We start from the raw sequence: 144,179 nt of genomic DNA on the forward strand, positions 1-144,179 counted from the left end.
AATGATAAAGCATGGCGCATCCTGCACAGAGGTAATGCATATCACACACAAAGCATAGGCACTCATGCACTAAGGAAATGATAAAGCATGGCGCATCCTGCACAGAGGTAATGCATATCACACACAAAGCAGAGGCACGCATGCACCAGGAAAACGATAAAGCATGGCGCATCCTGCACAGAGGTAATGCATATCACACACAAAGCAGAGGCATGCATGCACCAAGAGAACGATAAAGCATGGCGCATCCTGCACAGAGGTAATGCATATCACACACAAAGCATAGGCACTCATGCACTAAGGAAATGATAAAGCATGGCGCATCCTGCACAGAGGTAATGCATATCACACACAAAGCAGAGGCACGCATGCACCAGGAAAACGATAAAGCATGGCGCATCCTGCACAGAGGTAATGCATATCACACACAAAGCATAGGCACTCATGCACTAAGGAAATGATAAAGCATGGCGCATCCTGCACAGAGGTAATGCATATCACACACAAAGCAGAGGCACTCATGCACTAAGGAAACGATAAAGCATGGCGCATCCTGCACAGAGGTAATGCATATCACACACAAAGCATAGGCACTCATGCACTAAGGAAATGATAAAGCATGGCGCATCCTGCACAGAGGTAATGCATATCACACACAAAGCAGAGGCACGCATGCACCAGGAAAACGATAAAGCATGGCGCATCCTGCACAGAGGTAATGCATATCACACACAAAGCATAGGCACTCATGCACTAAGGAAATGATAAAGCATGGCGCATCCTGCACAGAGGTAATGCATATCACACACAAAGCATAGGCACTCATGCACTAAGGAAATGATAAAGCATGGCGCATCCTGCACAGAGGTAATGCATACCACACACAAAGCACAGGCCCGCATGCACTAAGGAAACGATAAAGCATGGTGCGTCCCCCACAGAGGTAATGCATATCACACACAAAGCATAGGCACTCATGCACTAAGGAAATGATAAAGCATGGCGCATCCTGCACAGAGGTAATGCATATCACACACAAAGCAGAGGCACGCATGCACCAAGAGAACGATAAAGCACGGCGCGTCCTGTCACGTAGAGCTCAATCCAGGAGCAGCCTACTTACACACCAGGTGTGCATAGCACATTGCTCTTCATGTATGTTCTTCTATGTGACTATATCTATTGATGTTTTATTTTCTGCATCCTTGGGATTTGTGTTCTTAAATAGCGCTTCATGTCGGATTCCTCCAGCTTCTAAGCACTGTAATAACAGATCTTATTATTTTCCATGTTAAATGGAACTCGATTTATCAAGTTTAGGAGTCGGCCCTGCCCTGGCATTCCGCTGCAGGGTGCCCTTGTGTTGGAGCCCAGGACTTTGCTTGTCAGCTTTCCAAGCAAACAACATTTCTTAGCCTTGCCTCAAGTGCTGTGGGGATTTTCCTTCAGAAATAAACCTCCCATGTTCATCTACCTTCACCCGCTCTCCTTTGAAGTCCAATGTAGCTTCAGGGCGCCCTGGCACACTTGACACATGCTCCCCTAAACACGTCACAGTATCGAGCAGGTAATCTCTCACTCTTGGAAGGCCGCCATCTTACAACAGCTCCTCATAACCCCCGTTCAGTCCAAAGTAAACAAGTGGCAGCCATCTTGCTTGGCCTACTCCAAAGCTCATATGAGGAAGCCCCCGGCAGTCTGAGGCGCTTGGAAGATAGAGGCTTAACGGGCTCCACCTCAGATGGCATGCTATCCCCTCCGCCCCCCACAGCACACGTGGACAAAAGTATCCCGCTGCTCCTTGAGGTACTCATGTAATGTATTTTGGTAGATTTGTCATGAATTACATTTAGTTTAGTTTTCCTGCCTGAACCTTTTGTCCAATCAGATCCTTGTTCAGGTTTATAAATGTCTTTCAGAAGAGACTGCTCTGTCACAGTCAGTGCCACACGCCTTATCATCTTCCTCTGCCATCTTGGCTACATTTGACTTTTGCTGTCTTGCCCCTGTCATTTGATTGGAGAAGGCAGTTCTGGTTTTGTCATATTTACTCTGGGCTGCCTCCTCTTTCTCCCGCTTTATGTCTTTTGGTTCTTTTCTGAATCCTTCTCCCGGGGCGACTGCCCAGGCGATCTCTACGTAGACACCTGAATGTGGCAGATACTATGTCTCCAAACTAGAGCTTCCTCGCTCGTTCATCAGGAAGTAAATCCTGTCTCCTGGCAACAGCCAATCTTGCACTTCTACTTCAAGGAGTGGCATTATTGCCCCCAGCTATGGCTAATCCTAAAATCATTGCTGTGTTTATTATTTCCCGTAAGATATTGGTCAATGCGGTAATTGGCGGAGTGTCGATGAGCTCCAAATACAACCAACTAAAAACTGAAACCCAGCTTTTGCCGAGTTCCAGTGGTGGACTGCGGCCAGCTGGCGTGGTCGTCGCTAGTGATCTATGTCGTTGGTGTGGAGCGACCTGCGGAAATGCTGCCTCAAGTAGACTCAGTTTGGTAGAGAACCACCTGGGTATCTCAATTTGGGTTTTTGTGCATGCATTCCGCAGACCTTTGAGGGTACGGCATGAACGCCCCACCTCCTCTTCACTATCTGGAGCATGACCTTGTGCTGGAGCATCTCCCAGAACTGCACATGCTCGGACTGCGTCTAATTGTAACCTCAAGATGATGCACTTTTGTCTAGTATATGGATCGCTTTGTTAATCGCAGGGTCCACAGCTAGAAGCATTTTCAGGATCTTAAACTGCCCCCAAATTGATGGTCTTGTTTTGAGTACCTCTATGGTCCATGTTGTATTTGGTGTATAGCCCACCTTATGCGAAGGGTTCCACTGAAAACACCAGTGTTTTTATGAATGTGGAAAGTGTCTCCCTAGACAGACCTCCTGGCTCTGCCAAGGCCACAGTAACAATAGTGTTAGGACTGAAAACACCCCCACCTTATTGAGTGCTTTGCAGCTCTCGGCAGGTTATGGAGCTTAGCCATTCCAGTGTCTCATTTTACTAGAGGTATTTCTCTTTTATCGGCAAACTTGAAAATCCTATCACCCTTCTTCAGTAGCAAAATAGGGAGAGTTTTTACAAAAAGGAAAACCCAAAGATGTTTTTCTGAGAATGACAGAAAGACATATGATCTTTTAATCAGGGGTTCCAGATTTTAACTCTAGAGATATTTTTCTAGATGCTGGGGGCCTTTTATAGCTGCCCAAATCTCACTAACCATTAAAAAGGGCAATTGTCTTGGTGGCCTAGACCTTAAACGTAATGGGTGCCTGGTGTCCACCTGCCTAGAGTTGCTATTTAAGGTAATGGGTGTCAATTGTGAATCCATCCCAAGGCCTAAAACTGCTTTCAAATGTATGGGTGCCGACGGCACAGCTTCACAAGACCCAGAATAGGTCATGAACATCTGAGTGCCAACTGATAACGCTTTCTAAGACCTGTCTACGTAGGGTGCCACCTGTCATGATTTAGATCATACCCTGCATGCTAGGGCCTAACCTCTATCCCAAAGGCGGTCTCAATGCCCACCTGGGGTTGTGGCAGGTTTTGTGGCAGAGACTAGTGCTGTACCTGAAGCAAGGCTCTGGGGAAAGTTGGCATCTGAGCTTTTCTACAAGAGAAACTACTCCCCCTGAACACCTGACCAGGCTTACTGCTGGACAGCAATATTGGCATAGGTCCACTCTCTGTGTGAATCCATGTATCAATGCCTATTACCCTTGGGTGTTTGATAAGCATTAGATGCAATCGTTATCTTCCCTCCACAGTTTTATCCCTAACCCAGCTTGTTTGCACTTGCAGAATAGCGTGTTTTATACTCATACCTACAAACACATGACATCTCACAAAACCACCACTAGCTGGACACCTTTCAAGACACTCGCCATGGAACACTTTACTGCAACCTGACCTTCCTCCAAGATCACATTGTACACAGACGACATCCCCTATGCCTCCTCTGTACTCAAGAAACATCAGACTGAAGTACTCCACCCTTACCTGCCAATCATGACAGCTCCCTAACTCAAGGCACCTTCCCCTCAACCCTCAAGACAGGAATGAATACTCCCGCTTTTCAAGAAACCAGTAATGGACACAGATTATAATTTGTGCTTTATAACGCTTTTAATACCGCAGATTGGTTTCTATGCGCAGGATCGGGATTCAAACATGTGTTGCAGCTGCGTTGTCCTACAACCAAGACAAACACGTTGTCCCTGAGCTATCCCCCCTCACCAAGGACCTTAGAAACTACTGCTACATCACCCATGTTTCCTGCCTAGGTAAGATCCCTGAGAAAGCAGTAGTCACGCAACACCTCCAACACATCAATGCCTACAACTTCCTTCATTCCTACAAATCTAGCTTCAGAACCAGATGCAGCATGGAACCGGCTACCATCAAGTGATCAACGATACCATTAACATCTTCGACGATGTCCATCCTCGACTCCTGGTTCTTCTTGAACTCTCAGCAGCCTTCGACCCAGTAGACCACCAGAAACTCACCAACATTTGTGATTGCTGCATGGGGATCAGCGAGACCCTCCTCAGCTGGTTCAAATCCTGCTTTGCTAACCAACATCAATCCATTCAGATGGTTTCCTAATATCACCAGCACTGCACTTTATCTACGGAGCCACGGAAGGATCCATCCTCTTCCCTGTGATCTTCAAACGTTACATGAAACTGCTCTGCGCCCTCCTGGCTCCACACAATATCCACCAATGGGCAGATGACACACAGCCCTAACTCAAGATATCCTCATTCCAGGACATCCACCGACTCAAGGCCTGCCTCACATTAATCCAGTCCTGGATGTCCAGTACTTACCTGTAGCTCAAACCCTCCAAGACTGAATTCCTACTGCTGACCAACAACACTGAACAGCCCGACATCCAGACTTGGCTCTCTGCTATGAACCTGGAGGGCTTCACACACAACTGAGCACCTTTGCCATGTCCCTTGGGTTCAACGTCATCAGACACCACTCCCTCAAGCAGCACGTAGCAAGGAAGATACACACGGCTTGGTGTCATCTTTCCCCCCTGCAGAAACTCAAGCCCTTCATCACAGAAAATAACCGCAGTTCTGCTGTCCACGACTTGGTCCACTCCCACATGGATAGTGGCAATGTCTTTCAGGAGGTCATTCTGGCAACCACCCTGGTACCCCTTAGATGTGTCCTAAATGATGCAAAACGACTCATCAACGGACAAGGTTGACCTCATCACCCGACCCTCGTTAAAGTGCACTGGCTCTGGCTGCAAACACGTATCACATTCAACTCCTGCTGCCTCATGTCCATGGCCACTGCCCTAAAATTCCCGAGCCACCTCGCTGATGATCTCAGCATCTCTGGGGGGTCTATGAACCACCAGAGGTAGAGACATGTGCAGGCTTCAACTCCTGGTGCCTCGTCTCGCAAGGCCACTGCCCTAAAATCCCTGAGCCACCTTGCTGATGATCTCAGCATCTTTGGGGGGGGTCTATGAACCGTCAGAAGTAAAGAGATGTGCAGGCTTCAACTCCGTCGGGCAGGAAGGAAAGAACCAGAAGACAGGCCTTCTCTGTCTGCTTCACAGGACTCTGGAACTTCCTCCACGTCAACACGAGACTCGCCTCTTCACTTCTACATTTCAGGAATGAGCTCAAAACCATTCTCATCAAGGAATGGCTCCTCCCTAACAGCTCAAGCTACACATCTGCCACTCCCCATCTAACTGGAGGCTGGGCGATCTGCCCCCCTATTTCCTCCCCTGGTTGCTTGTAGTTCTCTGCGCTTCGTTGCTTCCAGGCGCTAGGTCCATGCTCGATAAATACCCTATTAATAATAATACATATTGCATTGCACAAAGCAACCTGTGGTCCTGGTTATTACAAGCCTTCCATCCCATTAGATATTTTGGGATTCTAGAGATTGTCTATGATATGATATGATCGTTTATTTATATAGCGCCTATACACAGTGTGTTTCAAAGCGCTTCAAGGCAAGGGAGGGAACAAGGGAAAATAAAACCACATTCTTACAGGCCATGAACAGTAAGAATGCGAAATTAACTATCGTACTCGGCCTGAAAACATTTCTGGTAGAGCCGGAGAAAAACAAAAGGTGTGAGAGAGGGATGCAGAAAGGGAGGGGAGGAACAAACAAGCGACTATCGTACTAGGCCTGACAAACTTTCTGGTAGAGCTGGAGAAAAACAAAAGATGAGGGAGAGGGGTGCAGAAAGGGAGGGGAGGAACAAAACAAGCGACTATCGTACTAGGCCTGACCACATTTCTGGTAGAGCCGGAGAAAAACAAAAGGTGTGAGAGAGGGATGCAGAAAGGGAGGGGAGGAACAAACAAGCGACTATCGTACTAGGCCTGACAAACTTTCTGGTAGAGCTGGAGAAAAACAAAAGATGAGGGAGAGAGGTGCAGAAAGGGAGGGGAGGAACAAAACAAGCGACTATCGTACTAGACCTGACAACATTTCAGATAGTGCTAGAGGGGGGCAACTAAGGGGAGTGGGGAGGAGACAGACGAGGTTGCTATCATGCTAGGTCCTGATAGAGTAAGTGCATAGAAGAAAGTAAGGGGAGGAGGGGAGGAAATAGGAAAAGGGAGAGGAGGAGAAACAGAGAGTAAGCAGTCAAAAAGAGTGGAGAAGCAAGAGGGGAGAGCGAATACAATTGCAGAAGTTACTAGTGACACATAATGTTGTAAGCCAGGATACAAGATGAAGATGGGAACAGCATGATTCAGGGCCACCGTGATTACAAGATGCAAAGGAGGTCCAGCATGAGAGTTGAGAAAGGGTGACACACCGTGAATCAATGAAGTCCATAAAAGTCAAATCCAGCATTGGCCACAAGATTGTGATGGTGATACCAGATTGTATCAGGACAGACTCCTGCAGAAGTAGGCTGGGGGGGCAGGGTAGTAGAATCAAGCAAACAGGCAACATGTGTGTCCGAGAAGGGTGGAGGGCACAAGGGAACATCACGGGGGACCAGAGGGGATGGGGATGGCCTGTGGGGACAGAGGGAGTAAACTGCAGAAGCTGTGGTCATGGCCCCTGTAACTGCCTCAGTAATGCGGAAGGTCCCAGGCACCCTTGGGGGAAGTCCTTTTACCAAATGCTCTTGGACCATCGCTCTACAACATGGTGACTTGCCCAGACTTGCATTGAGATGACAGCACAAGGCAGAGGAATGCCAATCCTCACACACCCCTGCTTTGCCCCAAGACTGAAACACTGTCTGGGCGTTGGCACTGACAGTAAGAGGAACAGTAAATACATTTCCTTTTCAGTTTTGGCTATTATGTGGGGCTTAATTGCCACCTATATGCCAAAATGATTGCATTGAAGTACAGCTACGAGGGAGATGGCAGGTGAGTTGAGGAGGGGCACACAACTTGTGGTTATTGTTTGATTATTGAGCCACCCACTGACTGACCATAGTTATGCAAATTCCTGTGCCCATTTTTGTCCAATACCCACCCAAAACACATCCTCCTGGGAGCAATTTGTAGCTAATTCTATCGAGCAGTAATATCAAAATGCGTCATGCCAGTGTTATTTCTAAGCAGTCTGATGAGAGTTATTAGCTTAGATATGCGTGTGTGTGCGCGTGTGTGTGTGTGTCTGTGTGTGTGCGTGCGTGTGTGTGTCCGACCCCCTTCCTTGCTGGAGTGTGGAACATGTTGTATGTGCACCTTTTTATTCCCCTTAGGGTAATGCGTGTGCGTCTCCTGGCATGTGGGAGTGCAACAAATGCCAGGTGAGCACCCCCTTCCCCACATGAGTGCAGGAAATACTGCGTGCGCACTCCTTCCCTGCGGCAATGTAGTCAACATTGTTTGCGCACCTTTTCCCTGTGGAAATGCACTAAACATATGTGCAGTCCCATTCCCCTGGGAGTGCAGCAACAATCACAACTCTCTCTCCCTCTTACCCTCCTTTACTGCCTCATTACCTCCCCTCTCTAGCTTTCCCTCCACGTCTCTCTTTCTCGCTCTCTTTTGGAGTCTTTGGGCTTTGTCCCTACCAATGCCTGGGCACAGGTGAACAAGGTTCTCAACCCATTTGGCTGGACCCCAGTTCTTACCTTGGACAAGGCCGATGCTTGTTATGTGCATGGACCCGCTCATTGTCCTTCTTCTTCCTCTTCTCTGATGCTTCTCAGTCTCCAATGTTCTCCTCCTTCTCCTTGCAGGTGTCTCCTCCAACCTCCTTTGATCACACCTTTCCTTCAGCTCCCTCCTCTGTCCCTCCCAAAACACTAAACTCTCTCTCACAAGTCCTCCTTCCTCCCCTTAATATTCCCTCATCTCCATCATTGACCACTCATGCATAATGTTGACCTACCATTTTCTCCCACACTTTCCCTCATCCAACACTTTCCTGCCCTTTTTTTGACTCTTTCCTCCACTCTCCTTCTCGCTTGCGCTCTTCACTTCCTCACTGTCTCCTTATTTCCCAGTGCCACCATTCTGATCGTGTGCTGGCAGGCAGTGTGGGAGTTTGTGTTGCGCCCATAACACCTGAATGCTTTGCCACCTCCAGCACTATCTGAAATGTCGTCAGGCATAGTACAATATTTGCTTGTTTTGTTGCTCCCCTCCCTTTCTGCGCCCCTCACCCTCACCTTTTGTTTTTCTCTGGCTCTACCAGAAATGTCGTCAGGCCTAGTCCGGTAGTCGCCTGTCTGTTTCCATTTCCTTCCCACTCTGCCCCTCCCTTCCTTATCTATGTCATAGCTTTTGCACTATCTGAAATGTCGGCAGGCCGAGTACGATAGTTAATTTCACATCCTTACTCTTCATGGCCTGTAAGAATGTCATTGTATTTTCTCTTTTTCCCTCACTTGCCGTGAAGCGCTTTGAAACACATTGTGTATAGGCACTATATAAATAAACTATCATATCATAACATTCCTATTGCTGTAGGATCCGCAGGAAGGAGAGAAGGCCCTGTGTGCCGCAATGTGTCCCCAGGTGTATTGTGCTTCCCGGCCATAGTCCACTCTAACAAAACCCCGGGATAACTGAGGGCTCCTTTCTAACCCTGAGATCACCTGCTTCACTGTATCTCAGATATATGCAGACACCTGGACCTGTGTGGTGGCTCCTGCCATCGAATATGTGCATTCCGCAAGCGACTTGTATCACCCAGAGATATGCAGACACCTGGACCTGTGTGGTGGCTCCTGCCATCGAAGCCGTGCATGCCGGAAGCGACTTGTATCACCCAGAGATATTCAGACACCTGCACCTGTGTGGGGGATCCTGCCATCGAAGCCGTGCATGCTGGAAGCCACTTGCATCATCCATATATATGCAGACACCTGGACCTGTGTGGTGGCTGCTGCCATCAAACCCGTGCATGCTGGAAGCGACTTGTATCACCCAGAGATATGCAGACACCTGCACCTGTGTGGGGGATCCTGCGATCGAAGCCGTGCATGCTGGAAGCCACTTGCATCATCCATATATATGCAGACACCTGGACCTGTGTGGTGGCTGCTGCCATCAAACCTGTGCATGCCAGAAGCGACTTGTATCACCCAGATATATGCAGACACCTGGACCTGTGTGGTGGCTCCTGCCATCGAAGCCGTGCATGCCGGAAGCGACTTGTATTACCCAGATATATGCAGACACCTGCACCTGTGTGGGGGCTCCTGCCATCGAAGCCGTGCATGCCAGAAGCGATTTGTATCACCCAGATATATGCAGACACCTGGACCTGTGTGGTGGCTCCTGCCATCAAAGCCGTGCATGCCGGAAGCAACTTGTATCACCCAGACATATGCAGACACCTGCACCTGTGTGGGGGCTCCTGCCATCGAAGCTGTGCATGCAGGAAGCCACTTGCATCATCCATATATATGCAAACACCTGGACCTGTGTGGTGGCTTCTGCCATAGAACCCGTGCATGCCGGAAGCGACTTGTATCACCCAGATATATGCAGACACCTGGACCTGTGTGATGGCTGCTGCCATCGAAGCCGTGCATGCCGGAAGTGACTTGTATCACCCAGATATATGCAGACACCTGGACCTGTGTGGTTGCTGCTGCCATCGAAGCCGTGCATGCCGGAAGTGACATGTATCACCCAGATATATGCAGATACCTGGACCTGTGTGGTGGCTGCTGCCATCAAAGCCGTGCATGCCGGAAGCGACTTGTGTCACCCAGATATATGCAGACACCTGGGCCTGTGCGGTGGCTGCTGCAATCAAAGCCGTGCATGCCGGTGTAGAGGAGGTCCCGAATAAAGCCTGCACTCCAGTCGCCCATTTTGAAGTACCATTTATGTTTACACCTAAATATGTGATGTATGATGAGCAAATAAATCAGCAGAGAGCCGCAGTAGGGCTCTGCCCAGTTCCTATCAGAAGAGCAACACCTATTGAAGCACCGATACTCAGAAAACCATGGAGAGTGAGGTACCCATTAGGAAAACCCTACCAGCAAATGAGATGAAACGAAGATCGCCTAAGTACAGTCCCAGATGAAACCAAAAAGGTCTTATTGGAAGATGAATGGGGACCCGGACAGGCATACAGGTAGAAAAAATAACGACCCGAGAATGACACAAAGAGACAAAACTCCATTAATAAGGATATCGTGAACCTAAAAGGGAGAACAATGTTGAAATACCAAGAAGCTTAAGCTGTAAACAGTATGAAAATATTCAACCAGCGAACACCTGTACATATGTTTGGAAATGCAAGAAGGCTAAGAAAACAGTACGGCTTGCTATGCTTAGTAGAAGAATAGTGTGGCAAGCGCCATTATACATAATCTACCTCAAAACAAAGCACAGTATTATAAGTGTGATTCCACTTTGTACGAAAAGCAGAATCAACTCAGGTTACTGGAGGCCAACCAAGACAAGATTCATATTCTAGCAAAATGAGAAGAGACGGCTGAATCGAAACTCGGCAGATGCAACTCGTGCCAGGAGAGCCAAGGTCATACCAATAGAAGGAACGAACAGTAGCTACATATAATTGAAACTAAAGAACAGAATATCCTGTCTGTGAAAGGTCGAGATAAGGAGGCATAGGCAGGTGGCAGGCTGAATAAGAATTAAATACACAAATTGAGAGAAACTAGACAAATTCACGGTGTGGGTAGCACGTGACCAGCCGAGCGAGAAGAAGCACAGTTTCACACCTACGCTTGACATCCGCCCAGGCAGATATATCAAAACTTTTCCAAACAGAAGATGCAGTTTCGAGGCCAACCACAGTAAAATAATTGACACATAGTTGCTGAAGCGATGATTGATTGTAACCTTAATTGGAGGAAGGCTGGGTAACTAGGGGGCACCCTGCACCTGGCTGATCATTCTGCGTGCTGCTAAGCAAAGTGGAAACGTATGCATGGGGTTGGTGTCAACCCAATCACAATGAACCAAATAATCTAGGGTCCTATAGTTAGTAGAACCAATGGGACGTCATACTTTTAGTGACGTCTACAGTAGTCATTTTGAAGGAAGGGCTTGGACACCCACCTGACAGTGTTAACCCAATCCCCTCACTCCGGTACCATATACAGATATAGCACCTATATTAAAGTTACCTTTTTCCTAACCAATAGAATTGCATGTTAACTTTTGAGTGTTACACGTCAATTATGATGAGTTTTAAGTATAAATGTTACTACTTGTATGAAGTTCGTTGGAGTTGAAGCGAGAAGGACGATCGCATCACTGCTGACTTCCGTGACTCCCTATTTTTCGTACTTGTCAGTAAACAGACTCCCTTTGCCAAACCATTGAGTTGTCCTTATTGATTGGTGTTGGAGTAATAAATCTGCACCCCCATCCATCTCACGGGTGCAGCTATCTCATCTTAAAGTACTTCGGAGCAAACCCCGGCCCTATGGGCCGGCCGGGGGTCTCCGGAGTACACTTGGTAGCAGAGATTGATGGTTTATTGATTATCGATTATTGATTAGAATAAGACACCCATTGACCGTCGGCATAAAGTAACTCTGAGTCTTCGGCAATATCACAAGTCCTTTGCCATTCGGCCGAGTAGACCGTGAAGGTCCACGTAGACAGTGGTAGTGTAAGAAAAACTGCAGACCAGGGTCTGAAGGGACCCGTGTTCCCGACACTATCCCTTCCCGTTCCTACAGGCAGCTGAGCGGGTGAAAAGCCGAATAAGGCGGTAATGAAGGCGGTGATCCCGGGGGTCCAGAGAGGAACCATGCGAACGGTGAGTGAAAAAGATTGAGTGTTTTGGCAAAAGTGCATGCCTTAGAACAAGTAAAGGGAAAAGGTAATGGAGGGAGGTGGGAAAACAAAATACAGTTAGAAGTAGAGAAGACTATATATATATATATATATATATATATATATATATATATATATATATGAAATCAGTAAAAAAAACTTTGTTAAAGGGACGTTATGGTTAAGTTGCGCTACTAAAAACCTATGAAATTCAGTGAAAAAACTTTGTTAAAGGGACGTTATTGTTCAATTTAAAACTGAAAAACCTCTGAAATTCGGCAGTTATGGTAGCATAAGCAACCATAACTCGCGCCACCGTGCACTGCTAATACACACACACGACATCAAAGATGACATCACAAATGTCATTGATGACACCACTGATGACATCACATGTGCATTTACTTTTCATAAAAACTCTGTACAAGGGATTCTTATAATGCTGACCAAAAACTGTCAAGGATCATTGGTATAAATATCATGAGCTAATTAGTGCATTAAGCAATGCATTGATATAAATAGCATTCTATTATGAAGTTCTATCCAGTATACTAAGCTACTCATGCAGAAACATAGGCAGTGTGTGCAGCATACATGATGAAGGTGCCATATTCATAATCTTGCCATGTTGAATACTGAAATGATAACTGCTTTCTTATTAGAGTTTTGCGTACTGTGAAACATGTAATAAGTAGATAATAAAACCCACTTAATACATAATTATTACAGACAAAACACAAAGAGACAACAACACATACAAATATGAGTATGTAAAGGGACAGTGAAGTAAACAAAAAAGCAGAAGTAGTCGCAGAAAGAGTTCATAACCTAACTGATTGTCTTTATGCAGAGAAACTATTGCTCTGTTTCAAAGCTGCTACTTACCATATGTATGTGTATCACATGATGTGACTGCACCCAAAGGAAAGGAGAGTGAGTACAATGTATACAAATATGAGCATTTACAGGGAAGGTAGAGTAATAAAAATAAAACTATGAGAAAGTGCTGATAACCCTAATGATTATCTTCATGCACAGAAAGGATTGCTCTCTTTCAAGCCTGTGTCTTCCGCTATGTATATGTTTCATATGATGTGACTTGACCCTAAGTCTACAAATATAGTACCTTTTCAATTTTTACTTCCTGACTGTTACTGAAGAAAACTATGTGGCTTCGATATGTCAGTAAAGGATAAAAAGAGAGAGCCAGCCATGTGATGTCATCAGTGATGTCATCAATGACATTTGTGATGTCATCTTTGATGTCCTGGGTGTTAGTGTTAGCAGTGCACGGTGGCGCGAGTTATGGTTGCTTATGTTACCATAACCGCCGAATTTCAGGGGTTTTACGGTTTTACTTTGAACCATAACGTCCCTTTAACAAAGTTTTTTCACTGAATTTCATAGGTTTTTAGTAGCGCAACTTAACCATAACGTCCCTTTAACAAAGTTTTTTCACTGAATTTCATAGGTTTTTAGTAGCACAACTTAACCATAATATCCCTGACTTCATATACATGTAACATAGAACATACTAACCCCCTCGTAGTGATTTTCATGTCCGCGGACTACCGCCACGCGGACATATCGAAAATCTGAGCGTGGTGAATGTAAATTTAAATAGTGTGCCCCATTTCCCCTTTGAAGTTGGCTCTGAAAAGAGCCGTTTTTTTTTGTATTTTTTACAGATGCTTGACAGACACCTGTTATTTTGTATTTTTTTTCTTGCTTTCTTTTTCTTACTTTACTCCTAAAATCTTCACATAACCTTCTCCAAAGCAACCCTTACATCCCAAAATAGAAAGGCATTTCCCGTAAAAGATAAAGAAATGCATCTTCTTTAAAATTAACAGCATTACTGGCATCAATATTCTCATTATTACAGAAGAACATACCAGCTCTAAGCATGAAGGCACACATGCCTCGGTTGATGACACACCTAGCAATGTTTTGCTGAGGACAAAAAACTGAACTATTGTCCCATATTGCCCTAGGTAGTAATCCAGAAAAAATTACTTTCGCATTTGGAAGGATCTTCATTACGGCTTGAACCAAGCGTTCCAAATCAGCCAACAAAGTAGGGGCACTGACGTTGCCCAAATGGAAAGCACCATAGTGCAAAACTACCACATGCGGACTGTTCATCGTGGCCATATCCTCACAAACTTGTACAATTCCCTATACATTGCAATCAGGCACAGTGCTCCACACCACCTCCACTCCCTTCACATCAAAGTTCTTTGCAACATGCCTGCATTGAGCGTACTGTTGTAAACCATACACAAACATATCTCCAAGCACCAACACCCTGACTTTCTCTACTTCTTCCACCTTCACCACACACAGTCTCTTTCAACACAAATCCACAACCTCGACATCTGATTGGCTGATCCGTACAGTCTTCTTTCCATGTTGGATTTCCTGGAAAAACCCGGATGTAGCACGCCCTGTCCACGAACAGCCGCGGTGTCCGCGGACGGCGTCCACTTTACTCTCTGTGCCATTCCCTCATTGCATACAGCTAAGCAATCACACAATACGAATAACGTCCTCAGAACACCCCATTTTGTGAATTTTTGAACATTTCAGGACAATTATCATTTCATTATTCAACATATTAACATTACAAATATTATACTTTCATCTTGTACTCTGCACACAATGCTATGTTTCTCCATTAGTAGCTCAGTATACTAGATATAATCCCATAATACAATGCTATTTATATCAATGCATCATTCAAAGCACTAATAACGGTATGATATTTATTGCAATATCCTTGACACTTTTTTCGCAACTTTATAATAAAAATCCCTAGTACACAAATTCCATGAAAAGTACATACACATGTGATGTCATCAGTGATTTCATCAATGACATTTGCAATGTCATCTTTGATGTCCTGGGTGTTAGTCTTAGCAGTGCATGGTGGTGTCACGAGTTATTTTTCATAGCTTATGATAACTTACGATTTTCTGGGGTCTTTCGGCTGTACTTAGAACCATAACGTCTCTTAAACAAACTTTTTTTAATATCACGCAAACAATATACGAACATGGCGTGCAAAAACCAACTTCTCACAGATGGCTTTACACAGAATGTTGCAAAGTAAGAATTTATGCTCGTTCACAGTGAAGGTCAGCTGCTTCCATTTTTTTCTCGGGCCCCGGAGAGGCTCACGAAGCGGACTATAAGGTTGTATTGTGTTTTGACCTTGACAGACAGAGATTGTGATGAAAGACTTCTCTTGAAGGAGTGTTGCTAAAACGTAAGAGAAGATAAGGATGAAATTTCTGAAACGAAACCACTTTTATATATTATATCACTATGCGAAAGATCGTTCACACACGCTGAGTCGTATTTTGGGACTGCACTACTCGTAGACAATGAAAATTGCAATTGTACTGTAAGTAACCCTTTAGATTATTTTATACCAAATATAATTACAATAGCGTAGCATTAAAGACCGCTCAAGTTGAACTTGTCCGTTGAAAGTGGCATAATGTTTTCTACCGCACACTATCACCGCCGAATTGATCCCCTGTCGTTTAGAGGGCTCTGAAAAAGGCAGATGACACAGGGTGGGTTAATAGAAATAATTTAACCGGTCTATAGGCGGTCAAGCGCTCTACTCGCTGTGCCACTTCACTGTAGCCTGTCAAGTGGCACAGCGAGTACAACGCTCGCTTTGACATCCGTGCACAGCTTGCTAACGCAAGTTCGAATCCCGGCAAGGCCAAACTCAGCCTTTCATCCTTCCGTGGTCGATAAATGAGCACCACACACTGTGGTTAATAATAAGCACCGCTTAGATACCTCACGGTTCTTAGCGTTGTATGAATGGGAAAATATTATTATTTTATTATTAAAATACTCCATTGCACTATCTTCGATAGCAAATAGTTTCACGCTCTAATAAATAAAATGATGATTTTTAATGAAGATCGGCTGGTGAGACTAATTTACGTTTTTGAAAACCGGTATGTGGCCCCATTTTGCCTATGTCACGATTTACAGACTCCAGCGGATGGGGTCTTCAACTGCCAGGTGCAGGTCCAAATATGCAACTTCATGACCCTCACCATTTCATGGGACAATCGCCAAGGACCAATATGCCCTTACGCAGTACTGGCGGCTACAAACAACATACCAACCAATAGGGTGGTCTAATGGCTCGTTGTTGGACAACCTTCCGATTATCAGAGCGACCATTTACTGATTTTATCATAAACCAACAGCCTATCTACCGCAAAGGAACAACGCGTGGCTCAAAATAAACTTTTGCTGATCGACAGCAGAGACATAGCAAATCGCTGAATATTCACTAAACATTTCATGTGAAATAAATGTACTTTACCAAATGTACAATCCTGCTGTTTACTTTTAAACCACAGTTTCATATTCCGAATTGTGGCGTACTGAGTTGTAAGCTGATCTAACACCCTCTGTACCGCAAAGGAACATTGCGTGCCTCAACATGAACTTTTGCGGATCGACAACAAAGACAAATGCAAATTGCTGAATATTCTCTAAACATTTGATGTCAAATAAATGTACTTTACAAAATTTACAATCTTGCTGTTTGCTTTTAAATCAATGTTTCATATTCCGAATTGTGGCGCGCTGTGTTGTGACATAATATGTGTTATCTTCCGGGTTCTGTGTAAAGTCACTTAGGACTGCAGAGGACTGGGCGCGTTTGATGACGCACCCTGTACTGTCACAGAGAGAGGCGGGGAATATGAATGCTTTGATAATATCAGGCTTAGGGGCGGGAGATATGATTTAGTGTCCCAAAAGCAAGTCAGCCAGGTCAATAGCGCCAGTCATAGGATTATCACATAATGTCGGCGCACACCAGCCGGATTTATCGTTTCTTTAGTGGACAAAAAGTCGGTTGACGCCCATAGGAAATTGTACTATTAGCGGACAAAAGGAGTGGTCTTAAAACACTTTCACCCTGACAACGAACGATACAAACAACGTTCTCAGAACACCCCCATTTTGTGTAATTGCAACCATTTCGGGACACCGCGAGTGTTCTTAGAACACATTCAACTAGACAGATTACAATACGGACAGCGTCCTGAGGACACCCCCAGTTTGTGTATTTACGAACAATTAAGTACACCACGAGTGTTCATAGCTCATTTCTACCTTCCTAGCTAACAAAAATGACACATACACCATCCTCTAAACACCCCACCATTTAGTTTATTTACAAAATGTCTGAACAGCCATGTTCTCCGCGGACAAATCGAACGCAACAAAAATGTCTAGCACATAAAAAAAAAAACATTGAACCTATTTCATACTCCCCCACCCTCCCCAAACACTCTTACACACCAACACACGGCACTAAATACAATTTTTTATCCACGTTTTACCGCGCTGTACGCTGTCGACAGCGAATACAAGATGGCGGGCGCCACAGAAAATCTGACACGCTCCACGCCCCTCGCCGTCCAATCAGTGAACACGTCGCATGTCCGCGGACATGACGCAAGGCCATGGGCCAATCGGGGTGCTGTCCGTGGAGCGAACAGGGAAGTCCGTCCGCGAAGCGAACACAGATATCACTAATTTTTTTGCCTTACGTTTTGGTGATTTTATAAAAAACTACTGGACGGATTTACATCAAATTTGCAAAAGCACGCTTTCGGGACCAAGCCCCCGCTCCTGCCGCAAATTTGGTGTAAATCCGTCCAGCGGTTTGGCCTGTGGCCGTGCGCAAAGTTTTTTCCCATTATGTCTATTGGAAAAAACACAAGTTTTGGGACCCCCCCTATAACTTTACCCCCCCTGGACGAATCCTCACCAAACTTTGCAAAAAATTCAGAGTGGGCCATATACTTTTCTTGCAAAGTTTGGTGAGGATTCGTCCAGAGGGAGCAAAGTTATATGCCACCCAAAAAATGCTCTTCCTATGGAAACACCAATTTAACCATAACTACATGGACGCTACTGCGTCCATGTAATATATATATATATATATATATATATATATATATATATATATATATATATATATATATATATAATTATTCTCGAGTCATTATCCCCATATATATATATATATATGGGGATAATGACTCGAGAATAATTAAGTAAACAAAGGTTACCTGGGAGGACACCCGAGAAGAGAGAGGTTACCAGGGAGGACGCCTGAGAAGTGAGAGAATTTGCCTTATTCCTACGCTTTTAATACAAGCGGCTAGAAGAAACATGTACCCAGAGTCCCAGCTAAAGGGGGAACGATTAGACTACCACGACGGTTAAAGACGTCGTGAAAGGGTTACGTTTAGACTCCATGAAGGGGTAATGATTAGAGGCAGATCTGTGACCAGATGGTCTTCGTCTAGTCTGTCAAGTGTCTGTCTTACATGTTTTCTGTTGTGATGTCATACATCAAAAAATGTTCTTGGAGAAAACTGATTTAAATTGTACGCGATTGAATAGCTGAGATAAAATCGCATATGAATTGATGGTTTTTGGATAAGTTAAAAGGTGTAACATTTTGTGAAAAATTTGGATTGGAGCTTGCGGTGTTTGGTGCTCGCTCATATTGTTGGATCTGTTTAAGTCACACGAAAGTATGGACAAGTGTTATATAAGAGGAAAGAGAAATAGATTTGAGCATGGAGGACATTACTCCATTGACACACGAAACATTGAAACAGTTGCCGAAACACGCACCCAAACTGAAGAAATATAGTACAGAATGGGTTAAGGGAACCGCCCACAAAATGTTTATGCCATGGCCACAGGGTGGGTCCTTATCTAAAGCTGTCTTGAAACACATGATGACATATTTGCATGCCACATACACAGGCAAAAAGTTAGACAAATGCCTAGCTATTCTAGAACTTTGGAAAATGTACGAACAGGGAAAGGAAGAGGACCCGCCAGTAGATTGGATACTTAATATATGCTCAGAGGGGGGTGAGATGCCTACTGTGCCACCCCCCCATGTGAAACAAAGGTTGAAGAAAATAAAGTCGAGGGATTATACCCACTAAGAGAGCTTAAAGCAGCCACGGGGTACAGCAATCCGGCATATGAGTCACCTACGCAAAGAAGTGACGAAAATCAAGGGAAAGATAGGAATAAGAATATCACCTCCACAGTCCCGAGGGACAAGGAGAGACATGATGACGAAAGAAGAGATCAGGCACAGACAAACGCATCTCTCAACAAGGAGAGAGAAGGGAAGAGATGGAAGGGAAACAATGATAGAACTGATGAGATAGCATTCGCAAAAAAAACAAATGGATGGGAGGACACATTTTATTGAAACTTGATGGTAAAGGCATTGATGACGCAATACGAAAGGAGAGGTTAGATGAGATACAGGGAAAGGGAAAAGAGAAGGAATTGAGAGACGAAAGGATAAGAAAGAAAGACAGACAAAGGCAAGAACAGCTATATCGCAAAGAGCAAGAAAGACAGCTGGATCGCAAACCAAGAGCGGCCAATAATTAAGACATACAGGAACAGCACAGGTCAGAGGAAGAGCAAAGAATATGAGAGAAAACAATAAAGAGATGAAGAAATGAGGAAATTTGAATGGCAGATGAACCTAGAAATGAAAAGAAAAAGGAAGAAGAAAGAGTCAGGGAAGAGGCGAGGAAGCGCAAAGAATTTGATGATGACATAGAAAGTAAGCAGAGACAGAGAGCATGCGATCTTGAATATCTGGGGAAAGAGGTTAGAAAACCAGAACCAGTAGTAGATTGGGAAGACATCGAAGAATTATTTCCTGCGTATGATTCAATACCAGGCACGTCTAGGGCAAATATGGAAGATTATGTCGACACCAGAAGCATCAGAGAAATGATCGATAGAATATATGATGAAATGGGGTTAGAAAAAACACCCCAAGGGGAGGGGGACGATGAGCGCCTAGAGAGCAGCCAGCTCTACGACACTGAGGATGTCACCCAAAGTAGTGGGAATCGGGAACTATCCCTGGATAGATTAGAAATCAGTAGAAACAATGAAGATACAAGAAGTTGCGCGAATTGGGGACAGACAATGTCTGACTCGGAAAGGGAGGCGTGCAGGGAAAATGAGGAAGGGAGGCGAAGCGAAAGACAACTCCCAAGGGAAAAAGGAATAAGATGGTCAGACACTAGTAAGTCTGCACCGAGGCCATCAGAATCAGCCACGCAGTCTGACTGACATGAAGAAGTATCTCATGGTCGGAGGGGGGTGTCTTCACTGCCCTATGTAGACAGGCTCAGGACATTGCCAGGCAGACGGCAATGTAGGAATATTACCTCTGCAATAGACAGGAGAACAATGAGACAAGAGAGAGAGGACTATGCATCCCAATTTCCGTTGCTCGAGAAAGGGGGAGTAAGACCGCAATATATTCCATCGCCACACATTGATCGAGAACATTTGAAAAACAAGCTTCCAATGCTGACATTGGGAGCCGGAAAGTGGATACATGAGTTAGAAAAAATGACAGGAGGAAACACGTTAGCTATAGGGGACATTAAGGGTTTCCTAATCGCCATAAATACAATAGTATCGCAGATGATGATGTGTGGGCACGAGCAGGCTACCCTGGTGTAACCACAGTTAATACCGTGCATGACAGTGCTCCATTTAACAACTGTAGAGCGGCAGTATGGAAAGCGCTACGAGTGCTATATACTTCTGATATGGGAGCTATAATGACACAAAAAATGAAGGAGTCTGAGGATCAGAACATACAGAATTTTCAAGACGCATGGGTGCTCGAGACTCATGAATCTTGGATGAAATCTATACCTGTGTTTTACCATATATTGTCCCAAGGGCTGCCAGAGCAGGTGCAGAAACAACTCAAGAAATTGGTGGGAATTGAGGTCAAGCCTTGGGCCAAAAAACAGTTGACCATCGCACACTATTGTAGACTGCTGCAAGAAAAGAATCGCAAAAAGGAAGCTGCACATAAGGGCGAGGAGGCGAAATTGGTGCAAAAGAAATTGTCAAAATATGCTCTTGAGGGAGCCATGATAACTAATCGAGCATGCAGCAGGTGACTAATCCACAGCAGAATAATCAAAGCAGTACTGGGTTTAATCCCAGGGGGAGATGATTTAGGGGAACATGATGGCAAAGTAATCAGGGAGGTTTCCAAAATAATCATGGAGGGTTCCAGAATATGCAAAATGGTAATCAAGATATGTCAAACGGGCAAATGATCTGATCACCGCTAGTATGTTGGTTTTATGGAAAGACAGGGCACTTAGCTCGCACATGCAGAAACCAAGGCATGATGCAAAATGGCCAAGGGGCAGTAGCAGTCATGATGAATCCACCTGCAATTTTACAGCAGGGTGTTGCACGGAATCACACAGTGCAACAACAAGCACCAGGAGTGCAACAAGTGTGCAACCTAAGAGCATGCAGAAATTTCCAAAAGGACAATCTCTACAGGCACCGTTCTAATTATCACAGACGATGAGCACAGGGCAGACCCCGAACGTTGGAAGGGTCTGAGACCTTGGAGAAAGGGTTTGCTGAACTCAAAAGAGCCATCTGCATAGCACCAGTTCTAGGGATCCCCAATTATGCAGAAGAATTTTACCTGTTTTCACACACAAATGGCAGCGTTATGGCACGTTGGGGTACAAGCCCCTGGCATACTACAGTGGGAATTTAGAACCAGTAATGAGAGGTAATTTTCCTTGCAAACAATGTTTATCTGCCGCAGCGTTCGCCATAGAGAAGGCTACAACCATTGTGATGGGATGCTCAATGACGTTGTACGTCGAGCACTCACTATTTGCCATTCTAAAGAAACCAAAGGGCACATTGACATCTCAGAGAGCTTCTGCTTATGAAGTGATCATATCAAATCCATCGATTAAAATAGTCTGATGTAAGATAGTGAACCCAGCTATGTTTATAGCAGAGCCAGTCACTGAAGGAGAGCCGATACATGACTGTGCAAATTATGAAGAATTCTCTGATGAAATCTGCAGGGTGAAAGAAAATGCCTTGGCAGACAGAGAGAGAGTGTCTTCATTGATGGGTTTTCAAGGATCGATCAAAATGACGTGCAAAGATACACAGGCGTTGCTGTGATGAAACACACAGCAAATGGAGAATTTCGAGTGCTTCTTAGTGCATGAATACCATCTCATTATTCAGCACAGGCTGCAGAATTATTGGCAATGATACTCGCCATTGAGAATCACGCAGACCAGGAAGTAATGGTGTACAGTGACTCCGCCTATGTGAAGTCACCAGTGCACGCAGGCTTAGCGCGCTGGAAAAGGAGGGGCTACCTCCGAGCGGACGGCACGCCAGTGCAGCACGCAGCCTTATTGGAGAGACTGATTAAGGCACTACAGCTCCCAGTGGGCATAGCGGTCGTGAAATGCGCTGACCACACGAAAGGGACAGTTTTTATCTCACGCGGAAATCAAGCAGCAGACACGGAAGCCAATTGTATGGCATCCAAAAGTGAGACGATCATGGCAGTGGAAGTTACCCATGCCAATGAGCGAATGATGGTTACACGAACTGCACCTGAGAGTTACAGTAATTTGGGGCAAACACAGCTAATGGAACTCCAAGGGGAGGCACCACAGGAAGGAAATAATATTTGGCAACATCAAGGGTGTTCTTTAAACCCCTCTAATAGCAGCTTGTGGTGACAAGACAGCACTGGTAAACCAGTAATGCCTGTAGCCCTATTAAGAATAGCGCTGGAGCAGTTACATTATCCGGCACATATGACAAAAGAGAATCTAGCAGCAACGCTCGCAGAAGACTGGTTCATACCAAATTTAGCTGAGCATGTCGCATTCTTGATAGTGAACTGTATAATTTGCCAGCAATTCACGGCTGGGTACACATTAAAAGTAATGAGAAGTGTCATCCCAAGGCCAAATGGGCCTTTTCAGCACTTGCATGTCGATAACGTTGACATGATTCAAGTATGTAACGGGTACAGGTACTTAATTGTTGTGGTGTGTCCATTCTCTAGATGGATTGATGCAGGTCCATGTACACACTCAGAATCTACCTGTGCAGCCACATTTTTAGTGAGAGAAGTATTCCCCAGGTGCGGGGTGTGTGAAGTCATGAGATTGAGATCAGATAATGGAGCTCACTTTGTAAACGAGACTTTCGAAAAGATTAGCTTGCTGCTTGGTATATGGTTTGTGTTGGCGTATCATCAGCAAGGTAACGGAATCTGTGAGAAGCTGAACGGCTTGTTAAAGGAAAGGGTAGACAAGTTGAAGCTAACTCTAATAAAGGGATGGTTGAACTGTCTTCCTTTGGCACTGTATGCACTTTGGAACCAACCCGGTTCCGACCATCATCTTACGCCACACGAGATAGCCACAGGAAGAAGAATGAGAACTCCTTTGACACCCCGAGATAGAGCTAGATGTGATACCCAGTCAACAGGAATAATTTTAGGGTCTGAGATGCAAAACTATTTGAACTGCATGGCATCTTGCCTTACTGTAATTTCAGACCAGCTGCAGCGATGACGAAAGGGGTGCAGGGCAGCATTGTACACAGAAGGAGATACTACTACAGACGCAGCTCAAGGATTTGTGTTCCATCCATCTTCCCTGAAGACACCGTCCTTGTAAGGAATCATACAAGGAAAAAGTGGGACGAGCCAAGATTCAGCGGTCCTTTCACAGTTGAGGACTGCACTCCATCCTCAGTGAAACTACAAGGCAGAAGAGCATGGACTTTTCTCGGTGATATCAAACCCTACATCGAAGAAGGCCCCCTGCCTGCACCCCAACAAGAGGAATCGACGAGCGACAGGGAAGAACCACAGCACGTGCAGACGAGATCCATGACGAGGAAGAAGGACGCATGACCAGCCAGAGAAAGACAAATAACTTTTTGCAAGTTGTGGCTTAAATGGGACACTTCCTCAAAACAAAAAAGGGGATAAGGACATAAAAAACAAATACACTGTGCATCCTAGTTGCAGGGAGAAGAAGAAGAATTGCACGCATAAGCCACAACATAGCCTGTGAACTTTGAACTTTGGACTGAGGCACACTTAAGCCTTGATGATAAAAGAATATGCCAAATTTGGACCGAGGACACTTACATTGGAAGCAAATATAGTATCCCGACTCATTCCATACCAAGACCCTATTCAGAATCACTTATGGTGTCCCGCAGTAGTGACGTCGCCAGGGATGTGGTCACCTATTTTGATCTAGTGCTAAAATCATATCCGTCATTGGTAGGGAGGCTCACCAATGCCACTGACTTTCTTCAAGATACTGAAAATGAAAAGACAATAAGACAATTGCTCACTGTCATTGCCGAACAATTTCTCCTACTTCCTGAGTACAGTGAGAAGGAACCAAATGTCTCAAACAAAGACGGAAATAAATGAGCTTATCAACACATTGTTCTTTCACATAATCGAAGACTGTCCAACTCTTGTCAGAAGAACAACAGATACACTCAGGTTTCTTCAAGATCCAGCAAATACAGAACATTTAAGACATATTTTAAATAAAATAGTAATCTTAGTCGCGCTCCATGTGACCGGACAGTGCAGACATTGTTTACATTAAAGAGAAAACATATAATCCTGAACCTCAGCAAGACAGGACGGATGTCCCTGTCACCAGAAGATGGCAGGTTGGCCCACAATGTCCTCTTTCACCTAGTCACTGACTTTCCAGAGCTAGTGGGGAGACCGATCATTGTTGACGTCCTCACATTCATCAGAGATCCAGCTAATGTTGCACAGATGGGCATGCTCTTGCATGGAATCGTACTGCAAATAGAACTCTCTAACCAGCAGCATAACTATCTGAGGATATTCTAAAAGCTTTCCGCCGAGGGACAGATCGAGGAAGCAGTGTCAAGAACTTCACTCTTTACGTTTCGTTATTATTTTGTCTTTATTTCTTTATACTGATTAGCATACAATATGTCTTCAGGACTGAAGCAAATCCGAGGAGTGGACTGGGAGCTTACTTCGAACATGCACAGTAAAAGGACTTACTGAAGTGTTATTTAATTTGATTTTTTTCCCATAGTCTAGCAAAGGAACTGTATCTTGAAATAAGAGACAATGCATCACCCTCAAGAGGGGGGACACTTGTGGAGCACCTGACACTCTTAAACACAGAACTCGAAAGATGATATTGGTTAAGGGAATACAATAAAATTGACATTTGGCGAATGATCGAGATGGGGGTTCAGAGCAGCAATCTGGTTCTCCCGCAGGAGGAGAGACGACCACGCTTCTCTGGAAGTAAATGCTGCCGCCTGACATAAAGAGGCATAATGTATCTATGTAGCATATTCATCATTGTTTAACTGTCATTAACGATCAGAACTGCTTTTTTATAGGTGCACAAAGCATTCGAATTCCAGTGCACCCACCTAATGATGCAGGCATGGAACCCACAAAAGCACCCAGACCTTACATAGTAATTCCAGTCTCTAAAAGATCTGATGGTAGAGTGAATGAACTTTAAATGGATGTGATTAGCAATGATACACACACACTTGTGGTAACAAACAAACAGACAAGCCGGATACAGGGTCGGCACGGAATGAATGAAGAAATGTTACTGACAACTACACGCATGCCAACACTGAATGCACATGAAACAGGCCTAGTGTCAATGACTGCAGAACCGAAAACCAAAGCAGTAGAGAAGAAGAGACTGCCTGCTATAAGAAACTCCACAGCAGATGTTGTAAGAAAACAAGAAGAGTTAAAAAGAAAGCCAACAGAAGCAGTCGTACCAGAAACCCTTAAGAATTCAAGAACCAACTTGGAGAAACTCTCTGCACGGACACAACTGATAGTAGACTCATTATGGCCATCCATAGCTAGAGCGGGGAAAATACAAGAGAAACTAAAAAACAAAACCGCAGAGACTGTATTGCCAAGCACATATGTTCCAACGCAAGGGAAAAGCACCAGTTCTACAATACAACCATATACCAGACCAGTGTCAGGATGGTTGGTATGGGCATTTGCAACCAGCAGGAGAAGGATGTATGAAGAGAGGGAAAGAGCTGCCAGACTCTTGCCCACTCAAATGCTGCAGATGAGGAAGCCTGCACCATGGACCGAGATACCTGAGAATCCTGCAGCAAGAAAAAGCCATACAGATGCATTCAGGGATGTAGATATAGCAAACTACAGGAAAACACTAAGAATCGAGAGAAGCATGCATGGAGATTATAATGAACTAAACGATTACCTGGATAGCACAGCACATCTGGGAAACAATATTTGGCAGCAGCATATGAACGAAGTTGGAAGACGAAATTCAGAAGGGGAATGCTTTGTTTGTGCACTCCTACCGTACAACATGGGAAAAACAAAGATCTTCGTAGCTGTAGAAATCGATGTCCAGACAGCACATTGTCTGTCACACGTAGCAATGTGCAAGACCAGAGGCCAGTTCATGGGTATGATGCCTCATTAATATGGGCAACTGAAACAGCCTATCCCGACCGAGATGATTATGTTGAAGACATTAAGACAAGAAACAGAGCACATACTAGGAATCACGTGATCAGGTACGAGAAGCCTGGAGTTAAAGGAGCAGGAATAAGATGTGAAGTGAATCCGAGACTAAATGTCCAAGGAAAAACTCCGAAAGTGGAAGAATAGAACCCAAATGCAGATTTGGGGAACAGTGCTTTCACCAGATGGGTGGGAAAAAGGAGTGGTGATTTGCAGAGCCTGGGTGATCACTGGACTCTACAAAGAAATTGTTGACATCGTGCAGAATGGCTGCATGCCATTGTGGCCGAAACTTGCAAAACTATTGACATGGGTCGAAGAAAGAGGAGGAGCCTTGCAGATAGTGCCACTAGAAAACCCAAAGTTCTGCTTCGGGAATAATGGCACTAGAAAGAGGAACTGGGAGAGAATAAGAACTGTGGACGCGTCTTTGATGCTCCAGGGATGATGCATGGAACTGCAGTAATTATGGATCATTATTGGGCATGCAGATCCAAGGCATTCATCAGACTGCCAAGAGACTGGGGAGGCATATGCATAAATTGAACGTCCACGTTCCAGCATTGGTGATCCCGAAAAGTGACCTGAATATTGACAGTTTCCCGAAAGCAGATGCTCACCTGAGGAAGAAGAGATCTGTGGAACTGCTGACGCGAATGAAGAGATAACATTATTTCTCTGCTAAATCAGAAGAAGCATTTCATGCAATCCCATATGAACACAGGCTGTTCAGCCTCACCTCATCAGTGTTCACAACGATTTTTATGCCAAGAATCCAAGTTGGAGTAAACACTAAATGGTTACAACCATATGGGAGTTACTGCAGATGATCAACACGACCATAAAAGGATTCAATGCGATTAAGGAAGAGTTAAGAGCCATCCAACTGATGACTCTCCAGAACAGATATGTCCTTGACATGATCACAGCTATGGATGGAGGAGTTTGGGCAAAAATAGGAGGATCATGTTGCACATTTATACCTTCTCACGGCGAGGACAATTGAACTTTAACAGAAGCCATAGGTATGCTGTCGAAGCTGCAGAACCAGATGATCGATGAAACTGACGAAGTAGATGATGATAGCCTGTTTGGATCACTATTCTCGTGGGTCCCACAATGGATGGCAGACATATTCAAGTTTTTGGGAGCCCTGCTAGTGATGATATTACTAGGATTTTGTGTTATCAAAATAATCTTTCAGTGCCAGAAGACTGCGAAGAAAGCCATAGGGATGAAGATCATGATTGATGTCAAGCCAGGATCGAAGCCCAAAGACCTGCCTGATGAAGAAATAAGAGACTTTGTGAAGACCAGTATTTACGCGCCAGAAGGAACAAAGTTTCTCTATCCCAGGAAATGCAGAAATTATGTGGGAAGATGGGTTTACTGTAGCCCAAATGGACAATGTCAATTAATGACATGGAATAAAGACGAACATGTAAGAACGGCAGGAAGCCTGAAAGGAGTACTAAAGATATGGACTCCAAAGAAACATTTCTTCAAACCATCATGTATAGACCCTGAAGATGAAGAAGGAATGAACCCAGGCAATGGAGTGAAGGTTAACACAGAAGAATCAAGTAAGTTGAATCCAAAGATGGAGGTGAAAGTTGTCGATGAATCGCCCAGAGGGGGGAGTGTAGTGGAGAACCCGAATAAAGCCTGCACTCCAGTCGCACATTTTGAAGTACCAGGAACGTTGACATCTCGATATGTGACGTATGATGAGCAAATAAATCAGCAGAGAGCCGCAGTAGGGCTCTGCCCAATACCTATCAGAAAAGCAACACCTATTGAAGTACCGAAACCCAGACAAACAGGGACAGTAAGGTATCCATTAAGAAAACCCTACCAGCAAATGAGACGAAATGAAGATCGCCTAAGTACAGTCACGGAAGAAACCAAAAAGGTCTTAATGGAAGATGAATGGTGACATCAAGGGGACCCGGACAGGCGTACAGATAGAAGAAATAACGACCCGAGAATGACACAAAGAGACGAAACTCCATGAATAAGGATATCGTGAACATAAAAGGGAGAACAATGTTGAAATACCAAGAAGCTTAAACTGTAAACAGTATGAAAATATTCAACCAGCTAACACCTGTACATATGCTTGGAACCGCAAGAAGGATAAGAAAACAGTATGGCTTGCTTTGCTAAGTAGAAGAATAGTGCACCATTATACATAATCTACCTCAAAACAAAGCACAGTATTAAAAGTGTGATTCCATTTTGCACGAAAAGCAGAATCAACTCAGGTTACTTGAGGCCAACCAAGACAAGATTCATATTCTAGCAGAATGAGAAGAGACGGCTGAATCGAAACTCGGCAGATGCAACTCGTGCAGGATCCCCATGCAGATGATCTTTATTGCCTACCTTGATTCCAAAAATAGGATCACCCACTTGTCAGATCTGTTACCTACCTTATTTAAAATAATGGGATCATGCACCCAGCTGTAGAGGATGTCCCAAATAAAGCCTGCACTCCCATCGCCCATTTTGAAGTACCAGGAATGTTCACACCAAAATATGTGATGTATGATGAGCAAATAAACCAGCAGAGAGCTGCAGTAGGGCTTTGCCCAGTACCCAGCAGAACAGCAACACCTATTGAAGCACCGATACCCAGACAACCATGGACAGTAAGGTATCCATTGAGAAAACCCTACCAACAAATGAGACGAAATGAAGATTGCCTAAGTACCATCCTGGAAGAAACCGAAAAGGCCTTAATGGAAGACGAATGGTGATGTCATGAGAGACCGGACAGACTCACAGATAGAAGAAATGACAACCAAAAAATGACACACAGAGACGAAACCGTATGAATAAAGATATCATGAACCCAAAGGAAGAGAACGATGTTAAAACACAAAGAAGCTTACGGTGTAAGCAGGATGAAGGTATTTAACCAGGTAACGCCTGTACATATGCTTGGGACTGCAAGAAAGCTAAGAAAACAGTGCAGCTTGCTATGCTAAGTAGAAGAATAGCACGGCAAGCGCCATTATACATAATCCTCCTCAAAACAAAGCACAGTATTATAAGTGTGATTTAACTTTGCACGAAAAGCAGAATCAACTTAGGTTACTAGAGGCCAACCAAGAAAAGATTCATATTCTAGCAAAATGAGAAGGGACGACTGAATCGAAACTCGGCAGATGCAGCTCGTGCCAGGAGAGCCAAGGTCATATCAATAGAAGGAACGAACAGTAGCTACATATAATTGAAACTTAAGAACAGAATATCCTGTCTGTGAAAGGTCGAGATAAGGAGGCATAGGCAGGTGGCAGGCTGAATAAGAATTAAATACACAAATTGAGAGAAACTAGACAAATTCACGGTGGTGGCAGCACGTGACCAGCCGAGCGAGAAGAAGCACGGGTTCACACCTATGCTTGGCACCCGCCCAGGCAGAGACATCAGAACTTTTCCAGACAGAAGATGCAGTTTCTAGGCCAACCACAGTAAAATAATTGACATATAGTTGCTGAAGTGATGATTGATTGTAACCTTAATTGGAGGAAGGCAAGGTAACTAGGGGGCACCCTGCACCTGGCTGAACATTCTGCGTGCTGAACAGCGAAGTGGAAATGTATGCATGGGGTTGGTGCCAACCCAATCACAATGGACCAAATAATCTAGGGTTCTATAGTTAGTAGAATCAATGGGACGTCATACTTTTAGTGACATCTACAGTAGTCATTTTGAAGGAACGGCTTAGACACCCACCTGACAGTGTTTACCCAATCCCCTCACTCCGTTACCATATACAGATATAGTACCTATATTAAAGTTACCTTTTCCTAACCAATAGAATTGCATGTTAACTTTTAAGTGTAACATGTCAATTATGACGAGTTTTGAGTATAAGTGTCACTGTTTGTATGAAGTTCGTTGGAATTGAAGCGAGACAGACTATCGCATCACTGCTGATTGCCATGACTCCCCGTTTTTTGTACTTGTCATTAAACGGACTCCCTTTGCCAAACCATTGAGTTGTCCTTATTGACTGGTGTTGGAGTAATAAATATGCACCCCCATCCATCTCAAGGGTGCAGCTATCTCGTCTTAAAGTACTTTGGAGCAAACCTCGGCTCTGTGGGCCGGCCGGGGGTCTCCGGAGTACACCGGAAGCAACTTGTATCACCCAGATATATGCAGACACCTGGGCCTGTGTGGTGGCTGCTGCCATCGAAGCTGTGCATGCCGGACGCGACTTGTATAACCCAGATATATGCAGACACCTGGGCCTGTGTGGTGGCTGCTGCCATCGAAGCTGTGCATGCCGGACGCGACTTGTATAACCCAGATATATGCAGACACCTGGGCCTGTGTGGTGGCTGCTGCATGCTAGAAGTTACTTGTTGGTGGACGGGCATGCTGCTGCCGTGATGACCCCTTCTGCTCTCTACTGGAGTATAAGGTGGGCGCATGCACTGTGACAGCCACATAGTCACTGGTAGATAGATACAAGGTAACACATTCATTGGTTTACTAACAAGCAGACAGTGCTTAGCTGCTTCTCCACCGACTGGGTGTGAAGCAAACTTTGGTACCCTCGGGCCTGTGCAATGTCTTTCTCACCATGAGAACTACATCATCGTACAAATTAGAAATATTCTTTTGTACTGCAGCAGGGAATCCACCAACGCGCTGTTTTCTACATAGGAACATGGCAGAAGGTCTGCTACTGCAGAGCATTATAGCCAGTTGGCCATTCAGCAAGCATGCTCGTGGATGGTTATGATATTTCTGACTGCACTCAAATGACTTGCTCAGACTTGGCCGGCTCTTTGTTTTGCTCCCCTGCCCCAGACATGACTTTGCCTCATGCTGGGGGGCTCTGTTTCTCTATTAGCTAACCTCCCACTTCCTGCGCTAGTCTGGGGCAATGCGCGCTGCTGCGGGTGATGTTTGCAGAAAGCCGCTGCATAAGTCCCAGCATGCATTAGGTGGCCCATGTTGCTCAATGGCTTCCCTGGGCCCTGGGGCGCAATTATTGGGCTGAGAGTGCAGGGGGGCTAGATGCAGCTCTTGACACTGAGCCAAAGATTTCAGAATGGGTCTGGAGTAGCAGCAGCGCCTGCCATTGGCTGACAGGCAGAGGCAGGAGGACAGGCAGGCACTAGGGCACACAGCAAGACCAACAGGTGCCAGCGGGGATGCTGTGGCAGCCTGGTTAGTCCTGCTGTTGCTTGACAACGACCCCCCTTCACACTTTGGGGGGCGGTGGGTGCCAGTCTTCTTGCTCCACCCTTTCACCTTGTGTTCACAGATGGAGGTGGGGCGGGCACAGTATCAGTGTTCTCGAGTACCTGGTCCAGCTTTCTCTTCTGCCAGAGGGGCTATCATCACCCTGCCTCATCGCCAGATTCATCACCACTGCCATTGCCATCATCAGATTCATCACCACTGCCATCATCAGATTCATCACCACTGCCATTGCCATCATCAGATTCATCACCACTGCCATCGCCAGATTCATCACCACTGACATTGCCATCATCAGATTCATCACCACTGCCATCATCAGATTCATCACCCTGCCTCATCGCCAGATTCATCACCACTGCCATTGCCATCATCAGATTCATCACCACTGCCGTCATCAGGTTCATCACCACTGCAATTGCTATCATCAGATTCATCACCACTGCCATCATCAGATTCATCACCACTGCCATTGCCATCATCAGATTCATCACCACTGCCATCATCAGATTCATCACCACATCACCACTGCCATTGTCATCATCAGAATCATCACCACTGCCATCATCAGATTCATCACCACTGCCATTGCCATCATCAGATTCATCACCACTGCCATTGCCAGATTCATCACCACTGCCATTGCCATCATCAGATTCATCACCACTGCCATCATCAGATTCATCACCCTGCCTCATCGCCAGATTCATCACCACTGCCATTGCCATCACCAGATTCATCACCACTGCCATCATCAGATTCATCACCACTGCCATTGCCATCATCAGATTCATCACCACTGCCATCGCCAGATTCATCACCACTGCCATCATCAGATTCATCACCACTGCCATCATCAGATTCATCACCCTGCCTCATCGCCAGATTCATCAACACTGCCATTTCCATCATCAGATTCATCACCACTGCCATTGTCAGATTCATCACCACTGCAATTGCTATCATCAGATTCATCACCACTGCCATCATCAGATTCATCACCACTGCCATTGCCATCATCAGATTCATCACCACTGCCATTGTCATCATCAGATTCATCACCACTGCCATCATCAGATTCATCACCACTGCCATTGCCATCATCAGATTCATCACCACTGTCATCGCTAGATTCATCACCACTGCCATTGCCATCATCAGATTCATCACCACTGCCATCATCAGATTCATCACCACTGCCATTGCCATCATCAGATTCATCACCACTGCCATCGCCAGATTCATCACCACTGCCCTCGCCATCATCATATTCATCACCACTGCCATCATCAGATTCATCACCCTGCCTCATCACCAGATTCATCACCACTGCCATTGCCATCATCAGATTCATCACCACTGCCATCATCAGATTCATCACCACTGCCATTGCCATCATCAGATTCATCACCACTGCCATCGCCAGATTCATCACCACTGACATTGCCATCATCAGATTCATCACCACTGCCATCATCAGATTCATCACCACTGCCATTGCCATCATCAGATTCATCACCACTGCCATCGCCAGATTCATCACCACTGACATTGCCATCATCAGATTCATCACCACTGCCATCATCAGATTCATCACCCTGCCTCATCGCCAGATTCATCACCACTGCCATTGCCATCATCAGATTCATCACCACTGCCGTCATCAGGTTCATCACCACTGCAATTGCTATCATCAGATTCATCACCACTGCCATCATCAGATTCATCACCACTGCCATTGCCATCATCAGATTCATCACCACTGCCATCATCAGATTCATCACCACATCACCACTGCCATTGTCATCATCAGAATCATCACCACTGCCATCATCAGATTCATCACCACTGCCATTGCCATCATCAGATTCATCACCACTGCCATTGCCAGATTCATCACCACTGCCATTGCCATCATCAGATTCATCACCACTGCCATCATCAGATTCATCACCCTGCCTCATCGCCAGATTCATCACCACTGCCATTGCCATCACCAGATTCATCACCACTGCCATCATCAGATTCATCACCACTGCCATTGCCATCATCGGATTCATCACCACTGCCATCGCCAGATTCATCACCACTGCCATCATCAGATTCATCACCACTGCCATCATCAGATTCATCACCCTGCCTCATCGCCAGATTCATCAACACTGCCATTTCCATCATCAGATTCATCACCACTGCCATTGTCAGATTCATCACCACTGCAATTGCTATCATCAGATTCATCACCACTGCCATCATCAGATTCATCACCACTGCCATTGCCATCATCAGATTCATCACCACTGCCATTGTCATCATCAGATTCATCACCACTGCCATCATCAGATTCATCACCACTGCCATTGCCATCATCAGATTCATCACCACTGTCATCGCTAGATTCATCACCACTGCCATTGCCATCATCAGATTCATCACCACTGCCATCATCAGATTCATCACCACTGCCATTGCCATCATCAGATTCATCACCACTGCCATCGCCAGATTCATCACCACTGCCCTCGCCATCATCATATTCATCACCACTGCCATCATCAGATTCATCACCCTGCCTCATCACCAGATTCATCACCACTGCCATTGCCATCATCAGATTCATCACCACTGCCATCATCAGATTCATCACCACTGCAATTGCTATCATCAGATTCATCACCACTGCTATCATCAGATTCATCACCACTGCCATTGCCATCATCAGATTCATCACCACTGCCATCATCAGATTCATCACCACTGCCATTGACATCATCAGATTCATCACCACTGCCATTGTCATCATCAGATTCATCACCACTGCCATCATCAGATTCATCAACACTGCCATTGCCATCATCAGATTCATCACCACTGCCATCATCAGATTCATCACCACTGCAATTGCTATCATCAGATTCATCACCACTGCCATCATCAGATTCATCACCACTGCCATTGCCATCATCAGATTCATCACCACTGCCATCATCAGATTCATCACCACTGCCATTGCCATCATCAGATTAATCACCACTGCCATTGTCATCATCAGATTCATCACCACTGCCATTGCCATCATCAGATTCATCACCACTGCCATCATCAGAATCATCACCACTGCCATTGCCATCATCAGATTCATCACCACTGCCATCATCAGATTCATCACCACTGCCATTGCCATGATCAGATTCATAAGCCATGGCAAAGGAAGGGGTGGGGGTGCCAGGCTGACTGTGGTCCTGCTGCCCGTGACCTGCTGCTGAGAGCTGCAGTTCCAACACTCCCTCCCCACACCCCATCCTCCAAAAAGCATCTGAAACAGATTCACTGGGTAGCTCTGCTGGCACCTCAACAGATTCCTGTAACACCTGTATGTGTACCCTGCCTGTTGTATCTTACTTTCCCAGATTCCTGCAACACCTGTATGTGTACCCTGCCTGTTGCATCTTACTTTCCCAGATTCCTGCAACACCTGTATGTGTACCCTGCCTGATGCATCTTACTGTCCCAAATATGCAAGCAGTGTGGTGATGGGTCTGGCACACAAAGTGAACTCTGTCTCAAACAAAATGGCCAGGTCCCGCGAGGGCACCATGGCCAGGTCCTGCGAAGGTACCATTGCCAGGTCCTGCGTGGGCACCATGGCCAGGTACTGTGAGGGCACCATTGCCAGGTCCTGCAAGGGCACCATGGCCAGGTCCTGCGAGGGCATCATGGCCAGGTCCTGTGAGGGCACCATCGCCAGGTCCTGCGATGGCACCATTGCCTGGAACTGCAAGGGCACCATTTTAAGGTCCTGCGAGGGCACTATTGCCAGGTCCCGCAAGGGCACCATGGCCAGGTCCCGCGAGGGAACCATTACCAGGTCCCGTGAGGGCACCATGGCCAGGTCCTGTGAGGGCACCATTGCCAGGTCCAGCGAGGGCACCATGGCCAGGTCCTGCGAGGGCACCATTGCTAGGTCCTGCGAGGGCCCTATTGCAAGGTCCTGCAAGGGCACTATTGCCAGGTCCATTAAGGGCACCATCACCAGGTCCTAGGAGGGCACCATCACCTGGTCCTGCGAGGGCACCATTGCCAGGTCCTGTGAGGGCACCATTGTCAGGTCCTGCAAGGGCACCATCGCCAGGTGCTGCGAGGGCACCATTGCCAGGTCCTGCAAGGGCACCATCGCCAGGTGCTGCGAGGGCACCATCTCCAGGTCCTGCGAGGGCACCATTGCCAGTTCCTTGCAAGGGCACCATCATCAGTTCCTGCGAGGGCACCATTGCCAGGTCCTACGAGGGCACCATTGCCAGGTGCTGCGAGGGTACCATTGCCAGGTCCTTTCAAGGGCACCATTGCCATCCTGTGAGAGCACCATCACCAGGTCCTTCCTGCGAGGGCACCATTGCCAGGTCCTACGAGGGCACCATCACCAGGTCCTGCTAGGGCACCATTGCCCGGTCCTACGAGGGCACCAGCACCAGGTCCTCCGAAGGCACCATTGTCTGGTCTGTGAGGGCACCATTGCCAGGTCCTTGCGAGGGCACAGTCGCCAGGTCCTGCAAGGGCACCATTGCCAGGACCTGGGAGGGCACCATCGCCAGGTCCTGCAAGGGCACCATTGCCTGGTACTACGAGGGCACCATTGCAAGGGCCTGCGAGGGCACCATTGCCAGGTCCTGCGAGGGACCAAAGCCCGGGCTGAGCAGAACTCCGGGGTCTTGCCCCACTCTGTCCCCTCTGGCATCACTACAGATCAGGGCGTGGGCTGAGCTAAGCTCCAGGGCCTGGCCCCACTCTGCTCCCTCTGGCATCACTGCAGATCAGGGCTCGGGCTGAGCAGAGCTCCAGGGCATGGCCCCAGTCTGCACTCTCTGGCATCACTGCAGATCAGGGCTCGGGCTCAGCAGAGCTCCAGGGCATGGCCCCAGTCTGCCCCCTCTGGCATCACTGCAGATCAGGGCCCGGGCTGAGATAAGCTCCATGGTCTGGCCCCACTCTGCCCCCTCTGGCATCACTGCAGATCAGGGCCCGGGCTGAGCTAAGATCCGGGGCCTGGCCCCACTCTGCCCCCTCTGGCATCACTGCAGATCAGGGCAGGGGCTGAGAAGAGCTCCGGAGCCTGGCCCCACTCTACCCCCTCTGGCGTCACTGCAGATCAGGGCACGGGCTGAGCAGAGCTCCGGGGCATGACCCCACTCTACCCCTCTGGCATCACTGCAGATCAGGGCAGGGGCTGAGCAGAGCTCAGGGGCCTGGCCCCACGCTGCCCCCTCTGGCATCACTGCAGATCAAGGCTCGGGCTGAGCTAAGCTCCTGGGCCTGGCCCCACTGTGGCCCCTCTGGCATCACTGTAGATCAGGGCTCGGGCTGAGTGTTAGGGAGAATTCTCATTATATGGCTAATTTCCATCACCTAGTGAGTCCCTCAGCAGCTTTGCTGGATTTCTGGGGTTTATTTTCTCCACCTGGTAAGAGTGTGAGCCTTTTTCCCACTCTTACATGTGTTTTGCCATGTGTATTTCTACTTTTTGTGTGATCTTGGGCTCTGGAGCCACACCACTCCATGAGCCCCAGTTTTTGTGTGTGTTACTCAGCACCTTCAGTGCAGTGACACAGGGTTGTCTTTGAGACTTCCCACTGACTCCATTTTTCTGAGGATGACTACTGTCCCCCAGAAACCTGCAAAGTTGCCATTAACTTTATATAGTCACTTTAAACTACAGACCCAGTACACCCTATCTTACATGGAGTACTGGAAAGGGATAATTCCTATCCCTTTTTGTCTGTGCCTCTCTGAGCTTTGTTTTGCTCTTTTTAACATTTAGACTTGGCAGATGGCAGTGGTATCTACCCTAACTTTTCTACTGCGATTATACTATATAAACGTTGTACTGTTCCAGGCTATTGTATTAGCCTCGAACATAAACCCGCTTGCCCAAACACTTTTTATTTCGGCTCCGGTCAGGTTTAGTCACCATTTCTTTTTGTTAAAGTCCTTCTTAGTTTTACTTTGCGCAGCAAACCAGGTTTGCCTTCTTTGTTAACCGCCTTTTGGCGGGCTTCTACGAAGAAGTCCTCTTTTGGCGCCTGGGTGTCTATGTGGGCTGAATGTGAGGGAGGGGTGTAGTCACCCCCTGCACAGGGTCTCCTTGGAGACCCAAGTCGCATTTTGTATTGATTGGCTGAGGTGGTTGTCCGGGTCGGACAACCACCCTGCTGAGTGGTTGACAGCCAGGCTGTGTGAATGGGGGATTTTCGCATAAAAGGCAGGACTCTTGGGCTGGACGTCAGAGTCGCCACTGGAACTGCAAGGAACCGAAGAGAAGCGGAGAAGAAGACGGCTGCTGCAACTCCCGAGTCCCGGTGAAGCCCTGCTGCAGTACTGAGCTATCTACCCTTCAACAAGAGAAGATCCAGTCCGGAGTCTTCTTCCCTTGAGCCTGGTGGGATCAACCAGCTCATCTTCCGCAGCCAGAGGACCCTCTTCGTGGTCGAAATCGCTGCACATGGCTGTAGTGGTCCGGAGAGCCATCTGAAGAGCCTCTCCTGTTTTAAAGGAGCGCACATTTTATTCACTGTTGCTTCGCTGCTGCTGGCTTCATCCCTGGGTACTGCAGATCGCTCCAGACGTCCTCCTTCTTGTCTCCACGACTGAAGCTCCAGGAACTGTGAGTCTGCAGGAACAACCAGGAACAACTACCTTGACACCAGCGTTCTTCACCGAATCAGGTACTGTGTCCAACTTCGAGGAATTGGGGTGAACCCTTCTTCCTCACCAAAAGCTTGTCCTTTTCTTCCTTCCCTCTTATAACTTTTTCCTCCTTTTCTGACAATATCTAAGTACTCATGGCAATCTTGACTCGTGAACTGTTCTAACCGTGTGATCCTCAGCAACAGGACCCCTGTTACACTTAACACTGGCACAGGCTTATTGACTTTTATCTACTGGTTAGAAGGTGCCCTCTGATTCTATCTGCCTTTACAAAAGTATTGCCTTTGATTTTTATCCCCAACTCTCTTGTGTTAATTCATGTGCTAAGTGTGTTTGACTACAGTTACATTTCCTCCCGCGGGTACGCTTATTTTTAGTAAGACGAACTGTCATTACTGTCAAAAAGTGATCGCATATGTCCCCCCGGTAATGTCTTTGTTTTATAACACCGGTCTGTCAAATCCTAAGGTACTTACCTTGAGTTGTTCTGCACAAGGGGAATTGGTTGTGTGTAGTGTATTTGACGTGCGGTTTTATTTTAATAGAAGTGAAGTGTTTTGTGAACAGATGGTTTAAAAATTAATGTACTTATATTTTTTACCTGAAACCTTGAGTCAGGGTTTGCTTGAGTCACAGTAATTGTGGTCCCTTTGTGTAATCGCTGCTACTGCTCATATACTCTTGAGATAAGCCTGGCTGCTCCGCTACTGCTACCACTATAACTTAGTAGTACAGGCTTGTACCAAAGGTAAAACTTGTATTGCCACCTGTAGTCTTAACTCTGTGCAGTGGTCCCTAAAGGCACTGCATAGTATTCTGCCTAACACTGAGCTAAGCTCCGGGGCCTGGCCCCACTCTGCCCCCTCTGGCATCACTGCAGATCAGGACTCGGGCTGAGTCCTCCCCGGGGGCCTGGCCCCACTCTGCCCCCTCTGGCATCACTGCAGATCAGGGCCCGGGCTGAGCTAAGCTCCAGGGCCTGGCCCCACTCTGCCCCCTCTGGCATCACTGCAGATCAGGGCTCGGGCTGAGCAGAGATCCGGGGCCTGGCCCCACTCTGCCCCCTCCGGCATCACTGCAGATCAGGGCCCGGGCTGAGTCCTCCCTGGGGGCCTGGCCCCACTCTGCCCCCTCTGGCATCACTGCAGATCAGGGCCCGGGCTGAGTCCTCCCCGGGGGGCTGGCCCCACTCTGCCCCCTCTGGCATCACTGCAGGTCAGGGCCCGGGCTGAGTTCTCCCCGGGGCCTGGCCCCACTCTGCCCCCTCTGGCATCACTGCAGATCAGGGCCCGGGCTGAGTCCTCCCCGGGGCCTGGCCCCACTCTGCCCCCTCTGGCATCACTGCAGGTCAGGGCCCGGGCTGAGTCCTCCCCGGGGCCTGGCCCCACTCTGCCCCCTCTGGCATCACTGCAGGTCAGGGCTCGGGCTGCGCCGTTTCCGTGGGCGCTGCAGCTTCTCTGCTCGCAGAACAAACAGATGTTCTTTGCATCTGGAGGGGGAAGCACTGAGCTAAATATAAGAGAGATGAGTATCCCTCCGCCTGACAGCTGATTGGCTGCCTGGGAATGCATATTATTAGCCCGAGCTCAGCGCTAGCTTGATGTTTCGTTGAGCTCTGCAAGAGACGAGGCAAGGTTATTTCACAACCTTTAAAACTGAAATCTGCCTGAAAATAACACGTCTGCGAGGTGGTGACATCCGCCCAAAATAAGATTGCATGCCTCTGGAGCACACATTGTGTGAGCGCACGTTCCACGTCTCGGCCCAGCTCCCCTTCTTCCCACCACGGGAGTCATGGGGGGTTGGGGGGCTCCTGCGCAGCATTGCATGGGGGTGGGCAATGATATGCCCCTCTGCTGTGTAGGTTCTGTGTATAGCTCTGCATGAGGTTGGCAGGGGGTGTGTCCCTCTGCATGGGGTGGGCAGGCTGTGTGTGTTCCTCTGCATGAGATTGGCAGGGTGTGTGTCCCTCTGCATGGGGTGAGCAGGCTGTGTGTGTTCCTCCACATGGTGTGAGCCGGTGTATGTTCCTCTGCATGGGGTGGGGAGGCTTGTGTGTGTTCCTCTGCATGTGGTTGGCAGGATGTGTGTTTTCCTCTTCATGGGGTGGGAAGGCTTGTGTGTGTTCCTCTGCATGGTGTGGGCAGGCATGTGTGTGTTCCTCTACATGGGGTGGGCAGGCTGTGTGTGTTCCTCTGCATGGGGTGGGCAGGATATGTGTGTTCCTCTGAATGGGGTGGCCAGGCTTGTTTGTGTTCCTCCGCATGGTGTGAGCATGGTGTGTGTTCCTCTGCATGGGGAAGGGAGGCTTTTGTGTTCCTCTGCATGTGGTTGGCAGGATGTGTGTTTTCCTCGTCATGGGGTGGGAAGGCTTGTGTGTGTTCCTTTGTATGGGGTGGGCAGGCATGTGTGTGTTCTTCGGCGTGGGGTGGGCAAGATGTGTGTGTGACTGTATGGGCGCGGGCAGGCTTGTGTGTTCCTCCACATGGGCTGGGCAGGGTGTGTGTGTTCCTCGACATGGGCTGGGCAGATGTGCGTGTGTTCCTCTCCATGGGGTGGGGAGGATGTGCGTGTTCCTCTGCATGGAGTGGGCCGGATGCGTGTGTTCCTCTGCATGGGGCTGGCAGGATGTGTGTGTTCCTCTGCAAGGGGTGGGCAGGATGTGTGTGTTCCTCTGCATGGGGTGGGAAGGCTTGTTTGTGCACCTCTGCATGGGGGGGGCAGGATGTGTGTGTAACTGCATGCAGCAGTCAGGTTGTGTGTGTTTCTCTGCATGGGGTGGACAGGCTATGTGTGTAACTGCATGCAGTGAGAAGGATGTGTGTGTTCCTCTGCATGAGGTGGGCAGGCTGTGTGTGTAACTGCGTGCAGTGGGCAGGATGTGTGAGTTCCTCTGCATGGGGTGGACAGGCTGTGTGTGTAACTAAATGCAGCGGTCAGGATGTGTGTGTTCCTCTGCATGCGGCAGGCAGGATGTGTGCGTTCCTCTGCATAGGTTTGGCAGGCTGGGTGTGTAACTACATGCGGCAGGCAGGCTATGTGTGTTCCTCTGCATGGGGTGAGAAAGCTGTGTGTGTAACTGCATGCGATGGGCAGGATGTGTGCGCTCCTCTGCATGGGGTGGGTGGGCTGTGTGTGTAACCGCATGCGACGGGCAGGATGTGCGTGTAACTGAACGCGACGGGCAGGATGTGTGTGTGCCTCTGAATAGGGCGGGCAGGCAGTGTGTGTGCCTCTGAATAAGGCGGGCAGGCAGTGTATGTGTATTTATTTGAAAGTTTGAAAAGACATTTCGACCAGAAATGACTTACATATAGTAACAACGTTACTATAGGGGGGACAGTCCCTAGGCAGGCTGCCTTTACAAGGCTACACTGGTTGCGTGGATGAGAGCAAGCAGGATGGGGGAGGCTAATGCGACAGTACATGGAAGGTGGGGCAGTTTGTGAAATTGGAAACATACATAAATACGATCCACTTTAGGCCTTGGGCCAGTATTTAGACAGCTGCAAAGTACACGTTTAAATGTGTTATGCCACCAGGTTGGGCGGTCATAGAAGGGAGCAATCAGGGGGCGGGGGAGGCTTAAGGAATGGAGTTTGAGCCTAGTCTTGAAAGGTTCCGTAGCGTTGATTGCTTTCCTGGCCAGGGGAGCATTCCAAGGGGTTGGGAGAGGGCGAGGGGTCCATGGTCTGGGGGAGTGAAAGCGAGAGGTGGCGCAGGGTGTCAAGTTTAAGAGGGAGAGCAAAGAGTCATACAGTGCCTGACACATGGAATTATTTGCTGGGAAAATGGGAGACTTGCGCCCCAACCCACAGGCAAGGCCCCGTTCTGCGATTCATGGAATCGGATTCGCTGGGCTTTCCCTGAACTTGCGTGCAGTTCGCGCAAGCTTGGCACGTCACTGCAAGCTGTCAAGGGCTTTGCAGTGTTGCCAACTCCTCAGTGAAGAAAGTAGCTATTGGCTACCCTAGAAGTCGCCAGACGTCACTGCCTAATTTGCATAATTACCTCCACTTTCCCCCTGCGATTTATGGCTTTTACTGTGGCCCCCTCCCCTTTTAACACCTCCCTTTTAAGTTATCAGGTATTTTTGCATTACTCCAGTAAGAAAACGGGCGAATGACCACACTTTTTTCAATTGTTTTGGAAACTTGCATAAATGAGCAAGTCTCCAAACCAATTGAAAAAAGTAGCTAGATTTCTCGCTGGCCGCTTTTCAATGAAAAAGTCGCTAGGGGGGCGTACTTTCTCGCTAAATATAGCGAGGAAGTCGCTGAGTTGGCAACACTGGGGCCTTGCGCGAGACACCACGCAGAGTGTGGGCGTGGCTTATGCAGAGGGCTGGGAAGGGGGTGGAACACCAAAAATGGGGAAGAACTTGCTAAAATGCTGGCGGTCCGAGAGGTATTCATGGATTCGATCTGCTGGGAAATGGCCATGCAAGTCTTTCATACTAACCGCCACCCAAAGGCAGGCGTACGTACATGTGCGCATGAGAATCACAGCGCAGGGGTGGGTTTGCATGTCGGATTTCAGTGTGCGTGTGTGCAACCAGGGTTCGATCCAACTTAGGGTGCGAGTACGCAGTGTAGCGGGGTGCAGGAATGGATTATGGGGCTTCGCACACAGATTTTTCGAGATTTCAACGTAGTTACCATTTTTCATACGCATGTTGTCGTGGTGCCGGATACAGTTCCCCGAGATGCAGGCCTGCTTGTGGGGGGACCCCATGCACTGTTTGAAGGGTGCGTGTATTCGTGCCCGGGGGAGCACGCAAAGGTAGATGTCCTGACTGTTTTTGTTTTGCTTGGGGCCGTGTCGTGGACGTTCTGGGCACAACTTGCTAATACGGTTATTTTGCGCAGTAAATTCCATGAATACGCAGGGTGTGCATTTTTTATCTGCACGCAGGCTTGCGCAGTGTCCTTCTTGGCGCGTGGCACCTGCTGGATTTCTGCGCACATTTCCATGAATCAGGCCCATAGTCTACAGGGTAAGGGAGAAATGCCATCAATTGACCAGAAGGCTACGAGTAGAAACATTTGAAATCGGAGTGGTGTTGCATTGAGAACCATCATGGGTTTTGTCGGTATGTTGAGGTGCGAGAGCATCTGGGCAGAATATAGTTGGTAGGTGTAGAAAAGTTCTTCACTTTAAAAAGGGGTGAAACAGAGCGGCGGGCAAGACCCAGAAGAAGGCTACTGCACTAATCCTTTTTGCTGAGGACCAGGGTAGGGATTAGAGTATTGGACAATTGATGGGTGGGTTGAGGACATATTTTCCAAATGTTTCGAAGGTTAATATAGGCCACTGCAGCATTGGCAGTGATAACGTCAGTGAGTTTGAGTTCACGGCCAAAGAGGCCCCAAGGTTCTGAACCTTGTTGATGGAGTGAGGCGTCAGCAGGGAAGGAGGTAGGTGACGAGATGTTGGGCTTGGAGGCCGGGAACCGGGGACTTCTGTCTTGGAGTTCATCAGACGGCAGATCTGAGGGCTGCTGGAGAGGTGGTGTTCTTGAGATGTTTGGAGAGAGGGAGCAAAAGAAGAAGAAATGGAAGTCAGTGGTGTAGAGGGGGAAGGAGAGTAAACCCAGGGCTGATCCTTGGAGCCCGAGATGTAGAGGGTGAAGGGTAAGAAACCCACGGCTGTTCCTTGGAGCCCATGGTGTGGAGGGTGAAGGGGAGGAAGCCCAGGGCTGATCCTTGGAGCTTGTGGTGGGGAGGGTGAAGGGCAGGAAACCCAGGGCTGATCCTTGGAGCCTGTGGTATAGAGGGTGAAGGGGAGGAAACCCAGGGTTGATCCTTGGAGCCTGTGGTGGGGAGGGTGAAGGGGAGGAAACCCAGGGCTGATCCTTGCAGCCCATGGTGGGGAGGGTAAAGGGGAGGAAACCCAGGGCTGATCCTTGGAGCTCGAGGTGAAGAGGGTGAAGGGGAGGAAACCCAGGGCTGATCCTCGTATAGGGGGTGAAGGGGAGGAAACCCAGGGTTGATCCTTGGAGCCTGTGGTGGGGAGGGTGAAGGGGAGGAAACCCAGGGCTGATCCTTGCAGCCCATGGTGGGGAGGGTAAAGGGTAGGAAACCCAGGGCTGATCCTTGGAGCTCGAGGTAAAGAGGGTGAAGGGGAGGAAACCCAGGGCTGATCCTCGTATAGGGGGTGAAGGGGAGGAAACCCAGGGCTGATCCTTGGAGCTTGAGGAGTGGACGGTAAAGCGGAGGAAACCCAGGGCTGATCTTTGGAGCTCGAGGTGGGGAGGGTGAAGGAGAGGAAACCCAGGGCTGATCCTTGGAGCCCGTGGTGGGGAGGGTGAAGGGGAGGAAACCCAGGGCTGATCCTTGGAGCCCGTGGAGGGGAGGAAACCCAGGGCTGATCCTTGGAGCCCGTGGAGGGGAGGAAACCCAGGGCTGATCCTTGGAGCGTGTGGTAGGGAGGGTGAAGGGGGTTAAGCCCAGGGCTGATCCTTGGAGCCCGTGGTGGGGAGGGTGAAGGGGAGGAAACCCCAGGCTGATCCTTGGAGCTCAAGGTGTAGAGGGTGACTGGGAGGAAACCCAGGGTTGATACTTGGAGCCTGGGGTTTGGAGGGTGAAGGGGAGGAAACGCAGGGCTGATCCTTGGAGGCTAAGGTGTAGCGGGTGAAGGGGAGGAAACCCAGTGCTGATCCTTGGAGCTCGAGGTGAAGAGGGTGAAAGGGAGGAAACCCAGGACTGATCCTTGGAGCCCGTGGTGGGGAGGGTGAAGGGGAGGAAACCCAGGGCCGATCCTCATGTAGGGGGTGAAGGGGAGGAAACCCATGGGTGATCCTTGGAGCCCATGGTGGGGAGGGTAAAGGGGAGGAAACCCAGGGCTGATCCTTGGAGCTCGAGGTGAAGAGGGTGAAGGGGAGGAAACCCAGGGCTGATCCTTGGAGCTTGAGGAGTGGACGGTAAAGCGGAGGAAACCCAGGGCTGATCTTTGGAGCTCGAGGTGGGGAGGGTGAAGGAGAGGAAACCCAGGGCTGATCCTTGGAGCCCGTGGTGGGGAGGGTGAAGGGGAGGAAACCCAGGGCTGATCCTTGGAGCCCGTGGAGGGGAGGAAACCCAGGGCTGATCCTTGGAGCGTGTGGTAGGGAGGGTGAAGGGGGTTAAGCCCAGGGCTGATCCTTGGAGCCCGTGGTGGGGAGGGTGAAGGGGAGGAAACCCCGGGCTGATCCTTGGAGCTCAAGGTGTAGAGGGTGATTGGGAGGAAACCCAGGGTTGATACTTGGAGCCTGGGGTTTGGAGGGTGAAGGGGAGGAAACGCAGGGCTGATCCTTGGAGGCTAAGGTGTAGCGGGTGAAGGGGAGGAAAGCCAGTGCTGATCCTTGGAGCTCGAGGTGAAGAGGGTGAAAGGGAGGAAACCCAGGGCTGATCCTTGGAGCCCGTGGTGGGGAGGGTGAAGGGGAGGAAACCCAGGGCCGATCCTCATGTAGGGAGTGAAGGGAAGGAAACCCATGGGTGATCCTTGGAGCTCGAGATTTAGCGGGTGAAGGCGAGGAAACCCAGAGATGATCCTTGGAGCTCGAGGTGGGGAGGGTGAAGGGGAGGAAACCCAGGGCTGATCCTCATGTAGGGGGTGAAGGGGAGAAAACCCAGGGCTGATCCTTGGAGCCCGTGGTGGGGAGGGTGAAGAGGAGGAAACCCAGGGCTGATCCTCGTGTAGGGGGTGAAGGGGGGGAAACCCAGGGCTGATCCTTGGAGCTCGAGGTGTAGAGGGTGAAGGGGAGGAAACCCAGGGGTGATCCTTGTAGCCTGTGGTGGGGAGGGTGAAGGGAAGGAAACCCAGGGCTGATCCTTGGAGCCCGTGATGGGGAGGGTGAAGGGGAGGAAACCCAGGGCTGATCCTTGGAGCTCGAGATGTGACGGGTGAAGGGGAAGACACCCAGGGCTGATCCTCGTGTAGGGGGTGAAGGGGAGGAAACCCATGGCTGATCCTTGGAGCTCGAGATGTGAAGGGGAAGAAACCCAGGGTTGATCCTCGTGTAGGGGGTGAAGGGGAGGAAACCAGGGCTGATCCTTGGAGCTCGAGATGTGAAGGGGAAGAAACCCAGGACTGATCCTCGTGTAGGGGGTGAAGGGGAATAAACCCAGGGCTGATCCTTGTAGCCTGTGGGGGGGGAGGGTGATGGGGAGGAAACCCAGGGCTGATACTCCTGTAGGGGGTGAAGGGGAGGAAACCCAGGGGTGATCCTTGGAGCTCTAGATGTAGCGGGTGAAGGCGAGGAAACCCAGGGCTGATCCTAGGAGCCTGTGGTGGGGAGGGTGAAGGAGAGGAAACCCAGGGCTGATCCTCGTGTAGAGGGTGAAGGGGGGAAACCCAGGGCTGATCCTTGGAGCTCGAGGTGTAGAGGGTGAAGGGGAGGAAACCCAGGGGTGATCCTTGTAGCTCGTGGTGGGGAGGGTGATGGGGAGGAAACCCTGGGATGATCCTCATGTATGTGGTGAAGGGGAGGAAACCAAGGGCTGATCCTTGGAGCTCGAAATGTAGTGGTGAAGGCGAGGAAACCCAGGGCTGATCCTTGGAGCTCGAGGGGTGAAGGGGAGGAAACCCAGGGCTGATCCTTGGAGCCTGAAGTGGGGAGGCTGAAGGGGAGTAAACCCAGGGCTGATCCTTGGAGCCCGAGGTTTGAAGGGTGAAGGGGAGGAAACCCAGGGCTGATCCTTGGAGCCTGTGGTGGGGAGGCTGAAGAGGAGTAAACCCGGGGCTGATCCTTGGAGCTCGAGGTGTGAAGGGTGAAGGGGAGGAAACCCAGGGCTGATCCTTGGCGCTCGATGTGTAGGGTGTGAAGGGGAGGAAACCCAGGGCTGATCCTTGGAGCCTGTGGTGGGGAGGCTGAAGGGGAGTAAACCCAGGGCTGATCCTTGGAGCCTGAGGTGTGAAGGGTGAAGGGGAGGAAACCCAGGGCTGATCCTTGGTGCTCGAGGTGTAGAGGGTGAAAGGGAGGATACCCAGGGCTGATTCTTGGAGCCCGTGGTGGGGAGGGTGAAGGGGAGGAAACCCAGGGCTGATCCTTGGAGCCCGTGGTGGGGAGGGTGAAGGGGAGGAAACCCAGGACTGATCCTTGGAGCTTGAGGAGTGGAGGGTGAAGGGGAGGAAACCCAGGGCTGATCCTTGTGTAGGGGTTGAAGGCGAGGAAATCCGGGACTGATCCTTGGAGCTTGAGCTGTAGAGGGTGAATGGGAGGAAACCCAGGGTTGATCCTTGGAGCCCGAGGTATAGCGGGTGAAGGGGAGGAAACCCTGGGCTGATCCTTGGAGCTCAAGGTGAAGAGGGTGAAAGGGAGGAAACCCAGGGTTGATACTTGGAGCCCGGGGTGTGGAGGGTGAAAGGGAGGAAACCCTGGGCTGATCCTTGGAGCTCAAGGTGAAGAGGGTGACAGGGAGGAAACCCAGGGTTGATACTTGGAGCCCGGGGTGTGGAGGGTGAAAGGGAGGAAACCCTGGGCTGATCCTTGGAGCTCGAGGTGAAGAGGGTGAAAGGGAGGAAACCGCGGGCTGATCCTTGGAGCTCGAGGTGAAGAGGGTGAAAGGGAGGAAACCCCGGGCTTATCCTTGGAGCTCGAGGTGAAGAGGTTGAAAGGGAGGAAACCCGGGGCTGATCCTTGGAGCTCGAGGTGAAGAGGTTGAAAGGGAGGAAACCCGGGGCTGATCCTTGGAGCTCGAGGTGAAGAGGTTGAAAGGGAGGAAACCCGGGGCTAATCCTTGGAGCCTGTGGTGGGGAGGGTGAAGGGGAGGAAACCCAGGGCTGATCCCTGGAACTTGTGGTAGGGAGGATGAAGGGGGTTAAGCCTAGGGCTGATCCTTGGAGCCCGTGGTGTAGAGGGTGAAGGGGAGGAAACCCAGGGGTGATCCTTGTAGCCCGTGGTGGGGAGGGTGAAGGGGAGGAAACACAGGGTTGATCCTCGTGTAGGGGGTGAAGGGGAGGAAACCAAGGGCTGATCCTTGGAGCTCGAAATGTAGTGGTAAAGGCGAGGAAATCCGGGACTGATTCTTGGAGCTTGAGGTGGGGAGGGTGAAGGGGAGGAAACCCAGGGCTGATCCTTGGAGCCCGTGGTGGGGAGGGTGAAGGGGAGGAAACCCAGGGCTGATCTTTGGAGCCCGTGGTTGGGAGGGTGAAGGGGAGGAAACCCAGGGCTTATCCTTGGAGCTTGAGCTGTAGAGGGTGAATGGGAGGAAACCCAGGGTTGATCCTTGGAGCCCGAGGTATAGCGGGTGAAGGGGAGGAAACCCTGGGCTGATCCTTGGAGCTCAAGGTGAAGAGGGTGAAAGGGAGGACACCCAGGGTTGATACTTGGAGCCCGGGGTGTGGAGGGTGAAAGGGAGGAAACCCTGGGCTGATCCTTGGAGCTCGAGGTGAAGAGGGTGAAAGGGAGGAAACCAAGGGCTGATCCTTGGAGCTCGAAATGTAGTGGTAAAGGCGAGGAAATCCGGGACTGATTCTTGGAGCTTGAGGTGGGGAGGGTGAAGGGGAGGAAACCCAGGGCTGATCCTTGGAGCCCGTGGTGGGGAGGGTGAAGGGGAGGAAACCCAGGGCTGATCTTTGGAGCCCGTGGTTGGGAGGGTGAAGGGGAGGAAACCCAGGGCTTATCCTTGGAGCTTGAGCTGTAGAGGGTGAATGGGAGGAAACCCAGGGTTGATCCTTGGAGCCCGAGGTATAGCGGGTGAAGGGGAGGAAACCCTGGGCTGATCCTTGGAGCTCAAGGTGAAGAGGGTGAAAGGGAGGAAACCCAGGGTTGATACTTGGAGCCCGGGGTGTGGAGGGTGAAAGGGAGGAAACCCTGGGCTGATCCTTGGAGCTCGAGGTGAAGAGGGTGAAAGGGAGGAAACCCCGGGCTGATCCTTGGAGCTCGAGGTCAAGAGGGTGAAAGGGAGGAAACCCGGGGCTGATCCTTGGAGCCTGTGGTGGGGAGGGTGAAGGGGAGGAAACCCAGGGCTGATCCGTGGAACCTGTGGTAGGGAGGATGAAGGGGGTTAAGCCTAGGGCTGATCCTTGGAGCCCGTGGTGGGGAGGGTGAAGGGGAGGAAACCCAGGGCTGATCCCTGGAACCTGTGGTAGGGAGGATGAAGGGGGTTAAGCCTAGGGCTGATCCTTGGAGCTCGAGGTGGGGAGGGTGAAGGGGAGGAAACCCAGGGCTGATCCTTGGAGCTCGAGGTGTAGAGGGTGAAGGCGAGGAAACCCAGGGCTGATCCTTGGAGCTCGAGGTGTAGAGGGTGAAGGCGAGGAAACCCGGGGCTGATCATTGCAGGTCGACAACTGGATTATTTGTATTATCACGGGCCTGGCCTTGACCACCTTTGGAAGATGCCAGTGGGTAGAGATTAGAGGCGAACAAAAGCAAAAGGAGAAAGTTATTTTATCGTTTGGGGTTCAAAGGTGTCAATTAGAGTGGAGAATGGGTGGGAGTGAAGGGAGATGGTGGGGTGAGAAGGAGGAGGAAAGAGGGATATGATCGGGAAAGAGAAGTGGGGAAGGCCTCCCTGGGGCAAACAATGCTTGGAGTCCACTCATGGACTGGCCGATAGCTCGGTGCTCTTCCTGTCTTCATGGCTCCGCCCTCACCAGGCCTCACTGGTACAACCAGTAATTGGCCTGACTCATCGGCTGCAAAATAACTCCGAACTTCTGTGTCCTTCTCTTGACATGGTTCCGACATGTGGTTCACATTTCTGCCCTAAGCGAGCAGAAGAGACCGCTGCAGTGGCATGCAAGAGAGGAGGCACGCCTCCAGGAACTAAACAGATGTGACCTCCTGAAAAGAGAGAGTGCAGCAGAGCGAGAAAGCCCCATCCAACGGCGAGACGCAAGCAATGCAGGGCTCTGGGGTTCAGGAGACCGCATGCAGACACAGTTGGTGGAGGCAGGACATAGTAGCACATTGCACTTGGGATGTCTTCCCACCCACGGGGGTTTGGGGTGATGCATGGGTTGATGCATGAGATGAGGGCATGCAGGAGGGCACGCACCAGGTCATGCATGAGGTGCATGGGGGGGGATGCATGAGTTGATATGTGAGAGCATGCATGAAGTTATGCATGAGGTGACGCATGAGGGCATACATGAGATGATACATGAGGTGATGCATCAGGTAATGCATGTGGCATGCTTGAGGTAATGCATGAGTTGATGCATGAGGGCATGCTTGAGATGATACATGAAGTGATGTGTCAGGTAATGCATGTGGCATGCTTGAGGTAATGCATGAGGTGATGCATGAGGACATGCATGAGATGATACATGAGGTGATGCATCAGGTAATGCATGTGGCATGCTTGAGGTGATGCATGAGGGCATACATGAGATGATACATGAGGTGATGCATCAGGTAATGCATGTGGCATGCTTGAGGTGATGCATGAGGGCATGCATTAGATGATACATGAGGTGATGCGTCGGGTAATGCATGTGGCATGCTTGAGGTAATGCATGAGTTGATGCATGAGGGCATGCATGAGATGATACATGAGGTGATGTGTCAGGTAATGCATGTGGCATGCTTGAGGTAATGCATGAGTTGATGCATGAGGGCATGCATGAGATGATACATGAAGTGATGTGTCAGGTAATGCATGTGGCATGCTTGAGGTAATGCATGAGGTGATGCATGAGGGCATGCATGAGATGATACATGAGGTGATGCGTCGGGTAATGCATGTGGCATGCTTGAGGTGATGCATGAGGACATGCATGTGATGATACACAAGGTGATGCTTCAGGTTGTAGAGGAGGTCCCAAATAAAGCCTGCACAACAGTCGCCCATTTTGAAATACCAGGAACATTCACACCAAAATAAGTGGCGTATGATGAGCAGATAAACCATCAGAGAGCCGCAGTAGGACTCTGCCCAGTTCCTATCAGAAGAGCAACACCTATTGAAGCACCGATACCAAGAAAACCATGGACAGTAAGGTATCCATTAAGGAAACCTTACCAGTAAATGAGACAAAATGAAGATTGCCTAAGTACAGTCCCAGATGAAACCAAAAAGGTCTTAATGGAAGATGAATGGTGACGTCACGAGGACCCAGACTGACGTACAAGTAGAAAAAGTGACAACCCCAGAATGACACCCAGAGACGAAATGCCATGAATAAGGATAGTGTGAACCTAAAAGGGGAGAGCAATGGTGAAATACAAAGAAGCTTAAGCTGTAAACAGGATGAAGATATTCAACCAGCTAACACCTGTACATATGCTTGGAACCGCGAGAAAGCTAAGAAAACAATGCGGCTTGCAATGCTAAGTAGAAGAATAGTGCGGCAAGCGCCATTATACATAATCTATCTCAAAACGAAGCACAGTATTACAAGTGTAATTGCACTTTGCAAATGAAGCAGAATCAGCCCAGCTTACGAAAGGCTGAATGAGCAGAGATTCATTTTCTAGTAAAACCAGAAGAGGCGGCTGAATCGAAACTCGGCAGATGCAACTCGTGCCAGGAGAGCCAAGGTCATACCAATAGAAGGAACAAACAGTAGCTACATATAATTGAAACTTAAGCACAGAATATCCTGTCTCTGAAAGGTCATGATAAGGAGGTGTAGGCAGGTGGCAAGCTGAATAAGAATCAAATGAACAAATTGAGAGAAACTAGACAAATTCACAGTGTGGAAAGCACGTGACGAGCCGAGCGAGGAGAAGCACGAGTTCACACCTACGCTTGGCATCCGCCCAGGAAGAGACATCAGAACTTTTCCAGACAGAAGATGCAGTTTCGAGGCCAACCATAGTAAAATAATTGACACAGGGCTACTATAGTGATGATTGATTGTAACCATAATCAGAGGAAAGCCGGGTAATTAGGGGCACCTTGCACCTGGTTCACCATTCTGCATGCTGCTAAGCAAGGTGGACATTTATGCATGGGGTTGGTGCCAGCTCAATCACAATGGACCAAATAATCTAGGGTTCTATATTTAGTAGAACCAATGGGACGTCATACTTTTAGTGACGTCTACAGTAGTCATCTTTGAAGGAAGGGCTTAGACGCCCACCTGACAGTGTTTACCCAATCCCCTCACTCCGTTACCATATACAGATATAGTACCTATATTAAAGTTACCTTTTCCTAACCAATAGAATTGCATATTAACTTTTGAGTGTTATACGTCAATTATGATAAGTTTTCAGTATAAATGCTATGATTTTGATGAAGTTCATTGGAGTTGAAGTGAGAAGGACGATCGCATCAATGCTAATTTCCATGACTCCCCGTTTTTTGTACTTGTCATTAAACGGACTCCCTGTGAAAACAGAGAAATTGATATGAGGCCGGGAAACCCAAAAGAAACACACCAACACAGGTTACAAAGAACATACAAAGTGCTTTATTCAAAAGCTACAACAATTACCAAAAAGTCAATTGACAAACGGATAGCTATTCGGCTCTCAGAGTAACAGAACGAACTTCAACGAGAGTTCACTGCGTTAGTGTGAGAGACCGTACATTGGGATACTCATGTTTTTATACTCTTTATCCTGCTCTGGCCAACCCCCTCGCGGGTTAACCATTCTTAGGACCAGGCCTAGGGTTCCTTGCCAGGTCAATCCCATAATGTATGGATTTTGATCAGTTCCGCTGATACAGTTGTTCATTTACACATAGGTCAGGGATAGGACAAGGTCTCAGTTCGCGACCCCAACAAGTGGCCTGCAGGCATATTACTTATTCATGTGTGGAGGTCACAACGGCCAGAATCCCACTCGAAATGTCATTCGGCCTCCATTTTGGTGTTCAGGGTGACTTCCACATTGCAAGAGAACCTAAAATGGCGGCTAAATCCAAGATGGCGATTTACACAGTACATTAAGGTCAAGACCTTGCCGCGGAATCTATTTACACGATGTTTTAGACAACTTGGCGTAGGCCAACACACATTCAAACAATGCAATAGGAGGTATAATATTATTTTGATTCCGACAGACCCTCCTTTTGGCCTATGCCAAGGTGCTAACATCATCCCTAATACTTTTGAAAATAACTCCATGTGTTATCATCCATAGATTCCGCATCATTGTCTGTAATGTCTATGGCCATAAGGTCGTTCAAGAAAACCTCTTGTAACATGAATTCTTTAGCTGCTGTATCTGGGGTATATATTTTATGCCCTATTGCGCTCACTGCTTGGGCACAACATCCCCCTATCCTTCCACATATACTCGGGAGGCATTGAAAACAGCAACAAAGGAATAGCAGGATCCCTAAAATAACCAGAATAACGGAAAGCACCTTCCAACCCCAAGATCGTAAAGAATCCCAGAACCAAGTGCTAAGATTCCAGTCTCCTACAGGGATATGTACTTCAGAACTGAGAGTATGCAAGTTCTGTATTGCTTTAAAAATTGTTGGTGAGGAGTCTGGTACGAAAACACAACAAGCGGACCCCACTAATTTGCATACTCCACCTCGTTCTGCCAGAATGACATCTAATGCCATCCGATTTTGAAGTGCTACCAATCTTATTGCTTTTTGCTCTAAGGTCATATTGTAGAGTATGTCCGTGGTCCGGTTGATCGTTCTCTCCAGTACCCTTGCTAATCCCCTAATGTTCTCTGAGTTTGTTATTTGTCCCCAAAAGGGCACAACTGATTTCGCTATATCTCCCAATACTTGCCCAGGGGTATCTTCGTTCTCGTCTCGCCGCGGGCGAGCCTTAGAAATCTCTAATGTACTTGCTACAAATACCCCAGGTAACAATATTCCTAAATAACAGGTTCCCTGCCAATCCTTGGGCAACCAGGGAAATGCTAAACTACCACAAACAAAATAAACAGGCCCTCCTACATACAGAGGCCTGTTTTCCCCAGTCAAATTTACAATGTTTTTACAACCTTCAAAATCTCCCATTGGCCTAGTGCCATTTCTCTGTACAGAGAAGGGAACCGAATCAGGACTATGATTTATAGAATAAGAAGGAGGTACAGCGCCCTTATTGCCTATCGGAGCCATTTTAAAGGAAATCAGAGTTTGAAAAGGAAGAGATAGTTTATCAGACGGCCTAATAGAAGCGACGTTAGGTTTACTTCTATTTGCGAAAAGCGAGCATCCCAGGGGAGTCAATTCACGTTTCTCGAAATCATTCAAATTAGTCCCATCAAAGTTCCCTGAGATGCTATCATTCCATCGGCCAAAGAATAGTGCTCTAAGAGAGGCATAGCAAGCAGTCGTTAAAGGTAGAGGATGCATATACCATCCCAGTCCCTTGTTCCCATGTTGCGGTAAATGAGTACAAATCCAACAATTACTCTTATTAAAAATGGCATGAGTAGCATTCATTACTATCATCAGAGTGTTATTATGATACTTTTGTCTATATTGGGAGTCTCTAGGGGACAGAGTGTGAAGGTGTACAGAGGGAGTCAAAACAGTTGGTGCAATCTCGGTCGGTAATAAAGGTTTCAGAGGATAGATTTCTTCGAAATACCAAAGTCCTATAGCAGCAGTTGCAAAAATAACAATTATCATTATCAACACACAGCAGTACGTTTTTCGGGGCCCAGGCACATTGTTCATTGTTCGATTTGGTCACCCCCTTATTTACAAGTCCAATGCGGGGGGCAGCAGCGGAGGTGGCAGGCATCACAGTTCCTCAATCGACGACCCGAATGTTCATTGCTGGCGACGCTACGGTCGCGCGATTTCTTAGTCCTTCCCAACCCTAGCCAGCAGAATCCCTTTTGCTCAACAGAACTTTCTCATAAAAAGAGAATTTCCAATCACTTCCTTTTTCCAGATGCACGAAAAACTCGTGCTGTAGTTCTATTTTCTTCGTCGAAGGTTGTACCTGGTGGTCCCCAAAACTGTCTGGTCCGGAAGTAAAGTGTCGTCACTTCCTGAGGGAAGCGACGTGTCGGAGGCGACGGAAGTCGCAGAGCTTGAAACAGTATTTTCCGGAAGTGATTTTTCAAGAGAGTGATCCTTGGAGATCGAGGTGAAGAGGGTGAAAGGGAGGAAACCCCGGCTGATCCTTGGAGCTCGAGGTGAAGAGGGTGAAAGGGAGGAAACCCCGGGCTTATCCTTGGAGCTCGAGGTGAAGAGGTTGAAAGGGAGGAAACCCGGGGCTGATCCTTGGAGCTCGAGGTGAAGAGGTTGAAAGGGAGGAAACCCGGGGCTGATCCTTGGAGCTCGAGGTGAAGAGGTTGAAAGGGAGGAAACCCGGGGCTAATCCTTGGAGCCTGTGGTGGGGAGGGTGAAGGGGAGGAAACCCAGGGCTGATCCCTGGAACTTGTGGTAGGGAGGATGAAGGGGGTTAAGCCTAGGGCTGATCCTTGGAGCCCGTGGTGTAGAGGGTGAAGGGGAGGAAACCCAGGGGTGATCCTTGTAGCCCGTGGTATGGAGGGTGAAGGGGAGGAAATGCAGGGTTGATCCTCGTGTAGGGAGTGAAGGGGAGGAAACCAAGGGCTGATCCTTGGAGCTCGAAATGTAGTGGTGAAGGCGAGGAAATCCGGGACTGATTCTTGGAGCTTGAGGTGGGGAGGGTGAAGGGGAGGAAACCGAGGGCTGATCCTTGGAGCCCGTGGTGGGGAGGGTGAAGGGGAGGAAACCCAGGGCTGATCTTTGGAGCCCGTGGTTGGGAGGGTGAAGGGGAGGAAACCCAGGGCTTATCCTTGGAGCTTGAGCTGTAGAGGGTGAATGGGAGGAAACCCAGGGTTGATCCTTGGAGCCCGAGGTATAGCGGGTGAAGGGGAGGAAACCCTGGGCTGATCCTTGGAGCTCAAGGTGAAGAGGGTGAAAGGGAGGAAACCCAGGGTTGATACTTGGAGCCCGGGGTGTGGAGGGTGAAAGGGAGGAAACCCTGGGCTGATCCTTGGAGCTCGAGGTGAAGAGGGTGAAAGGGAGGAAACCCCGGGCTGATCCTTGGAGCTCGAGGTGAAGAGGGTGAAAGGGAGGAAACCCGGGGCTGATCCTTGGAGCCTGTGGTGGGGAGGGTGAAGGGGAGGAAACCCAGGGCTGATCCGTGGAACCTGTGGTAGGGAGGATGAAGGGGGTTAAGCCTAGGGCTGATCCTTGGAGCCCGTGGTGGGGAGGGTGAAGGGGAGGAAACCCAGGGCTGATCCCTGGAACCTGTGGTAGGGAGGATGAAGGGGGTTAAGCCTAGGGCTGATCCTTGGAGCTCGAGGTGGGGAGGGTGAAGGGGAGGAAACCCAGGGCTGATCCTTGGAGCTCGAGGTGTAGAGGGTGAAGGCGAGGAAACCCATGGCTGATCCTTGGAGCTCGAGGTGTAGAGGGTGAAGGCGCGGAAACCCGGGGCTGATCATTGCAGGTCGACAACTGGATTATTTGTATTATCACGGGCCTGGCCTTGACCACCTTTGGAAGATGCCAGTGGGTAGAGATTAGAGGCGAACAAAAGCAAAAGGAGAAAGTTATTTTATCGTTTGGGGTTCAAAGGTGTCAATTAGAGTGGAGAATGGGTGGGAGTGAAGGGAGATGGTGGGGTGAGAAGGAGGAGGAAAGAGGGATATGATCGGGAAAGAGAAGTGGGGAAGGCCTCCCTGGGGCAAACAATAGCTCGGTGCTCTTCCTGTCTTCATGGCTCCGCCCTCACCAGGCCTCACTGGTACAACCAGTAATTGGCCTGACTCATCGGCTGCAAAATAACTCCGAACTTCTGTGTCCTTCTCTTGACATGGTTCCGACATGTGGTTCACATTTCTGCCCTAAGCGAGCAGAAGAGACCGCTGCAGTGGCATGCAAGAGAGGAGGCACGCCTCCAGGAACTAAACAGATGTGTGACCTCCTGAAAAGAGAGAGTGCAGCAGAGCGAGAAAGCCCCATCCAACGGCGAGACGCAAGCAATGCAGGGCTCTGGGGTTCAGGAGACCGCATGCAGACACAGTTGGTTGAGGCAGGACATAGTAGCACATTGCACTTGGGATGTCTTCCCACCCACGGGGGTTTGGGGTGATGCATGGGTTGATGCATGAGATGAGGGCATGCAGGAGGGCACGCACCAGGTCATGCATGAGGTGCATGGGGGGATGCATGAGTTGATATGTGAGAGCATGCATGAAGTTATGCATGAGGTGACGCATGAGGGCATACATGAGATGATACATGAGGTGATGCATCAGGTAATGCATGTGGCATGCTTGAGGTAATGCATGAGTTGATGCATGAGGGCATGCATGAGATGATACATGAAGTGATGTGTCAGGTAATGCATGTGGCATGCTTGAGGTAATGCATGAGGTGATGCATGAGGGCATGCATGAGATGATACATGAGGTGATGCGTCGGGTAATGCATGTGGCATGCTTGAGGTGATGCATGAGGACATGCATGTGATGATACACAAGGTGATGCTTCAGGTTGTAGAGGAGGTCCCAAATAAAGCCTGCACAACAGTCACCCATTTTGAAATACCAGGAACATTCACACCAAAATAAGTGGCGTATGATGAGCAGATAAACCATCAGAGAGCCGCAGTAGGACTCTGCCCAGTTCCTATCAGAAGAGCAACACCTATTGAAGCACCGATACCAAGAAAACCATGGACAGTAAGGTATCCATTAAGGAAACCTTACCAGTAAATGAGACAAAATGAAGATTGCCTAAGTACAGTCCCAGATGAAACCAAAAAGGTCTTAATGGAAGATGAATGGTGACGTCACGAGGACCCAGACTGACGTACAAGTAGAAAAAGTGACAACCCCAGAATGACACCCAGAGAGGAAATGCCATGAATAAGGATAGTGTGAACCTAAAAGGGGAGAACAATGGTGAAATACAAAGAAGCTTAAGCTGTAAACAGGATGAAGATATTCAACCAGCTAACACCTGTACATATGCTTGGAACCGCGAGAAAGCTAAGAAAACAATGCGGCTTGCAATGCTAAGTAGAAGAATAGTGCGGCAAGCGCCATTATACATAATCTATCTCAAAACGAAGCACAGTATTACAAGTGTAATTGCACTTTGCAAATGAAGCAGAATCAGCCCAGCTTACGAAAGGCTGAATGAGCAGAGATTCATTTTCTAGTAAAACCAGAAGAGGCGGCTGAATCGAAACTCGGCAGATGCAACTCGTGCCAGGAGAGCCAAGGTCATACCAATAGAAGGAACAAACAGTAGCTACATATAATTGAAACTTAAGCACAGAATATCCTGTCTCTGAAAGGTCAAGATAAGGAGGTGTAGGCAGGTGGCAAGCTGAATAAGAATCAAATGAACAAATTGAGAGAAACTAGACAAATTCACAGTGTGGAAAGCACGTGACGAGCCGAGCGAGGAGAACACGAGTTCACACCTACGCTTGGCATCCGCCCAGGAAGAGACATCAGAACTTTTCCAGACAGAAGATGCAGTTTCGAGGCCAACCATAGTAAAATAATTGACACAGGGCTACTATAGTGATGATTGATTGTAACCATAATCAGAGGAAAGCCGGGTAATTAGGGGCACCTTGCACCTGGTTCACCATTCTGCATGCTGCTAAGCAAGGTGGACATTTATGCATGGGGTTGGTGCCAGCTCAATCACAATGGACCAAATAATCTAGGGTTCTATATTTAGTAGAACCAATGGGACGTCATACTTTTAGTGACGTCTACAGTAGTCATCTTTGAAGGAAGGGCTTAGACGCCCACCTGACAGTGTTTACCCAATCCCCTCACTCCGTTACCATATACAGATATAGTACCTATATTAAAGTTACCTTTTCCTAACCAATAGAATTGCATATTAACTTTTGAGTGTTATACGTCAATTATGATAAGTTTTCAGTATAAATGCTATGATTTTGATGAAGTTCATTGGAGTTGAAGTGAGAAGGACGATCGCATCAATGCTAATTTCCATGACTCCCCGTTTTTTGTACTTGTCATTAAACGGACTCCCTGTGAAAACAGAGAAATTGATATGAGGCCGGGAAACCCAAAAGAAACACACCAACACAGGTTACAAAGAACATACAAAGTGCTTTATTCAAAAGCTACAACAATTACCAAAAAGTCAATTGACAAACGGATAGCTATTCGGCTCTCAGAGTAACAGAACGAACTTCAACGAGAGTTCACTGCGTTAGTGTGAGAGACCGTACATTGGGATACTCATGTTTTTATACTCTTTATCCTGCTCTGGCCAACCCCCTCGCGGGTTAACCATTCTTAGGACCAGGCCTAGGGTTCCTTGCCAGGTCAATCCCATAATGTATGGATTTTGATCAGTTCCGCTGATACAGTTGTTCATTTACACATAGGTCAGGGATAGGACAAGGTCTCAGTTCGCGACCCCAACAAGTGGCCTGCAGGCATATTACTCATTCATGTGTGGAGGTCACAACGGCCAGAATCCCACTCGAAATGTCATTCGGCCTCCATTTTGGTGTTCAGGGTGACTTCCACATTGCAAGAGAACCTAAAATGGCGGCTAAATCCAAGATGGCGATTTACACAGTACATTAAGGTCAAGACCTTGCCGCGGAATCTATTTACACGATGTTTTAGACAACTTGGCGTAGGCCAACACACATTCAAACAATGCAATAGGAGGTATAATATTATTTTGATTCCGACAGACCCTCCTTTTGGCCTATGCCAAGGTGCTAACATCATCCCTAATACTTTTGAAAATAACTCCTTGTGTTATCATCCATAGATTCCGCATCATTGTCTGTAATGTCTATGGCCATAAGGTCGTTCAAGAAAACCTCTTGTAACATGAATTCTTTAGCTGCTGTATCTGGGGTATATATTTTATGCCCTATTGCGCTCACTGCTTGGGCACAACATCCCCCTATCCTTCCACATATACTCGGGAGGCATTGAAAACAGCAACAAAGGAATAGCAGGATCCCTAAAATAACCAGAATAACGGAAAGCACCTTCCAACCCCAAGATCGTAAAGAATCCCAGAACCAAGTGCTAAGATTCCAGTCTCCTACAGGGATATGTACTTCAGAACTGAGAGTATGCAAGTTCTGTATTGCTTTAAAAATTGTTGGTGAGGAGTCTGGTACGAAAACACAACAAGCGGACCCCACTAATTTGCATACTCCACCTCGTTCTGCCAGAATGGCATCTAATGCCATCCGATTTTGAAGTGCTACCAATCTTATTGCTTTTTGCTCTAAGGTCATATTGTAGAGTATGTCCGTGGTCCGGTTGATCGTTCTCTCCAGTACCCTTGCTAATCCCCTAATGTTCTCTGAGTTTGTTATTTGTCCCCAAAAGGGCACAACTGATTTCGCTATATCTCCCAATACTTGCCCAGGGGTATCTTCGTTCTCGTCTCGCCGCGGGCGAGCCTTAGAAATCTCTAATGTACTTGCTACAAATACCCCAGGTAACAATATTCCTAAATAACAGGTTCCCTGCCAATCCTTGGGCAACCAGGGAAATGCTAAACTACCACAAACAAAATAAACAGGCCCTCCTACATACAGAGGCCTGTTTTCCCCAGTCAAATTTACAATGTTTTTACAACCTTCAAAATCTCCCATTGGCCTAGCGCCATTTCTCTGTACAGAGAAGGGAACCGAATCAGGACTATGATTTATAGAATAAGAAGGAGGTACAGCGCCCTTATTGCCTATCGGAGCCATTTTAAAGGAAATCAGAGTTTGAAAAGGAAGAGATAGTTTATCAGACGGCCTAATAGAAGCGACGTTAGGTTTACTTCTATTTGCGAAAAGCGAGCATCCCAGGGGAGTCAATTCACGTTTCTCGAAATCATTCAAATTAGTTCCATCAAAGTTCCCTGAGATGCTATCATTCCATCGGCCAAAGAATAGTGCTCTAAGAGAGGCATAGCAAGCAGTCGTTAAAGGTAGAGGATGCATATACCATCCCAGTCCCTTGTTCCCATGTTGCGGTAAATGAGTACAAATCCAACAATTACTCTTATTAAAAATGGCATGAGTAGCATTCATTACTATCATCAGAGTGTTATTATGATACTTTTGTCTATATTGGGAGTCTCTAGGGGACAGAGTGTGAAGGTGTACAGAGGGAGTCAAAACAGTTGGTGCAATCTCGGTCGGTAATAAAGGTTTCAGAGGATAGATTTCTTCGAAATACCAAAGTCCTATAGCAGCAGTTGCAAAAATAACAATTATCATTATCAACACACAGCAGTACGTTTTTCGGGGCCCAGGCACATTGTTCATTGTTCGATTTGGTCACCCCCTTATTTACAAGTCCAATGCGGGGGGCAGCAGCGGAGGTGGCAGGCATCACAGTTCCTCAATCGACGACCCGAATGTTCATTGCTGGTGACGCTACGGTCGCGCGATTTCTTAGTCCTTCCCAACCCTAGCCAGCAGAATCCCTTTTGCTCAACAGAACTTTCTCATAAAAAGAGAATTTCCAATCACTTCCTTTTTCCAGATGCACGAAAAACTCGTGCTGTAGTTCTATTTTCTTCGTCGAAGGTTGTACCTGGTGGTCCCCAAAACTGTCTGGTCCGGAAGTAAAGTGTCGTCACTTCCTGAGGGAAGCGACGTGTCGGAGGCGACGGAAGTCGCAGAGCTTGAAACAGTATTTTCCGGAAGTGATTTTTCAAGAGAGTGATCCTTGGAGATCGAGGTGAAGAGGGTGAAAGGGAGGAAACCCCGAGCTGATCCTTGGAGCTTGAGGTGAAGAGGGTGAAAGGGAGGAAACCCCGGGCTTATCCTTGGAGCTCGAGGTGAAGAGGTTGAAAGGGAGGAAACCCGGGGCTGATCCTTGGAGCTCGAGGTGAAGAGGTTGAAAGGGAGGAAACCCGGGGCTGATCCTTGGAGCTCGAGGTGAAGAGGTTGAAAGGGAGGAAACCCGGGGCTAATCCTTGGAGCCTGTGGTGGGGAGGGTGAAGGGGAGGAAACCCAGGGCTGATCCCTGGAACTTGTGGTAGGGAGGATGAAGGGGGTTAAGCCTAGGGCTGATCCTTGGAGCCCGTGGTGTAGAGGGTGAAGGGGAGGAAACCCAGGGGTGATCCTTGTAGCCCGTGGTGGGGAGGATGAAGGGGAGGAAACGCAGGGTTGATCCTCGTGTAGGGGGTGAAGGGGAGGAAACCAAGGGCTGATCCTTGGAGCTCGAAATGTAGTGGTGAAGGCGAGGAAATCCGGGACTGATTCTTGGAGCTTGAGGTGGGGAGGGTGAAGGGGAGGAAACCCAGGGCTGATCCTTGGAGCCCGTGGTGGGGAGGGTGAAGGGGAGGAAACCCAGGGCTGATCTTTGGAGCCCGTGGTTGGGAGGGTGAAGGGGAGGAAACCCAGGGCTTATCCTTGGAGCTTGAGCTGTAGAGGGTGAATGGGAGGAAACCCAGGGTTGATCCTTGGAGCCCGAGGTATAGCGGGTGAAGGGGAGGAAACCCTGGGCTGATCCTTGGAGCTCAAGGTGAAGAGGGTGAAAGGGAGGAAACCCAGGGTTGATACTTGGAGCCCGGGGTGTGGAGGGTGAAAGGGAGGAAACCCTGGGCTGATCCTTGGAGCTCGAGGTGAAGAGGGTAAAAGGGAGGAAACCCCGGGCTGATCCTTGGAGCTCGAGGTGAAGAGGGTGAAAGGGAGGAAACCCGGGGCTGATCCTTGGAGCCTGTGGTGGGGAGGGTGAAGGGGAGGAAACCCAGGGCTGATCCGTGGAACCTGTGGTAGGGAGGATGAAGGGGGTTAAGCCTAGGGCTGATCCTTGGAGCCCGTGGTGGGGAGGGTGAAGGGGAGGAAACCCAGGGCTGATCCCTGGAACCTGTGGTAGGGAGGATGAAGGGGGTTAAGCCTAGGGCTGATCCTTGGAGCTCGAGGTGGGGAGGGTGAAGGGGAGGAAACCCAGGGCTGATCCTTGGAGCTCGAGGTGTAGAGGGTGAAGGCGAGGAAACCCAGGGCTGATCCTTGGAGCTCGAGGTGTAGAGGGTGAAGGCGCGGAAACCCGGGGCTGATCATTGCAGGTCGACAACTGGATTATTTGTATTATCACGGGCCTGGCCTTGACCACCTTTGGAAGATGCCAGTGGGTAGAGATTAGAGGCGAACAAAAGCAAAAGGAGAAAGTTATTTTATCGTTTGGGGTTCAAAGGTGTCAATTAGAGTGGAGAATGGGTGGGAGTGAAGGGAGATGGTGGGGTGAGAAGGAGGAGGAAAGAGGGATATGATCGGGAAAGAGAAGTGGGGAAGGCCTCCCTGGGGCAAACAATGCTTGGAGTCCACTCATGGACTGGCCGATAGCTCGGTGCTCTTCCTGTCTTCATGGCTCCGCCCTCACCAGGCCTCACTGGTACAACCAGTAATTGGCCTGACTCATCGGCTGCAAAATAACTCCGAACTTCTGTGTCCTTCTCTTGACATGGTTCCGACATGTGGTTCACATTTCTGCCCTAAGCGAGCAGAAGAGACCGCTGCAGTGGCATGCAAGAGAGGAGGCACGCCTCCAGGAACTAAACAGATGTGTGACCTCCTGAAAAGAGAGAGTGCAGCAGAGCGAGAAAGCCCCATCCAACGGCGAGACGCAAGCAATGCAGGGCTCTGGGGTTCAGGAGACCGCATGCAGACACAGTTGGTGGAGGCAGGACATAGTAGCACATTGCACTTGGGATGTCTTCCCACCCACGGGGGTTTGGGGTGATGCATGGGTTGATGCATGAGATGAGGGCATGCAGGAGGGCACGCACCAGGTCATGCATGAGGTGCATGGGGGGGATGCATGAGTTGATATGTGAGAGCATGCATGAAGTTATGCATGAGGTGACGCATGAGGGCATACATGAGATGATACATGAGGTGATGCATCAGGTAATGCATGTGGCATGCTTGAGGTAATGCATGAGTTGATGCATGAGGGCATGCATGAGATGATACATGAAGTGATGTGTCAGGTAATGCATGTGGCATGCTTGAGGTAATGCATGAGGTGATGCATGAGGGCATGCATGAGATGATACATGAGGTGATGCGTCGGGTAATGCATGTGGCATGCTTGAGGTGATGCATGAGGACATGCATGTGATGATACACAAGGTGATGCTTCAGGTTGTAGAGGAGGTCCCAAATAAAGCCTGCACAACAGTCGCCCATTTTGAAATACCAGGAACATTCACACCAAAATAAGTGGCGTATGATGAGCAGATAAACCATCAGAGAGCCGCAGTAGGACTCTGCCCAGTTCCTATCAGAAGAGCAACACCTATTGAAGCACCGATACCAAGAAAACCATGGACAGTAAGGTATCCATTAAGGAAACCTTACCAGTAAATGAGACAAAATGAAGATTGCCTAAGTACAGTCCCAGATGAAACCAAAAAGGTCTTAATGGAAGATGAATGGTGACGTCACGAGGACCCAGACTGACGTACAAGTAGAAAAAGTGACAACCCCAGAATGACACCCAGAGACGAAATGCCATGAATAAGGATAGTGTGAACCTAAAAGGGGAGAACAATGGTGAAATACAAAGAAGCTTAAGCTGTAAACAGGATGAAGATATTCAACCAGCTAACACCTGTACATATGCTTGGAACCGCGAGAAAGCTAAGAAAACAATGCGGCTTGCAATGCTAAGTAGAAGAATAGTGCGGCAAGCGCCATTATACATAATCTATCTCAAAACGAAGCACAGTATTACAAGTGTAATTGCACTTTGCAAATGAAGCAGAATCAGCCCAGCTTACGAAAGGCTGAATGAGCAGAGATTCATTTTCTAGTAAAACCAGAAGAGGCGGCTGAATCGAAACTCGGCAGATGCAACTCGTGCCAGGAGAGCCAAGGTCATACCAATAGAAGGAACAAACAGTAGCTACATATAATTGAAACTTAAGCACAGAATATCCTGTCTCTGAAAGGTCAAGATAAGGAGGTGTAGGCAGGTGGCAAGCTGAATAAGAATCAAATGAACAAATTGAGAGAAACTAGACAAATTCACAGTGTGGAAAGCACGTGACGAGCCGAGCGAGGAGAAGCACGAGTTCACACCTACGCTTGGCATCCGCCCAGGAAGAGACATCAGAACTTTTCCAGACAGAAGATGCAGTTTCGAGGCCAACCATAGTAAAATAATTGACACAGGGCTACTATAGTGATGATTGATTGTAACCATAATCAGAGGAAAGCCGGGTAATTAGGGGCACCTTGCACCTGGTTCACCATTCTGCATGCTGCTAAGCAAGGTGGACATTTATGCATGGGGTTGGTGCCAGCTCAATCACAATGGACCAAATAATCTAGGGTTCTATATTTAGTAGAACCAATGGGACGTCATACTTTTAGTGACGTCTACAGTAGTCATCTTTGAAGGAAGGGCTTAGACGCCCACCTGACAGTGTTTACCCAATCCCCTCACTCCGTTACCATATACAGATATAGTACCTATATTAAAGTTACCTTTTCCTAACCAATAGAATTGCATATTAACTTTTGAGTGTTATACGTCAATTATGATAAGTTTTCAGTATAAATGCTATGATTTTGATGAAGTTCATTGGAGTAGAAGTGAGAAGGACGATCGCATCAATGCTAATTTCCATGACTCCCCGTTTTTTGTACTTGTCATTAAACGGACTCCCTGTGAAAACAGAGAAATTGATATGAAGCCGGGAAACCCAAAAGAAACTCACCAACACAGGTTACAAAGAACATACAAAGTGCTTTATTCAAAAGCTACAACAATTACCAAAAAGTCAATTGACAAACGGATAGCTATTCGGCTCTCAGAGTAACAGAACGAACTTCAACGAGAGTTCACTGCGTTAGTGTGAGAGACCGTACATTGGGATACTCATGTTTTTATACTCTTTATCCTGCTCTGGCCAACCCCCTCGCGGGTTAACCATTCTTAGGACCAGGCCTAGGGTTCCTTGCCAGGTCAATCCCATAATGTATGGATTTTGATCAGTTCCGCTGATACAGTTGTTCATTTACACATAGGTCAGGGATAGGACAAGGTCTCAGTTCGCGACCCCAACAAGTGGCCTGCAGGCATATTACTTATTCATGTGTGGAGGTCACAACGGCCAGAATCCCACTCGAAATGTCATTCGGCCTCCATTTTGGTGTTCAGGGTGACTTCCACATTGCAAGAGAACCTAAAATGGCGGCTAAATCCAAGATGGCGATTTACACAGTACATTAAGGTCAAGACCTTGCCGCGGAATCTATTTACACAATGTTTTAGACAACTTGGCGTAGGCCAACACACATTCAAACAATGCAATAGGAGGTATAATATTATTTTGATTCCGACAGACCCTCATTTTGGCCTATGCCAAGGTGCTAACATCATCCCTAATACTTTTGAAAATAACTCCATGTGTTATCATCCATAGATTCCGCATCATTGTCTGTAATGTCTATGGCCATAAGGTCGTTCAAGAAAACCTCTTATAACATGAATTCTTTAGCTGCTGTATCTGGGGTATATATTTTATGCCCTATTGCGCTCACTGCTTGGGCACAACATCCCCCTATCCTTCCACATATACTCGGGAGGCATTGAAAACAGCAACAAAGGAATAGCAGGATCCCTAAAATAACCAGAATAACGGAAAGCACCTTCCAACCCCAAGATCGTAAAGAATCCCAGAACCAAGTGCTAAGATTCCAGTCTCCTACAGGGATATGTACTTCAGAACTGAGAGTATGCAAGTTCTGTATTGCTTTAAAAATTGTTGGTGAGGAGTCTGGTACGAAAACACAACAAGCGGACCCCACTAATTTGCATACTCCACCTCGTTCTGCCAGAATGACATCTAATGCCATCCGATTTTGAAGTGCTACCAATCTTATTGCTTTTTGCTCTAAGGTCATATTGTAGAGTATGTCCGTGGTCCAGTTGATCGTTCTCTCCAGTACCCTTGCTAATCCCCTAATGTTCTCTGAGTTTGTTATTTGTCCCCAAAAGGGCACAACTGATTTCGCTATATCTCCCAATACTTGCCCAGGGGTATCTTCGTTCTCGTCTCGCCGCGGGCGAGCCTTAGAAATCTCTAATGTACTTGCTACAAATACCCCAGGTAACAATATTCCTAAATAACAGGTTCCCTGCCAATCCTTGGGCAACCAGGGAAATGCTAAACTACCACAAACAAAATAAACAGGCCCTCCTACATACAGAGGCCTGTTTTCCCCAGTCAAATTTACAATGTTTTTACAACCTTCAAAATCTCCCATTGGCCTAGTGCCATTTCTCTGTACAGAGAAGGGAACCGAATCAGGACTATGATTTATAGAATAAGAAGGAGGTACAGCGCCCTTATTGCCTAACGGAGCCATTTTAAAGGAAATCAGAGTTTGAAAAGGAAGAGATAGTTTATCAGACGGCCTAATAGAAGCGACGTTAGGTTTACTTCTATTTGCGAAAAGCAAGCATCCCAGGGGAGTCAATTCACGTTTCTCGAAATCATTCAAATTAGTTCCATCAAAGTTCCCTGAGATGCTATCATTCCATCGGCCAAAGAATAGTGCTCTAAGAGAGGCATAGCAAGCAGTCGTTAAAGGTAGAGGATGCATATACCATCCCAGTCCCTTGTTCCCATGTTGCGGTAAATGAGTACAAATCCAACAATTACTCTTATTAAAAATGGCATGAGTAGCATTCATTACTATCATCAGAGTGTTATTATGATACTTTTGTCTATATTGGGAGTCTCTAGGGGACAGAGTGTGAAGGTGTACAGAGGGAGTCAAAACAGTTGGTGCAATCTCGGTCGGTAATAAAAGTTTCAGAGGATAGATTTCTTCGAAATACCAAAGTCCTATAGCAGCAGTTGCAAAAATAACAATTATCATTATCAACACACAGCAGTACGTTTTTCGGGGCCCAGGCACATTGTTCATTGTTCGATTTGGTCACCCCCTTATTTACAAGTCCAATGCGGGGGGCAGCAGCGGAGGTGGCAGGCATCACAGTTCCTCAATCGACGACCCGAATGTTCATTGCTGGCGACGCTACGGTCGCGCGATTTCTTAGTCCTTCCCAACCCTAGCCAGCAGAATCCCTTTTGCTCAACAGAACTTTCTCATAAAAAGAGAATTTCCAATCACTTCCTTTTTCCAGATGCACGAAAAACTCGTGCTGTAGTTCTATTTTCTTCGTCAAAGGTTGTACCTGGTGGTCCCCAAAACTGTCTGGTCCGGAAGTAAAGTGTCGTCACTTCCTGAGGGAAGCGACGTGTCGGAGGCGACGGAAGTCGCAGAGCTTGAAACAGTATTTTCCGGAAGTGATTTTTCAAGAGAGTGCGGAGACGAAATGGACTGTTCCCCAAGCTCCTCAGGCTCAGAGAAATTCTCCGACGCACTCACAGCGCTGTTTGCTACTCCAAGATCAGAGACTGTAGCGTCAGCGAGGGGTTCTGCTTCTTCTGTAACGTGTGGCGTCGGGTGAGGAAGTTTCTTGACATGCGTTGTGTGGATCCAGTGCTTCTTTCCAGCCACCCGCACTGCTGTCCTGGTGACCAATAACACCTGGTGGGGTCCCCGCCAGCGAGGCGCGAGACAGGAAGACCTCTCGTAGGCCTTCACTAGGACCCAACTTCCAGGCTGTATATCGTGTCCTGGGCCCGTGAACCGTACAGGTAAAGCTGAGTGCACCATAATCTTTGCAGTGGTCATGGCGGTAGCATCTTTGACGGGGAAAGTCTCGACCCATTTACTGAAGGCACAAATAATTACAAGAACATATTTTAGATTATTACATTGTTCCATCTCAATAAAATCAAAGTGAATGACCTCGAAGGGAACAGAAGGGGACCCAAAGCTTCCCCTTGGAGTCACTGTCCCCTTACCCACATTGTGCTGTAAGCAGATCATACAGTTCTGGACGTGCCTCTTCGCAGTCTCCAGAATCTTGTCATTTACCCAAACTTGTTCTAGCATTTTCGTGATCTGCTGGGCACACACATGCGTAGGGCCGTGTGCCATCGTAACCATTGCCAATACATATGAATCAGGGAGCAACCATTTTCCTTCGGATGTATCCACCCAACACCCTTCATCATTCAGTTTCCCCATTCCTTCAGCCCACCTTTTAGATTCTTCTATTGTGGCATCAGTTTGAATATCTCGCACAGACCCAATACCTTCATCCATTATGCAAGCATCTCTCATTTCCCCCGAGGCATACATGTCCGTGCTAAGGTCTGTGGCCGTTTGTCTGGCTATCAAGTCCGCAAAAGCGTTCCCTTTGCCCACATCATCTGTGACCTTCCGATGTGCTGCACATTTTATGATCGCTAACTGTTTAGGGAGTGAGAGTGCCGAAAGTAATTGCACTATCAAGGGGCCATGCTGGATCTTGGTCCCATGTGAGGTCAGGAACCCTCTTTCCGACCAGAGCCTTCCAAAGTTGTGAGCCACCCCAAATGCGTACTGACTATCAGTATATATATTTACTCTACGCCCTTGGGAGAGTTCACAAGCTCGGGTCAACGCTATAATCTCTGCGGCCTGCGCGGAATTATGCGAAATTCTTAGTTTCGACAACTTTGCTCAATGTAGTAACTGCATAAGCAGCTGTAGATGTACCATCCGAAAGTTTGAAGCAGGAGCCATCGCAAAACAGCTCCCCTTCTGCATTATCCAAAGGAGTATCTATGAGATCTATCCTGCCCTTCGTTTCTTGTTCAGTGGTATACAGGCAGTCATGTAATTCCTCGTCACCGCAAACAGTGTTTTGCGGGAAAGGTAAGAGTTCAGCCGGATTAAGAACACAACACCTCTTAATTTGGATGTGAGGGGCAAACAGAATTAGTTCATACCTTGTTAACCGCGCAGAGGTGAGGTGTTGCGTTTGGGTTTTGTTCAATAGAATATCAACAGAGTGAGGTACCATCAAAATCAAATCATGGCCTAGGACCATTCCCTCACTCTGTTTTACAGACGCGGCAGCAGCAGCGACAGCGCGCAAACATCTTGGCAAAGCGCATGCGACAGGATCAAGGGCGGAGGAGTAGTAGCCGCATGGCCTATTCTTCCCTCCGTGTTCCTGTGTTAACACAGCCAAAGCACATCCATCACTTTCATGCACAAACAACACAAAGGCCTTGTCATAATTTGGAGTACCCAGAACCGGTGCCGAACATAGCGCGGTTTTGAGAAGCTCAAACTTATCGTTGATGTTCCGATTCCCATGGCAGTGGCAGAGAAATGCCCTTCTTTGTCAGAGCCAACATCGGTTTTATCACTAGTGAGAAGTTCGGGATCCACAACCTAAAGTAAGAAGCCATACCTATCAGGGTTCTGACTTCCTTCTGTGTATTTGGAACAGACATGCCAGAAATGTGTTTTATTCTTTCAGGTGTCAATCTTCTCCCCTCCTTTGACAGGAGGTAGCCTAAATAGGCAACCTCCTGACAACAATATTGACATTTTTTAAGCGAAGCTTTGTGACCATTTTTAGCTAGATGAACAAGCAACAGTACAGTACCTTCTTTACAAGCACTCTCAGAGTCTGCAGCCAAAAGCAAATCGTCAACATATTGAAGCAGCGTACAAGTAGGTGGCAATTCAAGGGTGTCGAGCTGCTCTTTCAAAGCTCTACTATAAATGCTGGGACTTTCAGTATACCCTTGAGGTGCCATTGTAAATGTAAATGAGCGTCCCCCCAAGGTGAACGCAAACAGATATCTACTTTCTTTATGTATAGGAATATTAAAGAAAGCGTTTTTTAAATCCACAACGCTGAAGTGCGTAGCCGTAGCAGGGATCATTGTCAATATCGTCGTCACATCGGGCACAATTGGAAATTGTGGGGCGACCACTCTGTTAATAGCACGAAGATCAATTATGAACCGGTATGGAATTGCATTGTCGCCTTTCTTATATACAGGCAAGATCGGACTATTACACAAACTACCTGTAATCTCCTCGATCACCCCACGATGCACACAATCGGAGACAATGCATTTCAAAGCACGTTCGCCCTCAACTGATATTTTATACTGCGGAATGCGTGGCAGTTTCACTCCATGTTTCAGAACTATTTTAACGGGCTCAATCTGTAACACCCCGACATCATTGTCGTCCACCGCCCACAAACATTACGGGACAATGCTAAACTCAGGAGGTAAAGGTCGAATCAAAAACTGAGAATTAGGAAGTTGCTGTGGTGAAACCGTCAGCCGTACTCCATCCGAAGAACAATGAATTACTGCGTTCAATTTCTTTAACAAATTCAACCCCAGCAAATTCTCTCCACAGTTTGAAGTGAGAAGAAAAGGACAATGGTCCGTAAAGGGACCCAAAGAAACGGATACCGGTGCAGAAACCGGACAGACAGTTGGTATACCAGAAAACCCTACGGAAACATTTGTTTGCCCTGACAGTGGGATGTTTGGAACCCGAGAATGATCAATGGAGCACTTCTGTGCTCCAGTGTCAATCAAAAACTGGTGTTTCCTATTCCCTACTAATAATTCAACGGGAATAGGTGAAGGTTCCAAACCCTGCTTCGGGCAATCCTAATGAAATAGAGCCTCGTCAAAAGGAAGCTCTTCAGAAAGGTAGGCAGCAGAAGGGTGATCAAAAATGTTCCTCGAGTCCATACTCGAGGTCTGATTTTCCCGTGAAAAAGGTTGCTGAGGATCTTGTAAAAGCTGACCTCTATCAGGGCCCCCTGCTCCAGGGCGGCCCCTAGGTCATCTACCCATACCCCCAAACGCACTGTTTGACCTCTGGCGAAGGACAGGGCACTGTGCTCGCCAATGACCTTCCTGGCGGCAATAAGCACATTGATTAATATTCACAGGACCCAAAGGAGCATTTCCTTTTGGGACATACTGACCTCTAGTCTGTGTCGTGCCTCCTCTGGGGTTTCTAACAATTTGCTGTAATAATACTTTGGTTTTCAAATCTCCTTTCCTCTTTTCAATTTTTTCCTTCTCATTATTAACACGGTTCTCATAATACTGAGCCATGTGCAAAACCTCAGATTGAGATTTTGCCTGCCAAGCGCTCTCAGAGGACATAATCTGTGACTGGATGTCGGGCAACAATCCACATACAAACTTGTCCACAAACAACCTTTTCCCAGATTCTGTACCCAAATCCTGCCCACTGAAGTCCGAAAATACCTGCTCGAATCTATTAAAAAACTTGGTGGCGCCTTCAGTTTTTCCTTGGACACAGGCCGTAAGCTTGTCCCAAATAATTCTTTTCTCTGGAAATATAGTTTTCAGTTTTGCGACAATTCTATCAGGCATAGTAAGTATTACCTGTGGTGGTTTCTCACCAGCTGGTCTTTCCACATCAATTCTAATCATATTAGCCGACGTATCTCCCAACCCCAGCACATCGTCTATTGTCCGAACCTGTTTCCACACATCTACGGGTAGGAGTACAGGGAATAACAAGTCAATGTCACTCAAGGTGAACACAGAGGACTGCAAGGCGGACTCTATTTCTTTGTAAAACCCCGTCGGGTTTTTCCTAATATCGGGAACTGATTGTTTAATTGTGTTCACTTCCTGTCGTGAAAACGGGACGTGAACAAATTGCGATACATAATGTGCAGGGATATCCACAGCGGGGGCACCAGTCCCAGCGTTGGCGGGGATCTCAACTTTTGGGACAAAGGTCGGAGGAACCTCTCTCATAGGCAACTGAGATATAGGTACCTCCGGCCGCTTACTAAGCAAAAGGGCCAGGTCGAGCGCTAAGGCAGCTGTAGAAGTATCGGGCGAAAAAGCCCATTTACAAATCCCCAATAATTCTATGGGGCAACTAACCCTCTTTCTTACACATTCTTCTTGCAGGTACTGTACCAGCACCTGAATTACCTTTCTTTGCATTTCTACTGTATACTGACTATATGTGTCATATACTTCATCTGGCGGAATCGATGAATCCGAGATCCATCGAACCGCATCTTTAGTACAAATTCGTACTTCCTCAGGTGCTGATCTACGGCACGGAAGGAACCGTTTCTGTACATATATTCTATCGTCTTCGTCGTCCTCATCTCGTGACTTTTCAAAGGCTTTCCTAAACTCAAACAATTTTTCAACATGCCCATATACTTTCTGCTCTGTGTCCCTCGAAAGTGCCAAAGCATTCAGATCTCTCACTCCTTGTGGAAGATCTGAATTTTGTAATCTACCCCACATCACACACAAATGAGTCCCCAAACCTTCGATAAAAACATTTTTCTCGGGAAAACTATTCAAATTAGATAATGTGGAAAAAACATCAACTTGATCACCTTTCCCCATGCAATGCTTAGCCCATGCAAACAATTCCTGTTTTTTATCTGCAGAAACAGTACTACGAGTGACAATCTTTGATCCTGCACCTGGATCAACTTCAGTCAATACGGGGTCACTCGGGAGCGGAGGTGTAGGTAAATTTAATAAAGGTGCAACTATCGGTGTAGAAGGAAGGGGCGGTGCGATAGGTGGAGGAACAACACTAGAGGAATAGGAACAATAGGTTGTACAGGGGGAACAGGAATAACAACAGGAGCGACAGCAGGAATGGGCAGAGCGCCCAAAATAGGAGCATACAGAGGTGGCGCTGAGGCATCAGGCCTGTGTTCGTTTAATAACTTCTCGATAAATTCCTCAGAAACATGGAAATCTTTAGAGGGGTACATTTTCTGGATCCCGTGTGAAAAAGCTCTATCCATATTTTGAACTGATTCTGAACGCTTTTCTTTATCATATAATAATGCTTTTTCGCCGTTTGTTTTATGACGACGTGCATGTTTATCCCTACTTTTAAGCTGCTGTAACGCTTCTTTTTTCCAATACTGTAAAACATCAAAGGCTGCAGGTCTAGCCTTCTTCTTTAACAAGATCGATTCTAAGTATTCAATACGGGGGATCACAAAACTACTGTTGATTGGCCACTGAAATTCGGAGGCATGTCTGGTCTGTCTGTGCCAAATATCATTAAATACTATACTTCCAATGCCATACTTACAGTACATAGTACACGCCGGCGACCCCTCCTGTGGTGCCGGGCGGCTCAATTCCAAGGATTGTCGATCGCTGCGGAACAGAGCCCTAAAGCAGCTAGACAATTTCCCAGGCATTTCACAAAAAATTGGTGTTACCTGGTCAATAATTGTGTCTGCAGATACAATACGCCAAATTCAAATTGTCAGGGTTAAATTAAGAGCCGGGTCACGACTGCACCTGACCAAACCTAAGGAGGACCGTACGGTTTATCAAAGAACTTACCTAACGAATTTTACCTTGTGTTTGGTGGTTTCGGCAAATCTGCCCGCCTCAAAAATTGGACCCTCGTCAAGATGCCGTGTCAGACCACACGACTATCGTCCAAGGATCGGATCGCGCAGCGCTGCCGAGGTATCGCATCTCATTCGGTCGGGCCCGCAGAATCACACCGTCCGATCCTGGTTCGATAGTCTGCGTCAACCTTCAATGATCCGGCATCAATCTTGAGGGTCCCGATTCGGGCGCCAACTGTGAAAACAGAGAAATTGATATGAGGCCGGAAAACCCAAAAGAAACACACCAACACAGGTTATAAAGAACAAACAATGTGCTTTATTCAAAAGCTACAACAATTACCAAAAAGTCCATTGAGAAACGGATAGCTATTCAGCTCTCAGAGTAACAGAACGAACTTCAACGAGAGTTCACTGCGTTAGTGTGAGAGACCGTACATTGGGATACTCATGTTTTTATACTTTTTATCCTGCTCTGGCCAACCCCCTCGCGGGTTAACCATTCTTAGGACCAGGCCTAGGGTTCCTTGCCAGGTCAATCCCATAATCTATGCATTTTGATCAGTTCCGCTGATACAGTTGTTCATTTACACATAGGTCAGGGATAGGACAAGGTCTCAGTTCGCGACCCCAACAAGTGGCCTGCAGGCATATTACTTATTCATGTGTGGAGGTCACAACGGCCAGAATCCCACTCGAAATGTCATTCGGCCTCCATTTTGGTGTTCAGGGTGACTTCCACATTGCAAGAGAACCTAAAATGGCGGCTAAATCCAAGATGGCGATTTACACAGTACATTAAGGTCAAGACCTTGCCGCGGAATCTATTTACACGATGTTTTAGACAACTTGGCGTAGGCCAACACACATTTAAACAATGCGATAGGAGGTATAATATTATTTCGATTCCGACATCCCTTTGCCAAACCATTGAGTTGTCCTTATTGATTGGTGTTGGAGTAATAAATCTGCACCCCTATCCATCTCAAGTGTACAGCTATCTTGTCTTAAAGTACCTTTGGAGCAAACCTCGGCTCTATGGGCCGGCCTGGGGTCTCCGGAGTAAAAGGTAATACATATGGCATGCTTGAGGTAATGTATGAGGTGATGCATGAGGGTATGCATGAGATGATACATGAGGTGATGCGTCAGGTAATGCATGTGTCATGCTTGAGGTAATGTATGAGGTGATGCATGAGGGTATGCATGACATGATACACAAGGTGATGCGTTAGTAATGCATGCAGCATTATTGAGGTAATGCATGAGGTGATGCAAGAGGGCATGCATGAGATGATACACGAGGTGATGCATCAGGTGATGCATGTGGCATGCCAAGGGTAATGAATGAGGTGATGCATGAGGCCATGCATGAGATGATACACGAGGTAATGCACCAGGTAATGCATGTGGCATGCTTGAGGTAATGCATGAGGTGATGCATGAGGGCATGCATGAGATGATACACGAGGTGATGCATCAGGTGATGTATGTGGCAGGCCAAGGGTAATGGATGAGGTGATGCATGAGGGCATGCATGAGATGATACATGAGGTGATGTGTCAGGTAATGCATGTGGCATGCTTGAGGTAATGCATGAGGTGATGCATGAGGGCATGCATGAGATGATACATGAGGTGATGCGTCAGCTAATGCAAGTGTCATGCTTTAGGTAATGCATGAGGTGATGCATGAGGCCGTGCATGAGATGATACATGAGGTGATGCGCCAGGTGATGCATGTGGCATGCTTGAGGTAATGCATGAGGGCATACATGAGATGATACATGAGGTGATGCGTCAGGTAATGCATGTGACATGCTTGAAATAATGCATGAGGTGATCCATGAGGGTATGCATGAGATGATACATAAGGTGATGCATGAGGTAATGCATGTGGCATGCTTGAGCTAATGCATGAGGTGATGCATGAGAGCATGCATGAAATGATACATGAGATTATGCGTCAGGTAATGCATATGGCATGCTTGAGGTATTGCATTAGTTGATGCATGAGGGCATACATGAGATGATACATGAGGAGATGCGTCAGGTAATGCATGTGGCATGATTGAGGTAATGCATGAGGTGATGCATGCGGGCATTTATTATTTGATACATGAGGTGATGTGTCAACTAATCCAAGTGGCATGCTTGATGTAATGCATGAGGTGATGCATGTGGCCATGCATGAGATGATACATGAGGTGATGCGTCAGGTGATGCATGTGGCATGCTTGAGGTAATGCATGAGGGCATACATGAGGTGATGCGTCAGGTGATGCATGTGGCATGCTTGAGGTAATGCATGAGGGCATACATGAGATGATACACGAGGTGATGCGTCAGGTAATGCATGTGGCATGCTTGATGTAATGCATGAGGCCATGCATGAGGCCATTCATGAGATGATACATGAGGTGATGTGTCAGGTGATGCATGTGGCATGCTTGAGGTAATGCATGAGGGCATACATGAGATGATACACGAGGTGATGCATCAGGTAATGCATGTGGCATGCTTGAAATAATGCATGAGGTGATCCATGAGGGTATGCATGAGATGATACATGAGGTGATGCATGGGGTAATGCATGTGGCATGCTTGAGCTAATGCATGAGGTGATGCATGAGAGCATGCATGAAATGATACATGAGATGATGCGTCAGGTAATGCATATGGCATGCTTGAGGTATTGCATTAGTTGATGCATGAGGGCATACATGAGATGATACATGAGGTGATGCATCAGCTAATGCAAGTGGCATGCTTGAGGTAATGCATGAGGTGATGCATGTGGCCATGCATGAGATGATACATGAGGTGATGCGTCAGGTGATGCATGTGGCATGCTTGAGGTAATGCATGAGGGCATACATGAGGTGATGCGTCAGGTGATGCATGTGGCATGCTTGAGGTAATGCATGAGGGCATACATGAGATGATACACAAGGTGATGCGTCAGGTAATACATGTGGCATGCTTGATGTAATGCATGAGGCCATGCATGAGGCCATGCATGAGATGATACATGAGGTGATGTGTCAGGTGATGCATGTGGCATGCTTGAGGTAATGCATGAGGTGATACATGAGGGCATACATGAGAGGATACATGAGTTGATGCGTCAGGTAATGCATGTGGCATGCTTGAGGTAATGCATGAGTTGATGCATGAGGGCATGCATGAGATGATACATGAGGTGATGCGTCAGGTAATGCATGTGGCATGCTTGAGGTATTGCATGAGGTGATGCATGAGGGCATGCATGAGATGATACATGAGGTGATGTGTCAGCTAATGCAAGTGGCATGCTTGAGGTAATGCATGAGGTGATGCATGAGGGCATGCATGAGATGATACAAGAGGTGATGTGTCAGCTAATGCAAGTGGCATGCTTGAGGGAATGCATGAGGTGATGCATGATGTGATGCATCAGGTAATGCATGTGGCATGCTTGCTTGAGGTTATGCATGAGGTGATGCATGAGGGCATTCATGAGATGATGCATGAGCTGATGTGTCAGGTAATGCATGTGGCATGCTTGAGGTAATGGATGAGGTGATGCATGAGGGCATGCATGAGATGATGCATGAGGTGATGTGTCAGCTAATGCAAGTGGCATGCTTGAGGGAATGCATGAGGTGATGCATGAGGGCATGCATGAGATGATACATGAGGTGATGCATCAGGTGATGCATGAGGCCATGCATGAGATGATACATGAGTTGATGCATGAGGTGATGCATGAGGCCATGCATGAGATGATACATGAGGTGATGCATCAGCTGATGCATGTGGCATGTTTGAGGTATTGCATGAGGTGATGCATGAGGGCATGCATGAGATGATACATGAGGTGATGTGTCAGCTAATGCAAGTGGCATGATTGAGGTAATGCATGAGGTGATGCATGAGGGCATTCATGAGATGATGCATGAGCTGATGCGTCAGGTAATGCATGCTTGAGGTAATGGATGAGGTGATGCATGAGGGCATGCATGAGATGATGCATGAGGTGATGTGTCAGCTAATGCAAGTGGCATGCTTGAGGGAATGCATGAGGGGATGCATGATGTGATGCGTCAGGAAATGCATGTGGCATGCTTGCTTTAGGTTATGCATGAGGTGATGCATGAGGGCATTCATGAGATGATGCATGAGCTGATGCGTCAGGTAATGCATGTGGCATGCTTGAGGTAATGCACGAGGGCATTCATGAGATGATGCATGAGCTGATGCGTCAGGTAATGCATGTGGCATGCTTGAGGTAATGGATGAGGTGATGCATGAGGGCATGCATGAGATGATGCATGAGGTGATGTGTCAGCTAATGCAAGTTGCATGCTTGAGGGAATGCATGAGGTGATGCATGATGTGATGCGTCAGGTAATGCATGTGGCATGCTTGCTTGAGGTTATGCATGAGGTGATGCATGAGGGCATGCATGAGATGATACATGAAGTGATGTGTCATCTAATGCAAGTGGCATGCTTGAGGTAATGCATGAGGTGATGCATGAGGCCATGCATGAGATGATACATGAGGTGATGCATCAGGTGATGCATGTGGCATGCTTGAGGTAATGGATGAGGTGATGCATGAGGGCATGCATGAGATGATACACGCAGTGATGCACCAGTTAATGCATGTGGAATGCTTGATGTAATGCATGAGGTGATGCATGAGGGCATAGATGAGATGATACATGAGTTGATGTGTCAGGTAATGGATGTGGCATGCTTGAGGTAATGCATGAGGGGATTGAGGGCATGCATGAGATGATACAAGAGGTGATGCGTCAGGTATTGCATGTGGCATGCTTGAGTTAATGCATGAGGTGATGCATGAGGGCATACATGAGATGATACATGAGGTGATGCGTCAAGTAATGCATGTGGCATGCTTGAGGTAATGCCTGAGGTGATGCATGAGGGCATGCATGAGATGATACATGTGGTGATGCATCAGGTAATGCATGTGGCATGCTTGAGGTATTGCATGAGGTGATGCATCAGCTAATGCAAGTGGCATGCTTGCAGGAATGCATGAGGTGATGCATGATGTGATACGTCAGGTAATGCATGTGGCATGCTTGCTTGAGGTTATGCATGAGGTGATGCATGAGGGCATGCATGAGATGATACATGAGGTGATGCGTCAGGTAATGCATGTTGCATGCTTGAGGTAATGCATGAGGCCATGCACGAGGCCATGCATGAGATGATACATGAGGTGATGCGTCAGGTGATGCATGTGGCATGCTTGAGGTAATAATGCATGAGATGATACATGAGGTGATGCATCAGGTAATGCATGTGGCATGCTTGAGATAATGCATGAGGTGATGCATGAGGGCATGCATGAGATGATACATAAGCTGATGCGTCAGGTAATGCATGTGGCATGCTTGAGGTAATGCATGAGGTGATGCATGAGGGCATGCATGAGATGATAAATGAGGTGATGTGTCAGCTAATGCAAGTGGCATGCTTAAGGTAATGCATGAGGTGATGCATGAGGGCAAAAATGAGATGATACAAGAGGTGATGTTTCAGCTAATTCTAGTGGCATGCTTGAGGGAATGCATGAGGTGATGCATGATGTGATGCATCAGGTAATGCATGTGGCATGCTTGCTTGAGGTTATGCATGAAGTGATGCATGATGTGATGCGTCAGGTAATGCATGTGGCATGCTTGCTTGAGGTTATGCATGAGGTGATGCATGAGGGCATGCATGAGATGATACATGAGGTGATGCGTCAGGTAATGCATGTGGCATGATTGAGGTAATGCATGAGGTGATGCATGAGGGCATGCATGAGATGATACATGAGCTGATGCATCAGGTAATGCATATGGCATGCTTGAGGAAATGCATGAGGTGATGCATGAGGGCATGCATGAGATGATACAAGAGGTGATGTGTCAGCTAATGCAAGTGTCATGTTTGAGGTAATGCATGAGGTGATGCATGAGAGCATCCATGAGATAATACATGAGGTGATGTGTCAGCTAATGAAAGTGGCATGCTTGAGGTAATGCATGAGGTGATGCATGAGGCCATGCATGAGATGATACATGAGGTGATGTGTCAGGTGATGCATGTGGCATGCTTGAGGTAATGCATGAGGGCATACATGAGATGATACACGAGGTGATGCGTCAGGTAATGCATGTGGCATGCTTGAGGTAATGCCTGGGGTGATGCATGAGGGCATGCATGAGATGATACATGTGGTGATGCATCAGGTAATGCATGTGGCATGCTTGAGGTATTGCATGAGGTGATGTATCAGCTAATGCAAGTTGCATGCTTGAGGTAATGCATGAGATGATACATGAGGTGATGCATCAGGTAATGCATGTGGCATGCTTGAGATAATGCATGAGGGCATGCATGAGATGATACATGAGCTGATGCATCAGGTAATGCATGTGGCATGCTTGAGGTAATGTATGAGGTGATGCATGAGGGCATGCATGAGATGATACAAGAGGTGATGTGTCAGCTAATGCGAGTGGCATGCTTGAGGTAATGCATGAGGTGATGCATGAGGCCATGCATGAGGTGATGCATGAGGCCATGCATGAGATGATACATGGGGTGATGCGTCAGGTGATGCATGTGGCATGCTTGAGGTAATGCATGAAGGTATACATGAGATGATACACGAGGTGATGCGTCAGGTAATGCATGTGGTATGCTTCAGGTAATGCATGGGGTCATGCATGAGATGAAACATGAGGTGATGAGTCAGGTGATGCATGTGGCATGCTTGAGGTAATGCATGAGGTGATGCATGAGGGCATACATGAGCTGTTACATGAGCTGATGCGTCAGGTAATGCATGTGGCATTCTTGAGGTAATGGATGAGGTGATGCATGAGGGCATGCATGAGATGATGCATGAGGTGATGTGTCAGCTAATGCAAGTGGCATGCTTGATTGAGGTAATGCATGAGGTGATGCATGAGGGCATGCATGAGAAGATACATGAAGTGATGTTTCAGCTAATGCAAGTGGCATGCTTGAGGTAATGCATGAGGTGATGCATGAGGCCATGCATGAGATGATACATGGGGTGATGCGTCAGGTGATGCATGTGGCATGCTTGAGGTAATGCATGAGGGTATACATGAGATGATACACGAGGTGATGCGTCAGGTAATGCATGGGGTCATGCATGTATCACAAAGGTCAGCAATGTCCTCTTCTTCAAATGAAGTTTCAGTCTCAAAATCCTCCCCCTCCTCCTCACCTCTGTCTTTTTTCCTGATTTTCTTTCCTTCCTTGTTTCCTGGTTTCTCCTTTTTTTTATGAAGATATGGACGGCCACGAAAGGACGCCACCGCGACACCGTATAGGTAAGGCGGTGAAAGATCCTCCGTGACCGTCGGATAAGGGGAAAAAGCCAAAGGCACAAAAAACCCCTAGTGGAAGATTTCAGGTTGTGATCCGTAAGCAGGTTGGGTAAGCTTCACATGAAGGATCAATGTCCACAGAAACAGAAGGCGAAGACAGTCCAAAATAGCAGGCAAGGTCGGTACACAGGAAGAGGAACAGTTCACAAAAACGGGAGGCTGAGGCAGTCCAAAATAGCAGGCAAGGTCGGTATACGGGATGACAAACAGTTCTCAATAACAGGTGGCAGAGGCAGACCTAATAGCAGGCGAGAGGAAGGAAGGTAGAGCAGAGTGGGAGTAGAATAGCGAAAGTAATTAGAAAGAAAAGAGGAGGGAAGATGGGACGAAGGAAAGAGAGAGGGAGAGAGAGAGAGACGGGAAGAAAAGGGGAGAAGGAACGGAAGTAAGGGGAGGAAGAAACTGCAGGAACGGGCTGAGGTAACACAGAAGGCTTCCTAGAGAGGCAAAAGCAAGCAGACAACCAGGGAGCGTTGCAACGCGTACGCGACCCGGGAGCGGAAGGCTAAAAGCTCCCGGTCGCGTACGCGAATGGAGAAAGACTAGACCTGCAAGCACGTATGGGAGAAAGGAACGTGACGGCAGGAGCTATGGCGGACAGTGTCGATACCGATCCCAGACTCGCCATCCACCCCACGATGTGACAGTATGCCCCCTCCGAAAGCACACTCCCCCCGGTTTCCCTGGATGAAAACGGTGGAATCGACGTAACAATCGAGGGGCAGTAATGTGGGATTTTGGCTCCCATGTATTTTCTGAACAGGGGTATCCCTTCCATCTTACCAAATATTCTAATCTGCCCCTATGATATCGTGAATCGCATATCTGAGCGACTTCGTACTCTTCTTGTGTAGGGTCAGTAGGTAGATGATTGGGTTTAGACTTCCGGGACCAGATATCCTCTACAAAGGGTTTTAACTGAGACGTATGAAATACGGGATGAACCCTTCGGAGACTAACAGGAAGTTGAAGGCGAAATGCAACAGGATTTATTTTGTGTGTAATCTTGTAAGGACCTAAGAACTTGGGAGAGAATTTAGAGGGGTGTACCCACCGGGGTAAATATTTCGTAGACAGCATGACTCGGGATCCTACTTCCCACCCTGGGACTTGTCTGCGATGTTTGTTAGCCTGGGTTTTATAACGATCTTGTGCCTCCTGGAGGCTCAACTTAGCCTCAACATGAACCTTCTGAATGTGAGTAAGGGAAGAATCCACCGAGGGTATGTGCGAGGAGGTTAAAGAGATGGGTGGAATGGAATGTGGATGATAGCCATAGGTGCAAAAGAAGGGACTTATACCAAGTGCAGAATGGACGGAATTGTTATATGAGAACTCGGCCAAGGGTAAAAGGGGAACCCAATTGTCCTGTTGTAGGTTGATGAAACATCTTAGATACTGTTCGAGGGTTCCATTAAGTCGCTCCGTCTGACCATTGGTCTGAGGGTGGAAACCCGAAGATAAGGCTCTTTCTATGCCCAATTTCTCACAAAAGGTCTTCCAAAAGTGTGAGGTGTATTGGCTTCCCCGATCGGAAATGATCTTAGTGGGTATTCCGTGTAGGCGAAATACATCTTTCAGAAAAACCTCTGCCATTTCAGCAGCGGAGGGAATGCCAGATAGGGGGGAAAAGTGAGCCAGTTTGGAAAAGGAGTCTACCACCACCATGACACAAGTGCAACCCTGAGACCTAGGTAACTCGACGATGAAATCTGTCGAAATGGTGTACCAAGGACCTGCAGGAACGTCATCGGACTCCAATAATCCTATGGGTCTCTAGTGTGACACTTTGTTGCGGAGACAAATAAGACAGGACCGTACATACTCCTTGGCGTCCTTCTTCAGGTTAGGCCAATAAAAGTGCCTTAAGAGGTATTCCTGGGTTCCTTTGATGCCTCTATGTCCTGCAATCTTAGAATCGTGACACTATAACAGCGCCGTCTTCCTCTGGTCCGATGTGGGTAGATACAATCTATCCTTTACCAGATAGAACCCATCCTTGATGTCGTACTTGATATCGACGGGGTGAAGGTCCCCTTCGAAATTTCCTTTAGAAGTATCTCTGACTTGCTTAAGGAACGTAGATAGTTCTCCAATCTGTTTGGTCTTGGGAAACATCAATTCTCGGGTGCCTTCTGTCTCTGCAAGGTAATCACTGCGACGAGACAGTGCGTCCGCCACCAAGTTCTGTTCTCCAGGAATGTATGTGATGTTGAAGTCGAACTGTGCAAAAAAGTGTGCCCATCTTGCTTGTCGGGTGTTGTAACACTCAAACTGTTTCAACACTTGCAGGTTCTTGTGGTCAGTTCTGATGGTAAATGGAAAAATGCCTCCTTGCAACAGATGTCTCCACTCGACACACGCCAGTTTCATGGCAAGTAGTTCTCGTTCGATGACTGAGTAATTCTTTTGACTAGAGTTGAGTGTTTTCGAAAAATAAGAGACAGGATATTCGAGATCGTTATGTGCTTGGAGTAGGACTGCCCCAACTGCCGCTGCCGAAGCATCAGTCTCCAGGATGAAAGGAAGACCCTGATCCGGTTGCCGTAAAACTGGGGCGGAGCAAAAGTCTTCTTTGAGAAGATGGAAACTCTCCTCGGCTGCAGCAGACCAAGTGAACGGCATAGAAGTCTTCTTAAGTAAAGATGTGATGGGTAACACTCTATGGGAGAAGTTTGGAATGAACTTCCGATAGAAGTTAGCAAGACCTAGAAACTTCTGTACTTCCTTTACTGATTTCGGCGAAGGCCAATTTAGAATAGACGTGACCTTCTGTGGGTCCATCGAGATACCTCTGCTGGAAAGGATAAACCCCAAATAGGAGATAGAGGATGCAGAAAAAACACATTTGTTCAGTTTGACGGAAAGATGATTGTCTTGGAGACGTTGAAAGACTTCTCTGACATGTTCTTTGGGATCTTCTGGTGTCCGAGAAAACACTAAAATGTCATCCAGATAGACGATGGTAGTATGGCATAGTAGATCTGAGAATAGGCGATCCATGAAGCGTTGAAATATGGAAGGAGCATTGACTAGGCCAAAAAGCATTACTTGATATTCAAATAGCCCGAATGGAGTCCGAAAGGCAGTCTTCCACTCATCTCCTGCTTGGACTCGAAGTAAGTGATAGGCGTTCCTTAGGTCAAGTTTTGTAAAGATGGTGGAGCCATGTACCGCTTGAATTATCTCTGTTATGAGAGGCATGGGATATCGGTCTTTAATGGTTACTTTGTTTAGTCCCCGGTAATCTATGCAGGGACGTAGCTCTTGTGACTCTTTCTTGGGTATGAAGAATAATGAGGCCCCTGCCGGAGACTTTGATGGTCTAATAAGTTCGTTGGCTAGATTTTTGTCCAGATATTCCCTGAGATAGTGTCTTTCTTCCAGAGACAGGGGAAACATCCGACAAAAGGGGACCAGGGCCCCTGGCATTAGATCAATCCCACAGTCTTCAGGACGGTGTGGAGGCAATTCCAGAGGAATCTTTTCTGTGACTACCTCGGTGTACTCTTGAAGATAGGTGGGTAGACAATGTACGGTTCTGGACTCACAGCAACTTGATGTCTTGACAACCTCGAATCTAGGTTCCGGTAGGCATTCAGACTTACAGATCGCAGAGTGAAAACTAAGGAGATTTTTTGTCCAATCTATTTTGGGATTGTGTTTCCGTAACCAGCCTATCCCAAGGATGATAGGGAAGTGGGCTGCACGGATAAGGTCGAATTAGATCTTTTCGGTATGTTGTTGAACCGACATCATTAGTTCTTCCGTGGTGTGAGTTATTAGGCCAGAGCTTAAAGGTTCGCCATCGACCCCCTCCACCTTCTGGTCCTCCTTCTTGGCAATGCAAGGCACACACTTCTGAGTGGCCCAATAGGTATCCATGAAATTGCCGGCGGCGCCACAATCCAATAGAGCCTGAGCCTGAATCTCCGAGTCGCCCAGTAATAGAGTTACTGATAGAATCATGAGGCGAGCATCCTCTGGGATCGCAGGCGTAGAGACCGAAAGAGTAACATAAGGACTAGTAGAAGCCCCTCGGAAGTTAGTCCTGACACTCACCGAGGGCGACCGTTTCCCGACCGTCTTGGAGGGACGTCTGGGCAGTCCCTAAGTAGATGAGTAGAAGCCCCGCAATACATGCACAGGTTTCCTTCTCTGCGCCTCTTTCGCTCCTCAGGTGTAAGTGGTGCACGAGTAGTCCCTATCTGCATAGGTTCTTCTCTATTGGATCTTGCAGCGGATGTAGGGATGGGAGGAAGGGGATCCAAAGGAAGAGACACATAGGGTTTGGATTTCCTTTTCTCAGCACGTCGCTCAGTCATACGAAAATCAATACGAAGAGTAGCAGTCACGAGATCATCAAACGTTGTTGGACGAGCGATCCGGGCCAGTTCATCTTTGAGGTCCTCTCTCAACCCACTTCGAAAGATTGCATACCGAGCTTGTTCCTGCCATCCTGCTTCAGAAGCAACCTGCTTGAAGTTCGTGATGTAAGCAAGCAAATCCGAATTGCCCTGGCGTATATCCAGTAAATCTTCAGACGCCAAATAAGTACTCTCGCTCCGTAAGAAGGTATGTTGTAACAAAGTTTTGAAGGCATTATAATCTTGCAGCACAGGGTCGGTTCGGTTCACTAGAGGGGTGTCCCAAGCAAGGGCATTGCCAGTCATATGTATAATCATAAAGCCAATGTTGGCGTGATCAGAGTCAAAAGTCTGCGTACGAAAAGAAAAGTGAAGATTACAAGCGTCCAAAAATTCTTTGACCCTTTTGGGGGCCCCATCGAATTTGCCGGAGACTAAAGGAAGAGGAGGTAGATCTGTTGAAAGGTGCTCTCTTTCTGTCACCCGCTGTTGTAAAGCAGCGTTGGCCCCTTTTAGGTTTTGAACCTCTAAGTTCAGGTTCTGTACAGCGGCTATCAGTTCCTGAATCTGTTGAGGGGTAGCCATTTCGATATTGGGGCGTTGCAAACTATCACAAAGGTCAGCAATGTCCTCTTCTTCAAATGAAGTTTCAGTCTCAAAATCCTCCCCCTCCTCCTCACCTCTGTCTTTTTTCCTGATTTTCTTTCCTTCCTTGTTTCCTGGTTTCTCCTTTTTTTTATGAAGATATGGACGGCCACGAAAGGACGCCACCGCGACACCGTATAGGTAAGGCGGTGAAAGATCCTCCGTGACCGTCGGATAAGGGGAAAAAGCCAAAGGCACAAAAAACCCCTAGTGGAAGATTTCAGGTTGTGATCCGTAAGCAGGTTGGGTAAGCTTCACATGAAGGATCAATGTCCACAGAAACAGAAGGCGAAGACAGTCCAAAATAGCAGGCAAGGTCGGTACACAGGAAGAGGAACAGTTCACAAAAACGGGAGGCTGAGGCAGTCCAAAATAGCAGGCAAGGTCGGTATACGGGATGACAAACAGTTCTCAATAACAGGTGGCAGAGGCAGACCTAATAGCAGGCGAGAGGAAGGAAGGTAGAGCAGAGTGGGAGTAGAATAGCGAAAGTAATTAGAAAGAAAAGAGGAGGGAATATGGGACGAAGGAAAGAGAGAGGGAGAGAGAGAGAGACGGGAAGAAAAGGGGAGAAGGAACGGAAGTAAGGGGAGGAAGAAACTGCAGGAACGGGCGGAGGTAACACAGAAGGCTTCCTAGAGAGGCAAAAGCAAGCAGACAACCAGGGAGCGTTGCAACGCGTACGCGACCCGGGAGCGGAAGGCTAAAAGCTCCCGGTCGCGTACGCGAACGGAGAAAGACTAGACCTGCAAGCACGTATGGGAGAAAGGAACGTGACGGCAGGAGCTATGGCGGACAGTGTCGATACCGATCCCAGACTCGCCATCCACCCCACGATGTGACAGCATGAGATGAAACATGAGGTGATGAGTCAGGTGATGCATGTGGCATGCTTGAGGTAATGCATGAGGAGATGCATGAGGGCATACATGAGCTGATACATGAGCTGATACGCCAGTTAATGCATGTGGAATGCTTGATGTAATGCATGAGGTGATGCATGAGGGCATAGATGAGATGATACATGAGTTGATGTGTCAGGTAATGCATGTGGCATGCTTGAGGTAATGCATGAGGGGATTGAGGGCTTGCATGAGATGATACAAGAGGTGATGCATCAGGTAATGTATGTGGCATGCTTGAGGTAATGCATGAGGCGATGCATGAGGGCACACATGAGATGATACATGAGGTGATGTGTCAAGTAATGCATGTGGCATGCTTGAGGTAATGCCTGAGGTGATGCATGAGGGCATGCATGAGATGATACATGTGGTGATGCATCAGGTAATGCATGTGGCATGCTTGAGGTATTGCATGAGGTGATGCATCAGCTAATGCAAGTGGCATGCTTGAGGGAATGCATGAGGTGATGCATGATGTGATGCATCAGGTAATGCATGTGGCATGCTTGCTTGAGGTTATGCATGAGGCCATGCACAAGGCCATGCATGAGATGATACATGAGGTGATGCGTCAGGTAATGCATGTGGCATGCTTGAGGTAATGCATGAGGCCATGCACGAGGCCATGCATGAGATGATACATGAGGTGATGCGTCAGGTGATGCATGTGGCATGCTTGAGGTAATGCATGAGATGATACATGAGGTGATGCATCAGGTAATGCATGTGGCATGCTCGAGATAATGCATGATGTGATGCATGAGGGCATGCATGAGATGATACATAAGCTGATGCGTCAGGTAATGCATGTGGCATGCTTGAGGTAATGCATGAGGTGATGCATGAGGGCATGCATGAGATGATAAATGAGGTGATGCGTCAGGTAATGCATGTGGCATGCTTGAGGTAATGCATGAGGCCATGCACGAGGCCATGCATGAGATGATACATGAGGTGATGCGTCAGGTGATGCATGTGGCATGCTTGAGGTAATGCATGAGATGATGCATGAGGGCTTGCATGAGATGATAAATGAGGTGATGTGTCAGCTAATGCAAGTGGCATGCTTGAGGTAATGCATGAGGTGATGCATGAGGGCAAACATGAGATTATACAAGAGGTGATGTTTCAGCTAATGCTAGTGGCATGCTTGAGGGAATGCATGATGTGATGCATCAGGTAATGCATGTGACATGCTTGCTTGAGGTTATGCATGAAGTGATGCATGATGTGATGCGTCAGGTAATGCATGTGGCATGCTTGCTTGAGGTTATGCCTGAGGTGATGCATGAGGGCATGCATGAGATGATACAAGAGGTGATGTGTCAGCTAATGAAAGTGGCATGCTTGAGGTAATGCATGAGGTGATGCATGAGGCAATGTATGAGATGATACATGAGGTGATGTGTCAGGTGATGCATATGGCATGCTTGAGGTAATGCATGAGGGCGTACATGAGATGATACACAAGGTGATGTGTCAGCTAATGAAAGTGGCATGCTTGAGGTAATGCATGAGGCCATGCATGAGGCCATGCATGAGATGATACATGAGGCCATGCATGAGATGATACATGAGGTGATGCATCAGGTGATGCATGTGGCATGCTTGAGATAATGCATGAGGTGATGCATGAGGGCATACATGAGATGATACACGAGGTGATGCATCAGGTAATGCATGTGGCATGCTTGAGGTAATGCATGAGGGCATACATGAGATGATACATGAGGTGATGCGTAAAGTAATGCATGTGGCATGCTTGAGGTAATGCCTGGGGTGATGCATGAGGGCATGCATGAGATGATACATGTGGTGATGCATCAGGTAATGCATGTGGCATGCTTGAGGTATTGCTTGAGGTGATGCATCAGCTAATGCAAGTTGCATGCTTGAGGTAATGCATGAGATGATACATGAGGTGATGCATCAGGTAATGCATGTGGCATGCTTGAGATAATGCATGAGGGCATGCATGAGATGATACATGAGCTGATGCATCAGGTAATGCATGTTGCATGCTTGAGGTAATGCATGAGGTGATGCATGAGGCCATGCATGAGGTGATGCATGAGGCCATGCATGAGATGATACATGGGGTGATGCGTCAGGTGATGCATGTGTCATGCTTGAGGTAATGCATGAGGGTATACATGAGATGATACACAAGGTGATGCGTCAGGTAATGCATGTGGTATGCTTGAGGTAATGCATGAGGTCATGCATGAGATGATACATGAGGTAATGAGTCAGGTAATGCATGTGGCATGATTGAGGTAATGCATGAGGTGATGCATGATGGCATGCATGAGATGATACAAGAGGTGATGTGTCAGCTCATGAAAGTGGCATGCTTGAGGTAATGCATGAGGTGATGCATGAGGCCATGTATGAGATGATACATGAGGTGATGTGTCAGGTGATGCATGTGGCATGCTTGAGGTAATGCATGAGGGCATACATGAGAAGATACATGAGGTGATGCGTCAGGTAATGCATATTGCATGCTTGAGGTAATGCATGAGGCCATGCATGAGGCCATGCATGAGATGAAACATGAGGTGATGCATCAGGTGATGCATGTGGCATGCTTGAGATAATGCATGAGGTGATGCATGAGGGCATACATGAGATGATACATGAGGTGATGCATCAGGTGATGCATGTGGCATGCTTGAGATAATGCATGAGGTAATGCATGAGGTCATGCATGAGAAGATACATGAGGTGATGAGTCAGGTAATGCATGTGGCATGATTGAGGTAATGCATGAGGTGATGCATGAGGGCACGCATGAGATGATACATGAGCTGATGCATCAGGTAATGCATGTGGCATGCTTGAGGTAATGCATGAGGTGATGCATGAGGGCATGCATGAGATGCTACAAGAGGTGATGTGTCAGCTAATGAAAGTGGCATGCTTGAGGTAATGCGTGAGGTGATGCATGAGGCCATGTATGAGATGATACATGAGGTGATGTGTCAGGTGATGCATGTGGCATGCTTGAGGTAATGCATGAGGGCATACATGAGATGATACACGAGGTGATGCATCAGGTAATGCATATTGCATGCTTGAGGTAATGCATGAGGCCATGCATGAGGCCATGCATGAGATGATACATGAGGTGATGCATCAGGTGATGCATGTGGCATGCTTGAGATAATGCATGAGGTGATGCATGAGGGCATACATGAGATGATACATGAGGTGATGTGTCAAGTAATGCATGTGGCATGCTTGAGGTAATGCATGAGAGTATACATGAGATGATACACGAGGTGATGCGTCAGGTAATGCATGTGGCATGCTTGAGGTAATGCATGAGGGCATACATGAGATGATACATGAGGTGATGCGCAAAGTAATGCATGTGGCATGCTTGAGGTAATGCCTGGGGTGAAGCATGAGGGCATGCATGAGATGATACATGTGGTGATGCATCAGGTAATGCATGTGGCATGCTTGAGGTATTGCATGAGGTGATGCATCAGATAATGCAAGTTGCATGCTTGAGTTAATGCATGAGATGATACATGAGGTGATGCATCAGGTAATGCATGTGGCATGCTTGAGATAATGCATGAGGGCATGCATGAGATGATACATGAGCTGATGCATCAGGTAATGCATGTGGCATGCTTGAGGTAATGCATGAGGGCATACATGAGATGATACATGAGGTGATGCGTAAAGTAATGCATGTGGCATGCTTGAGGTAATGCCTGGGGTGATGCATGAGGGCATGCATGAGATGATACATGTGGTGATGCATCAGGTAATGCATGTGGCATGCTTGAGGTATTGCTTGAGGTGATGCATCAGCTAATGCAAGTTGCATGCTTGAGGTAATGCATGAGATGATACATGAGGTGATGCATCAGGTAATGCATGTGGCATGCTTGAGATAATGCATGAGGGCATGCATGAGATGATACATGAGCTGATGCATCAGGTAATGCATGTTGCATGCTTGAGGTAATGCATGAGGTGATGCATGAGGCCATGCATGAGGTGATGCATGAGGCCATGCATGAGATGATACATGGGGTGATGCGTCAGGTGATGCATGTGTCATGCTTGAGGTAATGCATGAGGGTATACATGAGATGATACACAAGGTGATGCGTCAGGTAATGCATGTGGTATGCTTGAGGTAATGCATGAGGTCATGCATGAGATGATACATGAGGTAATGAGTCAGGTAATGCATGTGGCATGATTGAGGTAATGCATGAGGTGATGCATGATGGCATGCATGAGATGATACAAGAGGTGATGTGTCAGCTCATGAAAGTGGCATGCTTGAGGTAATGCATGAGGTGATGCATGAGGCCATGTATGAGATGATACATGAGGTGATGTGTCAGGTGATGCATGTGGCATGCTTGAGGTAATGCATGAGGGCATACATGAGAAGATACATGAGGTGATGCGTCAGGTAATGCATATTGCATGCTTGAGGTAATGCATGAGGCCATGCATGAGGCCATGCATGAGATGAAACATGAGGTGATGCATCAGGTGATGCATGTGGCATGCTTGAGATAATGCATGAGGTGATGCATGAGGGCATACATGAGATGATACATGAGGTGATGCATCAGGTGATGCATGTGGCATGCTTGAGATAATGCATGAGGTAATGCATGAGGTCATGCATGAGAAGATACATGAGGTGATGAGTCAGGTAATGCATGTGGCATGATTGAGGTAATGCATGAGGTGATGCATGAGGGCACGCATGAGATGATACATGAGCTGATGCATCAGGTAATGCATGTGGCATGCTTGAGGTAATGCATGAGGTGATGCATGAGGGCATGCATGAGATGCTACAAGAGGTGATGTGTCAGCTAATGAAAGTGGCATGCTTGAGGTAATGCGTGAGGTGATGCATGAGGCCATGTATGAGATGATACATGAGGTGATGTGTCAGGTGATGCATGTGGCATGCTTGAGGTAATGCATGAGGGCATACATGAGATGATACACGAGGTGATGCATCAGGTAATGCATATTGCATGCTTGAGGTAATGCATGAGGCCATGCATGAGGCCATGCATGAGATGATACATGAGGTGATGCATCAGGTGATGCATGTGGCATGCTTGAGATAATGCATGAGGTGATGCATGAGGGCATACATGAGATGATACATGAGGTGATGTGTCAAGTAATGCATGTGGCATGCTTGAGGTAATGCATGAGGGCATACATGAGATGATACATGAGGTGATGCGCAAAGTAATGCATGTGGCATGCTTGAGGTAATGCCTGGGGTGAAGCATGAGGGCATGCATGAGATGATACATGTGGTGATGCATCAGGTAATGCATGTGGCATGCTTGAGGTATTGCATGAGGTGATGCATCAGATAATGCAAGTTGCATGCTTGAGTTAATGCATGAGATGATACATGAGGTGATGCATCAGGTAATGCATGTGGCATGCTTGAGATAATGCATGAGGGCATGCATGAGATGATACATGAGCTGATGCATCAGGTAATGCATGTGGCATGCTTGAGGTAATGCATGAGGTGATGCATGAGGCCATGCATGAGATGATACATGGGGTGATGTGTCAGGTGATGCATGTGGCATGCTTGAGGTAATGCATGAGGGTATACATGAGATGATACACGAGGTGATGCGTCAGGTAATGCATGTGGTATGCTTGAGGTAATGCATGAGGTCATGCATGAGATGATACATGAGTTGATGAGTCAGGTGATGCATGTGGTATGCTTGAGGTAATGCATGAGGTGATACATGAGGGCATACATAGATGATACATGAGGTGATGCGTCAGGTAATGCATGTGGCATGCTTGAGGTATTGCATGAGGTGATGCATGAGGACATGCATGACATGATACAAGCGGTGATGTGTCAGCTAATGCAAGTGGCATGCTTGAGGTAATACATGAGGTGATGCATGAGGCCATGCATGAGATGGTATATGAGGTGATGCGTCAGGTGATGCATGTGGCATGCTTGAGGTAATACATGAGGGTATACATGAGATGATACACGAGGTGATGAGTCAGGTAATGCATGTGACATGCATGAGGTAATGCATGAGGTGATGCATGAGGGCATGCATGAGATGATACATGAGGTGATGCATCAGGTAATGCATGTGGCATGCTTGAGGTACTGCATGAGGTGATTCATGAGGGCATGCATGAGATGATACAATAGGTGATGCTTCAGCTAATATATGTGGCATGCTTGAGGTAATGCATGATGTGATGCATCAGGTCATGCATGTGGCAAGCTTGAGGTAATGCATGAGGTGATGCATGAGGTGCTGCATGAGATGATACATGATGTGATGCATCAGGTAATGCATGTGGCATGCTTGCTTGAGATGATGCATGAGGTGATGCATGAGGCCATGCATTAGATAATACAAAAGGTGATGCACCAGGTAAGGCATGTGGCATGCTTGAGGTAATGCATGAGGTGATGCATGAGGGCATGCATGAGATGATACATGAGGTGATGCGTCAGGTAATGCATGTGGCATGCTTGTGGTAATGCATGAGGTGATGCATGAGGGCATGCATGAGATAATACAAAAGGTGATGCACCAGGTAATACATGTGGTATGCTTGAGGTAATGCATGAGGGCATACATGAGATGATACACAAGGTGATGCTTCAGGTAAGGCATGTGGCATGCTTGAGGTAATGCATGAGGTGATGCATGAGGGCATGCATGAGATGATACATGAGGTGATGCGTCAGGTAATGCATGTGGCATGCTTGTGGTAATGCATGAGGTGATGCATGAGGGCATGCATGAGATGATACATGGGGTGAAGCATCAGGTGATGCATTTGGCATGCTTGAGGTAATGCATGAGGACATACATGAGATGATACATGAGGTGATGCATCAGGTAATGCATGTGGCATGCTTGATGTAATGCATGAGGTGAGGCATGAGGGCATGCATGAGATGATAAAAGAGGTGATGTGTCAGCTAATTTAATTGGCATGCTTGAGGTAATGCATTAGGTGCTGCCTGATGTGATGCATTAGGTGCTGCCTGATGTGATGCATCAGGTAATGCATGTGGCATGCTTGCTTGAGGTTGTGCATGAGGTGATGCATGAGGGCATGGATGAGATGATACATGATGTGATGCATCAGGTAATGCATGTGGCAAGCTTGAGGTAATGCATGAGGTGATGCATGAGGCGCTGCATGAGATGATACATGATGTGATACATCAGGTAATGCATGTGGCATGCTTGCTTGAGATGATGCATGAGGTAATGCATGAGGGCATACATGAGATGATACACAAGGTGATGCTTCAGGTAAGGCATGTGGCATGCTTGAGGTAATGCATGAGGTGATGCATGAGGACATGCATGAGATGATACATGATGTGATGCGTCAGGTAATGCATGTGGAATGCTTGATGTAATGCATGAGGTGATGCATGAGGGCATGCATGAGATGATACATGAGGTGATGCGTCAGGTAATGCATGTGGCATGCTTGTGGTAATGCATGAGGTGATGCATGAGGCCATGCATGAGATGATACATGGGGTGAAGCGTCAGGTGATGCATTTGGCATGCTTGAGGTAATGCATGAGGGCATACATGAGATGATACACGAGGTGATGCATCAGGTAATGCATGTGGCATGCTTGATGTAATGCATGAGGTGAGGCATGAGGGCATGCATGACATGATACAAGAGGTGATGTGTCAGCTAATTTAATTGGCATGCTTGAGGTAATGCATTAGGTGCTGCCTGATGTGATGCATCAGGTAATGCATGTGGCATGCTTGCTTGAGGTTGTGCATGAGGTGATGCATGAGGGCATGCATGAGATGATACATGAGGTGAAGCATCAGGTAATACATGTGGCATGCTTGAGGTAATGCATGAGGTGATGCATGAGACCATGCATGAGATGATACATGATGTGATGAATCAGTTAATGCATGTGGCATGCTTGCTTGAGGTAATGCATGAGGTGATGCATGACGGCATGCATGAGATGATACATGAGGTGATGCATCAGGTAATACATGTGGCATGCTTGAGGTAATGCATGAGGTGATGCATGAGGGCATGCATGAGATGATACATGAGGTGATGCGTCAGGTAATGCATGTGGAATGCTTGAGGTAATGCATGAGGTGATGCATGAGGGCATGCATGAGATGATACATAACATGATGCGCCAGGTAATGCATGTGGCATGCTTGTGGTAATGCATGAGGTAATGCATGAGGCCATGCATGAGATGATACACAAGGTGATGTGTCAGGTGATGCATGTGGTATGCTTGACGTAATGCATGAGGTGATGCATGAGGCCATGCATGAGACAATACACGAGGTGATGCGGCAGGTGATGCATGTGGCATGCTTGAGGTAATGCATGAGATGATACATGAGGCCATGAATGAGATTATACACGAGGTGATGCGTCAGGTAATGTATGTGGCATGCTTGAGGTAATGCATGAGGTGATGCATCAGGACATGCATGAGATTATACACGAGGTGATGTATCAGGTAATGCATGGGGCACGCATGAGGTAATGCACGAGGTGACGCATGAGGGCACGCATGAGTTGATACATGAGGTGATGCGTCAGGTAATGCATGTGGCACGCTTTAGGTAATGCATGAGGTGATGCATGAGGGCATGCATGAGATGATACATGATGTGATGCGTCAGGTAATGCATGTGGAATGCTTGAGGTAATGCATGAGGGCATGCACGAGATGATACATGACATGATGCGTCAGGTAATGCATGTGGCATGCTTGTGGTAATGCATGAGGTAATGCATGAGGCCATGCATGAGATGATACACAAGGTGATGTGTCAGGTGATGCATGTGGCATGCTTGAGGTAATGCATGAGCTGATGCATGAGGCCATGCATGAGACGAATCACGAGGTGATGCGGCAGGTGATGCATGTGGCATGCTTGAGGTAATGCATGAGTTGATACATGAGGCCATGCATGAGATGATACACGAGGTGCTGCGTCAGGTAATGCATGTGGCATGCTTGAGGTAATGCATGAGGTGATGCATCAGGACATGCATGAGATTATACACAAGGTGATGTATCAGACAATGCATGTGGCACGCATGAGGTAATGCACAAGGTGACGCATGATTGCATGCATGAGTTGATACATGAGGTGATGCGTCAGGTAATGCATGTGGCTTGCTTTCGGTAATGCACGAGGTGATGCGACTGGGCATGCATGCAATGATACATGAGGTGATGCGTCACGTAATGCATGTGGCATGGATGAGGTAAAGCATGAGGTCATGCATGAGGGCATGCATGAGGTGATACATGAGGTGATGCATCAGGTAATGCATGTGGCATGCTTGAGGTAATGCATGAGGTGATGCATCAGGACATGCATGAGATTATACACAAGGTGATGTATCAGGCAATGCATGTGGCACACATGAGGTAATGCACAAGGTGACGCATGATTGCATGCATGAGTTGATACATGAGGTGATGCGTCAGGTAATGCATGTGGCATGCATGAGGTAATGTATGAGGGCATACATGAGATGATACACGAGGTGATGCATCAGGTAATGCATGTGGCATGCTTGATGTAATGCATGAGGTGAGGCATGAGGGCATGCATGAGATGATACAAGAGGTGATGTGTCAGCTAATTTAATTGGCATGCTTGAGGTAATGCATTAGGTGCTGCCTGATGTGATGCATCAGGTAATGCATGTGGCATGCTTGAGGTAATGCATGGGGGCATACATGAGATGATACACGAGGTGATGCATCAGGTAATGCATGTGGCATGCTTGATGTAATGCATGAGGTGAGGCATGAGGGCATGCATGAGATGATACAAGAGGTGATGTGTCAGCTAATTTAATTGGCATGCTTGAGGTAATGCATTAGGTGCTGCCTGATGTGATGCATCAGGTAATCCATGTGGCATGCTTGCTTGAGGTTGTGCATGAGGTGATGCATGAGGGCATGCATGAGATGATACATGAGGTGAAGCATTAGGTAATACTTGTGGCATGCTTGAGCTAATGCATGAGGTGATGCATGAGACCATGCATGAGATGATACATGATGTGATGCATCAGTTAATGCATGTGGCATGCTTGCTTGAGGTAATGCATGATGTGATGCACGACGGCATGCATGAGATGATACATGAGGTGATGCATCAGGTAATACATGTGGCATGCTTGAGGTAATGCATGAGGTGATGCATGGGGGCATGCATGAGATGATACATGAGGTGATGCGTCAGGTAATGCATGTGGAATGCTTGAGGTAATGCATGAGGTGATGCATGAGGGCATGCATGAGATGATACATAACATGATGTGTCAGGTAATGCATGTGGCATGCTTGTGGTAATGCATGAGGTAATGCATGAGGCCATGCATGAGATGATACACAAGGTGATGTGTCAGGTGATGCATGTGGTATGCTTGACGTAATGCATGAGGTGATGCATGAGGCCATGCATGAGACAATACACGAGGTGATGCGGCAGGTGATGCATGTGGCATGCTTGAGGTAATGCATGAGATGATACATGAGGCCATGAATGAGATTATACACGAGGTGATGCGTCAGGTAATGTATGTGGCATGCTTGAGGTAATGCATGAGGTGATGCATCAGGACATGCATGAGATTATACACGAGGTGATGTATCAGGTAATGCATGGGGCACGCATGAGGTAATGCACGAGGTGACGCATGAGGGCACGCATGAGTTGATACATGAGGTGATGCGTCAGGTAATACATGTGGCACGCTTTAGGTAATGCATGAGGTGATGCATGAGGGCATCCATGAGATGATACATGATGTGATGCGTCAGGTAATGCATGTGGAATGCTTGAGGTAATGCATGAGGGCATGCACGAGATGATACATGACATAATGCGGCAGGTGATGCATGTGGCATGCTTGAGGTAATGCATGAGTTGATACATGAGGCCATGCATGAGATGATACACGAGGTAATGCGTCAGGTAATGCATGTGGCATGCTTGAGGTAATGCATGAGGTGATGCATACGTACCTCCATTAGGTAATGTACAAATGTCTGTATGAGATGGCGCATCAAGTGATGCATGAGGTCACGCATGAAGTGATTTATGGGGAAGGCATGCGGGGATGCATGAGGTAATATGCAGGGTGATACGTGAGGTGATGCACAAGGTGATCCATGCAGACATTCATGAGGAGATTCACAAGGGCATGCATAAAATGAATCATGAAACCAATGCACAAGGGCATGAATGAGGTGATTTATTGGGTGGGTCATGTCGTGATGTATTAGGTGATGTATTTTGTGATACGTTAGGTAATGCATACAGTTATGCATACAGTGATACATGAAGTGACACAAGGGATGATGCAAGAGGTGATGCATAAGATGGTGCATGAAGTGTTGCTTGAGGTCATGCATGAAGTGATCCATGGGGCATGCTGGAGGTGATTTATTGAGTGATGTGTTGGGTGATGCATGCAGTGATAAATGAGGTAATAAATAAGGGTCTTCAAGAAGTGATGCATGCGGTAGTGCATGAGTAAATGCATGCTAGCATTCATGCATGAGGTGTCATACAAGGGCATGGATGAGCTGATTATGAAGGCCTGCGTGGTGTGGTGCATGCAAGCTTATATGAAGTGATGCTGGAGATGATGCAGGAGGTAATGCATGAGGAAATGCATTAGTGATGCATGAGTGCATATACGAGGTGATGTAAAAGTTGATTCATGAGGTGATGGAACAGGTGATTCATGAGGTGATACATGAGGGAATTATGAGTTGATGCACACAGTGAAGCATTTGACAATGATGTTGGTGATGCATGGGGCATGGATAGGGTGATGCATGAGGGGATGCGTGAGGAGATGCTTGGGGCAGGCATGAGGTGATTCATCAGGTGATGCATCAGGCATGCATGAGGTGATGCATGAGGTGAGGCTTGGGAATGCATGAGGCGATGCATGCAGTGATGCATAGGACATACAAGAGGTGATGCATGTGGTGATGCATGAGATGATGCATGAGGTGAGGCTTGGGGAATGCATGAGGTGATGCATGCAGCGATGTATGGGACATGCATGAGGTCAGGATTGGAGCATGCATGTAGTGATCCACGAGGTGATGCTAGAGGGGGAGGCCAAGGAGCATTCATGGAATGGCGTGTGAGGTGCTGCATGTATACACATATGAGGTGATCCATGAAGGCAAGCATTGGAGAATGCACAAGGTGGTCCAAAAAGAGGTCTGAGTGCTATTTGAGGTTTAGACCATGATAGAAATCATCTACGGCGCAGGATATTGCTGTGTGTCCACTGGGGCTGCATCGTATTGTTCTACAGCGGACCTCGATGATACAAAGGATCTCGGATTTCATGTGATTCTGGAGAGTCTTGTGGCTGTGTTGGACTTGATGGCTTATGTAATTTTTAATCAAGTTTTTCTTGTGCTGGTGGCCATGGATTAAGTGGCATGTGTTTGAGGACGTGCACGGGGCATGTTCATGCGGCTTATTGGAAGAGTCACACTCTAGTCCCTCTGATGAAAAAGTCCCAATATTTAGTCCAAATCCCTGCCATTGAATCCAAATCTCTGTCATTGAATCCAAATCCCTGGTCATTAAATCCAAATCCCTGTCATTGAATCCAGATCCCTATGATTGATACCAAATCCCTGTCATTGAGTCCAAATCCCTGCCATTGAATCCAAATCCCTGTCATTGAATCCAAATCCGTATGATTGAATCCAAATCCCTGTCATTGAATCCAAATCCCTCTCATTGAATCCAAATCCCTATGATTGAATCCAAATTCCTGTAATTGAATCCAAATCCCTGTCATTGAATCCAAATCCCTATCATTGAATCGCTGTTTTGGATGCAAATCTTCTCCAGCCTCTTGTTGGCTGTGCCCATCAAATGAAAACCATTCCCTTACCGCAGTCTCCGGTATCCCTAATGGATTTTCTCCATCGTATGGCATCGGGTTAGTGAAGAAAGGATCAAGTCCACTTTATGTGATATTCAGTAGCTTGATCGAGGACGGCCATGGAATAAAAGAGTTGGCTTGGGGCTCCCTAGGGTTGCTAAGGATTGTCTAGGCCTTGCGCTCACATACCTGGGTGCAGTTTACGGCTCAATGAGGGGAGGGGGCAGCTTGCCAAAGAGAATTAAGAGAACCACAGAATTTCAGCAAGCGTGAGATATATTGCCAGCATTGGGTCCCCCTAAATAATGTCCCCTAAACAGGGGCCTGTCAAACTATGACTCCGACGATGTGGTGGTGAGAGCATTATATAATGCTTTGTTTGTACGACATAAAAACCTCATGATTTAGAACATGGATACAGATTGAGTTAAAATACATAAAAGTAAAACATGAAATAACAATTCATAATATAAAAGTAAAAAATAAATATTATACATAAAACACATACATTAGCCTATCCTTACATCTGGCTTTACAAGGCTAATCACAGATATCGTGAAATGTATTTACATCAATTCATAAATTCATAAAATAGCCAATATCTGTTTAAAATTCCAGTAAAGTGTAATCGTAAAATAGATTAAATATATGTTATGTCCTTTCTTGAATAATGGCCACAACGCGTCCGGCATGTTAGGGTCAATCTCATTACTGTACATCTTCAAATATTTCTGACTTAACATCGTCAGTCCGTCGCAACAGCACATGATATGTTCAAGGCTCTCAACCACATCATCCCCACAAAACCTGCACAGTCTCTCTGCATGGGGCATCCTCAGGTGCCCCCCTTTGATTTCCAGGATACTGCCTGATCACATTGCAGTTGGGGGATGCTTTAATGTACGCTGGTCTCAATTCGTGCTCTTGGAAATATGTGAGCAAGGGGCCGCTGTTTACAAGATGATTTCCTAACTTCCTCTTTCAGCCTTGCCTTAACAGTTAATGTTGAGATCTCTAATGGGGAGCTGTTAATTCCAGACTGCCATTTGCTATACAAAGTGCCAAGTTTGCCAATCGTGCCCAAGGACATCATGTTTTCTAAGCATTGGTATGCCTTGATATATTTTACCATCATTGTATTGTTACCCAGAGCTTGTAGTTTCATCCAGTACATATGAACTCTTTGGATGAACAGGGTATTTATTCCAGGTTGTTCAAATTGGAGATACAAATATTCAATAGAAAGGGACGATGGCATACGAAATTATTTTCACATAAATTTTGCCTCAAATTTCATCAGCTCGGGGTCGTAAAGCATGTCCCCAGATTTCGATCCCATACATTAGGACGGGAATGATTTTTAAACTGTATCGCAATAAGACAGAACGGACAACCCTTCATTCCGCCCAATAAATACACTGATGTGTTTGCAATAAGCAGGCATTTGGCTTTCGTTTCAGACCAGTGGGATTTCCACTTAAGACCCCTCTCAATATAGACACCTAAACATTTATAGCATGTGACTACCTCAAACCTTTCCCCATTCAGTGTCCAAGCTGGACGACCTTGTTTCTTTTTGTTAACTGAAAATATAATTGCTTTACTTTTAGAAAGGTTAGCAGTCCGCCCGTTTTGTGTAGCATACATTCCAAGTGCCTCAATCAATGCCTGTAGACCTCCCTGTGTGTAGTCTAATAGAACCAGGTCGTCAGCATATGCTAACCAACTTATACATTCTGAGCCAACCTTCACTGGGCATAGCTTATCGACCTTAACTTCATCAGCTAAATCCGCAAGAGACAGGTTAAATAAGATCGAGTCTAGCGAACAACCTTGTTAAACTCCTCGATCAGTAGGCATTTTACAGGAAAGTGTCCCTTTCCCGTCTAATCTCACCTTTGCTGTAGTGTTTTTGTGTAAAAGCATAATCATCTTTCATAGCCCCTCTGGAACATTCCAGGCCACTAATATCTTCTACAGTCTATTTCTTACTATGGTATCAAAGGCGGCGCTGAAGTCGATGAAACTGCCATCTCCTTTCTCACCTTCGCGTACTGACCAGCTGATACCAGTGTCAATATATTGGGCCTCATTACGAGTAGCGCGGTAAAACCGTGGTGATTACCGCCATGTCGGAACGAGCGGGTCCGTGCTCGTATGATGCCGCTAATAGTGGGTGATTATGAGTGCGTGAGCATGCGCGAGCCCCCATGCCGGTAATGGCCACACCGGCATGCCACAAAAGGCCCTCCAACCCCCAAATAGCGGCATCACGGGACTCGCTGATACCGGCACCGCCTAGGAGGAACCCCTAAATACCGACACGATAATACCAACATGCTAATACCGGGCTCGTAAAACCGGACCCGGAAATAATGTCATCGCGTCGGAACGGGAAATTGGCCGGCGGCCATCTTTAAAAACACAATCCATTGCAATCCTCCAAAACCACCAGTCTATTCGTGTTGTGCTGTGTTGAAAAACCCTGAGGATGTCCAAAGCCACCCGGAAGACGATCCCCCAGCAGCGGAAACAGCGGTTCTCCGACGCAGAGCTAAATATGCTGGTGGACACTCTCGCTGCACATGCAAGCATAATGAAAGCCAATGACATGAAGCGTGATGCCCAGATGAGGAAAAAGGAAATCTGGCAGGAGGTTGCCAGGGAGGTGTCGACCGTGGGGACCACCCCATGTACTGTGCGTGACTGCCGCAAGAGGTGGGACGACCTCCGCTTGAGGGTGAGAAACATCCTGTCAAGCAACAGGAGGGCAGCCATGGCGACAGGCGGGGGTCCCCACTCACCTGCAAAGCTGATGCCCTGGGAGGAGACTGCCAGCACATAAATCGATCCTGAGTCGATTGAGGGATTTGGAGAGATGGAGATGGGTGCGGCATAATCCCCAGAAGGAGGTGAGTGACCCTGCACATCCCTGTAGGAGAAACCATGACGTAGCACAAGTGATGTGGAAGAGAGACTAGGCAAGGCAATGCATGTCCCTGCACCCACATCCAACCAGACCGAAACACGTGTCTGGGGATGCTGTTGGTACTCTTGTTCAGAGGAGAATTGTCTAGCATTTCGGTGCTGGACTGCCCCAGGGCAGGACAAAGACTGATATGTTTGGGATATTTCTTCTCTGTGAAAGATAGTGAGCTAAAGACTCTGGGTAAGTCTCTCGTAACCAGGACTAATGTCTGGCAGAGAGACTCCCAGGACCCCCCTTGTCAATTTGCATATTTAAGTAACTTTGGGTCTCACCCTAAGTTACTAGGGGAATCCAGACGTGGACCCCTTGCTCACTATTCTTAGAGAGGCAAGGCTCCTCCCTACTGATGAGGTCCAACCAGACCGAAACATGTGTCTGGGGATGCTGTTGATACTCTTGTTCAGAGGAGAATTGCCTAGCATTTCGGTGCTGGACTGCCCCAGGGCAGGACAAAGACTGATATGTTTGGGATATTTCTTCTCTGTGAAAGATAGTGAGCTAAAGACTCTGGGTAAGTCTCTCGTAACCAGGACCAAAGTCTGGCAGAGAGACTCCCACGACCCTCCTTGTCAACCTACACCCACATCAACATATCCAAGTCCAGATTGCAGCCCAAACCCTGCCACACAGAAATGCATGCTGAGTGCCAATCCCATAACCAACACACAGGCAACACACCAGGACCGTGCCCATGTAACTAATCACACAAACCCCATATCAACGGCATGCCACCTGCCACACACCTGTAAGACATGGATGCATGAATGTATGAATATTGAACAGCACAATTGTATGCCGCTGGCATGTGACACCATCACTGATGACCTGCATCTCTTCTAACCCCCAGGCACCGATGAGGAAGATGCCAGTCAGGAGAGGACCGCAAGGGCATCCACATCACACCATAAGACAAGGGCCACCGGCACCACCACCCCCAGCCAGACAAATAGGCCAGACCCACAGGCAGTGTGCCTGACTGGGTGGAAAGCCAGCCAACAACACCTGCTGCCAGTGTGCCGGACACACATCAGGACCAGCAGCACACACCCACAACAGTCGGAGAGGTGTCCCTTCCTGCGCCACCCACCACCGAGGACATTTTGGATGCCAATGTGGACCCCGAGGGAGTCACAGTAGTGACTTCTACACCCACTCCAAGCCCCCTGCCCACCCCCCCATATCGAGCTCCCAAACGCCTACAGGAGTGATGATCCCTGCCTCCATGACTCAGACCTCAGGGATTTGGACCGTTGCCCCTCAAGGAGGACAGCACCCAGGATGTAGGCCCCGTGCATGCACCATCCACCACTCCAGCTCCCACCACTCCAGCTCCCACCAACACCCTGGAGTCACGCCTGTCGAGGGTGGAGGCCCGACAGGAGGCCATGCTGTATCTCCTGCGGCAGTATATTGCCGATGGTGAGGACACAAGGAGGTGTATAGCAACTGCCATTACGGGGACCACAGCGGCCATCGCAGCGAACACAGCCACCGTGAATGCGTCGGCTGCACTCATGAGGGACTGTCTGGGTGCAGTAACCCAAGTCCTCACCTCCATCCTACTCCATATGCAGCATCCATGCTTTGGAGCAGGCGTGGAACCTGCCTCGGACACATCCACAGCCAGCACACCTGCATCCTCTGACCCCGCAAGCCCTTTGCGGCCAACCCGGAGGAGTGCATGGCACTCGGAGATGCCACCCCCGGAGAACAAAAAGTCCCGGAAGTAGAGTGCCCAGACAATGGGAGTGGGATACATGGTTGTGGGTGAAGGGGGACATTTCATAGAGTACATTTGGGGACTTTTGGGGTTTGTTGGGTAGGTTTGGGAGTGCACTGGGGTTTTTTGGGGTTTGTTGGGTGGGTTTGGGAGTTCACTGGGGGTTTGGGGGGAGGGATCACATTTTTCTCTGTTAGTACAAATACACCCGTTGTGTGCAAAACAATTCCATGGCTGGACATTGTTCATTTTGTGTATATCCATATTATGTATGACGGTGTTCAGTGGCCAACTCCCAACAATCCCAGTGTCCATGTCCACATGGACCCAGTGTGTCAGTGACACATGTCTATCATAGTCCCCGTGGTTCAGAAGTATTTGTGAATCAGTGCTTGGCGTACTGCATGGCCATCCCGTGCATCACGCACTGGCAGGGGGGCTACTTCACCTTCGTCTCCATCCTCATCATCCTCACCCGGTGCATGCATATCAATGTCAGGGGGCAGTGGTACATTTCTCCGGACGCACATGTTGTGCAGCATGACACAGGCCATGGTGATCTTTGCCACCTTCTCAGGACTGTATAGGAGTGCCCCACCAGACCTGCTTAGGCAGCGGAAATGCGCCTTTAACAGGCCAAAGGTCTGCTCAATGACAACACGGGTACGGGTGTGCACACGATTGTACTCCTCTACATGGCTGTTCTGCGGGTTCCGCACCGGGGTAAGTAGCCACGGCCTCAAGGGATATCCTCCATCACCTGCAAGCAAACACAAATAGGTTTGTGTCACTCTGAGCTGCCACCTTCAGGTGGCACAATCATGGCTGCAACTATTTGGCATGGACATACACATGTCCCTATACGTATGCAAGATTGTAACGTTGATGCATACTATTCTGTTATGAGGCGTGGTAGTCTGCATGGCATTCAATTGATGATGCAGGGTGTAATGATGCATGCTGAGGCGGATGTACTGGGGTTGATATGATATGATATCATATGATATGGCATTTGTAATGCGCCTATACACAAGTATAGGTTGTACGACAATGTCTAGCCTCCCGTTCATGCTGTGTACTCTACACTGTGCATGGTCACACTAGCCACATTGGCACAGTTGCAATCCTGTTCAGTCATGCATTGCTTGTGATACCCATGGTGGCCTGGTCGTGCTTCTTACTTGTTGTCCTCGATATGCATGAATGGTACAATGTGTGCCAGTGATGTGTCATGCTCTGTTTGAGAGGTTCAGGTCAGGAGTATCTAGCTCTGCATGCATTCTACAATCACCGTCATATCCCACCCAGGTGGAGTATGCATCCCCCCCTTTTCCCACCCAGGTGGAGTATGCATTCCCCACTTTCCCACCCAGGTGGAGTATGCATTCCCCCCTTTCACACCCAGTTGGAGTATGCATCCCTACACATCAGTGCCACAAAGCACTGCCATGGGCCAGTTGGCCAACTCACCAAGCAGTCAGGCACGTGGTCCAGCATCTCGCTCCATGTGACGGGGTACGTGGAGTTGCGCAGCACCATGGCATCATGTGTTGATCTGGGAAATTGGGCGCAGCAATGTGTGATGATCTTGCTGGAGTCACATACCATTTGCACATTGATGGAGTGGTATTGCTTGCGATTGCGGTACACCGCCTCTATGGCATGGAGCACTACCAATTCAACATGGGTGCAGTCCAGGGCACCACCACAATTGGCCATGCCTGCCAGTGCATGGAGGCCTACTTTGGTGTTGGCTATCTCCTGGGCAGTCCGTGGTAGGGATATGTGGGTGCTTGCAAGCTTCTGGAGGGCAAAAAGTGGTTGTGAAATGCCATGCAGCTGCCCCACTGTGTGTTGATAGGTGCCTCTGGCCAGGAAGTGGAGCACGGACGCCACCTTTAGTAGCGGGAGGATGGCAGTGCGTATTTCTGTGAGGCTGGCAATGTCGTCGTGTATCATGTCCACTATGGCGGTGATGGTGTCCCGGTCCAACTGGTACAGGGTGTGGATCTGCTCACGGGTTAGGTTGAATGGCCTGGGTCTGATGTGAGGGATTGGTGGCTGCCTACGAGGCACTGCTGGCTGTGCTGGTGCTAATTCTTGGGCCTGTCTCACCCTCCTTCTCCTCCTGCGTCTCCTCTGTGCTGCCTGTTGTTGCTGCTGTAGTTGTTGTTGTAGTTGGTGTTGTTGCTGTAGTTGTAGCAGTATTGGCATGTCCTCCAGCACCATGATTGCAACAGCTAGTGGTAGCATTTTGGTGTTGGAAGGGGTGTGGTGTGTGGGTGTGCTCATTTTATACTGGCCCAGCCTCCATTGGCTCCACCTGTGGTGATTGTGTGCACCTGTGGCAGTTGGCTTGATTGCTGATTGCTGTTTGCAGGTGGTCCACGATGCCTGTATGGCCGCATCGTGCAGCCCGTGATTTCCGGCTTCGCGATGCCGGTATTTGCATGTCCGGGTGGGTTGGGATGTCCTTCTATTATTGGCATGCCGGTATTTGCTCCCCGAAGGGGAGCGTGTATGCGCCCATGCCGCTATTAGTGGCACCATTATTTAGGGTGCCGCTAATAGGGGGTTGCTGGGTCATAATACACTGGAGCGGTAAGCGATGCCGGTAATCCTTTACCGACATCGTTTTTCCCTTACCGCCAAGCTCGTAATGAGGCCCATTGTGTATTGTGGATGATTTAGCCCGAAAGCCAGTCTGAAAAGTACTCAGTATCTTGTTCTCATCAATCCATATTGTTAATTCAGCCATAAGTACCCTTGCTAGTATCTTCCCCAGGATATCAAGCATGGTCAACATGCAGTAATTAGTTGGTCGATCCCGTGGACCTTTTTTATAGATTGGGAGAATGTGGCTTTCCTGCCGCGTAGTAGGTAAGACGTTTGTCTGCCTAATATCGGAAAATACTACGTATAGGGCATGTGTTCATAGATCTGGGGACATTTTCAAGAGGCCATTACATAGACCGTCTGGTCCTGCGGCCTGCGTACTTGTTCAGTTTTTCAATTATCATAATTATGTCAAGTACTGATACTGAGCGTGTCCATATTACTTCTGGGATACTTGCCTGATGATCATCATCTGGGGCAGATCCAATAGCAGCCGTAATGTGTTCAACCCAATCACCCTCAGCCACCCCTTGAACAGGAACTGCAGCCCTTATTCTACCCCTAACCCTAACCCTAACCCTAACCCTAACCCTAACCCTATGCCCCCCCTTCCCCTAACACTAACAGCAACCCTTATTTTACCCCTAAGCCTAACCCTTCCCCTAACCCATGCCTTCACCTTCCCCTAACAGCAACCCTAATTATATCCTTTACCCTAACCCTCCCCCTAACACTAAATGCAACACTTATTATAACCCTAACCCTTCCCCTAACCCTTCCCCTCACCCTAACCCTATGCCCTCGACTTCCCGTAACACTAACAGCAACCCTTATTCTACCCCTAACCCTAACCCTTCCCCTAACACTAAATGCAACACTTATTATAACCCTAACCCTTCCCCTAACCCTATGCCTTTCCCTTCCCCTAACACTAACAGCAACCCTTATTCTACCCCTAAGCCTAACCGTTACCCTAACTCTAGCCCTATGCCTTCACCTTCCCTTAACAGCAACCCTAATTATATCCTTTACCCTAACCCTAACCCTTCCACTAACACTAAATGCAACACTTATTATAACCTTTCCCCTAACACTAACAGCAACCCTTATTCTACCCCAAGCCTAACCCTTCCCCTAACCTTATGCCTTCCCCTTCCCGTAACACTAACAGCCACCCTTATTCTAATCCTAAGCCTAACCCTTCCCCTAACCTTAACCCTATGCCTTCACCTTCCCCTAACAGAAACCCTAATTATATCCTTTACCCTAACCCTAACCCTTACCCTAACCCTTCCCCTCACCCTAACCCTATTCCTTCCCCTTCCCCTAACACTAACAGCAACCCTTGTTCTAACCCTAACCCTAACCCTTCCCCTAACCCTAACCCTATGCCTTCCACTAAAAGCAACCCTTATTATACCCCTAACCCTAATCCTTCCCCTAGCCCTATGCCTTCCCTTCCCCTAACACTAACAGCAGCCCTTATTCTACCCCTACCGCTTCCCCTATGCCTTCCCCTAAACCTGTGCCTTCCCCTTCCCCTAACTGCAACTCTTATTCTATACCTAACCCGAACCCTTCCCCTAGCCCTAACCCTATGCCTTCCCCTTCCCCTTCAACTAACTGCAACCCTTATTATACCCCTAACCCTAACCATTCCCCTAACCCTATGCCTTCCCCTTCCCCTAACACTAGCAGCAATTTGTATTCTACCCCTAATCCTAACCCTTCCCCTAACCCTATGCCTTCACCTCCCCCTAACAGCAACCCTTATTCTACACCTAACCCTAATGCTTCCCCTAACCCTATGCCTTCCCCTTCTCCTAACAGCAACCCTTATTCTACCCCAACACTAACCCTTCCCCTAGTCCTAACTCTATCCCTTCCCCTAACAGCAACCCATACCCCTAACCCTCCCCCTAACCCTACGCCTTCCCTTAATGCTTACAGCAATCCTTTTTCTACCCCTAACCCCAACCCTTCCCCTAACCCTAACCGTAACCCTTCCCCTTCCCCTAAAACTAACAGTATTCCTTATTCTACCCCTAACCCTTGTTAGGGAGAATTCTCTGTAAAGGCTAATTTCCCAAACCTAGTGAGTCCCCCAGCAGCTTTGCTGGATTTTTGGGGTTTAATTTTTTCTCCTGCTAAGAGTGAGACTCTTTTTCTCCCACTCTTAGACATGATTTGAGGTGTTCCTTTGACTTTGTATGTGTTTGCTGGGCTATGGGGTCCTTTACCCCATAGGGCTTCAGTTGTTTTTGATATGTGGGTTACACAGCACCCTCTGTGCAGTAACCCAGGGGTGTCGTAGCGACCCCCAAAACATAAACTCCATACCCTGGGACTGACTACTGTCTCCCAGGGCATGTAAAGTCACCATTGGCTTTACTAGTCTTAAATTGTGAACAGAACCAGTACAAACCATCATATTGTGGACGTACTGGTGGGGGCAATTCGATTGCCCCGGGGTCTGTTGTTCGAGGGGGCACTGTCCAGTCCCCCCCGACCGAGTTTTGGCTGGTGGCAGTGGATACTACGTTTTATATTTGACAGCGAATATATTCCTATGGGATTTTCCCATTGTTCGAGGCTACCACTTCTTAATATAGCCTCGAACATACCGCCGGTTTATTAAATGAATATAAATTCACCGGTTGGTATTTTTTGCCAAAACTCGGTTCCAAAATGGCGTTTGTGTTCGCTTCTGTGACTCCAACCCAAGTCGAGCCCTTTGTTCCACTTTTTGGGGGACTTCTCCACAGAAGTCTCCAAAAGTGGTGCCACAGGCGGTGTGGGAGGGGGTTTAGGCACCCTGGACTGAGTTGCCTTGGCAACTCAAGTCGCACTCTCGTGTGATTGGCCCAGTGGTGAGCCGGCCGGCTCACCACTTAGCATGTTTGAGTGACAGCTAGAACTGATGAATGGGGGTTTTCTGCATAAAAGCAAGGCTTTGGGGACTGGAACTTCAGAAGTCGTCACAGGACCTAAAGAATCCGAGGAGGGAGAAGCAGAGCCGACCTGCAACGACGACACAACCAGTGGAGCCCTGCTGAACCGACTCACCACTTTTCCCGACGACAGAGGAGATCGCCAGTCCGGAGAGTCTTCTTCCTTTGACTGGTGGGGATAACCAGTTTGCCCATCTTTTTGCCTTTCTGGACCATCTCGTGGCCGCCTTGCCTGTGCCAAGCACCCCGGCAACCGGAATACCACGGTTTACCACTACCGCGAAGAAAAGGCTAGTACCTTGTGACCGGAAAACTCTGTGGCTGGTTTCTTCCCTGGCAGTGCAACAACCTTCATCTTTCCTCCACGTCGAGACCTCCTCTTCCTCTGGACGAAACACCGACTTGAACCCGCTGCCAGGAACAACTGCCCCCGCTGGAGTGTTCTTCCTGTTTCAGGTACTGTGTCCCGCCTGGCTTCCCTTGCGACAGATCGTTCGGGGTGACAGTAAATCCTCGACTTTCTAACCTGGCGTTAGCCATCGGGCCTGTTAACTAACTTTTCCTGACTTGATCTCAATCTTTTGTGAACTATCTACAAAGACTCTTTGGGCATAACCCCACTGTGTGATCCTGGACACATTTCGCTTGCTCTCTCTAAGAGTGCGCCTGGCATTTGAACTTCCCTGCTCTCCAGTAGACTTTGCCTAACCTGCCTCACTGTGGTTCCTTGAAAAGTATTGAAATTGTATGCTTTCATAACTCTGCCTTTTCCCTCCCTTTTTCTATAACTTATTAGAGTGCCATCTTAGGTTAAGCGTTCACCTCTGTCTGAAAATAAGTGGTGTTTCTCACTAAGACTTGTCTACTAAGTAACTAGGGTTGTATGTATATAATAGTGACTGTGTGTTGAATTTACTTACCTCTTTTTGTGCTAGTGTAATTTACAAGTGTGTCTTTAAATAAATAATTATATACTCTTATATACTATATAGCTCTGGTCAGTGGTTGGTTGTGCTATTGTATCTCTGTACCTATTGTGTATACTCTATATACTGCCTAACCCATCTTGGGATAAGTCTGACTGCTCAGCCACAGCTACCAGGTAAATCTGGGTGGTACAGACTGCTACCAATTGGGTTTACTGCCAATGACCTGTAGTCCTTAATCTTTTGCAGTGGTCCCTAAGGGAACTGCACAGGTTTCTGCCTAACAACCCTAACCCTAACTCTTCCCCTAACCATATGCCTTCCCCTTCTCCTAACACTAACAGCAACCCTTATTCTACCCGCAACCCCAACCCTTCCCCTAACCCTATGCCTTCCCCTAACACTAACAGCAAACCTTAGTCTACCCCTAACCCTAACCCTACCCATAAACATATGCCTTCCCCCAATGCTAACAGCAATCCTTACTGTACGCCTAACCCCAACCCTTCCCCTAACCCTATGCCTTTCCGTTCCCCTAACACTAATAGCAACCCTTATTCTACCCCAGCCCTAACCCTATCCCTTCCCCTTCCCCTAACACTAACAGTAATCCCTATTCTACCCCCAAACCCTAACCCTAACTCTTCCCCTAACCCTATGCCTTCCCCTAACACTAACAGCAACCCTTATTCTACCCGCAACCCTAACCCTTCTCCTAGTCCTAACTCTATGCCTTCCCCTTCCCCTAAAACTAACAGCAACACTTATTCTACCCCTAACCCTTCCCCTAACCCTAGGCCTTGCCCGTCCCCTAACACTAACAGCAGCCCTTATTTTACCCCTACCCCTTCCCCAATACCTTCCCCTAACCCTATGCCTTCCCCTTCCCCTAACAGAAACCCTTATTCTACACCTAACCCTAACCCTTCTCCTAGCTCTAATCCTATACCTTCACCTCACACTAACAGCAACCCTTACTCTACCCCTTACTCTAACCCTAACCCTATGCCTTCCCCTTCCCCCAACACTAACAGCAAACCTTACTCTACCCCTATCCCTTGAACTGTCCCTAACCCTATGCCTTCCCCTTCCTCTAACACTAACAGTAATCCTTATTCTACCCCCAACCCAAACCCTAACTCTTCCCCTAACCCTATGCCTTCCCCTTCCCCTAACACTAACAGCAGCCCTTATTCTACATGCAACCCTAACCCTTGCCCTAACCCTATGCCTTCTCCTAACACTAACAGCAAACCTTAGTGTACCCTAACCCTGACCCTTCCCCTAAACGTATGCCTTCTCCTAACGCTAACAGCAATCCTTACTGTACCCCTAACCCCAACCCTTCCCCTAACCCTAACCCTATGCCTTTCTCTTCCCCTAACACTAACAGCAACCCTTATTCTACCCCAACCATAACCATATGCCTTCCCCTTCTCCTAACACTATCAGCACCCCTTATTCTACCCCTATCTCTTGAACACTCCCTAACCCTATGCCTTCCCCTTCCCCTAACACTAACAGCAACCATTATTCTACCCCTATCCCTTGAACTTTCCCTAACCCTATGCCTTTCCCTTCCCCTAACGCAAACAGCAACCCTTATTCTACCTCAGCCCTAACCCTATGCCTTCCCCTTCCCCTAACACTATCAGCAACCCTTATTCTACCCCAGCCCTAACCCTATGTCCTCCCCTTCCCCTAACACTAACAGCAACCCTTATTCTACCCCTATCCCTTGAACTTTCCCTAACCCTATGCCTTCCCCTTCCCCTAACACAAACAGCAACCCTTATTCTACCCCAGCCCTAACCCTATGCCTTCCCCTTCCCCTAAAACTAACAGCAACCCTTATTCTACCCCAGCCCTAACCCTATGCCCTCCCCTTCCCCTAACACTAACAGCAACCCTTATTCTACCCCTATCCCTTGAACTTTCCCTAACGCTATGCCTTCCCCTTCCCCTAACACAAACAGAAACCCTTATTCTACCCCAGCCCTAACCCTATGCCTTCCCCTTCCCCTAACACTGACAGCAACCCTTCTTCTACCCCAGCCCTAACCTATGCCCTCCCCTTCCCCTAACACTAACAGCAACCCTTATTCTACCCCTATCCCTTGAACTTTCCCTAACCCTATGCCTTCCCCTTCCCCTAACACAAACAGCAACCCTTATTCTACCCCAGCCCTAACCCTATGCCTTCCCCTTCCCCTAACACTAACAGCAACCCTTATTCTACCCCAGCCCTAACCCTATGCCCTCCCCTTCCCCTAACACTAACAGCAACCCTTATTCTACCCCTATCCCTTGAACTTTCCCTAACGCTATGCCTTCCCCTTCCCCTAACACAAACAGCAACCCTTATTCTACCCCAGCCCTAACCCTATGCCTTCCCCTTCCCCTAACACTGACAGCAACCCTTCTTCTACCCCAGCCCTAACCCTATGCCCTCCCCTTCCCCTAACACTAACAGCAACCCTTATTCTACCCCTATCCCTTGAACGTTCCCTAACCCTATGCCTTCCCCTTCCCCTAACACAAACAGCAACCCTTATTCTACCCCAGCCCTAACCCTATGCCTTCCCCTTCACCTAACACTAACAGCAACCCTTATTCTACCCTAGCCCTACCCTATGCCCCCTTCCCCTAACACAAACAGCAACCCTTATTCTACCCCTATCCCTTGAACTTTCCCTAACCCTATGCCTTCCCCTTCCCCTAACACAAACAGCAACCCTTATTCTACCCCAGCCCTAACCCTATGCCTTCCCCTTCCCCTAACACTAACAGCAACCCTTATTCTACCCCAGCCCTAACCCTATGCCTTCCCCTTCCCCTAACACTAACAGCAACCCTTATTCTACCCCAGCCCTAACCCTATGCCTTCCCCTTCCCCCAACACTAACAGCAACCCTTATTCTACCCCAGCCCTAACCCTATGCCCTCCCCTTCCCCTAACACTAACAGCAACCCTTCTTCTACCCCAGCCCTAACCCTATGCCTTCCCCTTCCCCTAACACTAACAGCAACCCTTATTCTACCCCAGCCCTAACCCTATGCCCTCCCCTTCCCCTAACACTAACAGCAACCCTTATTCTACCCCAGCCCTAACCCTATGCCCTCCCCTTCCCCTAACACTAACAGCAACCCTTAATCTACCCCAGCCCTAACCTTATGCCCTCCCCTTCCCCTAACACTAACAGCAACCCTTATTCTACCCCAGCCCTAACCTTATGCCTTCCCCTTCCCCTAACACTAACAGCAACCCTTATTCTACCCCAGCCCTAACCCTATGCCCTCCCCTTCCCCTAACACTAACAGCAACCCTTATTCTACCCCAGCCCTAACCCTATGCCTTCCCCTTCCCTTAACACTAACAGCAACCCTTATTCTACCCCAGCCCTAACCCTATGCCCTCCCCTTCCCCTAACACTAACAGCAACCCTTATTCTACCCCAGCCCTAACCCTATGCCCTCCCCTTCCCCTAACACTAACAGCAACCCTTATTCTACCCCTATCCCTTGAACTTTCCCTAACCCTATGCCTTCCCCTTCCCCTAACACAAACAGCAACCCTTATTCTACCCCAGCCCTAACCCTATGCCCTCCCCTTCCCCTAACACTAACAGCAACCCTTATTCTACCCCAGCCCTAACCCTATGCCCTCCCCTTCCCCTAACACTAACAGCAACCCTTATTCTACCCCAGCCCTAACCCTATGCCCTCCCCTTCCCCTAACACTAACAGCAACCCTTATTCTACCCCAGCCCTAACCCTATGCCCTCCCCTTCCCCTAACACTAACAGCAACCCTTATTCTACCCCAGCCCTAACCCTATGCCCTCCCCTTCCCCTAACACTAACAGCAACCCTTATTCTACCCCTATCCCTTGAACTTTCCCTAACCTTAAACATTCAGATGCTAAATCATCTTATTTGCATGTGACTTGATACAAACACCAAATAGCTAAATGGAAACTGATCAGTGATCCTAACTGCAACCAGGGTTCAAGCCGTAAAGGAAAAGTGGGGGTCCTAATTAACATAGCACTTGAATGTGGTTTCATCTGAAATGAGCTTATCAAGGTGCCCTCTGAAACAAAGTTGTACCCTCATGTGTACCCATGTGTACCCTCGACTTGAGCCCTGACTCCAACCCTATTGCCTGCCCAGCACATGCCCCATAACCCTTAACCAAGGCCTTGCTTCAACACTAACCTTAACCTTACCCTAGCTGGAATTCTAACACTTACCCTGAGCCTTACTCTACCCTAGCCCATCGGGTTATCCTAGCCCACATCCTACCCCAACATTATCAGCACTCCCAACCTCCCAATCTCTTTCTTTAACTTTTACCCAGACCCAGACTCTCTTTCCCTGAGCCTTACCATAAACTCTATCCTCTATCCTAACACTTGCCCTGACCCTTACTCTACCCTAACCCCTAGGTTTATCCTAAGCCCTATACTACCCCAACATTATCAGCACTCCCAACCTCCCAATCTCTTTATTTAACTCTTACCCAGATCCAGGATCTCTTTCCCCGAGCCTTAGCATAACCGCTATCCTAGCACTTGCATCGACCCTTACTCTACCCTAACCCCTAATTAAACCCTGATATCACCAGCCCTCCACCACCCAATCCTAACCCATAGCTTAACTCTTACTAGAACCTTTACTCTAATCCACTCTAACTCCTAGCCTTACTTAAACCCTAACATACCCGTACCCCAGGCAAGCAGATGCCCACTGAACCCCAACATTTACCCTAACATCCCTGCATTTTTGGCTACTTTTCATCTGCAGTTTCTGACGACATTTTGCTTGTTGACTTTTTCACTGCAAAAGATATTTTTGCCATGATTTCTTTAACTGACTACATTTTATCTGGCAACATTGTCACTGGATGCCAAGAGAAAGGGCTCAGGGGGGTGCACCTCCAGCACAGTGCCCACCTCTAGGGCAATCATACTAAATTCCACTACACCGCAAGTGATATAATGTGAGGGGTGCACCTCTGCCATAGTACCCACCCCTAGGACCATCATACTACACTCCAACGCACCCCTAGTGATATGATGTGAGGGGTGTGTCCCTGGCATCGTGCCTACCTCTAGGGCTATCATACTACTTTCCACTGCACCCCTATTTGTATAATACAAAGGGTACGCCCGTGGCACAGTGCCTACCTCTAGGTCCATCCTATTACTTTCCACTGCACCATAGTGATAATGCAAGGGGTGGCACAGTGCCCACCTCTAGGGCCATCATACTACATTCCAGAAACATCGATAGTGATAGAATGTGATGGGTGCACCCCTGGCACGGTGCTCAGCTCCAGGGCCATCATACTACATTCCACTGCAAGTGATATAAAGTGAGGGGTGTGCCTCTGGCATAGTGCCCACCTCTAATGCCGCTCTAAGAGCATTGTTTTGGAGAGTTTGGATTTTTCTAGTGGTAGCTTTGGTTTGCCCCACAAAGAGAGCATTGCAATAGCCCAGGCGAGATAAGATCAGAGCTCTGGCTAGGATGATGCAGCTAGTGTCAGATAGAAATGGTTTGGCAGTGCGGATAAGCTAACTCCTATTTATTACTGTTGATCCTATGTATTGCACTTTCCCCTCCCCCGCCCCTGCACTTGCATGATATCAATGTCACCGGGCCTAGTAAGATCGTTGTCTTTGTCATCCCTCTGTTCCCTGTCGCGCCTTGAACAAAACAACAGGAATACAGATAAATAAATATAGATGAATAAATAAACAGTAAAAGCAACAGTGGCAGTGCAGCCAGCAAGTGGCAAGTGCTAGGTATATGGCAACAGATGGGGTGTGCCTGATAAGTGCAGCAAAAGGGGGGGGCTGTATGGTTACAGATACAGACCCCAGTGCAATCGATCGCCGGGAGGCAGTGCGGGTGGGACGCAGGGTGGGCAGGTACCTGGGCCCGGAGGACAGAGGGTGGCCAGGGGCATGATGCCGAGACAGAGCAGATCAGCAGGGCAGAAGAGGGGTGAAGGCAGAAGCCAAGAGGAAGGTCTTGAGGTGCTTCTGGAACCGGAGGTGGTTGTCCTCAAGTTTCAGAGTGGCAGGGAGGCTGATCCAGAGGGAGGCAGTGCAGGTGGGTGGCATGGTGTGCAGGTACCTGGGCCCGAAGGTCAGAGGGTAAGCCAGGTGCATGGTGCCAAGACAGAGCAGATCAGCAGAGCAGAGGAGGGGCGAAGGCAGAAGCAAAGAGGAAGGTCTTGAGGTGCTTGCGGAACCGGAGATGGTTATCCTCATGTTTCAGAGTTTAATGCAATCAGTTGCATATCAGTGAAGCGGGAGGTGCCTTGGTGGGCTAACAGCATGAGAAGTGGTGTTGAGTGTAGCGATCAACGATTGGTGAGATGTTTTTGGAAGGGTGGGGTCTTCAGGAAAGTTAATTTGGAGTAAAATATTTTTGGTTATAGACAGTCCCAAGAGTCTTGTCTTTAACGATCCTGTCAATAGAGTCATTTTAGTTGGAAATGATTTTGGTAGCCGTCTCGTAGGGAAGTCATATATTTATGAACCCGTCTTACATTTTCATTTTTGGCTCTTAGGTGGCGCTGAAAGCACCACCTATAGTCTGAAATGATTGGCATGAGAAGTGAAGATAGGCGAGATGGGCTGAGAGGAGTGACTCGAAGCCTGTGGGTGCTGTTTGATGTTTTACCCACCCATTGACTGCCCATGCTAGTCCATATGGCCTTTCCCACCCACTACCTGCCCCTTCCCACCCAAAACACTCTCCTGGGATCTCTTTGAGATAGGTCTGTGCTTTCAAGGGAATGTCCTTTTTTTTCTAAGCAGTCTTCTGAAAAGTAATGCTTGATTGTAGCTGCAAATAAGATTAGGCTGTTATAAAAATGTCTTAACCAGGTTCACCTTCAGCCACTTGATTTATAAGCGATATATATGCCCTTCCATCTGTTCCTTGCACTGAATTCCTTTTAAAGATCAAGCAATGCCCCGGTACTATCACCACTTGCCAGTTGTTGGCCTCTTACGGCCAGTTAGTGCCATTATAACCGCTTCCTGGAAAATGCCTATCCCATGCCTACCCAGAAGCCAAAACAGTTGCTGATACCAATGTCTGCCGAAATGAGAACGCTGCACACAGTGGTAGGAAACAAGGCAGTTGGTTCCAGCACCCATGTGAAAAACCTTCGAGCTTGTGCAGATGTGCTTTCCAAAGTGCCTGGACTGGGATGTTTTAAAGTGAGTGTTCAAAAACCAGGTGCCAACCTCCTTAATGAAAGGGTGGTGGTAGCAGCAACCATTGCTGATCCCTGCTGTGCGCACAAGTGCATGGCATTGTGCACTCCCGAATCTTTGCATTCATGCGGTGAGGGACCTGGGCAGAGCCTGTGCCCTTCTTTCTACTGCATGCAGGCAGATCAGAATCGCAGGAAAGAGACCACCCTTGCAGAGGTTCTATCAGTCACACTTTCCCACACAGTTCTGGTCTGTCCGCTCTTTTCATGCATTCGATGAGTAAACTGATTTCAAGCTGCAAGGCTATTGGGAAGAACACTAGACCGCACATGACTCTTTAAGGTTGCCTCCCATAGAGAGGTCCTGTTAGTCCTTCTTCTCTTTCCATGATTTAAATGGCAACATGGTTCACACTCCACCTCAATAAAATGAAAAAACAGATCGGAAGCTAGAACAAGAATGGAGGAGAAAGTACGACCAAGACAAAAGAATAATTTATCAAAAACAAATCTGAGCATACAAAAAGGTAACTCTTAAAGCCGAAAAGAAATGCTACGACGCCCGGATCACAAAAACCACCACGACTCAGAAAGAACTATTCAACATCGTAAATGAGATCATAAATTCCCCCGAATGCAATAACACACCAGTGCCTTCTCAAAAATTATGCGATGATCTTGCAGATCATTTTAAGAATAAAATCACTGACATACACCGGATTATACAAAGTAGATGGATCAACCAGACCGTGAACCATCCCCGACCTATCCCGCGACCACAGAACAGAATGAAAAGCTTCACCCAAATGTCAAGAGAACAACTTATCAGCCTGGTGAAAAAAAGCAACAAGGAAGGCTCGCCAATGGACTCCTGCCCACCTGACGTCTATAAATTAATCCTTACACAGGGAACACCATCGGAATGCTACCTAAACTTCTTAAACCTATCACTCACAACGGGAAAGTACTGAAGGCTTTCAAATCTGCGTACATGAAACCACTCCTCAAGGACACAACAGGCAATGTAGAAGACCTCTCGAACTACAGACCAATCTCAAACATCCCCTATCTGGCAAAACTATCAGAGACTTACGTCTATGAACAAACACTGGAACACGTAGAAAATCACCAACTATTGGACCAGGCACAAGTCGGCTTCAGACCCATGAGAGGGGCGGCGATGGCACTTCTCTCTATATGGGACAACCTAAAGACCACCGCAGATGCCAACAGATACTCAGCACTGATACTACTAGACCTCTCTGCTGCATTCAACACAGTCAGCCATAACATCCTTTGAGGAAACTGAGGACGTCCTCACTTCATTTCCCCTTGGATCCTCTTCTCAGGTGACCAGGGAAAGGCCATCGCTTTTGGATCCTGACCCTGGGGGTGTATATGCGAGGGAGGATCACCTGGGTGGAGGGAACTTGGGGAGTCGGGAGAGGACATCCTCAGGTGAGACATAGTATCCCCCTTTCCCTTTTCAGAATGGACCCTCTATCCCTCAATCCTTTCTAGGCTACTCCCTCAATCCTTTGTAGGCTACTGTCAGGCCTTTCCCTGTCCCCCCACCCCCAAATGCCCCCCAGAAACACCACCTCAATACTGGGACGAGGAAAAGACCTTCTAGGAGGACACATCCTCATTCGGGTAAGATAAACACATACCAACCCAGTACCAAGCCTTATATTGTTAATGCAGACACATATCAGTCAAGTACCAAGACGAGGAGGAGAGAATACAGTGTTATGCGCACTCCCTTTAATTCAAACCGCCCCAAACACCACTGTGGTATGGAGATGAAGAAGATTACTATGGCGGATACCAGATGGAATAGCCAGGCATGTCACTCTATTGTATCAGGGTGTGGCTCTATTCTAGAGCCCCTGTCAAAATATATTGATTTTTTCATTAAGCCTTTGGCTATGGCAACACCAACATTTTTATTGGATTCTAGGGATGTTATCAATCTGCTGGAGGGTTTGATATTTGATTCCACCAAACAAATTCTTGTCACCCTTGACATAGAAGCACTTTATACCAATATCTCACAGGACAAAGCGGTAAATAGCCTGCGAACTATGTTGGACAGACGTCCTATACAACATAGTGTACCAACTCAATTTTTGTGTCAAGCTGCAGATTTAGTCCTGGCAAATAGCTTCTTTAAATTTAAAGAAACCTTTTTTCTGCAGAGTAAGGGAACTGCAATGGGCTGTACATTTGCCCCTAACCTGGCGATTATTTTCATGGCCCTATTTGAAGAAAAGAAAGTGTTACATGATAGTAACCCATTCTTTAAAGAGATCAAGCTATACCGAAAATATATAGATGATATCTTACTTATCTGGGAAGGTAATGCTGATACACTTCTCCAATTTGTGAATTGGCTTAACCAGATAGATGACGATCTACATTTCACTTTTGAATTTTCTACCACGAGAATCTCGTTTCTGGATCTCTCTATCTACAATGAATTGGGCATATACAATTGGAGCTATTTAGGAAACCAACGGAAAGAAACACCACATTGCAATTTTCCAGCCAACATCCTAAAAGCTTACTACAGAATCTTCCACATGGCATGTTTTTACGACTTTGGCGAAATTGCTCAAATATGGCAAATTTTAATAAACATGCAGAGGTCATGGAAACTAGGATCATTGAACAAGGGTACCCCAAGAAACTAGTTAAACAGTCCAGGAAGAGAGTGCGGTATACCAACCGTGAAGCACTCCTTAGCCCGCAGACCAAGACGTCTGACCAAGAGCAGCTGGTGTGTGTTTCCACCTTTTGCCAGCATAGTCAGGCGATTAAAAGTATTATTTTGAAAAACTGGAGAATCCTGAACTCGACAGGTATGAAGCTTCAAAAACCACTGTTTTCCTTTAAGAAAGGGAAAAATTTGAGGCAAAAATTAACTTGTGCTAACCGACTCCCACCAAAATGTCACCTTATTAGAGACATCAATTTGAACCCAGTAGTAGGGCATTACCCTTGCACGTCGTGAACAGCTTGCAAATATTCAAGAAAAATGACACCTTTTGTGGGGGAAGGAAACACATGGGACTTAAGGACCTTCACCACCTGTAAAAGCAAAAATGTGGTGTACGCGGTTCAATGTCCTTGTAACAAGCTTTATATAGGAAAAACTTCAAGAGAGGTTCATGTTCGCATTAGCGAACATCATTCAGAAATTCAAACTCGTAACCTTAATGCTCCTATGGTTCTTCATTTTGTGGAGACAGGCCATAGGTTGGAAGATCTAACATGGTTCTGTGTTGAGAAAATTGCCACCAGTGGACCTGTTCAAACCAGGAACAAGTTGACATATAAAGAACAATTGAGGATTTTCAATCTTAAAACGTTAGACAACGGGCTCAATACGCTGGAACCTTGGGAGTTCAACTCACGTTGACATAAATCCCTTGCCCCTTTTGCATGTGAATCTAATATCACGCAGCAATTGTTCCTGTATATTGCGACATTAACTTTTAATACAGCTAGTCATGGTTCAATTGCATTGTAAGTACATTTAGCAAATGTACTATTTTTCTGCATGTTACTTTAACATCATGCAGTAATTGTTTTTGTGTATATTGCGACATTAACGCTGAAATTGTTTAGTGCGATATGACATAATAATATATGTAGGACAATAATTTAGTCCTAGCTAGTCATGTTCGAATTACATTTTTATATTAATTTCCAATTGGTTGTTCCAGCATCAGGATCCAGCATCAGGATGATCTGTGTGTTGGGACAACTTACTTACATTTAGAGATTCCTTTACACACTATACAGCAAATTCTCTGGGTAATACAGCTTTTCGTCAAATTTAGACGGCCCCTTTAAACACCAACATGGTCTTGATCCATGTGACTGGCCATCGTAGTAATCACATGTCCATTGATGGAGTTTTATCCCATGCCACGCCTCCATGTTCGCACGCAATTGTTTTATTTAGATGCCACTCAGGACATTGTCAGTGAGACTTCCGCTGTCGCTTTTTGCCGCGAGCCGCCAATGCAACGGGCATCCGACATTTGAGTCGGATTATGCTTTCCGCAGCACGCTTGGCTGGTTTCAGCGTGTTTCAGTTGTAAGTAATTGAATTCGAAATATATTTTGTGATGCAGCGCCAACGTGTTAACGGATAAATGTTAACTAGATGGTCACAAATCAATAACATCGAAAAGAATTTGCTAATTATTGCAAAATTGTGTGCTCCTATTTAAAAACATAGCCACTACAACCTTTTTGTAATCATAGGTGTTCTTCATAGGCAGTAGCACGACCCCATGATACTTGGGTAACTATTTTATTATTGTTTTTTTCGTATAGACAAATTTTAAAAAACGATTTCTTTGAGCTGAATTTACATCAACATCGGTGACACACAAGGCAATAGTTGTTTGAACATTGGAACAATTCCTGTTCCTTGCTCGAGGTGAGTGGCTGTTCTAACGCAATTAAGTGCCCTGGCCAAATGTAGTGCTCCAAATGCAGCACTTAAACCAATAATCTTTTAACTCATGAGGCTTAATATGTCTTTTCAGATTTAGAATTCTTTTGAATTCAACTTGAGTCAAATTCTTTGAGTCACACTCACGGGTCTGGCTATTAAGAGCATATGACATTGGGAGTCAGGTTAGTGTGGCTCCTTTGGCCTTTGTGTTATGTTGTGGTGGTCTGGTTCTCTTCCACGGTGATGGTGTAGTTCCACTCGAGACACAGTGGTTCTTTCTGGTTTTAGGGCTTCACAAACCCCTTTGGATACTCTGGAACAATAGAGACACCTCGGGACTTACCACCACGGGGTGCCTCTAATATATTTTAAAGTGTAATGGATGGTACACACGATTGCATGTTGTCAGCTTGGGCCAGCCAGTTTAGGCAAGTGGATTACTGCATATAATTGTTGTATTTTTGTTTTTCAGTTGTAGTATTGTATTTATTGTTTCTCCTGATGAAGATGTTGTTCCAATTGTTTTCAAACGTCGAAACGGGTAGAGATTTTTGTTGAATGTACCCACTCCGTGGAATAGAGCACATTTTGGATAATCATTGTTCTGATACACATTTAATGTGGATGGAATGAAATGACAAAAATTATGTGGGGCTAATTCATGAAGTGCTACCACATATATGTCGTACTAATAGTTTGGTTCAATTGTTAACTGTGAGTGAATGCAACTCATTGCTATGAGTTGTAAATGATGGTTTGATTGTTGAGGAATGATGGTTGTGTGAGGCCTTTTTATAATCTGGTGTCTTATGCTCTCCTGCAATATTTATGTAATTTAATGTGTGTATTAATCGATGATTAATTCATTGTGGAAAATAATGTATCTTAGTTAATACATTTTTGATACCTTTAAAAATAAATAACAACCTCTGGACATTTTTTCCGTATACTTACGTTAATGAGTATTACCATGGTCAAGCAATTGGACTGAATGACCCACACCTAACGGATATAATAATGGTGGAGGCTGCACAGCAAGAAAGGGGAGGGACAGTAGGCTGGGGCTCAGAGCCGGATGGAGCAGAGCAAGCTGGAGAGAGGTGGGCTGGAGAGGTAGGAGCGGAAGACACGGGTGCTGGAAGCCGCGCTGAGCAGAGGAAAGAGATGCCGGGGCTAAGGCTGGCCGTGAGACTGTCTGGAAGTGCTGAAACCCCTCTGTGTCGGGTGCAAGCAGCAGGAGCTGAGGGGCCCCAAAGCACTCCAGACGCTGCGGAATTCCATGAGAGCGAGTGGTGCTCTGACCTCCGTGAGGGAAGAGCAGAGAAGATTGGAAGCTGAACGCAGAACGGAAAGAAGTCGATGGAAACAGGGAACACTCATGCCGAGACGCTCCATGGACTTAAAAGAAACATTTGGTGATTATCGAATGAACTGAAAGTTGTTATGAGCACTTATGAATGGAATGAAAGCAAAGTGGTGCAAGCAGCAGATACCACACAATAACTTATTTAAGGCACAAGTGTTGGCAAAGCAAGAGAATACCAAGAAGGGTATGAAATGTGAAACCAAGTATTGACTAATGTTAACAGAGTTTAAAGAACTTAAAGAAGGTTAAGAGGAAACCTGTACTGGCAAGAGCCAGAAGAACACAGAGTGTGTTACCAAGTGCATGGTGGCCAAACATGCCACAGTAAAGTGTAAGAAGAGTGTAACACTGATGAAAGGAACAGCTTCACTGTCAAAGGAAAGCAGTGGGCAATTGTTGATGGGAAAGTGCATTGGGTTACCAGTTGTGTGACCTGTAATGGCCGAACCTTGTGGTCTGACAACTGCGTCTAGGCCGAGTGCCCCCCTTTATGGAAGAAGCTTGTGTTTTACAACAGTCGCTTATGTGCTTTTGAAGTGAAGAAACAGAATAGTCTATGTGAACTAGTGAAAAGAACTGCTGATAGTAGAGATGGGGAGTATCCCAAGGAACTGGGTCACTTTGAAAAGACGGAACATTTGAACATGTGTTGTTTTGAAAAGCTGGAAGATTTAAACTCTTGGGGAAGGAAACCCTGATACATTGTGAACTAGTTTGAACTTGGGGAAGGGGAAGTTGATTACAAGGTAAGGGCTGGAAGAAGCTCAGAACTTCATTTTGACCACTATTCATTTTGATGCTGACATCCCTACACGTTGTGTATACAGTTAGACGTGAGGGCAATTATGGGTTTTGAACAAAGACAGACTTTTTGATTTGGTCTTCCTGACACAGACTATACTTAGTTTTCTTTAGGTAGGGAAATCCCCCCTTAGCATAGGGCAAGTTAGGCCTTACTCCCTCCTACCTTGTAAGTTAATAAAAAGATTAAGAACCAATCTTGAACCTGTTGTCTGTGTCTGACTTCATGATGTCTTCACAATACACATCAAGAGACTGGAAGAAATAGGGATCACAGACCTGGTGCCGCTCTGGATTCAATGTTTCTGGTCTGAAAACACAGAATCAGTATGGATAAAACCACTCAAATGTGCACCGCGGGAGACCACCTGTGGAGTACCACAAGCATCCTCGTTATCCCAGCTTCTCTTCAACATCTACATGACGCAACTAAGCGACCTCATGAAAAGACACAGCTTCACTTGCTACAACTACGCAGATGACACCCAAATCATCTACAATATCGGCATTGAACAAGAGGAGAACACAACGCTAATAGACTGTCTCAAAGAATTCCACCAATGGATGAACATTAACCACCTCAAAAACAACCCAGGCAAGACGGAAACCATGATTACATCAACAATAAAGGAAGCAACCAGTACATCCCATGGCCCAAAGAACTGGGAGAAAAGCACCCACACCATCCAAAGCTGTCAAAAACCTTGGAATCCTAATGGACAACAAGCTTACTCTAGAACCGAAAGTAAAGGCGATAATCATTAAATTCTTCTTCCATCTCCACACGATCAACAATATTCCACCATGCCCCTCCTTAACGCACAGAACACTGGCCATTCTCTCCCTCATCATGCCCAGGATAAACTATGCCAACATCCTATACCTCAGAATGCCCAAATATCTACTGAAGAAACTGCAACATATACAGAGCGCAGCTGGCAGACTTCTCCTCAAACTCTCACAAAAGGACATCACTCCAGCACTAAGGATGCTACATTGGCTGCCAGTTAAAAATAGAATCACCTTCAAAACAGTGTGCATAACTCGCAGAGCAATCCACGGCCAAGGAGCGGAATTCATACAAATTAGAATCTGCATCTACCAGCTGACTAGAACCGCAGGATCCAGCTACGACATCTGCCTAAATTCTAAACCATACACGAGGAAAACACTTGGCGTATCAGCACCCTCTTGCTTAGCTGTAAAACTTTGGAACTCTCTCCCAGAGGAATATGAACCATGAAGGACCATCTAAAATTCAGAAAACAAATGACGACCCACGTCTCATGAAACAAACACAGAACTAAAAAGACTGGGGAGTAGGCGGGACCAGAGTGAAGTACAGAGAAGTAGAGAGACGTCTGAATGGGAGGGAGTCCCCATGGAGGGTCAAACCGAAAACAGGGGAGCGAGAGTGGACCGTCTAATTGGACCACAAACAGAGGGCCCTAGATAGAAGTGGGAGAGAGAGGCTTCCCAAACTCAGAACTGATGGACCACGGGGCACAGAGAGCCGAATGACACAGGGAGCAGGTTCCCACTTGGGGGCACATAGGCGTGGTGGTTGATGCACACTGGGATGTGCTAGAGGGAAGTGTTATGGGCAGCAGTTGGTTTGAACACTAGGGGTGGAGAGGGTGTTGCCACTGATTAGCCCTGTTGAGAACCCACTCCCCTGCACACAACAAAGGAGTGGTAATTGTAACACACCACAATGTACGAAAGGGGAAGGGATACTTGCTGCAGGCAGTCAAAACAGACGGTTTTAGGATGCGGCACCACCACTAACCAACTGTAGTGAAAAAAAACTCATCCTTCTGCATACACCTCTCAAACTCTGAACTATTCACAACCATACCTCTACAGCACAACAAACCGCACACACTTCACTACATCACAACAACGAAAAAAAAAACCACACGTAGCCTTGCACAACAGCACATGACCATTACCGACCGGAAATCACACCTCCGCTCAGCGAACAGAGTGAACTGAACTGAAGCTGCCAGCAGCACATCACAGCTCTCCTGCTCTTTTGTCCCGCTCAGTCCTACTAACCTACCCCCCACACCTTACCCTCTTGCATTACAGATCCGCCAGAGCGCCAAGGGCCCACCAGGTGGTGACAGTGTGCGGTATAAGAACCTTTTACATAACATAACATCTGAGAAGGTCAGCACTGTAGCTGCCTGGGCTCCTACGTTCAAGGCGAATGTTTTTGATGATCTGACTTTCTTCTCACTTTAGTCACCACGCGAAAGAAGCTGCAATATTTCCTCTACTTCACCCGGAAACAAAAGTTCAATGCAGGAACTTGGCAGCAAAATGCTTCTGTCTTAGTGATTGGAGGCGCTGCCTTTACTCGGGCACGAGCTCTCGGTTCAGACAGCTTCGCCTGTCTGTCGCCTTCGCGGCACCCCAGATTATCCTCCTTTTAAAAGGGAGGGGGCATTCAGAAATGCCATCTGGTGAAGAGGCCTCCACGCTTCAAGGGTTCGCTTGAGCACATCTCAGGTCCATCACACACCCAAGCACGGGCTCATTTTGCTGCTGTGCAAGGAATGCACCAGGACCTGCCTTCATGGAACATTTCTCGGCATCACGGGTGGCTTTTATTCTGTTTTCGCCTGATAAACATTTGCCTGATCTATGAGCAATGATTTTAAAACACGCACACACGCACACACCAACACACACCCCCCCACACACGCGCCTGTCCCAGCTACCACAAGTCTACACCCTCTCCTAAACCCACTATTCCTTTCTTGTAACTTTTACTTACCCTTTACCCTTTTCCTTTCTCAACAGACTATGGTCTGGTTCACCACGGGTGGGGGCACAATACGACACCCTCCGGACAAGGCTCGCAGCCATAAGAACACTACAGTGGCGGTGGGTTCAGTGTAAATGCTTGTTAACATAACGTAACGTAACGTAACGTAACGTAACATAACATAACAAACGTTGCTTCAATACTTATGAAAAACTTGAAGGCTCTTTTCAAATGTATTGTTTTGTCTTTTCACTGCATTTGAACTATAATATATTTTTACGGTCAAAGATGTAAAGTCTGAACACAAATCCAACGTGCTGGTGTAGGCCCCAATAGGGATGAACAGGTGCTTAGCTAATGGTTATTACTAATGTTTTATTGAGGACTTTTTAAATTCCCTCTACCAATGTCTTGCTCGAGGATGTGTAGAGTGCTTCCTTGCTCCCGAGCTAGGTTTGTGCAAGAAAACATTATAATAATAATAGTAATAATTCTGGTACCCTGGCCTACAGAGCTGGCGAGTTTCTCGGCTTGGTAGAAATGCGTTTTTGGTGTGACTTCTTTTTAGGCAATGCTGGCGGTCTTGAATATAATGCGGGCAGTGCAGCACTTTGAGGATGGGGTAGAATTGCCTTAGTCCCATGCTGAGGCGCGCAGCAGCGGGTGGACAGCTTTCAGAGGGGCAAGGTGGCATCTGGCACTTCTTGGAGCATGACTTTGCCACCATTCAGGAGGGAGATGATCCCGGATTGGATAACTGTTCTGAAACTCGGAACAGGGATGAAAGGCTTGACTTTGAAGAGAAGCGACAGCTGGTACCATACTGCTGCGGTCTTCTTGTGGGTGTTTGCTTTGAATGAGATGTCACAGCTAAGGGTGAACCGGTAGGTTTTGCACTGGGATAGAGCTCAGGCTTCATACCAGCCAGTCTCGTCTCCACTCGGCCGTGCATGGTGGAGTTTCCTAGCAGAGAAGAATACATTCTCTCTTTGTAGGGTTGAGCTTCAAGTAGGCACTAGCCACCCCGGCTTGGATGAGGGACAGACAGTGCTTGAGTCGATGGATATCATTGATGCAATTGATGTTTAGGTAAAGGTGTGTGTCATTTGTGTATTGGTGTATCGTGATGTGGGTGTTGCTGAGGACTAGCCCCAGGGTTTCATGTAGAGGTTGAAGATGAGAGGGGACATCCAATAAACGACCACCAATATCAATGCATGTGTTGGGCTAATCATACACTTTCTTGTCAGATGTGGTGATAAATCCTATGATGGACCTGGGCTTCCGTACAGGTAGTAGAAGGCGGATAGCTGAGGGCAATGCCGCATCCTCGACTCTCCATACAGTATTACTGGTGATATCATAAAGTCGTGGGAGGGAATCGGCAAACGCATAGGCAGAGAACTCTGTAAACAAAGTGTATGTGATTGCCAGGGAGTGAGGGGTCTGCTCCATGGTTAGACTCTGGATGATGGGGTCTTTGCCAGGTTCCGCCCGGGCATGTAGGTGGCCACACTAGTGTAGGGTGATGCTCCGTGGCTTTCTCTTGGCGGAACGCTGTTGGTGTGAACAGTGTTGGCTGAGCGGCTCATAGAGGTGAAGCCTGAGGAGCAGGTGCAGATGCAGGTGGCATCTGAATGTAGGAAGGCAGAGTGCTGGGTGCTCTGATGAACTGCCCCTGAGGTGCCCATGGTTATTACCAGGATGCCTTCGGCTTGCCTTTAGCTGGCTGTTCTTCAGGCATGATGGTGCACTGTTTTGTGGATCTTCGAGGATAGCTGCTGTCGATGTATCTGTCAGGCTCTGGGGGTTAGTTGTTGCTTCAACCCAACCGTGGCAGGTTTGAGCAAGGAAGGTTGTGTCGCGTGATGTCAGGTTGTTGGTGTTATTGCAGTGAACCATCGCTTTCCCTTTCGTGTCCAGGTTTATGTTAAGTCTCAGCGCGTCAGTCCTCGGAGGAGAAATGTATAGGACTTCAGTGAAACGTGGAAAGCCAGGCTTCGCTGTCATGTGACAGGAAGATCTGCTCATTCTTTACAGAACTGAGATGAGCTCAGTGCAAACAAGCCACGCGGAAGCTCCCCTGCTCTGAGGGCACAATATGATTATTAAAGTTTTTTCTTGACTATTTGTGAGGACCCTGTGTTAAGGGAAATAATTTGAAAGCTGGTGGGGCGCCATTTTTGGAGCTGACCCAGTATGACATAAAGCTACTGGTAGGATTGGCTTGGACGGAAGTTGATTGGATTAAAGTGGGTGTGCTGGCTGAAACCTGGACCTACCGGAGTGCAGCCCGGAGAAGTGATGAAGACTGCCAAGACAGACAGGGCCCCTAGGATCGAGGGAACCCAACCCCAAGGAGAGAAGAGCTTGCGGGAACTAAGGAGGTGATGATCAGGAAACTGTCAGGAGTGAGAGTGGATCAGGGTTTGAGAACATCGGAAAGTGATGAAAGGAATGGCTAAATTCAGAAAACCACAAAGGATTGAGAGCGTAGGGAGAAAAACAGTGGTGCTGGAAGATTTTTGGTGATTATTTGTCTTTTTCTAGGGAGTAAAAGTAGCTGATACACCCCTTATCTGTAGGGCTGCAGGCACAGAGGGAGCAGAGCGAGTGTAGCAGGGCCAATCACCACTGATTGGTCAGTATTAACGAGTTAGGGATACTCCTTGAAGGTAAGGTAGAGGCAACAGTGGTCACACAGTGTCATGATTTACTGGAAAGACACAAAATAGGTAGTCTATGTATATAAAAGGGAACATTTGCAGGTGTGTGGGTTTGTGGCTTTGCTTATGCTCCCTATACAATTCCACACCGTTTCACCAATCTGCACCAAATTTTTCACAGTCACCTGTTAGGACCGTGTGGACATTACTGGCACATGACATTTGTACACCCCACCCCTTTCCCTAGATTTCAACATATGTCTCTGGGTTTGTGGGTTTGTGGCTTGCTGAAGCGTTGTTTCTTATACAATCCCACACCGTTTCACCAATCTGCTCACATTTTGCATAGTTATCTATTAGGACCTTCTGGACATTACTGGCTACATGGCATTTGGACACCCCACCCCGTTCCCTGTATTTCAGCACAAGTCAACATTTGTTTGTGGGTGTGTGGCTTGGCGGAGTGTTGTTTCTTATAAAATCCCACACCGTTTCACCAATCTGCACCAAATGTTGCATACTTACCTGTTTGGACCCTCCAGACATTGCTGGCTACATGCCTTCGGACACCCCACCCCTTTTCCCGAATTTCAGCAAAGGTCAAAATTTGTTTGTGGCATGTTCCCCCGCCGACGCAGTCGTAAACCATGATCACCGGGAAGGCAAATAATAAATGTTGTTTATAAACAAGTCTTACAATGAACATGTACTTGGTAATATTAAACTTTAGGTCCATAGTTATTGTCACCGTCATCATCATGTCATCCATCCTGCTGGACCTCATGTCACCCATCCTGCTGTACCTCATGTCACCCATCCTGCTGTACCTCATGTCACCCATCCTGCTGGGCCTCATGTCACCCATCCTGCTGTACCTCATGTCACCCATCCTGCTGTACCTCATATCACCCATCCTGCTGGGCCTCATGTCACCCATCCTGCTGGGCCTCATGTCACCCATCCTGCTGGACCTCATGTCACCCCTCATGCTGGGCATCATGCCACTCATCCTGCTGGGCCTCATGCCACTCATCCTGCTGGGCCTCATGTCACCCATCCTGCTGGGCCTCATGTCACCCATCCTGCTGGACCTCATGTCACCCATCATGCTGTACCTCATGTCACCCATCCTGCTGGGCCTCATGTCACCTATCCTGCTGTACCTCATGTCACCCATCCTGCTGGGCCTCATGTCACCCATCCTGCTGGACCTCATGTCACCCATAATGCTGTACCTCATGTCACCCATCCTGCTGTACCTCATGTCACCCATCCTGCTGTACCTCATGTCATCCATCCTGCTGGGCCTCATGTCACCCCTCATGCTGGGCATCATGTCATCCATCCTGCTGGGCATCATGTCATCCATCATGCTGGGCCTCATGTCACCCATCCTGCTGGGCATCATGCCACTCATCCTGCTTGACCTAATGTCACCCATCCTGCCGGGCCTCATGTCACCCATCCTGCTGGGCCTCATGTCACCCATCCTGCTGGGCCTCATGCCGCTCATCCTGCTGGGCCTCATGCCACGCATCCTGCTGGACCTCATGCCACTCATCCTGCTGGGCCTCATGTCACCCATCATGTTGGGCCTCATGTCACCCATCCTGCTGGGCCTCATGCCACTCATCCTGCTGGACCTCGTGCCGCTCATCCTGCTGGGCCTCATGCCACGCATCCTGCTGGACCTCATGCCGCTCATCCTGCTGGGCCTCATGCCACGCATCCTGCTGGACCTCATGCCACTCATCCTGCTGGGCCTCATGTCACCCATCATGTTGGGCCTCATGTGACCCATCCTGCTGGGCCTCATACCACTCATCCTGCTGGGCCTCATGTCACCCATCCTGCTGGGCCTCATGTCACCCACCCTGCTGGGCCTCATGTCACCCATCCTGCTGGACCTCATGTCACCCATCCTGCTGGGCCTCATGCCACTCATCCTGCTGGACCTCATGCCGCTCATCCTGCTGGGCCTCATGCCACGCATCCTGCTGGACCTCATGCCGCTCATCCTGCTGGGCCTCATGTCACCCATCCTGCTGGGCCTCATGTCACCCATCCTGCTGGGCCTCATGCCACGCATTCCTGCTGGACCTCATGCCGCTCATCCTGCTGGGCCTCATGTCACCCATCCTGCTGGGCTTCATGTCACCCCTCATGCTGGGCATCATGTCACCCATCATGCTGGGCCTCATGCCACTCATCCTGCTGGGCCTCATGTCACCCATCCTGCTGGGCCTCATGTCACCCACCCTGCTGGGCCTCATGTCACCCATCCTGCTGGACCTCATGTCACCCATCCTGCTGGGCATCATGCCGCCCATCCTGCTGGACCTCATGTCACTCATCCTGCTGGGCATCATGCCGCCCATCCTGCTGGGCCTCATGTCGCCCATCCTGCTGGGCCTCATGTCGCCCCTCATGCTGGGCATCATGCCACTCATCCTGCTGGACCTCATGTCACCCATCCTGCTGGGCCTCATGTCACCCATTCTGCTGGGCATCATGCCACCCATCCTGCTGGGCCTCATGTCACCCATCCTGCTGTACCTCATGTCACCCATCCTGCTGGGCCTCATGTCACCCATCCTGCTGGGCCTCATGTCACCCATCCTGCTGGACCTCATGTCACCCCTCATGCTGGGCATCATGCCACTCATCCTGCTGGGCCTCATGCCACTCATCCTGCTGGGCCTCATGTCACCCATCCTGCTGGGCCTCATGTCACCCATCCTGCTGGACCTCATGTCACCCATCATGCTGTACCTCATGTCACCCATCCTGCTGGGCCTCATGTCACCTATCCTGCTGTACCTCATGTCACCCATCCTGCTGGGCCTCATGTCACCCATCCTGCTGGACCTCATGTCACCCATAATGCTGTACCTCATGTCACCCATCCTGCTGTACCTCATGTCACCCATCCTGCTGTACCTCATGTCATCCATCCTGCTGGGCCTCATGTCACCCCTCATGCTGGGCATCATGTCATCCATCCTGCTGGGCATCATGTCATCCATCATGCTGGGCCTCATGTCACCCATCCTGCTGGGCATCATGCCACTCATCCTGCTTGACCTAATGTCACCCATCCTGCTGGGCCTCATGTCACCCATCCTGCTGGGCCTCATGTCACCCATCCTGCTGGGCCTCATGCCGCTCATCCTGCTGGGCCTCATGCCACGCATCCTGCTGGACCTCATGCCACTCATCCTGCTGGGCCTCATGTCACCCATCATGTTGGGCCTCATGTCACCCATCCTGCTGGGCCTCATGCCACTCATCCTGCTGGACCTCATGCCGCTCATCCTGCTGGGCCTCATGCCACGCATCCTGCTGGACCTCATGCCGCTCATCCTGCTGGGCCTCATGCCACGCATCCTGCTGGACCTCATGTCACCCATCATGTTGGGCCTCATGTCACCCATCCTGCTGGGCCTCATACCACTCATCCTGCTGGGCCTCATGTCACCCATCCTGCTAGGCCTCATGTCACCCACCCTGCTGGGCCTCATGTCACCCATCCTGCTGGACCTCATGTCACCCATCCTGCTGGGCCTCATGCCACTCATCCTGCTGGATCTCATGCCGCTCATCCTGCTGGGCCTTATGCCACGCATCCTGCTGGACCTCATGCCGCTCATCCTGCTGGGCCTCATGTCACCCATCCTGCTGGGCCTCATGTCACCCATCCTGCTGGGCCTCATGCCACGCATTCCTGCTGGACCTCATGCCGCTCATCCTGCTGGGCCTCATGTCACCCATCCTGCTGGGCTTCATGTCACCCCTCATGCTGGGCATCATGTCACCCATCATGCTGGGCCTCATGCCACTCATCCTGCTGGGCCTCATGTCACCCATCCTGCTGGGCCTCATGTCACCCACCCTGCTGGGCCTCATGCCGCCCATCCTGCTGGGCCTCATGTCGCCCATCCTGCTGGGCCTCATGTCGCCCCTCATGCTGGGCATCATGCCACTCATCCTGCTGGACCTCATGTCACCCATCCTGCTGGGCCTCATGTCACCCATCCTGCTGGGCATCATGCCACCCATCCTGCTGGGCATCATGCCACTCATCCTGCTGGACCTAATGTCACCCATCCTGCTGTACCTCATGTCACCCATCCTGCTGTACCTCATGTCATCCATCCTGCTGGGCCTCATGTCACCCCTCATGCTGGGCATCATGTCATCCATCCTGCTGGGCATCATGTCATCCATCATGCTGGGCCTCATGTCACCCATCCTGCTGGGCATCATGCCACTCATCCTGCTTGACCTAATGTCACCCATCCTGCTGGGCCTCATGTCACCCATCCTGCTGGGCCTCATGTCACCCATCCTGCTGGGCCTCATGCCGCTCATCCTGCTGGGCCTCATGCCACGCATCCTGCTGGACCTCATGCCACTCATCCTGCTGGGCCTCATGTCACCCATCATGTTGGGCCTCATGTCACCCATCCTGCTGGGCCTCATGCCACTCATCCTGCTGGACCTCATGCCGCTCATCCTGCTGGGCCTCATGCCACGCATCCTGCTGGACCTCATGCCGCTCATCCTGCTGGGCCTCATGCCACGCATCCTGCTGGACCTCATGCCACTCATCCTGCTGGGCCTCATGTCACCCATCATGTTGGGCCTCATGTCACCCATCCTGCTGGGCCTCATACCACTTATCCTGCTGGGCCTCATGTCACCCATCCTGCTGGGCCTCATGTCACCCACCCTTCTGGGCCTCATGTCACCCATCCTGCTGGACCTCATGTCACCCATCCTGCTGGGCCTCATGCCACTCATCCTGCTGGACCTCATGCCGCTCATCCTGCTGGGCCTCATGCCACGCATCCTGCTGGACCTCATGCCGCTCATCCTGCTGGGCCTCATGTCACCCATCCTGCTGGGCCTCATGTCACCCATCCTGCTGGGCCTCATGCCACGCATTCCTGCTGGACCTCATGCCGCTCATCCTGCTGGGCCTCATGTCACCCATCCTGCTGGGCTTCATGTCACCCCTCATGCTGGGCATCATGTCACCCATCATGCTGGGCCTCATGCCACTCATCCTGCTGGGCCTCATGTCACCCATCCTGCTGGGCCTCATGTCACCCACCCTGCTGGGCCTCATGTCACCCATCCTGCTGGACCTCATGTCACCCATCCTGCTGGGCATCATGCCGCCCATCCTGCTGGACCTCATGTCACTCATCCTGCTGGGCATCATGCTGCCCATCCTGCTGGGCCTCATGTCGCCCATCCTGCTGGGCCTCATGTCGCCCCTCATGCTGGGCATCATGCCACTCATCCTGCTGGACCTCATGTCACCCATCCTGCTGGGCCTCATGTCACCCATCCTGCTGGGCATCATGCCACCCATCCTGCTGGGCCTCATGTCACCCATCCTGCTGTACCTCATGTCACCCATCCTGCTGGGCCTCATGTCACCCATCCTGCTGGGCCTCATGTCACCCATCCTGCTGGACCTCATGTCACCCCTCATGCTGGGCATCATGCCACTCATCCTGCTGGGCCTCATGCCACTCATCCTGCTGGGCCTCATGTCACCCATCCTGCTGGGCCTCATGTCACCCATCCTGCTGGACCTCATGTCACCCATCATGCTGTACCTCATGTCACCAATCCTGCTGGGCCTCATGTCACCTATCCTGCTGTACCTCATGTCACCCATCCTGCTGGGCCTCATGTCACCCATCCTGCTGGACCTCATGTCACCCATAATGCTGTACCTCATGTCACCCATCCTGCTGTACCTCATGTCACCCATCCTGCTGTACCTCATGTCATCCATCCTGCTGGGCCTCATGTCACCCCTCATGCTGGGCATCATGTCATCCATCCTGCTGGGCATCATGTCATCCATCATGCTGGGCCTCATGTCACCCATTCTGCTGGGCATCATGCCACTCATCCTGCTTGACCTAATGTCACCCATCCTGCTGGGCCTCATGTCACCCATCCTGCTGGGCCTCATGTCACCCATCCTGCTGGGCCTCATGCCGCTCATCCTGCTGGGCCTCATGCCACGCATCCTGCTGGACCTCATGCCACTCATCCTGCTGGGCCTCATGTCACCCATCATGTTGGGCCTCATGTCACCCATCCTGCTGGGCCTCATGCCACTCATCCTGCTGGACCTCATGCCGCTCATCCTGCTGGGCCTCATGCCACGCATCCTGCTGGACCTCATGCCGCTCATCCTGCTGGGCCTCATGCCACGCATCCTGCTGGACCTCATGTCACCCATCATGTTGGGCCTCATGTCACCCATCCTGCTGGGCCTCATACCACTCATCCTGCTGGGCCTCATGTCACCCATCCTGCTGGGCCTCATGTCACCCACCCTGCTGGGCCTCATGTCACCCATCCTGCTGGACCTCATGTCACCCATCCTGCTGGGCCTCATGCCACTCATCCTGCTGGACCTCATGCCGCTCATCCTGCTGGGCCTCATGCCACGCATCCTGCTGGACCTCATGCCGCTCATCCTGCTGGGCCTCATGTCACCCATCCTGCTGGGCCTCATGTCACCCATCCTGCTGGGCCTCATGCCACGCATTCCTGCTGGACCTCATGCCGCTCATCCTGCTGGGCCTCATGTCACCCATCCTGCTGGGCTTCATGTCACCCCTCATGCTGGGCATCATGTCACCCATCATGCTGGGCCTCATGCCACTCATCCTGCTGGGCCTCATGTCACCCATCCTGCTGGGCCTCATGTCACCCACCCTGCTGGGCCTCATGTCACCCATCCTGCTGGACCTCATGTCACCCATCCTGCTGGGCATCATGCCGCCCATCCTGCTGGACCTCATGTCACTCATCCTGCTGGGCATCATGCCGCCCATCCTGCTGGGCCTCATGTCGCCCATCCTGCTGGGCCTCATGTCGCCCCTCATGCTGGGCATCATGCCACTCATCCTGCTGGACCTCATGTCACCCATCCTGCTGGGCCTCATGTCACCCATCCTGCTGGGCATCATGCCACCCATCCTGCTGGGCATCATGCCACTCATCCTGCTGGACCTAATGTCACCCATCCTGCTGGGCATCATGTCACCCATCCTGCTGGGCATCATGCACTCATCCTGCTGGACCTAATGTCACCCATCCTGCTGGGCCTCATGTCACCCATCCTGCTGTGCCTCATGCCACCCATCCTGCTGGGCCTCATGCCACTCATCCTGCTGGACCTCATGTCACCCATTATGTTGGGCATCATGTCACCCATCCTGCTGGACCTAATGTCACCCATCCTGCTGGGCCTCATGTCACCCATCCTGCTGGGCATCATGCCACTCATCCTGCTGGGCATCATGTCACCCATCCTGCTGGACCTCATGTCTCCCATCCTGCTGGGCATCATGCACTCATCCTGCTGGACCTCACGTCACCCATCCTGCTGGACCTCATGCCACTCATCCTGCTGCACCTCATGTCACCCATCCTGCTGGGCATCATGCCACTCATCCTGCTGGACCTCATGCCACTCATCCTGCTGGGCATCATGTCACCCATCCTGCTGGGCATCATGTCACCCATCATGCTGGACCTCATGTCACCCATCCTGCTGGGCATCATGCACTCATCCTGCTGGACCTAATGTCACCCATCCTGCTGGGCCTCATGTCACCCATCCTGCTGGGCCTCATGCCACCCATCCTGCTGGGCCTCATGCCACTCATCCTGCTGGACCTCATGTCACCCATTATGTTGGGCATCATGTCACCCATCCTGCTGGACCTAATGTCACCCATCCTGCTGGGCCTCATGTCACCCATCCTGCTGGGCATCATGCCACTCATCCTGCTGGGCATCATGTCACCCATCCTGCTGGACCTCATGTCTCCCATCCTGCTGGGCATCATGCCACTCATCCTGCTGGACCTAATGTCACCCATCCTGCTGGGCATCATGTCACCCATCCTGCTGGGCATCATGCACTCATCCTGCTGGACCTAATGTCACCCATCTTGCTGGGCCTCATGTCACCCATCCTGCTGGGCCTCATGCCACCCATCCTGCTGGGCCTCATGCCACTCATCCTGCTGGACCTCATGTCACCCATTATGTTGGGCATCATGTCACTAATCCTGCTGGACCTAATGTCACCCATCCTGCTGGGCCTCATGTCACCCATCCTGCTGGGCATCATGCCACTCACCTGCTGGGCATCATGTCACCCATCCTGCTGGACCTCATGTCTCCCATCCTGCTGGGCATCATGCACTCATCCTGCTGGACCTCACGTCACCCATCCTGCTGGACCTCATGCCACTCATCCTGCTGGACCTCATGTCACCCATCCTGCTGGGCATCATGCCACTCATCCTGCTGGACCTCATGCCACTCATCCTGCTGGGCATCATGTCACCCATCCTGCTGGGCATCATGCCACTCATCCTGCTGGACCTCATGTCACCCATCCTGCTGGGCCTCATGCCACTCATCCTGCTGGACCTCATGCCACTCATCCTGCTGGGCCTCATGCCACTCATCCTGCTGGGCATCATGTCACCCATCCTGCTGGACCTCATGTCACCCACCCTGCTGGACCTCATGTCACCCCTCATGCTGGGCCTCATGTCACCCATCCTGCTGGGCATCATGCCACCCATCCTGCTGGGCATCATGTCACCCATCCTGCTGGGCATCATGCCACCCATCCTGCTGGGCATCATGTCACCCCTCATGCTGGGCATCGTGTCATCCACCCTGCTGGGCATCATGCACTCATCCTGCTGGACCTCACGTCACCCCTCATGCTGGGCATCATGCTGCCCATCCTGCTGGGCCTCATGCACTCATCCTGCTGGGCCTCACGTCACCCATCCTGCTGGGCATCATGTCACCCATCCTGCTGGGCATCACGTCATCCATCACGCTGGGCATCATGTCATCCGTCATGCTGGGCATCGTGTCACACATCACGCTGGGCATCACGTCCCCCATCCTGCTGGGCATCACGTCACCCGTCATGCTGGGCCTCATGTTACCCATCACGCTGGGCATCACGTCACCCGTCATGCTGGGCATCACGTCACCCATCATGCTGGGCATCACGTCACCCGTCATGCTGGGCCTCATGTCACTCATCCTGCTGGGCATCACGTCACCCGTCATGCTGGGCATCACGTCACCCATCATGCTGGGCATCACGTCACCCGTCATGCTGGGCCTCATGTCACTCATCCTGCTGGGCATCATGCCACTCATCCTGCTGGGCATCATGTCACCCATCCTGCTGGGCCTCATGTCACCCATCCTGCTGGGCCTCATGTCACCCATCCTGCTGGGCCTCATGCCACCCATCATGCTGGTCCTCATGTCACCCCTCATGCTGGGCCTCATGTCACCCATCCTGCTGGGCATCATGTCACCCATCCTACTGGGCATCATGCCACTCATCCTGCTGGGCATCATGTCACCCATCCTGCTGGGCCTCATGTCACCCATCCTGCTGGGCCTCATGCCACCCATCATGCTGGTCCTCATGTCACCCCTCATGCTGGGCCTCATGCCACTCATCCTGCTGGGCCTCAGGCCACTCATCCTGCTGGACCTCATGTCATCCCTCATGCTGGGCCTCATGTCACCCATCCTGCTGGACCTCATGCCACTCATCCTGCTGGACCTCATGCCGCTCATCCTGCTGGGCCTCATGCCACGCATCCTGCTGGACCTCATGCCGCTCATCCTGCTGGGCCTCATGCCACGCATCCTGCTGGACCTCATGTCACCCATCATGTTGGGCCTCATGTCACCCATCCTGCTGGGCCTCATACCACTCATCCTGCTGGGCCTCATGTCACCCATCCTGCTGGGCCTCATGTCACCCACCCTGCTGGGCCTCATGTCACCCATCCTGCTGGACCTCATGTCACCCATCCTGCTCGGCCTCATGCCACTCATCCTGCTGGATCTCATGCCGCTCATCCTGCTGGGCCTTATGCCACGCATCCTGCTGGACCTCATGCCGCTCATCCTGCTGGGCCTCATGTCACCCATCCTGCTGGGCCTCATGTCACCCATCCTGCTGGGCCTCATGCCACGCATTCCTGCTGGACCTCATGCCGCTCATCCTGCTGGGCCTCATGTCACCCATCCTGCTGGGCTTCATGTCACCCCTCATGCTGGGCATCATGTCACCCATCATGCTGGGCCTCATGCCACTCATCCTGCTGGGCCTCATGTCACCCATCCTGCTGGGCCTCATGTCACCCACCCTGCTGGGCCTCATGCCGCCCATCCTGCTGGGCCTCATGTCGCCCATCCTGCTGGGCCTCATGTCGCCCCTCATGCTGGGCATCATGCCACTCATCCTGCTGGACCTCATGTCACCCATCCTGCTGGGCCTCATGTCACCCATCCTGCTGGGCATCATGCCACCCATCCTGCTGGGCATCATGCCACTCATCCTGCTGGACCTAATGTCACCCATCCTGCTGTACCTCATGTCACCCATCCTGCTGTACCTCATGTCATCCATCCTGCTGGGCCTCATGTCACCCCTCATGCTGGGCATCATGTCATCCATCCTGCTGGGCATCATGTCATCCATCATGCTGGGCCTCATGTCACCCATCCTGCTGGGCATCATGCCACTCATCCTGCTTGACCTAATGTCACCCATCCTGCTGGGCCTCATGTCACCCATCCTGCTGGGCCTCATGTCACCCATCCTGCTGGGCCTCATGCCCCTCATCCTGCTGGGCCTCATGCCACGCATCCTGCTGGACCTCATGCCACTCATCCTGCTGGGCCTCATGTCACCCATCATGTTGGGCCTCATGTCACCCATCCTGCTGGGCCTCATGCCACTCATCCTGCTGGACCTCATGCCGCTCATCCTGCTGGGCCTCATGCCACGCATCCTGCTGGACCTCATGCCGCTCATCCTGCTGGGCCTCATGCCACGCATCCTGCTGGACCTCATGCCACTCATCCTGCTGGGCCTCATGTCACCCATCATGTTGGGCCTCATGTCACCCATCCTGCTGGGCCTCATACCACTTATCCTGCTGGGCCTCATGTCACCCATCCTGCTGGGCCTCATGTCACCCACCCTTCTGGGCCTCATGTCACCCATCCTGCTGGACCTCATGTCACCCATCCTGCTGGGCCTCATGCCACTCATCCTGCTGGACCTCATGCCGCTCATCCTGCTGGGCCTCATGCCACGCATCCTGCTGGACCTCATGCCGCTCATCCTGCTGGGCCTCATGTCACCCATCCTGCTGGGCCTCATGTCACCCATCCTGCTGGGCCTCATGCCACGCATTCCTGCTGGACCTCATGCCGCTCATCCTGCTGGGCCTCATGTCACCCATCCTGCTGGGCTTCATGTCACCCCTCATGCTGGGCATCATGTCACCCATCATGCTGGGCCTCATGCCACTCATCCTGCTGGGCCTCATGTCACCCATCCTGCTGGGCCTCATGTCACCCACCCTGCTGGGCCTCATGTCACCCATCCTGCTGGACCTCATGTCACCCATCCTGCTGGGCATCATGCCGCCCATCCTGCTGGACCTCATGTCACTCATCCTGCTGGGCATCATGCTGCCCATCCTGCTGGGCCTCATGTCGCCCATCCTGCTGGGCCTCATGTCGCCCCTCATGCTGGGCATCATGCCACTCATCCTGCTGGACCTCATGTCACCCATCCTGCTGGGCCTCATGTCACCCATCCTGCTGGGCATCATGCCACCCATCCTGCTGGGCCTCATGTCACCCATCCTGCTGTACCTCATGTCACCCATCCTGCTGGGCCTCATGTCACCCATCCTGCTGGGCCTCATGTCACCCATCCTGCTGGACCTCATGTCACCCCTCATGCTGGGCATCATGCCACTCATCCTGCTGGGCCTCATGCCACTCATCCTGCTGGGCCTCATGTCACCCATCCTGCTGGGCCTCATGTCACCCATCCTGCTGGACCTCATGTCACCCATCATGCTGTACCTCATGTCACCAATCCTGCTGGGCCTCATGTCACCTATCCTGCTGTACCTCATGTCACCCATCCTGCTGGGCCTCATGTCACCCATCCTGCTGGACCTCATGTCACCCATTATGCTGTACCTCATGTCACCCATCCTGCTCTACCTCATGTCACCCATCCTGCTGTACCTCATGTCATCCATCCTGCTGGGCCTCATGTCACCCCTCATGCTGGGCATCATGTCATCCATCCTGCTGGGCATCATGTCATCCATCATGCTGGGCCTCATGTCACCCATTCTGCTGGGCATCATGCCACTCATCCTGCTTGACCTAATGTCACCCATCCTGCTGGGCCTCATGTCACCCATCCTGCTGGGCCTCATGTCACCCATCCTGCTGGGCCTCATGCCGCTCATCCTGCTGGGCCTCATGCCACGCATCCTGCTGGACCTCATGCCACTCATCCTGCTGGGCCTCATGTCACCCATCATGTTGGGCCTCATGTCACCCATCCTGCTGGGCCTCATGCCACTCATCCTGCTGGACCTCATGCCGCTCATCCTGCTGGGCCTCATGCCACGCATCCTGCTGGACCTCATGCCGCTCATC

Source organism: Ambystoma mexicanum, chromosome 8 (assembly GCF_040938575.1).
Source record: "Ambystoma mexicanum isolate Mex_15411 chromosome 8, UKY_AmexF1_1, whole genome shotgun sequence".
NCBI classification, from domain to species: domain Eukaryota; kingdom Metazoa; phylum Chordata; class Amphibia; order Caudata; family Ambystomatidae; genus Ambystoma; species Ambystoma mexicanum.